A 136632-nucleotide genomic window follows, 5' to 3' on the forward strand; every position below is an offset into this window, starting at 1 on the left:
AGAAGGTCATGTTGGATTCAGGCAGATGTATTGGACTAGCAATGAATCAAAGCCCATTTCTAAATTCAGAGTAGGCCTTACTTTGCATAGTGTAAACAACTAGGCTAGGTCTGCAGATCTTTAGTAATATTCAGGTGTACACTTTTGCCATGTAAAAAACTTCTACAAATATAATCACAAACGGAAGTGGAATCCTTTCATTTATTTATATAAAAAATATCCTTTTACATTGTCACGCCCTGACCTTAGAGAGCCTTTTTATTTCTCTATTTGGTTAGGTCGGTGTGTGATTTGGGTGGGCATTCTAGTTTTTCTATTTCTTTGTTGGCCCGGTATGGTTCCCAATCAGAGGCAGCTGTCTATCGTTGTCTCTGATTGGGGATCATACTTAGGCAGCCCTTTTCCCACCTTAGATTGTGGGATCTTGTTTTTGCATAGTTGCTATCTAGCCCTGCAGAACTTCACGTTCGGTTTTGTATTTTGTTGTTTTGTCAGAGTTCAGTATTAGAAATCGTGAACACTTTCCACGCTGCGCTTTGGTCTCATTCATCTAAAGATGGACGTAACAGACATACCAGAGACCATTCAACTGAAAAGGAATTCCACAAGCTGTGAATAAGGAAGACAATATTGCCATCATGTGACAGCAAGTGGATTTACAACTATTATGAAATGAATACCGCTTATTCCGATTTTATGATTGTGCTTGAGTCATGGTATTATGAGGTCATATTCATAATCACAATAAGCTTATGAGAGACAGATTCAGGCTCAATAGGGCATTGTGTATAATTGTTTACGGAACATTCTACCAACTCAGGGGCAAGCTTATTGTAAGCATTATGTAAGCATGACATGTATTGGCATCTCAGGTTGAGTCGAAATGTGTAGGTCGATGAATCAGTTAAGCAGACAGGGATGTGTGTCCATTCCTCACTTAAGTCAGGCTCTGATTAGAAAAACTGCCTGTACCCTCCACTTCTCACCCAGTGCTCTAGTTTAGATTGGAATGCATCACACGCCAGGCCTGCTTTTATTAAAAACTCCTTGAGAGAAATCATGACTCTGAACAGACTCTTTTTCTGTCATCCCAAATAACAAGACAACCTTTATGGTTATCAGAGACAGGGGTAAACAGATTGAACGGTGAGTACTGTACCCTATCTATGGTGCATTGGGGGTACAATGTTAACAGAAACAGGTGTACAAGTATAGTTACTGCCAGGATTGTAGGGCTTAAAGAACAATCGCTTTCATTGTCTTGTGGTCTCAAGTGAAAGACAGAGCTGGAAGAGAGTAAACAGCCTTATAGGAGCCTAGAGAGATGGGGTTGGGAGGATTATCTCTACTGGCTAGTCTATCATTCCTCTCTTCATTTCTGTCTGGTGGGGTCTTCGCTGCTCTGCCTCAGACTGGCTTACATGTGGTAAACCAACACTAACTTGACATTCATATTTTACTTATTGAATTTTACATGTTTATTTTGACATATGGGTCAAATAGAGATAAATAGTACTTAACTATTGGTGTTTTCATATTTAGTCTACCAAATGGATTTATGTGGATTTTGGTAATGTGTAACTACAGTATATACTGAGCATTCCAAACATTGGGAACACGGGAAACTGTTGAGCGTGAAAAACACACCAGCATTGCAGTTCTTGACACAAATCGGTGTGCTTGGGTCCTACCACCATACCCCGTTCAAAGGCTCTTAAATATTTTCTCTTGCCCATTCACCATCCGAATGGCACATATACACAATCCATGTTTCAATTATCGCAAGGTTTAAAAATCATCCTTTAATTTGTCTCATCCCTTTCATCTACACTAATTGAAGTGGATTTAACAAGTGACATCAATAATGGATCATAGCTTTCACCTGGATTCAACTGGTCAGCCTATGTCATGGAAAGAGCAGGAGTTCTTAATGTTTTGTACACTCATTGTATATTAAGAATTCTATTTTCCCTTCTCTTTTCTTATCACAGGCCTAATCGCAAGATATTGCTGCTGGGATGTAAAGTCTGCCTGAGCTATAAACACTGTCTGTTCCTTACTCGTCAACAAGGTAGCGGACTACAGCATCTGCATCAGAAGACAATCATAATCAACTCTTGTCCTCCAACCATCTGTTCCAAGATAAGACCATGAGTTCACCAGTGATCCCTTATATGATCCCTTCTCCCAAGGATGTTTCAGCACCACTCCTGTGGACCAAGGAGGCTAAAATACATATGAGTAGTGAGGATCCAGCTGTGGGTTCAAGCCCATATCATGTTTTCAGGTCCCAGTGACAGAAGTGCACTCAGGGTTCAGGTGGATCCCTGGGCCCCATGCCCATGCTGGGCTATGCCAAACACAGGCTCAGGTATCACCTGCTATAAGAGGCTTTCACCTGCCTGTCCAACAGGGGAAAGTGATTGCTTTGGCCCTCCAGCGATGGGCTGAGGTAGCTCCGCTCTCCTTTTTATTGAACCTTTATTTAACTAGGAAAGCCATTAAAGAACAAATTCTTATTTACAATGACGGCCTACCCCAGCCAAACCCAGAATATGCTGGGTCAATTGTGCGCCACCATATGGGACTCCCAATCACAGTCAGATGTGATACAGCCTGGATTTTAAAAAAATGGTGGAAGCACGCAATGTCCATGTTAAAATGTTATATCCATGAGTCTTCTATCTATCTCTATGGCTCAGACCAGCCTCCCTTTGGTCTGTGTGTTTTTGTGTTTCTGACCCTCCGTCTTCAGGACATCACCTCGGCAGTCCTTTGTTGTTCAATGGAACAGGAGGAGAAGTTGCACATACAGCCCAGCCAGGACAGATCCACCTGGATGATGATGAAGTCTACAGTATTTTTCCATCCAACCATGGGGTCAATCGGCTGTTGGTACAGTAGGCTATACACATTCAAAGTGGCACACATTTGTTTCTCAGTGTGATGTGAAATTCAGAATGTTTAGCATTTTGTTTTAAATGCAGGATTTGCTGCATGAGACAGGACATGTACTGAGACTGCCCCACTTCTCTTCCCCTGACTCTGTGATGCACTCTCTGTACCCCAATGACAGCCTTATGGAGATGGGTTGGGAGGACCGAAAGGCCATACAAGGTCATAGGTAATGTGTACTGGGAGTATACTGGGAGAATACAAAACACACTATGTAACACCCATTTGTCTCTTCTTTCAGGCCAGTGAGGGCTCCTTTGATACTGTCTTTGATTGGGTGAGGAGGGTGCCCAGTGACAACCGCAGAGGCAGACCTCGCTGAGACAACCCCAGGAGTAGTGCAGCAGGGTTGGAAGGGGCTTCCTCAGGATGGAGTAGATGCCCACCTCATGACCATGACAGGGTCTACTTCTTTAAAGTGGCAATCAGCAATTGAAACAATAACAAAGCGCCCTCCCCACCCGTTTTGGTAAAAAGCTGAGGGATAGGGCTGGAGACATTTCTCAAGGGCATTTAGTTCTGTTGCTCCAGTGATTTGCAGGACTTTGATGGGCAGCTGATCACTCAGGGTTTCCCTGGCATCACAGAAACCCTGGACACAGCAACATTTCACCAGCACTATTGACTGGTCCATTTCCTAAAGGTCATCAGGTCTGTAAATTTGTCAACATGTATTGAAATACATTAATGTTAGCAAATGGCTTCGTCAACTAAGGTGAATGAGGTATTTGGGGGGAATATTCTTTAAGTTGTAGTATTTACATTGTCTAGGTGTGGGGGTTCAATGTGTCCAATCATCAAGTACAGGAGAGGTACCCCACATGTTTAGAGCATTTTCCATGCTTTTGACCCAAATGATCATCCACAAGGTTGGTGTTACTTACTTAAACTTCAAAATCCAACAAAATATATGTGATATGAAATGATATGTACAAAAAATATGTTTTTCTTATAGGTAACTTGAATGCTGTCTATTTCTCATATACCCAAAATGCCATGTTTTTCATTATTGGAAGGCCTCAAGGGGGGGGCAAAGGTGGACAACCCCCTCCTAATACTTTGTTGCTCCGCAAGAGGGTAGCAGATCAGTTGCGAGGACTTGCACAGTCCTCTCAAGCCCATTTTGTGAATGACAATGAATGCCCATAAGATCCCAGCAACATACATTTCACTTGTGTCTTTTGTACAATATGACCTACAGACCTTTTGTATGACATACAGTAGAATGGGCTTTGGTTTCCTTAAAAAATGTTTTACTGTATAGACACAATACAACACTTGACATTAACATTGTTTTCCCAACAGAGAATCAGGTGGTGTTTTGACTTATGTTTGCTGAGGTACATTTCCCTCATGGCTACCCTGGTTGCTTTAAAATGAGTTTCAAAAACAACAAGTTGAGCCCAACTTCTTAACTTCACTTTTCGTTGTCTTTTTTATATAGAGGATCTGTGCTGGTATCAGTTTGATACACATGCAGTCTCCTCATTTTCTCATTGCAACGCCCTCTCTTTTGTTGGAGGAAAAAGGGGAGTGATGGAGGGAGGAGCTGCAGAGGATGGGGTGAGCTGAGGACAGGGAAAATAGAGAAGGGGAAAAGAGGGAGGTGGCAGCTGCAGAGTTTGGGGCGTTGGCTTTCTAATAAGGTGAAATATGACTATAATATAGTGTTTTGTTGAAGGTGTTTTTCCTTAATTCTACTGCCAAGTTATATTTTCAGAGCCCTGCTGCATCTGTAGTCCAATTGTTACCCTACATTGATGTGCTGTATATAGTGTGAGTTATGCCATGTATGGGAAACTTCAGCCACTGCAGTAATTTAGCCATTCTCTCTGCATCCCTGTCAAGTAAAACTTATATCATTGGAAGAACAAGTGTTCTCCTTGTTGGGGATATACATCCACAAAATTCAAATTGATATGAATAGCAACAAGTCACACATAGCCCACATTATGTATGCAATGTTCCTGCATGTGTATGAACGGCTGTGCATTTCCGCCACCAGTGTGGTGCAAAAAGAGTGTATTGAATAAAACAGACCATCCCCTGTCCAGGTTTAATGTGAAACTTTCCTCATGTGTTTCTCTAATGGGAATTGCTTTCTGTTGGCATCCTCCATCGGTAGACATTTGGCCAGATCCTTTGGTGCAGCAGCAAGCTAACTGAATAATAAAGGTTCTAATTTATGGCCAGTGATGTGAAGGAGAGTGAGCCAGCACGAAAAACACTAATGTCAGCTCACTGATCACACAAAGGGGATAATGGGACAGAAAGGACCTTCTGAGTTATGAGACACACACACAGGGTTCCTGTTCTCTACTGAAGACGGTTCAATGTATTTAGAAAAACAGAAGAACACCCAAAGGAATAATATTAATAAATGTGAGTTGATGTATGTGAAAGTTCTCTCAATCACTGATTTCTGGTCGATTTGAAAAAAATAATGAAAAAATGTGTTTGCTTCTCAGCTGTTCTTTATAATTTTAAAATCTACCAAGGTGGGGAAACTATCAGCAATTTCCAAAGTTTGTTCAGTGTTTGTCAAAGGGCCACCTAAGAGGGTGTTTCTCGTGAGACATACAGGTAGTACGTATATTATTGAGGAATTACATAATCTATCAACCAACCTAAAAAGGAAACAGTTATTCTAATACTCTCCTTGTACTCTAAAAGAACATCCTGAATCACCAATGCTATTATCTATACACTCCGGCAGGTAGCGTAGTGGTTAGTGTTGGGCCACTAACTGAAAGGTTGCTGGATTGTAAAATCACCGAGCTGACAAGGTAAAAATCTGTTGTTCTGCCCCTGAGCAAGGCAGTTAACCCACTATTCCCTTGGTGCCAAAGGCATTGACAATTAAGGCAGCCCCCTGCACCTCTCTGATCCAGAGAGAGAAATGCAGAATACACATTTCAGTTGAAGGCATTCATTGTTCAACTGACTCGGCATATCCATTTCCAAACTCTTATTGCTGACTCTTCCAGATAGTCAGGAAAATGAGTAGCAACTTCATGAGTGAATTCAATAGTGCAATAATACCAGAAATGGATTTATTCAGATGGACATGTTTTAAGTCTTTATTTGTGTTCAGTACAGTACATCATTGATCCCACTACGAATATGTCTAAGGCATTGAAAATCAAGTATATTGAACACAGTGGTGTTCTTATATGCATATTGTGGTGACAGAAATGCACATAGATTTTTCAAACAAATATTTCTTAGGCTAATACAATACAGTATTTGCTCACAAAACTCCACACATTCTTTCTCATTTCTCTCACCCATAGTGCACTCATATTGCATTTATTTTAATGTATTTCATATACAGGTATTTGCTTTTTATTATTTATGGCCTTGCTGGCACACACATGCATACACTGTCATATTTTGCTTCACTCAGTGTATAGCCATACTACCTCTTTGCACACAAACATAAAGGCCTCTGCTGTATACAATGGTTTCCTGATTGATTGTACTGAACTAATGGATCTTTTTGTAGAGCACCTCAATATGGGACAATCAATGTGTCATTCATCAGAATCTTGATTTAAATATTTTTGTCCTTTGGCTTCTCTTTTTCCTCTACCACTTCTACTTCCTTTTTGCTTTCATCCTCTTCTCCCTTATCATGCCCTTCTTCTGTTTCATTGGCTCCATCCTCCTCTCCATCTCTACCTTCTTGGTTTTCATCTCCTCCACCGTCTCCATTTTCTTTAGCCTCCTCTTCTGCCTCTTCCTTCATATCTCCATTGTCATCTGTAGGTAGAGACAGTGTGATTAGTTGCTATCCGCTGCAGATACGGAACCTGACATCTCAAAACCTTCATTATTTTTTTTGAAAGCACATTAATTTAAACTCTGGATAATACTGACCTTCTGCTTTTTTCTCTTCCTCAACATCCTCTTCCTTTGCTTCCTCGTCTCCCTTCTCTCCTTCCTCCTCCTCTTCCTCCTGAGGACTTGACTCAGCAGGCTGTGCTTGACTAGCAGCTATAATATCATCTGCAGAGGAGAATGATGAGCTGTACATGCGTAGGTAGGGGGCACCAGAGGTCAGGCTGGACTGCATGGAAAACATGGGGCGGTTGCGGGATGGGGCAACACACAGGCTTTGGGAATAGACACTGGACATTGCCCCTGGTCCTACTGCACTGAAGCGATTCTCCTCCCCTTCAAGCAGCTTCCTGGAAAGATAATAGATACATAGGGTAGATATGTAGATAACATGTAGATAATGAGAGACGGCACAAAACATGCTGATCTAATTTTATAAGCCACAGACCTGTAAGCTGCGATCTCGATGTCCAGAGCCATCTTAACATTCAAGAGGTCTTGATAATCCTTCAGGTACTGAGCCATTTCATTCTTGGTTGTCCTCAACTCGTCCTCCAGCTGGCCAATTGATTCCTGTTTTTGGAGAGATGCTTTATTATGTTAACAGTGTAACATGATTAATAAAGTGTTTATTGTGGAATAATTATGAAATGAAAACATTTTAAGTAATAGGGAGGCACTCTAAAACAATACTATACAAACTTTGCACTATTTTCTAGTGTAGACATATTTTCAATACACATTATTATCAAATTATTTGTACATGTAATCTACAGTCCAAAACTTACCTTGTTGACTTAACGGATGCATTACACCGCATTTCTGTAGAATATTGTGTACATTTGTCTGAAGGATTAAGCTCAGCAGGGTCTAATGCAGATATTCAGACATGTGACATTTTTTTATGAGAAATTGTATGATTTTCATTCATGCTGCTCTGGCACTGACCTGTAGGGCTGCGATCTCAGCACTCTGTTCCTCCTCTACCTCCTGTAACTGATTCTCCAGGGACTGGTTCCTATCACGGCAGGCTTCAATCTCCTGGTTCCGTGTTTGAATCAGGCGGCGGTACTCCCCGGCATCTTCTTTGGCATTGCGAATGTTGTCTGTGTTGCGGGCGGTGCCTTCTGTCATCACACTCACCTTGCTGCGGAACCATTCCTCGGCTGACTGGAGGTTGCGATGTGCCAGTTTCTCATACTGGACACGGATGTCTCGGAGGGCTGAAGACAGGTCTGGCTTGGCCACCTCCATCTCCACGGACACCTGGGCATTGTACTGCACCTGGGCCTGCAGCTCAGCTATCTCCCCCTCGTGGAGACGTTTCAGGAAGGCCAGCTCATCCAGCAGCGTCTCCGTCCTCTTCTCCAGCTCAGCACGGCCCAAAGCAGCCTCATCCGCCCCTTTCCTGGCATCCATCAGTTGCCCCTCCACCTCTTCCCTGCTCACTACCTCCTCTTCATAACGTCCCTGCAGACTCTGCAGCACCTCCTCCATCTGGTCCCTGTGGTTCTGGGCAGCCTGTTTCTCATCGCGGGCCTCCTCCACAGCAGCACGGAGCTGGCGGATCTCGTGCTCATACAGGGACCTGAGGTGGGAGGGCTCGCCATGCCTCTGCCTGAGGATCAGCAGTTCAGCATCCAGCACCTTGTTCTGCTGCTCCAGCTCGTGGACGCGCTCAATGAAACTGGCAAAGCGGTCATTCAGCTCCTGTAGCTGGGCTTTCTCCTGCGTCCGCACGGCCTTGAACTCAGTGCTCACCTGCACCGCCTGGCTGATGTCGAGTTCAGCAGCGGCAGCAGATCTGGGGGTAGAGAGCAGCATGGAGGAGCTACGGCTGTATGTTGGGTAATGCAGTCGGGATGGCCCATGGTATGAGAGGGGGGCAGAGTGGCTGGAATACACCGACCTGGATGCCATCCCTCCTGCACTGTCTCCATATCCTCCACTGCGCAGCATCACCCTCCTCTTGTGTGAAGAGGAGGGAAAGTAAGGGTCGTAAGCAATGGAACTCATGACTTGCGAAACAGGCAGCTCTAACTGTAATAGAGTTGCTGGGTCGACACAGTGGAATCTGCATCACTGTATCTTTTATAGAGCTGGTAATGACTGTGACGCAAACGTTTTTTTAGACCACTGACAGCAGGGATCAATGATAGCTTCAGCCAGCCAAGTCTGAGCTGTTAAGGAAGGGAAAGAGAGAGATTTAAGGGGCGGGGATAAGCAGTGGAGAGACGGAGGGCAATGAGGACAGTCTGAGAAAACAAAATATACATTTAGCTGAGAAGCATGTCTATCTCTCTGAAACACGATGAATAGCAAATATTACCATTATCCCCTAAAAACAAACAAAATCTCAGCAGCGCATCAGGTGACTGCAGAGGCTTTAAACTACAGCGCTGGCAATTGAGGGAGCAAGACTTTTGCCAACAATGACACAGCACTGCACCATTTTGCCACTACCCTACAACTGTGTGAATCCAGATCCCTGCAGTGACTCATTTTGAACCTCATTTTTGTATGTTTAGCTTTTGCTCCACATTTGTATCAGTATTAAAAACTCTTGCCATTTTAATGTAGCCCTTAGTTCAGGCTTTATGGTGACAGTACTACTGGACTGACAGTTGCAGGTTTCTGGGTTTGAAACCCATTTGGGCTATCCCCTGAATTGTCAACGACATTTTTCCTTTATCTGGCTATTCAGACAGGGCTCTAGTCTAGATATGCAACTTCGCACAGACTCCAGAACAATCTATACACAATAGTCACAGCTTCAGGAAGCCTTTTGAAGACAATTTAAAATTGTGAATGTAATTATATTTTGTGAAAATCAATTAATCATCTAAAGACGTTTCCCTCTATCTAGCTACTCAGACTCTAAATATGCCATACCAGCTCTCAAACCTCTAACTCGTGTCTATTTAAAGTTCATGGCTTGAGAAAGCTTTATGAAGACAATTAAAATTGTGAATGTAATGATATTTTCATGAAAATTCTGATTAGGCACCAGGTATACCATACAAGTGCTCACAGATCTAACTGATGTATATTTAAAGTTCCACTAAGAGGAAGCCTTATCAAGAAAATTAAGTGTTGTGAATGATATTTTTGTAAAAACGTTTAAATTGTCTAAAAACATGTACTCATACTATTCTGTAGATATACCATGCCATTTCTCACATCAGGTTCACAGGTAATCAAGCATGGAGGGTTTTTACAGCTAATACAAATCACTACTGTAATTCATCATTTCAAGCACCCTTGTAATCCCAACCCCATAGTCCCAAAACAGGTTACTGCTGCATAAATCAGTTTGCCTTGGTTACAGAGACCACCACACCCCACCAAAGATGCTTTACTCTGGTTTGAGATAAATGTTATGGGTAAACCATGGACAAAGATGCCCATTGCCCCCAACCTAACCTGACTCCTATGTATCTTTGCCATTGGGTAAACCAGAAGAAGAGGCGAAGCGAGAGGGTTTACTCTGCCCCAAATCTTTCCACGAAAATAAGACCACGAAGTGATCAATGAAAGTGTTGATTTTGGTCAACAAAAATGTAATTGCTAATTTGTCAACAGGCGTATTTGATCGAATAGAAGTTTCGTAATGTTCGGGTTGTTCTGAATGCACTGATATAAGTGGACGCACGTGGCATTCCGGCAACTTTGGTCACACACGTATCTGCCCTCTCATTGGCTAGAACGGTCCCATCTGGTCTCGCCTCCTCCCGCCTGGTTTCCATTTTTGTTATTTGTATTGTTAGAGCCGTCACTCGACTATTTTATCAATAGAATATATTATATTTGGGTAAACTGGTTTTGCACGGAAACGTATTTTTATTATTATTTTTGTTGTCAAGTATAACAGACAGACATTATGGAGTTTAATAATTGAAAATAACATAAAAGCATACGCGAAGTGACGATGACACTTATTTTAGAAAATAATTTACAATATTATAATATTGGGCTGTAGACAAGATTTTCTTATTATTTAGTCATTTCAGAGATTCAATTATAGACATAAAGTCTATCAAGAATACTTAAAAGAAGGGTTGCCGGGGGGTCTGAATAAAAGCCCGAAATGAAGTGAACAGAGCCGTGCACCAATTGCGGACAATCAACTGAATATCAGATCTTATGATTGGCGCTTCGAACCCACCCGGTATTAAGCTGTCCAATAACCCACGATTTTACTAGTCATCGGCTCATTCCCCCATGCAGAGTGAACGAGCTCTAGTGCATTTACAACAACAAAGGAGTGTCAAAGTTTTCAAGACCCTCACAGCTAGCTGGCTTTATAATATTGTATCATATTGATGCAGACTCCTAATATATGTCCAATTGTCAAAGTACCGAACAAGTCTGGTCAATGCAGGGAATGATGAGATTGGGAAGGATTGGTAAGTGGCTAGTAACAAAAATGTGCATGTGATGCACACCGAGACTATTAGCTAGCTAGCTAGTTGTACCGCGCTATCTAGCTATTGAGAATGATTCGGGTCAGGATGGAATAAGGATAGCAAGCAAGCTAACTATATATTTTTTGAATCAAATCAAAAACCTCACCTCGGTTAGTTTTCTATCGGTAGATTGTGATGTCAATTATTTTTTTATCAGGGTATCACTAACGTTAGCTAGCTAGCTATGATTCGACATGGGTTATCATCGGTGTTTTGCAGCTTGCCTCCTATCTTTGCCCTAGACGATCGATAGCTAGCTAACGTTACATAGCATAATTTCTGACACTGACATTCACTTGCTAGCTCGTTAGCTAGCTAGCTATCTATACACTTCATGTTATTAACTTCTATTTTCAACATTGATCTTTAGCTTAGCATTGCTGCAGTTGTTTTGAAAAACTATTTCAACTAAAGAGTAACGTTACAGTACATACAGTTAGCTAACTTACATCTCCTGCAGCAATGTTTATCCAATATCATTTGTGTTTGCAATCTTGTCTATAGGTCTGGACAGTTGGAATTGATGACCATTGCAAGCGCATGACTCAAAGATGGTTTGTTTCTTTATTTTACATCCTAACAATCCTATACAAATAGCCAAAACTTCCAAAGTAGTAGCGATGAAGTTGTTGCCCAATGCATTCTCCTGAACAGGTAGTCAACTCGCTAGTCATACTGTACCAGTACCACATGTTCAGTTATTCACAGGACCATCAATTCTCACATTTGTATTGCACATTGATGTCTTTGGCCAATAATGTAATATTTTATTTTCTTCAGATCCGGATTGCAGCACTAAATGCAGCCTCAGCCGCAGCGGATGAGTCTGAAGACCCTCTGAAAACTAAAAAGAGTCGAACTAAGGAGGCACAGGTGTGGTAATCTTGCTGTGAGCCACGTTACACCAACCACATTTGGCTAAACTTTGCTTTCAAAGTAGATATTTGCTTGTTCTGAATTATTTCTCTATTTTTCCTCTACAGGAAGCAGAGGCATTTGCTTTGTATCATAAAGCATTAGATCTTCAAAAGCATGACAAGTTTGAGGAGTCTGCAAAGGCTTATCATGAACTCCTCAAAACCCCATTGCTCAAAGAGGTATCATTCCCTTCAGAGACTCGATGTGTTTCACTGCATGTCTTATTGAAATGATCCTGCACAATAACCCTTTATAAAATTTAACATGTTATCATGCCTCTCGCAGGCAATGCCCTCGGACGACCAAAAGGTGGGTCTTAAGCATCCAGGGCTGATGCTGAAATACTCTACCTTCAAAAACCTGGCTAGTTTGGCTGCGCTGCGGGATGATTTGGAGACAGCCATGGAATTTTACTTGGAGGTAAACTCATCCAAAGAGAGCATAAGTTATGTAACCTATCAGTAAACCATATAACTAATAAGGGGTAAGGAACATCTTAGCGGGAGACTAAATGTTGTTTAGTGTACACAATACATTTGTTCAAGTCCATGTGACCTGAAGATACAGTATATGTTTTCTCGCAGGCTGTGATGCTGGATTCCACAGATGTGAACATGTGGTACAAGATTGGTCAGGTGGCGGTGCGACTGTTGCGCATTCCTTTGGCGCGGCATGCCTTTGAGGAGGGTCTGCAATGTAACCCAGACCACTGGCCCTGTCTGGATAACCTCATAACTGTTCTTTACACACTCAGTGACTACAGCTGTGAGTCATTCCTCTGTATGTCTGTCCTCTGTCACTGTGCAAAGGACTAACTAATCAGTATTGTTTTTATCATATTTCTTACTGTTTAGAACTGTTGATTTGAAAACAATGTTTAAGGGTGGTCCAGGTGTGCCAAAATGATTAAGGGGATAATTATCTATCATACTGTTTTCCAGGCTGTTTGTATTTCATCTGCAAAGCCCTGGAAAAGGATCATTGTTACACCAAAGGGCTGGTGTTGAAGGAGAAGATCTTTGAAGAACAGCCTTGTCTGAAGAGAGACTCCATGCAAATGTTCTTGAAGTGGTACAGCCCTTCTACCTACCTGTTTACTTATCCTAAATGTGTGCTGTCATACAGCAGTCCATGTGGTCTTGATCTTGTCCTCATGCTCCACATGCAGTGACATGTCCATTCACTATGTGGAGGTGGATGAGGAGGAGACCCAGGCCATTGTGGAGGAGGCGATGGATCTGCGACGGCGCAGGCAGGCTCTCTCTGCCCGGGAACCCAAACCAGACCTGGTCCTAGTCCAACCCATCCTCTGTTTCTCGTGAGTCTTCACACTTAATCTTATCTGTTGACAGGTGGATGCACCTCCACTTCTCCTCGTTTAGTTTCATAGGATACAGAGTTGCTGTGAATACTTAAACATGTATTTATTTTTTGCAGTTTACTCCCTTGCTTTTCACTTTGATTAATGATAGGATTGTTTTAATTGACAAAGCATTTAGCATTGTTATGATTCTCAGGTGGAAGAATGTTGGAGAGAGCCTCCTTGCCATGTACAGACATCAGACAACCTGCGAGCCGCCACGCCCAAGCCTGGGCCGCAGAATTGACCTGTCCCAGTATCGCGACTCCAATTGCCTCCAGGCCTTGCCTCCTGAGCCCTGCCCTCCTGTCAGTGATATTCAGACCATCCCCAGCAGCAGCCCCAGCTCCTCCCTGCCTCCACTTCCTGTCCCTGAGCCATCAGCACTGTCCCAGCCCAGCCCTCTCGTTCAGATCACACAGAGCCAGACAGTAGAGGTCATTACAACTACAGCCCCCTCTGTTGGTCAGTTGTTTCTTTTCATCTAATTTTGCATGTCAATTCCATTGATTTGCAAGCATTTAGACAACAAAACAATTTGTGTCAGAATGGCTTATTGTATGCTCTGATAATTAATGTATTGTTTAAATGTCAATTTGTGCCTTCACAGCTATGGACACATCCTTCACTGTGAAGGAGAAGGAGAAGAAGGCCCCTAAGAGGAGACGCACAATGGAGGACAGCGGAGACACTGCCAAGCGCCGCTCAGCTCGGGTCAGAAACACCAAGTGCAAGAAGGAGGAGAAGATCGACTTCCAGGAGCTGCTTTTCAAATACCTACCATCCAGGTATAGTCATGAACCTCAAGGGAACAATAACAACGCAATGCAAATATATTGTTTTGGATGGTGATGAGGCTCTCCTGTTCCACTCAGACTAAAGAAGTTTGACCTTGAGGATGATGACGAGAGCCTGAGTAACCTGGAAGCTCAGTGTGAAGTTAAGCAGGACTCCCAGCTGCTCCATGGCAACAGCGGCATGCTTTTAGACTCTATTGAATACATGGAATCAGGTACATGTCTTATACAATCCTCTACATGACTCAAATGCATTAATGTCAAACATCTTATAGGATTTACATGACATTGTCTTTCTTCATCCCCAGAACAAGAGGATGTCCACAACTTCCTGCTCAATAATATGAGCAATGGTGGGATATTAGAGTTGATGATGTGCTATCTGAAAGCGGTAGGTCAGAAGTTCATGGAGGAGTGGCCTCGGGGGCTGACTGCAGTGGTCCTGGAGGTGTATCACAGCTGGAGGAAGCACAGTAGCGGCCTGCCCAACCCTCTGCTCCGCGACTGCAGTAATCAACACATACGGGTATGGGACAGCCCAGGGATCTATTGTGACTCCTGATTTGTTACTTCATCAACAGTGTTTTAAATTGAAGTACCAATGTTTTGTCATCCCACCTATTGCACCTGTCAATCTGTCTGTAAATGAGTTGTAATTGGTGTTTCATGTGCAGGAAATGTTTCTGATGAGCCTATCATGTATGGAGCTTCAGTTGGAGCAATGGTCTCACAGCAAAGGCAAAAATGGTATGTGTCAAACAGATCGCTTTACTTTGGTATTCCTTTATGAAGTAACCATATTGGTTGGCTTCTTTTTGAATAACCGTACTGGTATGTTCCTTACTTTTTCTTTTTGTAAAGGGTCGCCGAGAAAGTGCAGTGGGGGACAGAGCAGTGTTGTGTGTGAAGCAGAGTTCCCAGGTCAGCACTTTGAAGGGGACCTGTTACAGCTGGCCTTGGGATCATCACAGGGGTACTTGTTTGAGGACAACTGGGTGGCCGTGGTGGTACGTGTTTACTGGCTCAAGGCACGCTTCTTGGCCCTGCAGGTAACCTTAACATTCATCCTGTAACCTCATTTACCCATGTTTTCTTTTGCATATTTACCTTAGTGCTTACATATATAAAAAAAATATTTTTTGCATCATACCGAGTTGACCCCTCCCAATAAATCTCACATTGATTTTTCTTAATCATTGAATTGAATCTGATTAACAATTTCTGTGGATGTGATTCATAACATAAGTCTTGTTTTGTGTGCTTGTCTTCTCACAGGGAGACATGGACCAGGCCCTGGAGAGCTATGATGTGTGTACAGACATGCTGCAGAGTCACGCACGGACCACAGAGGAGGACAAGTACACCATCTACCTGCCCAACCTGCGTGTGGATGCAGCCATCTCAGTGGAGGAGGTCAGTGACCAGTAAAACTAGCACACAAATACCCTATTTGAATAACGGCCCTCACGTGATCTATTATTTTGTCCAACCATCTCGTTAGAGCATGTAGGTCCCCTGTGACTTTGAGTTGTCTGGTTCATCAGAAAGAGTTTCTTTCTCCAAACGTCATTGACAGATTGATAAGAAGCTGAAGTCTCTGGAGCGTTGTCAGTCCCTGGAGGAGATCCAGCGTCTGTTTGAGTCTGGGGACTATGAGTCTGTGGTGCGGCTGCTGCAGCCCACCCTCAGCTATGGCTCTGGGCGGGTCAAGCCTCTGGAGTTTGTCAGCTCTGTTCCTGAGAGGCCTGCCCAGCTGCTTCTGCTGCAGGTTAGCTTCTGGATTCATACAGCAATAGTTGTACTGTGTTCCGTGTCTTTTTATATGAGTCTCCTTTTTTAAGAAGCCTTTCTCTGTTTGGCATGGCACTACTTATCAGTGTGCTACCGATGTAGAAAAGGACAAGCAGTGTTATTGCTTATCACGTCAGTACATTCTATGAGCATAATGCCATGTACAATAGACAGCCATTGAGCCACTTTTAAATGAATGACATTTTTCCTCTTTTCTCGGCATATCTGTACTCCAGAACTCCCTGTTGAAGCAGAAGGACTATCGTCAGTGTCTGGAGTGCACCGAGGTGGCCCTGAACGAAGCCCTGCAGCAGCTCAACACTGTCCCAGCCAGCTCTCACTCAGCCAAAGAGGAATGGGTCTCCACCATCACAACGCTGCTGGGTGGCATTGAGGTCTGCTTCACAGAGGACCTTCAACTCCTGAGCAACGTCAACCGCTACACCAGCATGGCCAGGCTGGCCAACAACCTCATCCAGGTCAGATGCACACCGGGGAAACACTGACTCTAATGTATCTGGTAGACACAGAGTGTGTTTGGAAACATAAAATCATATTCAAATTTGTTGTGTGTCTTATCTCCAGCTGATTGACTGCATCATGGTGATCCCAGATGATCCCAAGGAGCCTAATTTCTCCTCGGTCCTGCCCTGGATTCTCCTGTACCACATCATCAAGCACGAGGAGGCTGCTTTCAACTGCCTGCTTCGCCAGCACATATCAGTAGGGGACGATGAAGGTATGTGGTGGTGGACTACATCATGTTCATAACTGCGAAGATGTCCTGTTTAAATCCATGTTGGAAGCCCTAAAATGACTTGTTCCCTGTGACCCTCTTCAGAAGACTCTAACACCCCCATGCTGCCCTCCTCCTTGATGCTGCTCAACACGGCCCACGAGTATCTGGGCCGCCGCTCCTGGTGCTGCAAGTCAGATGGCGCTCTGCTCAAGTTCTATGTGAGTTGGTCAGCAGGGCTGCGATTGTGTGGACATCCTCTGTCAGCTCAGTTAATTCCCTCTGTTTTGTTTACCTATGATATGGCTTTAATTAGTTTCTAATTGCTTTCAAAGTATTTTTCATAGTTTAATCAGGATAGAACGTTACTAGTGTTGTCTTCATGTTCAGGTTTGTGTTCTGGAGAAAGAGCTGGCTGCCTCTAAAGCGGAGGCCACCCATCCCTACAAAGAGGAGTTGGAGATGGCCTTGGAGCAGTGCTTCTACTGCCTGTATGCTTACCCCAGCAAGAAGAGCAAGGCCCGCTATCTAGAGGAGCACTCTGCTCAACAGGTCAAACACCCAGCCCTCTTACAGGGATACTGTGAGATCTGGCATTCAAGCCCTTGTTTTACTTGCACTGCAAACAGGGACATAAAAATGGTGTCCACGAGTCCATCTGACTCTGGGTAAGTGGAACCAGAGCCAGAATGCCAGAATCCAACAGTATCCCTTTCATGCCGTATTACTGACTGTCCTTTACCTTTCAATGCCATTCACATTTCTGTCAGGGTTTGTCCTATTGTTTTGAGAGAGGATAAGCTAATGGAAATCATGTTAAATCATGTGAGATCATGTAATATGTTCAACTGGCTACTAGGTGGCTGTCAATCCATCATGAGGTTGTTTACACACTGGTACTGGCTTGTAGTGTAACTGATATGCAGTAATTGCATGATGAATAGACTGCTCCTAAGAGACCAGGTTAATTAGTTCATGAATGCAATCCCCGACTAATTAACTACTGGTTGGTCATCCGAGCCATAAGACCCAAGGACTCTACTAGAATGGGTCAAGACATGAGTAAGCAATTTGTGTACTTTCAGGGAATTTTTATAAGATTGATTATCTGGCTGCATCTGATTAAGAATGTACCAGCCAGTGCTGTTTGTCCCTTCTCATGCTAGAGGGAATCACCAAGGTTTCAGTTAGAAGCTGTTTTTCTATCTCAAGGCCATCAGACTGTTAAACAGCCATCACTAACATTGAGTGGCTGCTGCCAACAGACTGACTCATCTCTAGCCACTTTAATAATTAAAAATGGAATGTAATAAATATATCACTAGCCACTTCAAACAATGCCACTTTATATAATGTTTACATACCCTACATTACTCATCTCGTATGTATATACTGTACTCTATACCATCTACTGCATCTTGCCTATATATTTTTTATATTTTTTATATTTTTATGTACATATTCTTATTCATTCCTTTACACTTGTGTGTGTATATGGTAGTTGTTGTGACATTGTTAGATTACTTGTTAGATATTACTGTTAGATTACTGTTAGATATTACTCCATATCGGAACTAGAAGCACAAACTTTTCGCTACACTCGCATTAACATCTGCTAACCATGTGTATGGTGCCTGTAATCGAACCCACAAATGCTGATGCTCCAGACACTCAACTAGTCTAAAGAAGGCCAGTTTTATTGTTTCTTTAATCAGAACAACAGTTTTCAGCTGTGCTAACATAATTGCAAAAGGGGTTTCTAATGATCAATTAGCCTTTTAAAATAGTGTATGTATGCGTTAAAATAATATAATAATTATATAGATTTTTTTTAACAGTACAATACAATATTTTTTCTTATCAAAACTAAATGTGCCTTTCTTTGGCGTGCAGGTGGAACTCCTGTGGAGCAATGCCCTCTTCATGTTCCAGTACTTCAAGCCTAAGACTCTGCCTGAGTTTGACAGCTACAAGACGAGCACGGTGTCTGCTGACCTGGCCAACCTGCTGAAGAGGATCTCTGGCATTGTGCCCCGAAGTGACACTCCCATCCTCACCATGGATGAGGTGTCAGCCTACATCGAGGGCACGGCTGGGAAGGTCAGTACAGGGCATTTATGAGTCACAAATGCTAATTGACTGTACATCGCCTCAACCTGGCTTTACACGTTGCCATGGAGAGTGCTTTAGGCCTATAAAGCACATCATGACCATTCATTATAGGTCATGACACTGTACAAATCATATTATACATTCAAATATGTCTGGTTTACAAATGGAATACTTAATATGTATAAGATTGTAGTTGAATCTCTAAGACTGTTGTCAGACCTGACCTTATCAGCATAGTAGATCATGAGGAGATCATCCAGTGGTTCTTCCCACCTAGGAGCCAGTACCTTGCCTTCCTGAGGGGGGTGCTCCAGCACCCCCTGTGGTCAATGAGTTCTTCTACCTCCTGGCTGACTACCACTTCAAGAACAAGGAGCAGTCCAAGGCCATCAAGTTCTATATGCATGACATCTGTGTTTGTCCAAACAGGTCAGTTCTGTTCGCTGCTATAGTTCTGTTGTTTTAGTATTAATATTTTAAGCAACTCAACATGAATATATGTTGTTTTTTTTACCTTCAAGGTGATTTCTAAATGGTGTGATGTTGATGATTTTCCCTTGGCATGATTCATTCTATGGTTGTAGGTTTGACTCCTGGGCTGGCATGGCACTGGCGAGGGCCAGCCGCATCCAGGACAAGCTCAACTCCAACGAGCTGAAGAGCGATGGCCCCATTTGGAAGCACTCCCTGGCTGTGCTCAACTGCTTTAAGAGGGCCCTGGAGATCAACAGCTCCAACCTGGCTCTGTGGATAGAGTACGGCACCATGTCCTATGCCCTGCACTCCTTCGCCTCACGTCAAGTCAAACAGTGGAGGAGTGAGCTGCCCCCTGAGGTCGTCAAACAGGTGCAGTGGACAGACCAGTGTATAGAATACTCATAGGCACTGTATTCTGTTGTACTTCTCTAAACTAAATGATGTCACACCCTGTCAGTTCCGGTCATCATGTGTCTGAATTAATTGTTTAGTCATTTGATCTGTCGAGGGGAGGTAAATCACTGCTGACAGTATTGGATTTAATGTGTGTTTTTCAGATGGAGGAGAGGAGAGATACAATGCTGGAGACGTCGTCCCAGTGTTTCCAAGGGGCGTCTCGGTGTGAGGGGGATAGTGATGAGGAAGAGTGGCTCATCCATTACATGCTGGGGAAGATAGCGGAGAAACGAAAGCAGCCACCCCGGGAATACGTCCAGCTCTACAAACAGGTGCACAGCAGGGGACACTATCTGTGGACTCAAGTGATTCATAGGTCTGCCTTGCAGACTAGATTTGTACAGACTGGGGGAGTCTGAGGGCTCAAAGGAGTAGGTATGTCCATGGAGGCCAGTATGGTGGAAGGGGAGTGATGGGGAAACTGGGAAGTCAGAGGTCAGGTGATGCAGCTCTGTCTGTATGTCTTTCCCTGTTACCTTCACTGCTTCTTCACCTCTCCAGACCCAGTCCTTCAATTGTTTAGCTCCATTCTATAAATTTGAATCACTGTGTATCTCTGTTTTGTTTTTCTCTTCTTCCAGTTCGTCTTTTGTAGTGTGTTTTGCTGCTCTGTTATAACAAGTCTAACACGATGTCATCAATTTATTAAGCAATATGTGTGAAAGGCTGATATCTGACCATTGCAAGTTATTGACTATGGTAACCAGTGTTTCATTGTGTGTAACACCCATCAGATGAGATTGAGCAGTGTGTCTCTCCTCTTTTTCTTCTCACGCAGGCAGCACATTATCTGCATGAGGAGGCTGCCAGATACCCTCGGAAAATACACTACCACAATCCCCCTGACTTGGCTATGGAGGCCCTGGAGGTACACATGCTTCAGACCATGTGTACCATAGCTCCAGTCCCCACTGGGCCATAACATACAGTTGTGCTTTTGCACATGAAGCAACCACTTAAAAAAAGACAGTTTATTGCTGTATTCGTCTAGAACAGTGGTATTCAAAGTCGGGGTCGCGGGAGAACTGCAGCGGGGTCACCCCCAAAAATACAATTCAGAGTATTGTATGGGACAATATACAAACGTTTTTGAGAAATAATAATTAGATGTTTTTTTTGTTGTTGTTGTGTTTCTTTTCATTTTTATACAATATGAATGTAATGAATTGAAGGTTATTTGTTGACATATAAAAATCTAAAGTTGACTATTTATAAGGTTGTGACATTAGATTTGGGGTCGGGTGGGGTCATGACATTTTGGGGGGGGGTGTCCCCAGAAATTCTGGTGAAAAAAATGGGGTAACTCCTGTAAAACTTAGAATAACACTGATCGAGAAGGAATTACATGCACGTGTCCTTTTTGTGTAGTAATAGATATGTAGAGAGAGTATACCTCATCTTAAAAATCCCGCTGACTCTCTGGCATCTCTCTCCCCCAGCTGTACTTTCGTCTGAGTGCCACCATTCTAAAGCTGCTGGAGGCTGAGGAACCAGACCTGGAGCACGAGATCTTCTTCAACATCCTGGCTGAGGCAGCCACCGGACCCTTCGCCAGGGGGGAAGAGAAGAGCATGCCCAGGTCCCACGAAAAGTGAGGGGCCTCAACCTTCGCCTGGGATCTATGCTCTTTGTTATGAAACTCGCTCTGTGATTCGCCTACAAATCAAAAGAAAAACATGAAATTCCCCCACTCTGGTCCAACCTTTTGTTTTGTCCCCCTCTCTCTCACCTCAGGGAGAAGCCCCTCTTCATGATGGACGAGGACTCCCACTGCTCTGTGTCGTCTGTGTGCGCTGCGGACGGATGTTCATGGGGCCTCCCTCCCCTCCAACGCTGCAGGTCTGACATCCCCACCTTACACGGCCACTCCGGTCGACCACGATTACGTCAAGCGTAAAACCCTCAGGAGGCAGCAGCAGACGTGGCAGCAGCAGCATGAGGAGGAGCAGCAGGCTGATGGTACAGTCCCAGTCCTAGACGCTGCCTCTGGGCCTCTGGGCCCTTCCTTCACTGGGCTGGGTGAGGAATCTCACTGGGCTGGGGAGTAGTGGTGGTTAGAAGGTTCATCACTATGATGATAATGGCTCTGGTTCCAGTAAGGACCCCATATACACTGGGTGATTGGGATATCATGGTAAAATGGGCAATATGGCATCTCAGGATATGTGGATATTGTTTTACTGCACTATAAAATCAACAGCGTTTAGTTTAGGCAAACAGGTGTGAAGGTTGAGTTTGGCAGACAACGTCCAGGCCTGTTTGTTGAAATATATAGTCAATATTTAGACTTTTGTGGTTGTCACCCCCCCCCCCCCCCCTTCTTTCCCATTTCCCTTGCTTCTCCTTTTGATGACATCACCAGTTTCTATTGCAACTTCAGGAGACCTTGTCCCTACATAGATCATTTTCTCATCGCCTCTTATGAAGACATTTTGAGAATAGATCCTGTTTTGATTTTATAATATGCTCTTTTGATTTCATCAGGTGTTTCTGATGACTGCTCTTACTATTTAAATAATTATAGCAGGGCAATTATTTATGAAAATAATGCAAGAGGCTTGCTGACTATCACATTAGACTTGGTTGCCAATATGTTCCCTGTAAGCTGTGGTGTCTTTATAGGGGGTAATGGCCAGTAAAGTAGAGGTCTGTCCTGGACACAGCAGGCTTTTAGTGTGTTGTTAACTCTAGACCCGCTGTAACAATCCCAGAGCCACAGACAGCCAGGTTTCCATTGAGAGCTTTTACCTGATCCTAGTGAACAGTTGCTGAATTGCTTGAGGTACCTCACAGTACTCTTTAGTAGCATTTCACTGCATGTTCACTTGAAACAACTGAGCTAAATTGAAGATTGTCAACCACTGATTGGACACTTCTAGACACAAAAGCTCGTCTTTAAACAAATATGTGTCAAGGGAAGTTTGGTAGCTGTACTGAGACTGGGATCTGAGAACAAAACTATGGTTCAGAATTGTGCCCGTTACTGTGAGCGCAGTTCGATTACTAAACCAAAGTCTAGTGCTTGTTTTGCAGTGCCGTATGAGTATTACTGAAGGCTGGTTTACTAGTAGCAGCAGGCCTGTTAATAGAGGGAGGGAAAGGGGAGAATGGGCTGAATTTAGAGTGGGGAATCAGTCACCTTTGTAAAGAGTAATTTCAATGATTCTACTTTACTAGACCTATACTGTCCACATACAGACAATATAACAGCACGGTTAGAGATCCTTCAGTACAAGGGAGGTAGCTTTTCAAAATGAATTACAAACAAGATATCAGTTAATGTACTGATGCAACTTTGCTTTACATTTTAGCACTTAGCATTGCATGACAACAGTAGTGTGATGGGAGACAAAAGCAGTTTACTCTGAACTCCCAGTTGCCGGTGAGATGATTGCGTGCTTCACCAAAGTGTGGATAAAAAAAAATGCACCAAATCTCAGTGCACTAAACCTATGTTTATATTTATGGACCATTTTTAAGAGCATATTTTACAGAGGGGACGCAATCGTGAAAATATCACGTACAAAGAAGTGTGCGTGTGTCTGTTTGTACTTAGTGGGAAGTTAGGATGAGATATTTGCATAATATGTTCCTGAAAAAAGTTGAAAGGCTTTTCACTTATAGAAACATAGAGCTATATACAATAATGTATAATTTGCTTCTGTTTCCCATAATTTAAATGATATTCACTGCAGCATTGTTTACTATGTTTGTTACATTGTTGCAAGACGTCAAGGGGTAAAAACAAATATTTGCTGTGAGTGAAAAGAAACAGTATCATTGAATGAATGCTGTTGTAAATATTGAACAAAAATATAAACCCAACATGCAACAATTTCAAAGATTTTAAAAAGTTACAGTTCATAAAAGGAAATCAGTCAATTGAAATACATTCATTAGGCCCTAATCTATGGATTTCACATGACTGGGAATACAGATATGCATCTGTTGGTCACAGATGACTTTTTTATTTTTAAAGGTAGGCGCATGGATCAGAAAACCAGTCAGTGTCTGGTGTGACCACCGTTTTGCCTCATGCAGCGTGACACGTCTCCTTCACATAGTTGATCAGGCCGTTGATTGTGGCCTGTGGAATGTTGTCCCACTCCTCTTCAATGGTTGTGCGAAGTTTATGGTTATTGGCAGGAACTGGAACACGCTGTACAGCGTAGCCTAGTGGTTAGAGCGTTGGACTATTAACCGGAAGGTTGCAAGTTCAAATCCCCGAGCTGACAAGGTATAAATCTGTCGTTCTGCCCCTGAACAAGCAGTTAGCCCACTGTTCCTAGGCCGTCATTGAAAATAAGAATTTGTTCTTAACTGACTTGCCTAGTTAAATAAAGGTAAAATTGATCCAGAGTTTTCCATAACATGCTCAGTGGGTGACATGTCTGGTGAGTATGCAGGCCATGGATGGAGAACTGGGACAGTTTCAGCTTCCAGGAATTGTGTACATATCCTTGCGACATGGGGCCTTGCATTATCACGCATGATGTTATGGCGGCGGATGAATGGCACAACATTGGGCCTCAGGATCTGTTCACGGTATCTCTGTGCAGTCGAATTGCCATAGATGAAATGTTAATGTATTAGTTGTCTGTAGCTTATGCCCGTCCATAATGTAACCCCACTGCCACAATGGGGCACTGTTCACAACTTTGACATAAGCAAACCGCTCTCCCACACGGCGCCATACATGCTGTCTGCCATCTGACTGGTACAGTTGAAATCGGGATTAATCCGTGAAGAGCACACTTCTCCAACATGCCAGTGGCCATCGAAAGTTCCTGGTCTGGCGTAGTTACAAGTGGTCTGCGGTTATGAGGCTGGTTAGACATGTTATCAAAAGCAACGTTGGAGGTGCCTTATGGTAGAGAAATTAACATTTAATTATCTGGAAACAGCTCTGGAGGACATTCCTCCAGTCAGCATGCCAATTGCACGTTCCCTCAACTTAAGACATCTGTGGCATTGTGTTGTTACAAAACTGCACGTTTTAGAGTGGTCTTTTATTGTCCCCAGCACAAGGTGCACCTGTGTAATGATCATGCTGTTTAATCAGCTTCTTGATATGCCACTTCTGTTAGTTGGATGGATTATCTTGGCAAAGGAGAAATGCTCACAAACAGGGATGTAAACACAATTAGTGAGAAATAAGCTTTTTGTGTTTTTGCAAAACGTCTGGGATCTTTTTATTTCAACTCATAAAACATGGGAACAACACTTTACATGTTGCGTTTTATATTTTTGTTCAGTATAAATTGACCATTCATTACAAACAGCCTTGCAAAATATCTTGGCAGTATATACTGTAAAAACAGCTTTTGGTATTTTGTTTCCCCCCCATGCCCTGTTTAGCTTGAATGTCTGACTACTGCAGCCATATTGCCCATGTTGCCAGTTTTTCTGTCACCTTTTCCAGATTCCTACCTACCTACCTACCCACCTGCCTGCTACCTCTCTGCCTGCTTGCTTCTGCCACCTGCTTTGTCATGTATATGCATGTGGATACCAAGGGATGTGTGCTGCCACTGGACAAATTCAGTCCTCTCACAAACAATCCACTAAATGGTTCATGGGCTACTATGGGTTACTATTTGGCTTGGGTTTGGTGTTGCTTACGTTTGCAACAGAGATCTTAACCTATTTGATTGTATTTAAAAGTTATACAATGATTACTATGCTTTCCATTGCAATTGTGTTCAATTGATATTTACATTTTAGTTATCCAGAGTGACATACAGTTAGTGCATTCATCTTAAGATGGCTAGGTGGAACAACCACGTCTTACATAATAAGTACTATTTTTCCTCAAAGTTGCTATCAGCAAAGTCAGCGCTAGTATGATGATATAATGCCAAATCAGTCCGACTGTGGTTGGACCCTCATTGGTACACATCTTCTGAGATAGATGGTAGAAACCACCGTGTGCAGGCAGGTTTGCCAGTGGATGTCGAGCCTTTCCTGCTTGATGCCTGTCTGAAGCGCATCATGGTAACCGCAATATGTAAGCAATTGTGGGGATTAGAGGCGGTGCTGTTCTCAATTGAAGCATATGATGTTTCTTTTCCTCAATCACACATGTACTGTAATATGATGTCTAATTGTCAAATCAGGAATGAAGCCATTTTTTTTTATTTAAGCATATCCCGATATCTTCAACAGCCACCCCAGAACTTGACCATGATTACTGCCTGCCCAGGTCTCCAATGTGGCTGGCATCCCTGAATGGTACTGCACTTAAGACCCTCTTATATCCAGGACATTACAGAGTATCATGCACAATTTTAGGGACACAATTGCTCAGTGTAAAAGTGTCCCTAAATGAGTTCCACAAACTTCGTCACTACTCCACACTTTTTATTTTTATGGGGCAGTCCTTGCAACACCTATATCAGCTAAATTTGTACATTTAGCTAATTACAGGGAATCTTTAACAAGTCCCCTGAGATCCTTTCACAGAAATTTGTTGCCCTCCTGCTAATTTGGTTATTATCTGCAGAGGATTTCAGCTTCTTGCTGAGGTTGCACAATGTGCTTATTAAGAAGAATGCTGGCATCTAGTTTTTAGGTGGCTTGAGTGCTGTGTAAAAGCAGAGGCCTCCCTACGAAGCATGACTAAGGTCTGGAGATTTTTGTGTATGTATGATTACTGTAATGGCTGTCTGGCAGATGAACCCGATGATGTTTGCATAAATAGACATACTTTGCTGCACACACACCCCTTTTCATTCTTGGATACAAGTACCTATTTTATTCCTGAATGAAAACCTTAACTGCTTTGTGATTGATCCCTTGATAAGGAGTGGGTGTCCGTGGCCCATCCATGGGTATGGCTGGTCCATGCGTGTGACTGGCACCCATGCCAGACCTGTGTTTGTGTTTGACCCCTGACAGAGCGCAGTCAGGACAGTGTGGTGGTGATGCTGTCTGACTCCAACTCCACCCAGGATGCCTTCACAGACCCCGCCAGCTCCCAGGACAGTAGCCATGTTAAGCTACAGTCTGGGAAGGGCAGTACGTCTTCCTCTGAGAACACCACCCCCATCAAGGAGGGCCAGCCTACAGTTGAAGACACAGGTGGGTGTTGTTCCTTTTATCCTGAAATGCAATTAAGGAAATTAGTTCTACCCGAACACCAGCTTTAGTATTTGCTAAATGGGGTTTTTCTTTTGTGATATTGTAAGCCAATGACTTGTGTTTTAGAGGGGACAGGACATATTGAGAATGGATCATGTTAATATGTCACTCCTCTTCAAACCCTGAATTCCTCAAGGCTCACATGGGGGAAGAAGCAACGAGGGCGGGACTGTAATCTTGCTGGAGGACAAAGAACAAGTCCAAGAAGTAGAAGACACCATGTCAGTGATAGTACCTGAGGCTGATGCCCAAAAGCCGACCATAGATACCTGCCCTCATGCACTGCCTGTTCCATCCACCCCACCAAAGGCCTCGTCCACTCCCCAGGTCACCCCCCAAACCCCCACTCCTCAGGCCACCCCCCAGACTCCCGCCAGCGATGGGAAGAGCCGTCACCAGAGATGGCCCGAGCCCCCTCCAGAGGTTGTGGAGGTGCCCAAGGCCCTCCCTGCTGAGCGGACAGAGCAGCGCCACATGCTGGTGGAGATGTGTGTCCGTGCTCTCTTCCTCTGCCTGAGCCGCTTCCCTCAGCACTACAAGAGCCTCTATCGCCTGGCCTTCTTCTACACCAACAGCAAGACCCAACAGGTTAGTTAGCCCACCCTCCCCCTGCACTGTCACTAACATTCATTCACAGAATGTTTAAACAGGAAAATTTAAACAATTTATATACCAGACCGTAAACCTATCATCAGTGGCATTAAATCTGACATTTTAAATCCCTCTGACACCATGAGTCTAGTTCCTCTTGTCAATTGTGCTAGTTTGCCTGCAGTTTATGTGACTACAGAAGGTGCTGGAAGAGGAGAGTGTGCTTTGTACACAAGGCTCTGTGGGTAGAGGTGTGCGTGGGTGGCAACAGCGCAGTGCTCTCTCAGCCAGGTTTGGCACAGCGAGGCTGCGTAGTGTCGTGACGTCCTACAGTAAGCATTTTTGCCAGTCAGACCATCCTATGGGGACTGCTAGTCCCAATTCAATGAAGTTGGATTAGCCAATAGCCAGGGCAGAGTTCTGGCCATTGATAACAGCTTAGTGAACCGTTACTGTTTTCTTTAATAACCTTTTGAGACTTATGTAGCTCTCCTCAGTGTGCTGTTCATCTTGTTGTTAGAGGATTCATTCAGGCAGGTAGACGGACCTTGGCCCGTGACTTGCTTTATTTTACTGCCCCAAGTGTTTTAGACTTAACAAAATCACAAAGCCTACACCTTTAAGAAGTGAATAGGTCCTGAAAGTAAGTCCACAATTGTTTATTTAATTCCCCGTGGAGTTCTGTTAAAATGTCAAGTGACTACCTACTGCTCAGTGTTAGCGACCAGTGGAAGCATTGTGGGTGTTCAGGTCTGTAGACCTCTTGGTTAATAAGCGACGAACTCATTTGTTTTTCCAGTACAAATCCTACTTCCTCTGTGTTTTAAATTACAGGCTAAGGTTATTATACATTTGTCAGAGAATACTAGATTTATGGGTTAGTATTGTAACAGGAATGTGTGGTGGATAGATAGATAGATAGATGATAATTTGAATAGCTCTGTCTCTATGCAGACAATTCTGATAGCTTTTATGAATTTGTATTAAATATGATAATACATAGTGCCTTTCGGGAAAGTATTCAGACCACTTTACTTTTTCAGCATTATGTTACGTTACAGCCTTATTCTACAATGGATTAAATAAAAACAATTCCTCAGCAATCTACACACAATAACCCAAAATGACAAAACTGAAATACCTCATTTACATAAGTATTCATACCTTTTGCATCCTGTTTCTATTGAGCATCCTTGAGATGTTTCTGAAACTTGGAGTCAACTTGTGGTAAATTCAATTGATTGGACATGATTTGGAAAGGCACACACCTGTCTATATAGGTTCCACAGTTGACAGTGCATGTCAGAGCAAAAACCAAGCCATGATGCTGAAGGATTTGCCTGTAGAGCTCCGAGACAGGATTGTGTCTAGGCACAGATCTGGGGAAGGGTACCAAAAAAATGTCTGCAGCATTGAAGGTCCCCAAGAAGAACACATTGCCCTCCACCATTCTTAAATGGAAGAAGTTTGGAACCACCAAGACTCTTCCTAGAGCTGTCCTCCGGTCCAAACTGAGCAATCAGGGGAGAAGGGCCTTGGTCAGGGAGGTGACCAAGAACCCGATCGTCACTCTGACAGAGCTCCTCTGTGGAGATGGGAGGACCTTCATCTCTGCAGCATCTCACCAATCACGTCTTTTCGGTATAGTGGCCAGAAGGAAGCAACTCTTCAGTAAAAGGCACATGAAAGCCTGCTTGTAGTTTGCCAAAAGGCACCTAAATGACTCTCAGACCATGAGAAACAAGATTCTCTGGTCTGATGAAACCAAGATTGAACTCTAGCCTGAATGCCAAGCCTCACGTTTGGAGGAAACCTGGCACCATCCCTACGTTGAAGCATATTGGTGGCAGCATCATGCTGTGGGGATGTTTTTTAGCGGCAGGGACTGGGAGACTAGTCAGGATCGAGGCAAAGATGAATGGAGCAAAGTACAGAGAGAACCTGCTCCAGAGCAGGGGTGAAGGTTCCCCTTCCAACAGGGCAACGACACTAAGCACACAGCGAAGACAACATCGGGACAAGTCTCAATGTCCTTGAGTGGTTCAGCCAGAGCTCGGACTTGAACCCGATCTAACATTTCTGGAGAGACCTGAAAATAGCTGTGCAGCAACGCTCCCTGACCGAGCTTGAGCGGATCTGCAGAGAAGATTGGGAGGAACTCCCCAAATACAGGTGTGCCAAGCTTGTAGCATCATACCCAAGAAGACTCGAAGGCTGTAATTGCTGCAATAGGTGCTTCAACAAAGTACTGAGTAAAGGGTTAAAATACTTACGGAAATGTGATATTATTATTATTATATATTATTTTTATAAATTAGGAAAAGATTTCTAAAAACCTGTTTTTGCTTTGTCATTATGGGGTGGTGTGTGTAGATTGCTGGGAATGATTATCAACTTTACACACCTTATGTAAAAATGAAAAGTTACTATTGGATGAACTATATCTACTTGAATATAAAGTTGAATCCCTCCTCTCTAGCTGAGGGTGAACTGCCCCCCTCTTGTAAAGCCTCTAGTTCTCCCAGAAACAGTTAGGGTAAACACGAATTGGCTGGGACAGACAGTTTGAGGCTAATCAGGAAGTCAGAGATTGACAGGAGGACCTGTAATCGCAGGTCATTTGGCGCTGGGTTTTTACAGAACATCACAGTGACGTTTTAAAAAGGGAGAACCACTTTCATGTCAATAACTTGACTTCAGCTACAGTCACTTTGTACTGTTAAACTGCAGTTAGTTGTGTCCATCAGAGCTGCTATGACAGGGAACAAGGTAGCAAAACAGTGAGGTTAGGTAGTGGATGATGCAGATGAAAAAGAGCGATTTAAAAAAAAACTGGTATGATGTAGCTAACGGTTTCACCTTTTTTAGTCTTGTTTGTGGTCTGCCTCTTGAGGGACCGTTTTCATATCCCCAGTCTTCTGATTATGTTTTATGTTTTCCTAGAATCTGCGGTGGGCACGAGATGTGTTGCTAGGAAGCAGTGTCCCATGGCAACAGCTGAAACACATGCCAGCACAAGGACTTTTCTGCGAGAGGAACAAGACAAACCTGTTCAATGTAAGTTCACCAAGCCAGCTCTGCTATCAAGGTCCTGTTACTCACCTGGCTAACATTACTATGCACCAGTCCTGGTTCTCAGTTTGTTTTACAGTTTGGAAAGTGAAGTTATTTTTGGAATATTGCAAACTCAATAGTAAGTTACAGAATTTACACCCAATTTGACTCAATCTAATCAGAAGTCAGTGACTGGAAGGAAATGCTGAGAGTTAATTTGGCGTGTCTTCCAATCGACTTCCTCCTCGACTTGTAGCAATAACATTCTGCACCAGGAGAGACCCTTAATAGCTAAAACAATGGAGGGAGGACTTAGAGATTCCAACATTCCATCAGTTGTTTAAACTTAAATGAAAAGGGTACTTCTGGGAATTACATACTTAGTGTGTCAACCTTCTCATTACATCTGTTGTAAGTCCTCCAAGAGATATTTCTCCTTGCTGCAACTCTTCTTAGTCCCAGTTATCCATGCAATACGTTCTTTGCATGTTATTGTATGGTTGCTTTAAGCCTAATTATGGAATCCCAGGTAGCATTGTCATGAATTGAAGCATGTGTGGCGGTCTGTGGAGGGTCTGGAGACGAGGACAATGATCAGTAATGTCACTGCTGGTGTTGAGCCAGGGAGTAGGCCTACTCGGAGCAGGTTTCCCAGGTCTCATCAAAAGTCAAAGATGAAAATCAGCAGTGGTGTGACTCAACAGCTGTTGTCTTGTTTGCCATGGCCTTTAGTATCACTGATCCCTGAGCCTGACAGACAGACAGACCAGTCATTCTCTGTGGTGATATGTGTTGTGCCTTCTGTGTGACAGAGGGGACAATGATTGTGCTGGTTTTCCTCAGTGACAGAATGACCAAATGGCTGGATGGGAGATGATATTAGACATGAGTTGGTAGGCTACCTGATGGGACTTGGTCTTCAGTGGAGTGTTCTTCAATGGGGAGGCCAGGCCACACCACCTGAATAAGGTTTCTCTAGATCATTGGTTCACTACTGGTTTTGCCTCGGGACCAGATTGTCTCAGTCACGACCCAATATTTGCATTGCAAAATTGGCAAAATGTCATCTGGAAAGCTATTTTTAATGCTATATTGATAGTCAATGTAGCAATTTACACTGAGTGTACAAAACAGTAATAATACTTTCCAAATATTGAGTTGCACCCCCTTTTGCTCTCCTAGCAGCCTCAATTCGTCAGGAACTCGACACGGTGTCAAGCTTTCCACAGGGAGGCTGGCCAATGTTGACTCATGCTCCTCCCCTTCATCTACACTGATTGAAGTGAATTTAACAGTGGTCATAGCATTTACCTGGTCATGGAAAGAGCAGGTGTGTTTTGTACACTCGGTGTATATGACAAGGGAACTACATCCCCACCTTTTCCATTGTTAGTAATATTCTTGATAAAGAATGTTAGTAAGTTCACTGGTTTGAAATACAAAATTAACCAACTGTGCTAAATAGTGATGTTATTAGCTCTGTTGACAGTACTAATTGAAGAAAGTTTTCGGATTTAAAATTATTCAAAAATGCAGGCTCATTACATCCTTCTACCTGGTTTTAGTAGTTTAAGTTCAGACTGGAGTATTTTCCATTTCAATTTAAAAAAAAATAATACAATTCTCAGACACCCTCGACCCATTCGAAACCTCCCGTGACCCAAATTTGGGTCGCCACGACCCCCCCAGTTGAGAATCACTGCACTCAGTCCTATATTGCAGCCTAATGTAGGTCACACTGGCCTAGTTTTCATCTGGTTTTGGCTGGTGTTACATCAACTGGGCCACCATCAAGAGTAGCCTAACCTATATTCTGCTGTTTTGACATGTTCCAGACTGTGGCATGCAGCACCCTCTGTTTGACTGGTAGTAAGCCTTCTTATAACTGTTCTCATGTAGTCTCAATCATCTTGTGTTTCACCAATCGTAAATGTTGTGCATCAAAGAATTTGTATAATGTAGTAACTAAACAGGCTTATTCGAAAACACAGCTGATTAAACAAATTGCATTCTTAACTGAAGATCATGATTAGATGATTATTGGAGTCAGGTGTGTTAGATGGGGCTGGGGCAAAAGTGTGACACCAGTCAGGCCCCTGAGGACTGGAGTTGCCCAGGCCTGAAATAAATCAACCATGACAGGGAATCCCCAATGGAAACACAGCTGTAGATGGACAATAATATTATGGATTTGATATGGATATAACCTATATATTTAGTTTACAGTTGCTGTAATGCTCTTCATAACATAATGTTGATGATTGCAGTAAATAAAGGCCTAAGTCCTCTGGCCTGCTCCCTAGGGCAGGGCTGTGCAGGGCTGACTGCTCTGCAGGCTGGGCTCCAGGAGGACAGTCCAGAGGGGGGGGGGCATTTTAAATCCATGGGGGGGCAAAACTAGTATTTCTTTAGAGCCCTATCTTATAGGCTTCATAGCTTAAAACTCAATCATTACAACTATAGGCTACATTTCGGTTGAATTTGTGACACACGCAATGAGCGGAACCCAGCTGCCACTTCTCCAGGTGCGCAATATTTTCTGTGTGGGAGAGTTTAAGAAATATATACTAAATCAAACTAATTGCATATTTTATAGTCAGAATTTTCTTACATGGCAGTAGCTAATTTGAATCTGCCACGAATAGAGCAAATGCCCATTCCGAGAGCAATACACGCTATAGGAAGAGGGCAACACCCGCGCGCTCTAGGAAGAGGGCAACACCCGCGCGCTCTAGGAAGAGGGCAACACCCCGCGCGCTCTAGGAAGAGGGCAACACCCGCGCGCGCTCTAGGAAGAGGGCAACACCCGCGCGCGCTCTAGGAAGAGGGCAACACCCGCGCGCGCTCTAGGAAGAGGGCAACACCCCGCTCTAGGAAGAGGGCAACACCCGCGCGCTCTAGGAAGGGGCAACACCCGCGCGCTCTAGGAAGGGGGCAACACCCGCGCGCTCTAGGAAGGGGGCAACACCCGCGCGCTCGAGGAAGGGGGCAACACCGTATTGGACGCGCATCGAGGAAGGGGGCAACACCCGCGCGCGCTCGAGGAAGGGGCAACACCCGCGCGCGCTCGAGGAAGGGGGCAACACCCGCGCGCGCTATAGGCAGAGGGGGATGAAAAAGTAGGCTGTGTCATTAGTATTGACATCACTTTCACACCAGCCTATCTCATAATAACTGTAATACAAATGTAATACAAATGAATGATAACAGAGTGAAAGTTTTCCTAATTGTTTTAGTAAGTTACACACGGTATTGGACCAACATACAATTTGTTGAAACATGTAGGCCTATCTAAAAAATAACAGCCATAAACACAACTGGCATTTTGCACACAAGAAAGTACGTGATGTTGAAGAGAATCCCAAGGTGGGTTCATTAAGAAAGCACACACCGTGACCCTTGATTCAGGGCCATGGACAGAAGGCTACCTTCAGTCAGGATAAAGTTCGATGCACTGACAATTTCAGCATTACCTCAGAGTACAACTAATAGGCTACATTGGTCATTGTCCTGATACCCATCAAATAACGCAAAGGTGTGTGTGTGTATATATATATATTTATATACACACACACACACACACCTTTGCGTTATTTGATGGGTATCAGGACAATGACCAATGTAGCCATTGTAGATTTTGCTTTATATATGTTGGTATATATATGTGTATTATGTGTATGTGTCCAGAATGGTCCTGTATGTGTGTATAAGCAGGATATATGTATATGTTTGACAGTGGGGACATTTATGGTGTGTTCATGGTGATGAGCTGTGTTTTTTAACAAACATAACGTTTTGCATTGTTGCCAAAAGTTCAATTATGTATGTATGTATGTATGTATATGTATGTGTATATATATGTATATATATGTATATGTGTGTATATATGTATATGTGTATGTATATGTACAGTGCCTTGCGAAAGTATTCGTACCCCTTGAACTTTGCAACCTTTTGCCACATTTGGCTCCATCCATCTTCCCATCAATTTTAACCATCTTCCCTGTCCCTGCAGGCTTCAAACATAAAGATATAAAACTGTATTTTTTTGTGAAGAATCAACTCCTTCCAACAAGTGGGACACAATCATGAAGTGGAACGATTGTGAACTTCATTTATTGTTTGATATTTCAAACTTTTTTAACAAATCAGTTTTATAAAACTGAAACAAAGGTCGCAAAGTTCAAAATTATTATTATATTATTATATCTATATCTATTAGATATAGATATAGATATAGATATAGATATATATATATAGATATAGATATAGATATAGCAGTTGAACACACAAAAGTGGTCTAAAAGATGCATTGAGGTAAAAAGCAAAGGCTTAAACTATACATTACATAAAATCATCAGCGAAACAACCAGAAGGCTTACATGAGGGAAAACCAATGAATGAATTAAGCTTATCATTTAGACGAGTTACAGTCTCCTCCATGCTGTTGTGAACCTCATGAGAATTTTCTTACTCCATTCTCCTTCCTGACAAAATGTACTTGTCGGGTCCCTCACAAACGCCAGCTGGACAAGCTGTGCTTTTTGTTGATGTAACATACTGCGTCTGTGTTCACTGAATACGTTCTTCAGAGTGGAGAAGGAATTTTCGCACATTGCTGAATACGTCCCAAATGGTAATCCAAATTCATGTTTCAGTGCCAACAGCACAGTCGGCATTGTTGAAAAGGCTCACCGTATCTTTGAAGAACACTGATTGTTGTTGCTGGCTGTGGTTGCGATTTCACTTTGCAGTAATCAATAAACTCTGCTTCGACTGGTTCACTTTTGGTTGGATTCAACAGGTTGTCAGGTGCTAGTGGCTGGGGTAATGGCGGTGCAGGTGCTTGGTGTGATGTCACCCTCATGATATTTGTGCTTGGCCCCGTATCTTCTCCATGTTGTTAGTCAGCAGACAGCGTGGGGGATGGGTGGGTATTACATTTGCTGCTAGGCTCCTCAACCTTAAAGGACGGGCCAGCCGTTTGCTAGGTGAGCTCGGCATCACACTCGACATGGGGTTCCTCCGTTTTTTTTGCTCTTGGTAATGCAAAGCCTTTTTCGGATATCCATGCAAATATGCCAGCTGTCATTATTAATCTCGCCATGAACAAAACTTAGTGAATCTAGTAGCTACTAGCTAGATGATTAGCTGTCTGGAAAAGGTAACTACTTTTATTCCCTTTGTGAGAGAACTGTCAATTTGACCCGGCCCTGGTTGGGATCCAATGAGCTTCTTAAACAAGGTAATGAAGGCGGTACCTTATGACATTGCATGGCTAGGTACCCAATCAGAATGCATTTGGGGATTTTTAACTACTAAATATAGCATCTCCCCCTCCGATCATGAGCGCACACCCGGCATAGCCTCTGTACCGCCGTGCACAACTGGCAGGCCCGACAACACTCCATTGGCAAGACCAGGCATTGTAAATCATATACCATTTGTTATGTTATGGGGAAACAACTTGGAGGGTACAAACTCTATCGGGGGGTTAAAAGCTCTGCCACCCCATATAACGGGCTCTGCTGGCCTGCTCCATTCCATGATCCTGCAGAGTCACGATGTGCTTGCTCAGGCATGGTGTTGCCCACACACACGCACTGTATGTGCTTACATATTTATCCGCCTACGCACCCACACATGCACTCTACTGCAAGCTACAGACAAAATGGATGCCATCTTTCTGGATCTTGCAAAGACAGTACAGTATGAAGATGGGCAGAAACTGCTTCTCCCAATAGAAATCCCAGATCACCCTTGTAGGCGATATCATGGCTAGCTCATAGAAACACGTCACCGGGTCTAACGGTCGAGTCGTGTAGAACTGTGCATGTGCAGGCCGTCAAATCCAATCCACTCCTTCGAGTTATTTCAGGAGATTGAAGTAATAACATGTTTAACTACTACAGACATTGGCTCGAATCTTGGTTGTGCCTTTAGGTTTCGAGAAAATTAACAACTAAGGAAAACATTTTCTCTTCTCTCATTGACTTCTCTAACCCCAAACCCCAGCCTGGTCTGCTTCATAAGTGTTGCCCGGAAGTCTTGTGATGTTGTCCCGCCTATAGGTTTAGAGACTCTGTGGATCCTGTTTCAGAGGAATTACATTGCTTTCTAGTCTTTTAACATTGAAATATATCTTGGGGATATTTTTCCCTCACTTTAAACCTTTGTCTTCATTGCACCGAGATGCTAACTAAGTGTGTTTGTGGCTATACAAAAACGTGCTCTTGAGTCCAGTACTTATATAAACTGTGGTGTAACTTTGTCAGTTTTGCTTTTGTACAGTACTGGAATGTTGGGTGTGTTTTGCTTGTCTACCTAGCATCGTGTGGCACATTGAGTTATGTAGGTGGAGCTGCTGAGACCAGGAGAACTAGTTGGTATGAGCAAATAGGGGAGGAGGAGTGTGAAGGCAGTGGAACATGTTGTAATATATTGACTATTTTAACATGTTCCTTTCTCTGAGGTCCTGTCTGGCTTTGTAGCACTAACACCTCTTCGGTGCTGTCCTGTCTGTCTACCCTCCCTGCTGGAGAGCTCATCATGTCAGCAGGTTGTTGTCTTGTTTTACAAGAACATAAGCTCTGCACGTGGACAAATCGGAACATTTTAGCACCACACAAATAAGGGACCGTTCCCGGCTCCACACACACTCGATGCATGTGTGGCTGGTAGCCTTGTGTCTGCCTTGCCACTCACGGAATCTTGATTTTGAAATGTTTTTTTTAAATAATCCACGCGTTGAAAGAATGTTTTCATTCCACCCACCAGCAGATTTCTTTTTTGCAGCTCACCCACGACTCTACTAATGATTAGCCCAATAGGGTAAATGCAGATAGGCAACCCCATGCTTCAGTCTATTTATTTATAGCCACTATGCTGTATCAGTTGGGCTACAGGTAGTAATGCTTATTGCTAATAGCATACCTAATAGTATGGACCTTGCATAAGCTATATGCTCGGTCCAATATGTTAAAATCATTTTAACAAATCATTTTACCAATATGTTATTTGGCCAATTTCTGGAGCTAGAAATTATATTTTAGATGTCAGCATAATTCTGTTTTCATACATTTTGGAGTAGAAAATATTTTTAATGTCCACCAACCCCCCTTCCCCCACTGCAAATGTTTTTCTCCAGAGGAAACACTGTACAGGCTAGGCCGACACACTCATTCCTCTCTTTCCTTACTTCTTCAACTACTTCTCTATCCTCCCTCCCATAGCTCCATCTTACTCCGTTCAAATCAGCTGCTTGTTCTAAGTCAGCTTTTTCAGCTTGCCAACTCTTCCTCTCTCTCGGTGTCTTCCTGTTGCTCACTTTCTTTTGTGTGATCATGCTCTCCCCCTCCTTGTTGCTGCTCTCGCTAGCTCTCTTTCTCCTCATTGCTCTCTCTCCCTTCTCTGTTTGTGTACGTAGTGTGTGTGTGTGTGCAGTTATGGGCGGGAATAAGTCGACCCGTCGCTGATTGGCTGGCTACAGTCTAAAGGGGTGGGCACTATGATGTCTATAGAGTGAGAGCAAGAAGGGTGGAGGGAAAACAACCTAGCAGGCTGGGGTCAGGGGAGTTTGAGAGTGTGTGGGTGTTTTTGTTTTGAGATGGCAGGGTTTGAAAGAGAGAAAGGAGCGAGTCAGCCCGTCTGTCAGTGGCACGCTGAGTCTCTGGGCCCTGATGCCAGCACTGTTTCTGCTCCCCTCGTCCAGGCTGCTGCCCTCTTCCTCTCCACCTCCTCTTTCTCCAGCTCTGCCTTGCGCAGCTCTTCTCTCCTGCTGTCTACTGCAGCCTTCACAGCCCCAGCGCCTGCATGCAGCCCACCCCTCTCTATCTCAGTGTGAGTTTCTCTATGGCTGCCAGGGCCGCTGGTGCTGCTACAGCCAGCAGGAAAACATCCAAAAGAATACACGCGCAGACACAAGTGGAGTAGTTTTCGTTGGTGATGGTGAGTCTCTCCTTTGCCGCCTTTCATTTTTTTTCTCGCTCTGTCTGTTTTATTAGGGAAAGAGCACATGATTGTATTATTTTGTTTATGTGAGTGGAGTTCTTCCACAGTTTGTGGAGTTAGTGTAGTACTTTCATGGGGCATGGTGGGGTTGAGTCATTTCCCCCCCCTCCTTCTGTGGAGAGGGAGGCAAGAGTTGTGTTGAGCCCCCTGCTCGCAACGGAGATGAATGTTTACTCTACACCTGGCTTTTTTCAAGAATACAGAGCGATGGAGTGATCATGTAAACTGGTTGTATAAAAGTGCGTAGTAAAAGTCATTTCCTGTTGCTATTTCACCCCCCCCCCAACTGTTGGGTTTGCTGTTCTGCAGGCTGTAATGGTTTGATAGGAGGTAACAGTGTGAGATGTTTGTTTGAGCCTGAGGTGATGTGTTCTGACACCATAAAGTAGGCATGTAGTGGTGTGGCATGTAGTGGTGATTTAATGGGTTATGGTTGGGCTAAGGGGAGTGAAAGGAGCTGGTGTTGTGCTTTAGAGCAGGTGTTGTGCTAGGAGCAGGTGTTGTGCTAGGTAGGAAGGAAGGGGAGATACTCAACACGCAGAAACTAAAAGGCACATTGTTGTAAAAATGAATGAACAATCTGGGAAGTTGGCTGTTTTATTAATTGAGTGTTATTAATTAGACCAGTAGTTTTCCTATTTTAGATCATTACATTTGCAGAAATAATTGATTGGGTGACGTGTAACCCACGGTAATATAACCCACATGAGTGATAACTAGCGTCCCCAGGAAACATAATCAATCCTGACAACTCTGAAAAGCATGGTCCCTCTATGGAGATGAATATAGTATCTTGCATCACAGTGGTGTTGTTATTTGATAGGATACCTGCTACATTAGCTACATACTGTGGGATTGTGGATATAGAGTCCCAGGCAGGAAGGGGTGGAGGGGTTCCCTCTGATAGGAGGGGTTTGGTGGGCGTGGCCAGGCTGTGTGCTTCCAGGCCTCCTAACACTATAGGGATAGAATCTCCTTTTCCTCTCTTTGTCTTTCTTAAGGTTGGCTAGCAGGAACAAAGCATGAGCAGAAGGCACATTCTTTCAAATCTGCCTGAATTATTGATGCAGTCATTATTATGTTGCGATGTTTAATGCCCGATCAGATAATGCATTTTGAATTCCCTGTGATAGAGCGTGTGCTGTGCGTGGGCCAGGGGTGTAAACACATATCCATCTCTCACACAAACCGTGAGCGCAATAACATTTACCCATGAACAGCTTGTAAACAATTGCCGCAGAGAGCAACAAATATGGAGCAAATCTTGACCTCCATTAGAATAAAACAAATATAGCATTTTGATAATCAGCGGTGCTGTGTATGTCATGTCATTTTTGAAACTGGTTGTAATATATTTTATTTCACTTGTACCCAGGAAGATCAATCAACATCAAAGTAGCACAAACAAGTTTGGCTGGTTACCATTTTAGAAAAACATAAAGAAAATGTTAAGACATCTAGAGGAAAAATTCTAGTTCTCACAGGCTGGTCATTCAATATGGTTAACATGCATCCAGAGTAGAAGAGGGCTGTTCTGACAGATCATTATTATAGAATGTGTATTAACATTGATGGTCTTCATTGCCTCTTCTTGACAAAATGAGGCCGTCTGACTCTGGAATGCAATTTGATTTGATAGGTATGTTCTGTTTATCATTTATTTCCTGCTTGGCTTCTCTCCAAAGACTGAATGTCAACAGACAATGTGGACCTGTTTGTTAGGCTGAGGAAAAGACTCCCAGGTGTAGGGGCTCGTTGCGTCTGTGGAGGCTGATAAAGGCATTTCATTTGTTTTGTTCCATCGTGAAATGCTCAGTTTCTCCTCCGACTCGCACACACTTCTAAGGCTTCTCGTTGCCAAGTTTTAAAATCTTTTTATTGCACATAGACCACCAAATTATGCCTAAAATTGTATTATATTCTACTGAGCCATTTACTTTATGTTCCTATTGTTGCATTGTCGAGAAGCAACCTGCAAGTAAGCGTTTCGTTGGACGGTGTATATACCATGTATATCCTGTACATACCACAAATTAAACTTGAAACCATCTGCGCTCATGTCACATGATCTGCTCTGCTGTGGAGCATAGAACCTTGCCTGTCCATACAAACCTGCTTGGATGATGTGTGCACTGGGTTGTTTGGTCGTCATGTACTGTAACAACATAACATATGCTATCACATTATAACATATCTGTATTTAGATTTGATTGATCGCTGCCTGTGATAATCGTAGGGATCTGAAGACTTAGCAGTCCTTCAGAGATATTGACATTAAAGAGATTATCCAGTACTTTTGTATACCTTTTACTGCGCCACATATGTGCACCAGTCATTGCACTCTCTCGCTCTGCTGTGCGCATGATGTGCATCTTGTTAGCCGTCACTCAAATGGTGAGGGGTAAAGCTCATTGGTTGAACTCAATTTAACAGAGGGCTGACCCACGTAGGGAAAGTGATGCAGTACATCTCCCAGAAAGACTGCGGCTTTCATACTAGGGATTTTATGACTAATTGAGACTAAGACAGTAATTCAGCTCCTAAGTTATGCATGTATGAATTATACATTGACACATCCAGCCCAAAGCGGGAGGTTTAAAAAATACTTAGTAGTTGCCAAACTTCCGGAGCATGTCTTTAACAAGTCAAAGTGTGTTTGATGTGCTGCTTTCTGTGGTTCCCTGAACCCACCTAAACCCAGACAGAACACAGTGCTAATGAGGCTGCCTCCCTGCCTGCCTGCCTGGAGGGATCTGATCTGCCTGGAGTCACTATAAAGCCCCTTCACAACCTTGACTCTACAGGCACTGTATTTCTCCCTACAGCAACTCTTTCCATTCTCTCACTAGGGCTCCCATCGTCCAATGCCACAGTTTTAGCTCAAATTTGTTCCTCTTGTCTTCTCTTCACCCCCTTTTTCTTTCTTTCTTTCTTTCTTTCTCTTCTTTCTCTTCTCTCTTCTTTCTCTTCTTTCTTTCCTTCCTTCCTGCTTGTTTGTCCATTTCACCCCATTAATTGTTTCCTGATGTCAGCCATTGAGGAGCCTGCTACACAGACACTCCAAAATACCCCATTTAGCCTGTCTTCCAGCCCCTGTGTCCAATGAATACATGAAAGGACCTGTTGTATCTCTGTAATATTATCTCAAACCAGAGTTTATTCAGGTTTTTGCATGCCATTACCTATAGACCTAAGGAATGTTTAAACATTGTTCTCTGCCAGCTGGGCAGAATACAGGGTATGCTGTTAAAGTAACTTTTTATTTAACAAAGGACCCATGCACATTATCAGTGTTCTCGGTGTTGCGTGAGTAAAAGGAGCACGCATTTAGCTGTTGCCGTTTACTTTTTTCTCATCAGCACTGATCGGTTAATCGTTAAACGCGCATATCAAATCTGGAATAATATATGCTCATACATGAAGAGCTTGTACCCTCTCCTATATGGCTGATAATTGCCAGGGACCTCACGATACTTAGGTGCTGAGCTGTATTGCGATTCTCACTATTATATGTGTTGCGATTTGATGTTCCAAACACATTGCTCACTCTACAGTGCATTCGAAAAGTATTCCGACCCCCTTCCCTTTTTCTACATTTTACATCCTTTTTGTAAAAATGTATTTAATCTGTTTTTTTCCTTCTCATTAATCATCAAAACTGATATCACATTTACATAAGTAATCAGACCCCCATTACCCATTAATTTGTTTGGCAGCCTCAGGTTTTTCTGGGTATGACGCCACAAGCTTGACACACCTGTACTTGGGGAGTTTCTCCCATTCTTCTCTGCAGATCCTCTCAAGTTCTGTTAGGTTGGATGGGGAGCGCCGCTGCACAGCTATAATTAGGTCTCTCCAGAGATGTTCGATCGGGTTCAAGTCCAGACTCTGGCTGGGCCACTCAAAGACATTCAGAGACTGGTCCCGAAGCCACTCCTGCATGGTCTTGGCTGTGTGCTTAGGGTAGTTGTCCTATTGGAAGGTGAACCTTCGCCCCAGTCTGAGGTCCTGAGCGCTCTGGGGCAGGTTTTCATCAAGGATCTCTCTTTACTTTGCTCCGTTCATCTTTCCCTCGATCCTGACTGGTCTCCCAGTCCCTGCCGCTGAAAAACATCCCCACAGCATGATGCTGCCACCACCATGCTTCCCATAGGGATGGTATTGGCCAGGTGATGACCGGGGCTTGGTTTCCTCCAGATGTGACTCTGGGCATTCAGGCCAAAGAGTTCAATCTTGGTTTCATTAAACCAGAGGATCTTGTTTCTCATGGTCTGAGAGTCCTTTAGGTGCCTTTTGGCAAACTCCAAGCGGGCTGTCATGTGCCTTTTACTGGCGGCCATCTCTTTGGCGGTTCCAAATTTCTTCCATTTATGAATGATGGAGGTCACTGTGTTCTTGAGGACCTTCAATGCTGCAGAAATGTTTTTGTACCCATCCCCAGATCTGCGCCTCGACACAATCCTGTCTCGGCGCTCTACGAATAATTATTTCGACCTCATGGCTTGGTTTTTTCTCTTAACATGCCCTGTCGATTTTGGGACCTTATATAGACAGGTGTGTGCCTTTCCAAATAATATCCAATCAATTGAATTTAGCACAAGTGGACTCCAATCAAGTTTTAGAAACTAGAGTTCGACCGATTAATCGGAATGGCCGATTTAATTAGGGCCGATTTCGAGATTTCATAACCTTTATTTAATCTTTATTTACCTAGGCAAGTCAGTTAAGAACACATTCTTATTTTCAATGACTGCCTAGGAACAGTGGGTTAACTGCCTTGTTCAGGGGCAGAACGACAGATTTTCACCTTGTCAGCTCGGGGGATCCAATCTTGCAACCTTATCTAGTCCAACACAATAACGACCTGCCTCTTTCTCGTTGCACTCCACAAGGAGTGTTATGCGAATGCAGTAAGCCAAGGCAAGTTGCTAGCTAGCATTAAACTTATCTTATAAAAAACAATCAATCATAATCATTAGTTAACTACACATGGTTGATGATATTACTAGATATTATCTCGCGTGTCCTGTGTTGCATATAATCTGACTGAGCATGCAAATATCTGACTGGGGGTGGTAGGCAGAAACAGGCGCGTAAACATTCATTCAAACGGCATTTTCGTGCGTTTTGCCAGCAGCTCTTCGTTGTGCGTCAAGCATTGCGCTGTTTTTGACTTCAAGCCTATCAACTCCCAAGATGAGGCTGGTGTAACCGAAGTGAAATGGTTGGCTAGTTAGCGTGCGCAAATTGTCGTTGTGTTGCTGGTTCGAGCCCAGGGAGGAGCGAGGAGAGGGACGGAAGCTATACTGTTACACTGGCAATACTAAAGTGCCTATATAAGAACATCCAATAGTCAAAGGTTAATGAAATACAAATGGTATAGAGGGAAATAGTCCTATAATTCCTGTAATAACTACAACCTAAAACTTCTTACCTGGGAATATTGAAGACTCGTGTCAAAAGGAACCACCAGCTTTCATATGTTCTCGTGTTCTGAGCAAGGAACTGAAACGTTAGCTTTCTTACATGGCACATATTTTACATGGAACATATTGCACTTTTACTTTCTTCTCCAACACTATGTTTTTGCATTATTTAAACCAAATTGAACATGTTTCATTATTTATTTGAGGCTAAATTGATTTTATTGATGTATTTTTAAGTTAAAATAAGTGTTCATTCAGTATTGTTGTAATTGTCAACATTACAAATAAAATAAAAAATGTCTGATTAATCGGTATCAACTTTTATGGTCCTCCAATAATCGGTATCGGTATCGAAAAATCATAATTGTTTCTACTAGAGGTCGACCGTCTCTTGGATGATCAATGGAAACAGGATGCACCTGAGCTCAATTTCGAGTCTCATGGCAAAGAGTCTGAAAACTTATGTAAATAAGGTATTTCTGTTTTTTTATTTTAATACATTTGCTAAATTGTCTAAATGTGTTTACTTTGTCATTATGGGGTATTGTGTGAGGATTGATGAGGGGGAAAAAATTATTCAATCCATTTTAGAATAAGGCTGTAAGGTAACAAAATGTGGAAAAGTTGAGGGGTCTGAATACTTTCCGAATGCATGGTATATCTTTTTTTTTTTAATGTATTTTTTTTTACATTTTACGGCACTTTGAGTCAAAGTATGAATATAATATCGTCCAAAATCATTTGTAACTTTAGATTTTTTTTCTTTCTCCGACCATCACTACTGTGTTATTACAATATCACTCTCATGCCCGCTCTCCTTATCAATTGCCCTCCCTCACAATCTGTCTGTATTAAATAAATCATCATGTATTTACCATCACATTCATTTGAACAAAACATTTCAGATACATCCTACTCAATGTTCAGTTAAGCATTTGCAGTTTTTTAAATTTAAAACTAAAAACCCACCAGTGGAATCTGTTTTCCTTGTGAGTGTGTTAGTGAGAAATAACTAGTTAGCCTGACAGACACAATCAATACAGTACATTAGCCTGTCTTCATGACACGCCAAGCAGTAGGAAAATGGTATTTAGTTGATTAAGGTATGGGTTCAGTGTTAGTGAACTGTTGCCTATTCTCCTCTAATCTTCCTGCTCCAGGGCATCTGGCGTATTCCAGTGGATGAGATTGATCGGCCCGGCAGTTTTGCATCTCATATGAACAGATCCATCGTTCTCTTGCTGGAGGTGCTGTCTCAGCTGAAGGACCACGACACACTGCTCAAAGTCTCTTTCATGCTCCAGAGAACCCCTGACCAGGGAAAGTAAGGATCTTTCCCTCGTGACTCAACCATGTTTCTGTCTGTGTTTCATGGCAACATGTTGTTCTTGTGTTTTTCTGTGAATTAGTTTTTTTAAATGTGACCTTTGTTTAGCTTGGCAAGTCAGTAAAGAAAAAAATGTTATTTACAATGACGGCCTACACCGGCCAAACCCGGACGATGTTAGGCTAATTGTGCGCCGCTTAATGGAACTCACAATCACGGCCGGTTGTGATACAGCCAGGATTCGAACCAGGGGGTCTGTAGTGACGCTACAAGCACTGTTCATCTGAGTTTTGTCTTTTCCCCTCTCTCTCTCTCTCTTTCTCTCTCCCTCTCATGTCTTAAAGGAAGTATTTGCGGGATGTGGATCGTCAGGTTTTGGCCCAGAGAGCATTTTTCCTAGCTGTAAAAGTCCTGGAGGACAATCTGAATAAACTCACAGGGGTACGGAACCAAAGCACTACACATATGGAGAGGACCGTAGTTTATAGGGTTTATCGTTTTGGCGTGCTCTCCTTGTTGTAACAGATTCTGTTCTCTCTCAGGTGTCGGCGCAGCCTTCCATGGATGAGATGACGACCACGGACACGTCCAACAGGCCCAGCGCAGAAGACCGCAGTCAAGCACTGCCTAAGAAGCCGGGGCTCACTGAGGGGACCCAGGTCAATGCCCCAGGCCCTGACTCTGGGCTGCAGGAAACCCCTCGGGCACAGCCAGCCCTGCTCACCATAGACGGAGACAAGGGGGATCAGCAGCAGGGAACTCCATGTGGGAAGGTGGAGGCTGCTGCAGGGGAGGGAGCCAGAGCAGGGCCAGAGGAGCCTATGGAGCTGGACCCTGGCCACTGGGGGCGTCCCTCCAAGACCACAGACTCTCAGGGCATCCAACCAGACACTGAGCCCCACAGAACTGTGTTGGAGCCTGGGGAGAAAGTGGCTGTGAGCAACCGGGCACCAGAGCTTTCTCTGGAAGACCTGAGCATCAGCTCCAGACAGCAGCAGCTCCAGGGCCTGGTAGTTAAGGGCCCAGTGTCAGCCAGTGGAGCAGAGCTGGGACAAGCCCAGGGGCCGCTACGCAGGCCCAGCAGGAAGAGGAAGCTTCTGGATGACGTAGAGTCAGGCAAAACACTTCTGATGGATGCCTACCGGGCGTGGCAGCAGGGCCAGAAGGTCGTGACCTACAATCTGGGGCGCATTGAGAAAATCATGTCTGAGACATACATGCACATTAAGCAGGTATGCTGTACATTTATGATTCCCTATTTACATGTTTACTGCCATTTTCTCTCTCCCATCAAAACATTATTTATAACTGTGTCATGTAATGCAATGTAATATGCACTAACTGTAAAAGGAAATGGGTTTGGGAAATCCCTCTTGAGAATGATTTAGCAATGAGACCTGAAACACAGAGGGGGGACTTTCCCTGTTCACACAGCTTTAGTGCTAACACCGTGGAGGTGCCATCAAACAGTGTTGTAAGGAGCCAGATAACACAAAGTAGATCATGTGTAGCCTAATCCATGCAATTGCGCTAATCATAATCATCTTCACAGTCCTACAGATATTAACTAACACAAATGGCACCATTAATATTTACAGCTCATAACTAATTATAAGCTTAGGAATCCACACATCTCATCATACATTTGACCGGAAACATGACCGAATACAAACAGTGTAGCTATTCCCTCCACAAGGCAATCAAACAAGCTAAGCGTCAGTATAGAGACAAAGTAGAGTTGCAATTCAACGGCTCAGACATGTGGCAGGGTCTACAGTCAATCACGGATTACAAAAAGAAAACCAGCCCCGTCGTGGACCAGGATGTCTTGCTCCCAGACAGACTAAATAACTTCTTTGCTCGCTTTGAGGACAATACAGTGCCACTGACACGGCCCGCTACCAAAACCTGCGGACTCTCCTTCACTGCAGCCGACGTGAGTAAAACATTTAAACGTGTTAACCCTCGCAAGGCTGCAGGCCCAGACAGCATCCCCAGCCGCGTCCTCAGAGCATGTGCAGACCAGCTGGCTGGTGTGTTTATGGACATATTCAATCAATACTTATCCCAGTCTGTTGTCCCCACATGCTTCAAGAGGGCCACCATTGTTCCTGTTCCCAAGAAAGCTAAGGTAACTGAGCTAAACTACTACTGCCCCTTAGCACTCAACACTGGGGCCCCACAAGGGTGCGTTCTGAGCCCTCTCCTGTACTCCCTGTTCACCCACGACTGCGTGGCCATGCACGCTTCCAACTCAATCATCAAGTTTGCGGACGACACTACAGTGGTAGGCTTGATTACCAACAACGACGAGACAGCCTACAGGGGGGAGGTGAGGGCCCTCGGAGTGTGGTGTCAGGAAAATAACCTCACACTCAACGTCAACAAAACAAAGGAGATGATCGTGGACTTCAGGAAACAGCAGAGGGAGCACCCCCCTATCCACATCGACGGGACAGTAGTGGAGAGGGTAGTAAGTTTTAAGTTCCTCGGTGTACACATCACGGACAAACTGAATTGGTCTACCCGCACAGACAGCGTTGTGAAGAAGGCGCAGCAGCGCCTCTTCAACCTCAGGAGGCTGAAGAAATTTGGCTTGTCACCAAACGCACTCACAAACTTCTACAGATGCACAATCGAGAGCATCCTGTCGGGCTGTGTTCACCGCCTGGTATGGTAACTGCTCCGCCCACAACCGTAAGGCTCTCCGGAGGGTAGTGAGGTCTGCACAACGCATCACCGGGGGCAAACTACCTGCCCTCCAGGACACCTACACCACCCTATGTCACAGGAAGGCCATAAAGATCATCAAGGACATCAACCACCCGAGCCACTGCCTGTTCACCCCGCTATCATTCAGAAGGCGAGGTCAGTACAGGTGCATCAAAGCAGGGACCGAGAGACTGAAAAACAGCTTATATCTCAAGGCCATCAGACTGTTAAACAGCCACCACTAACATTGAGTGGCTGCTGCAACATACTGACTCAACTCCAGCTCACTTTAATAATGGAAATTGATGTAAGAAAATGTATCACTAGCCACTTTAAACAATGCCACTTAATATAATGTTTTACATACATACCCTACATTACTCATCTCATATGTATATACTGTGCTCGATACCATCTGGGGGCGGCAGGGTAGCCCATTGGTTAGAGCGTTGGACTAGTGACCGGAAGGTTGCAAGTTCAAACCCCCGAGCTGACAAGGTACAAATCTGTCGTTCTGCCCCTGAACAGGCAGTTAACCCACTGTTCCTAGGCCGTCATTGAAAATAAGAATTTGTTCTTAACTGACTTGCCTAGTTAAATAAAGGTAAATAAATCTACTGCATCTTTCCTATGCCGTTTTGTACCATCACTCAGTCATATATCTTTATGTACATATATTCTTTTTTCCCTTTACTCTTGTGTGTATAAGGTAGTAGTTGTGGAATTGTTAGGTTAGATTACACGTTGGTTATTACTGCATTGTCGGAAATAGAAGCACAAGCATTTCGCTACACTCGCATTAACATCTGCTAACCATGTGTATGTGACAAATAAAATTTGATTTGACATTTAAATGTTGTGTTAGATAGATTTGATTTTTTCTCTCTCATGAAAACAAATTAGATCTCTGAGATGTGTGGATTCCTAAGCGTATAATTAGTTATGAGCTGTAAATGATGATAAGCGCAATTGCATGGATTAGGCTACACATGATTTACTTTGTGTTATCTGGCTCCTTACAACACTGTTTGATGGTACCTCCATGGTGTTAGCACTAATTCTATGCATGAAATATCCTTACCTAGCTAATGAGGAACCGTGCAAAGTGTTTTTATTAACAATTATTCAAAATGTCTTGTTCTGCAGTAGTTGTGGATTTGATAATTGCGAGACGAAAATTGATGTTTCCAATGACAGGTCTTCTGTATTACGTGGTCCAGTAATGGCTTCAGACAGACGGAACGGCCCATTTTATTACTTCCATCTTACCAGCAGATAACAGATTTATTGCTCACTGACTAAATTACCGGTTTCCTGTTTTTCTAAGACAGCAATTGGCTGTTTTGAAGGTGAAGTTTGGGCATTTTATTGACTTATGATTTTTGTGAATTGTGATTGGGACACTTTCTAGTGCACTGGCACTGCTTGTAGACTCAGTCTCGTGATTTTGGCCACATACTCTGACTCCGAAGCCAAAATGTTACTTCTGATTCAGTTTGGATTCATGTTACCTAGAACTCACACTTTGTTGTATAAAATAGCAGGTACCCGACTAGTTCTTAAGATTCAGTTGGATTGATACTGCTCAGAAAGGGACAATTCTATTGCAGTAATGCTACTGTACCATCCCCAAACCTGAATGTCATGTTAAGTTGATTTAATTTAATAATTTCTTACGTGATGCATAGCGGAACTGATCAAATAATAAGAGGAATGAATTACTTTACGTATTGCATCTGAGCCAGCTTCTCCTGATAGGTAGAAAAGTGGGAGCTGGGAGTGAACTAAAGCATTGGCTGGCATTGAGGGTGTTGTTTGAGCACAGCTCTCATCAGCCTCTATAGAAGCATAGATCTAGTGATCAATGCAGACAGTGGGGAACCTGGCATGTCATTGGTTGTGTCAAGCCACAGAGCTGGAGTGGGAGGCAACAGAGGCTAGAAAGGACACTACTAGGCTAAAGAGAGGGAGATGGCTAGCTACTACATCCCTCGCCCTATTTATTTCAGTGTCTCTTCTTTATCTCTCTTCACAGACACAATGAAGGATACTATTTTGCAAGTTAATAAAAATGAAACCATTGGAAAATGTGCTGAGAGTTTTGGCTGGGATTTGCTTCCATACAATGTTATGCAACAAACCACGTTTCCATCCACTGTCTTTATGCGAGTAAAGTCAAAGTATAAAATTTAAAAAAAATCACGACGGCTATGATGGAAGTAGGAAGTTTCGGTACAATTTTATAAATTCCAACAGATCATTTGATCATTTCGACATGGTGGGTTCTTTATCTGTCTTTAAAAATTAATTATGTGAGAAATGGCAGCAGAAAACAGTTTTTATGATCTTTATTGATGTAAACTTGGAGTGGTGTGTGGTATGGTGATCTGGTGTGTGATATGGTGTGTGGTATGGTGATATGGTGTGTGGACCTCCCACTACGACTTGGGAAACCATGCAGTTTATTAGGCTACAGGTAAAATAAGTTATGATGAACTTCACAGGGTGGTGAAAGTGCATGTTGATCTTGATGCTCCTTTCCAATAAATATCAAGGGTCTTATTCTGGTGACATGATAATCAAAGCTTAACTGACATTTGACAAATAAAAATGATCTCTCCAATTTATCCATAATAATCTCAAAATGTAGCACAGCCTACCTGCATATCTGCTATTTATTTATCTATTTATTTGCTTTTTAATGAGTTGAAAATGCTATGGAAACACATTGCACTTTAGATTTCTATTTGGAATATGAAAACTGAAGCAAAAAAAATACATTTTATGTGCATTACATCATCACACTGATAGGCAACAAGTCCATTTGGTGGAACACACCACTGGTGGGAAAATGTGCATAATTTCTTTATGCAGATTTTTTAATATTCGGATGGAAACTTCGATACAGTTTGCCTTCTCAGACACACCCTAAAAGGGCCTGCATATCTCGGGAACAGTGAGCAAGCCTTGACACATTTTTATTAGTACAATTGAGTGACACTAAATGCTTTTTAGTGAAGCGAAATTACAATATTAGTGCCTAATTCTTCACCTTTTTACCTTCTCCAAAAACAAGCACATCAGTTTTGTTTCATGTCATTGGGTCTGTTTTACAGTTTAGTGACGTAGCCCTGTGGCATGAATGTTCAGTACAGAGCCAGTGCAGTTGCCAGGTTGTGCCAAATGTTTCACAGTTTGCTTTAGCTCAGCTCTACGTGTTTGTGCCCCGCGAGCCTTTGTATGTCTGGCACTATTATGCTAATTTAGAAGAAGAAAAGTTGTATAAACATGCTAACAGCCCATCCCTCCACTCTAAGTTATGAGGACTGTCTCAAATCAGGTCTAAATTATCAGCTCTCCATTTTAACCAACCTCCGACTGCTGCCTCTTGCAATCCTCCCGAGTGTTTGGCCCCCAAGTCTGCCAAGTCATTCTCCAGGTCATTTAATTTGGCAGCCACGTCTTACAACCTAGAGAGTTCCACCTACTGCATCAATCAATCAAATGTATTTATAAAGCCATTTTTACATCAGTTAATGTCACAAAATGCTATACAGACCCGCAGCCTAAAACCCCAAACAGCAAGCAATGCAGCTGTAGAAGCAAAGTGGCTAGGAAAAACTCCCTAGAAAGGTAGGAACCTATGAAGAAACCTAGACTGGAACTAGGCTTTGAGGGGTGGCCAGTTCTCTTCTGGCTGTGCCGGGGGGAGATTTTAAGAGTACATGGCCATTAAGGCCAGATTGTTCTTCAAGCTGTTAAAACGTTCATAGATGACATGCAGGGTCAAATAATAATCAAATTGGTTGTAGAGGGTGCAACAGGTAAGTAGTACCTCAGGAGTAAATGTCAGTTGAGTTTTCATAGCCAAGCATTCAGAGGTCGAGACAGTAGGTACAGTAGAGAGAGTCGAAACAGCAGGTCGGGACAAGGTAGCATGTCCAGTGAACAGGTCAGGGTTCCATAGCTGCAGGCAGAACAGTTAAAACTGGAGCAGCAGCACAACCAGGTGGGCTGAGGAAAGCCAGGAGTCATCAGGCCAGGTAGTCCTGAGGCACAGTCCGAGGGCTCAGGTCCTCTGGGAAGGGAGGGAGTGAGAAAATATTTAGAGGGAGCATACTTAAATTGACACAGAATAGACAGGAGAATTACACCGGATATAACAGACTGACCCTATCCCCCCGGGACATAGACTATTGCAGCCTAGATACTGGAGGCTGAGACAGGGGGGACACTGTCTGACGATACTCCCAGACAGGGCCAACCAGGCAGGATATAATCCCACCCACTTTGCCAAAGCACATCCCTCACATCACTGGAACAATATCAACAGACCACCAATTTACTACCCTTAGACAAGGCTGGGTATAGACCACAAAGTTCTCCTCCACACCTCGAGCGGAAAACCGGGCTGGAAGATCATGTCAGTGACTCAACCCACTCAAGTGACGCACCCCTCTTAAGGACGGCATCGAAGAGCACCTAGTCAGCCAGTGACTCAGCCCCCGTAATAGGGTCAGAGGCAGAGGATCCCAGTGGAAAGAGGGGAGCAGGCCAGGCAGATACAGCAAGGGCGGTTCGTTGCTCCAGTGCCTTGCTGTTCACCTTTGCATCCCTGGCCAGACTACACTCAATCATAGGACCTACTGAAGAGATGAGTCTTCAGTAAAGACTTAAAGGTCGAGACATAGTCTGCGTCTCTCACATGGCTAGGCAGACCATTCCATAAAAATGTTGCTCTATAGGAGAAAGCCGTGCCTCCAGCTGTTTGCTTAGAAATTCAAGGGACAATAAGGAGGCATGTGTCTTGTGACCGTATGGTACGTGTAGGTATGTACAGCAGGACCAAATCGGAGAGATAAGTAGGAGCAAGCCCATGTAATGCTTTGTAGGTTAGCAGTAAAAATCTTGAAATCAGCCCTAGCCTTAACAGGAAGCCAGTGTAGAGAGGCTAGCGCTGGACTAATATGATCAAATTTTGGGGTTCTCGTCAAGATTCTAGCAGCCGTGTTTAGCACAAACTGAAGTTTATTTAGTGCTTTATCCGGGTAGCCGGGGAGTAGAGTGTTGCAGTAGTCTAATCTAGAAGTGACAAAAGCGTGGATTAGCTTTTCTGCATTATTTTGGAGCAAAAAGTACAAATATTTTTTTTTATGAAGCTGGGAAAAAAAGCTGCCCTTGATATATTCTTGATATGTTAGTGAAAAGATAGATCAGGTCCAGAGTAACCCTGATTTCCTTCACAGTTTTATTTGATACTGTACAACCATCAAGATTAATTTTCAGATCCAACAGCAGATCTCTTTGTTTCTTGGGTCCTAGATCTAGCATCTATGTTTAAAAGTGAAACGTGCCGCCATCCACTTCCATACGTCTGAAACACAGGCTTCCAGTGATGGCAATTTTTGGGCTTCACCGTGTTTTATTGAAATGTACAGCTGTGTGTCGTCCGCATAGCAGTAAAAGTTGACATTGTGTTTCCGAGGGACATCACCAAGAGGTAGAATATATAATGAAAATAGTGGTCGTTAGATGGCGCTGACAGATAGGGCAGCTCTGCTTCCAGCTCCTAAGCAACTTTGCAGTATTTATTTTTTATTATTTCTTACATTATTAGGCCAGGAAATGTTTTGTGCTATTACATACAGCCAGAAATAACTTTTGGATATCAAAGTGGTGGTAACTCGCCAACATCACGACTGGGAATACGACTTTCCTGAACTGGATCCTTTGTTCATACCCCTCATTATTAACTACTAATGGTGTGATTGTGACCTAGAACACCTCACAATCAAATGCTGACCATATTACATCCCAAGAGAATTTTCTTCGATTATACTCACAGCCATGTATATTTCCCCTCAAGCCGATACTACAACAGCCCACAAAGAACTGCACTGGACTTTATGCAAACTGGAAACCACGTATACTGAGGCCACATTATTGTAGCTGGGGATTTTAACAAGGCAAATGTGAGGAAAACGCTACCGAAGTTCTATCAACATGGCTGTAGCACTTGCTCTGAGAACATTAAACCACTGCTACTCAGCTTTTGGAAATGCCTACAAGGCCTTCCCCCGCCCTCTCTTCGGCAAATCTGATCACGACTCCGTTTTGCTCCTCCCTGCCTATACCCATGCTAAGGACTATTCAATGCTGGTCTGACCAGTCAGAATCCAAACTTCAAGATTGTTTTGATCTTTGGACAGGAATATGTTCCGGGTAGCCTCTTAAGAATTACATTGATACGGTGACTGAGTATATCCGGAAGTGTATAGGAGATGTTGTACCCACTGTGACTATTAAAACCTACCCTAACCAGAAACAGTGGATAGATGACTGCATTTGCACAAAACTGAAAGCGCGAACCACTGCATTTAACCATGGCAAAGTGACTGGGAATATGGCCGAATACAAACAGTGTGTAGTTATTCGCTTCCTAAGGCAATCAAACAGGCAAAACGTTGCTATGGAGACAAAGTGGAGTCGCAATTCAACGGCTCAGACATGAGACATATGTGGCAGGGTTTACAGACAATCACGGACTTCAAAGGGAAAACCATCCACATCACGGACACCAACGTCTTGCTTCAGGACATGCTAAACACCTTCTTTGCCTGCTTTGAGGATAACACAGTGCCACCGACGCGGCCCGCTACCAAGGACTGTGGACTCTGCTTTTCCGTGGCCGACGTGAGTATAACATTTTAGCGTGTTAACCCTCGCAAGGATGCCGGCCCAGACGGCGTCCCTAGCTGCGTCCTCGAAGCATGCGCAGACCAGCTGGCTGAAGCGTTTACAGACATATTCAATTCTCCCTATCCCAGTCTGCTGTCCCCACTTACTTCAAGATGTCCACCATTGTTCCTGTACCCAAGAAAGCAAAGGGAACTGAACTAAATTACTATTGCCCCATAGCACTCACTTCTGTCATGAAGTGTTTTGAGAATCTAGTTAACGATCCAATCATATCACCTCTATCTTACCTGACACCCTAGACCCATTTCAGTTTGCTTACCGCCCCAATAGATCAACAGAGGAATACCTATGTAAAAATGCTCTTCAATGGTCTTAATTTACTATAGCCCAGCATTCAACACCATAGTACCCTCCAAGCTCATCATTAAGCTCAGGGCCCTGGGTCTGAACCCTGCCCAGTGTAACTGATTCATGGACTTCCTGACAGCCACCCCCAGCTGGTGAAGGTAGGAAACAACACCTCCACTTCACTGATCCTCAACACTGGGGCCCCATAATGGCGTCTGCTCAGCCCCCTCCTGTACTCCCTGTTCACCCATGACTGCGTGGCCACACACGCCTCCAACACAATCATCAAGATTGCAACAATGATGAGATAGCTTACAGAGAGAAGGTGAGGGTCCTGGGATTGTGGTGCCAGGAAAATAACCTCTCACTCAATGTCAACAAAACAAAGTAGCTGATTGTGGACTTCAGGAAACAGCAGAGGGAGCATGCCCCATCCACATCGACTGGACCGCAGCAGAGCAGGTGGAAAGCTCCACGTTCCACAGCTTAAACATCACTGACGATCTGAAATAGTCCACCCACACAGACAGTGTGGTGAGGAAGGCGCAACAGCGCTTCTTCAACCTCAGGAGGCTGCAGAAATTTGTCTTGGCATAACCCTCACAAACATTTACAGATGCACAATTGAGAGCATCCTGTCAGACTGTATCACTGCCTGGTATGGCAACTGCAATGCCCGCAACCGCAGGGCTCTCCAGAGGGTGGTGTGGTTTGCCCAACGCATCATCGGGGGCAAACTACCTGCCCTCCAGGACACCTACAGTACCCAATGTCACAGGAAGGCCAAAAAGATCAAGGACATCAACCACCCGAGCCACTGCCTGTTCACCCCTCTATCATCCAGAAGGCGAGGTCTGTACAGGTGCATCAAAGACTGAAGGACCGCTTCTATCTCAAGGCCATCAGACTGTTAAACAGCTTCCACACGGTTACGTAACACTGCACCTTAGAGGCTGCTGACCCTTTATTCATGGACTTGAATTCACTGTCCATTTTAATAATGGAACACTAGTCACATTTGCTTTACTCATCTCAAATGTATTCTACTGTATTTAGTCTATGCCACTCCAACATTGCTAATTCTAATATTTAGATATTCCTTAATTTAATTATTTTACGTTTAGGATGTGTGTATTGCTGTGAATTGTGAGATATTACTGCACTGTTGGAGCTAGAAACCCAAGCATTTCACTACACCCGCAATAACATCTGCTAAACATGTGTATGTTACAAATACAATTTGATTTGATAACAGAACCTTGAGGAACACCAACATTTACAACTGATTTGTCAGAGGACAAACGAACTGATATCTTTCTGACAGATAAGATCTAAACCCGGCTAGAACTTGTCCGTGTAGACCAAAAAAAATGTGGTGGAAATGGTGTCAAAAGCAGCACTTTGCAGAGCCTTGGTCTGACGCCATTAAAAGGTAATTTACAACCTTCACGAGTGCAGTCTCAGTGCTATGATGGGGTCTAAAACCAGACTGAAGCGTTTTGTATACATTATTTGTCTTTGGGAAGGCAGTGAGTTGCTGTGAAACTGCTTTTTCTAAACATGTTGAGAGGAATGGGAGATTCGATATTGGCATATTTTTCAGGTCAATGTTTGGCTTTTTCAAGAGAGGCTTTATTACTGCGACTTTTAGTGAGTTTGGTACACATCCAGAAGCCATTTATTATGTTCAATATAGGAGTGCCAAGCACAGGAAGTAGCTCTTTCAGTAGTTCGTCAATGCAGAACCAAAATGTTTTTAACACCACATAATAAAGTAGCTTGTTTGAGAGATATGTGAACATGGAGGCTTACTTTCATGTGTGCTACTCCATTAGTACTCCCATCATTTGTGCTACTCCATGTGCTTCAGCTTCCTGACTCCCACACACAGAGTGCAGTGGTCTAAGGCACTGCATCTCAGTGCAAGAGTCATCACTACAGTCCCTGGTTAGAATCCAGACTGTATCACATCCGGCCGTGATTGGGAGTCCCATAGCGCGGCGCACAATTGGCAGAGCGTCGTCCGGGTTTGGCAGGGGTAGGCCATCATTCTAAATAAGAATTTGTTCTTCACTAAATTGCCTAGTTAAATAAAATAAACAGAGGCACACATCTACTGACTGACAGACAGAGAGCAGACAGCCTCCACAGAGAGAGGCCTAATGAGGGCCACCTGCTCCTATTACTACGGCTCCTATTACTCCGGTGTTTTCCTTAAGTACATGGAGTAGCCAGCCAAATAAATAAAACCTATTCAGCCAGGGTATTTCCAGGGCTGTCTAAAGGGCCCAGGGGCATTGCCGGAAATACAAACAATTATTGGTTCCATGATTGTCTTCAAAATATGTATTTATTTACACAAAGATGGACCACGAAGATTGCCATTTTCCCATTCACGATAATGGGGTGTCCTGTTATCGGAAAACAATGCCTGCAGTACCGGAGTCAGCCTTGAACTTTGTCGCTTCAATGAGAGGGGGCAGTCATTCTCTCCTGGTGTGCATGCACACTAATTAACTGGGTGATTTGATTAGCAAAGCATATGGAGCCATCTGACAATCTTTACTGACCAAAATATTGAAGGCTACTTATGTAAATGTGATTATTCAGTTTCGTTTTAAATACATTTGCTAACATTTCTAAAAACCTGTTATCGCTTTGTCATTTTGGGGTATTATGTGTAGATTGATGAGGGGGAAAAAACAATTGAATCAGTTTTAGAATAAGGCTGTAACGTAACAAAATGTGGAAAAATTCAAGGGGTCTGAATGCTTTCCGAATGCACTGTAATCCACACAGAAGGTCTCAAAAAGCAGGTTATACAAACTTGCTTCCCGTTATTCCCTTTTGAGAGAGATAGTGCAGGTCAATATCAAAGCATTAATTCACAAACAGCAACATAGCTAATTTGCATTGCAACAGTTAATGTACTGTACCAGGCAGTTCATCAAAACATCAACACGATGCTGGTTATCACACAGACATCACACCGTATCGTCGTCTGTCGGTCTGAGGAAATAACGTAGCTCCTCGAGCCGACTGCATCGGCACCTGCCGGGAAAAGGCTATACGGACTTTTATGACATTTTAAACATTTTAAATGAAAAGAAACCTAGATGATTTATGAAGTTAAATAAGTAGTTGGCCAAAAATATGTACATTACCAGCTGTTTAGGTGGCGCTTAGTGGAAACACTAAAGCCTTTTGCTATGTGTTAGCCATCCGGAGCTGAATCATTGGTGCTAACTTGGCTGTATGATCGGTGTAAGAATGTGTTGTTCTGCTCTGATCGTCTCTGTTCTCATGGTGTGGACAGGTGGACGAGGATGTGGCGCTGGACCAAGCAGTGAAGTTCTGCCAGATACAGATGGCCACGTCAGCACAACGACAGGTAGGAGGATGACCTGGCCCACGCACACACAGGCCGTGCATATTTCATGCATATACTCTACATCTACATGGACCCCATACAAACACAACACTCACAAATGTAAACATTCAATATGTCCATATATCCCATGATCCCAGTTGAATCAAAGCACTGGTCTGTAATTGATCTACCCCAGATTATCCAGATATCATATTTTTATTTGTTTCATCTGCTCATCTGACTGGAAAGTTCTTCCACTACCAGGGCTTCTTTTCAATTTATCTGGGCTTTGATTGAAGCTATTCGAGGGATGTGTGGTCCCACAATTCAAGTAAAACTTGAGGTTGATTGCTTCTTGTCTTCCCCATCCGCGAGATGTTAAGATAGATCTAAATAATTCCCCCGTACTACTTGAAACTTGTCAGCCATGGATAGGTGGCCTGGGGGAATGATACAGTACTCTACTCACTAAATACCGGAAAAGCAATGATTGTTAATCATGACACATTCTGTTGTCACTTCCTCTTTCCTTTCTGGGAACAAACCGTTTTGAAAAGATATGTTATCCATTTTGATCCATGTTTGTTTATTTCTTGATGTTATAGCATGTCTGTTCCTCTACTCTGTTTGCACTACACATTGTGTCATTTCACTATTTTCCCCTAAGGTAACTTATCTTTGAACCACTTTGAACCACTTTCCATTGTGTTCAAAGCACCCGTTTGCAACTACATTGTACAGCGCATTCAGAAAGTATTTAGACCCCTTGACTTTTTCCACATTCATCTACACACAAATGTTTGCACATTTATAAAAATATACACTATCATTCAAATGTTTGGGGTCACTTAGACATTTCCTTGTTTTTGAAAGAAAATCACATTTTTGTCCATTAAAATAATATCAAATTGATCAGTGGAGACATTAATGTTTTAAACTGTGACTATTGTAGCTGGAAACGTCTGATTTTTATTTTTAATGGAATATCTACGTAGGCGTACAGAGGCCCATTATCAGCAACCATCACTGCTATGTTCCAATCCAAGTTTATCAGAAGGCCAGCATCCCACAGTCCGGGCTCTGGCTGGGTCACTCAAGGACATTCAGCGTCTTGTCCCGAAGCCACTCCTGCGTTGTCTTGGCTGTGTGCTTCGGGTCGTAGTCCTGTTGGAAGGTGAACCTTCGCCCCAGTCTGAGGTCCTGAGCGCTCTGAAGCAGGTTTTCATCAATGATCTCTCCGTACTTTGTTCCGTTCATCTTTCCCTTTATCCTGACTAGTCTCCCAGTCCCTGCAGCTGAAAAACATCCCCACCGCATGATGCTGCCACCACCATGCATCACTGTAGGGATGCTGCCACCACCATGCTTTACTGTAGGGCTGGTGCCTGGTTTCCTCCCAGATGTGACCCTTGGCATTCAGGGCCAAAGAGTTCAGTCTTGGTTTCATCAGACCGGAGAATCTTGTTTCTGCTGGTCTGAGAGTCCTTTAGGTGCCTTTTGGCAAACTCCAAGTGGGCTGTCATGTGCCTTTTACTGAGGAGTGGCTTCCGTCTTGCCACTCTACCGTAGAGGCCTGTTTGGTGGAGTGCTGCAGAGATGGTTGTCCTTCCGGAAGATTCTCCCATCTCCACAGAGAAACTCTGGAGCTCTGTCAGAGTGACCATCGAGTTCTTGGTCTCCTCCCTGACCAAGGCCCTTCACCCCCGATTGCTCAGTTTGGCTGGGCGGCCAGCTCTAGGAAGAGTCTTGGTGGTGCCAAACTTCTTTCATTTAAGAATGATGGAGGCGTCTGTGTTCTGGGGACCTTCAATGCGGAGTACCTTTTTTGTTTTTTGCCCTTCACCAGATCTGTGCCTCGACACAATCCTGTCTCGGAGCTCTACGGACAATTCCTTCGAAATTGGTTTTTGCTCTGACATACATACACTATCAATTGTGGGATCTTATAGACAGGTGTGTGCCTTTCCAAATTATGTCCAATCAATTGAATTTACCACAGGTGGACTCCAAATATTTCAAGGTTGGTTAATGGGAAACAAGATGTGCCTGAGCTCTATTTCGAGTCTTATAGCAAAGGGTCTGAATACTTATGTAAATAAAGTATTTCTGTTTTTTTTTTTATACATTTGCAAAGGTTTCTAAAAACCTGATTTCAATTTGTCATTATGGGGTATTGTGTGGAGATTAAGGGAAATTATTTATTTAATTCATTTTAGAATAAGGCTGTAACCTAACAAAATGTGGAAAAAGTCAAGGGGTCTGAATACAAATCAAATCAAATGTTATTTGTCACATACACATGGTTAGCAGATGTTAATGTAAGTGTAGCGAAATGCTTGTGCTTCTAGTTCCGACAATGCAGTAATAACCAACAAGTAATCTATCTAACAATTCCAAAACTACTGTCTTATACACACAAGTGTAAGGGGATAGAGAATATGTACATAAAGATATATGAATGAGTGATGGTACAGAGCAGCATAGGCAAGATAAAGTAGATGGTATCGAGTACAGTATATACATATGAGTATGTAAACAAAGTGGCATAGTTAAAGTGGCTAGTGATGCATGTATTACATAAAGATGATATAGAGTACAGTATATACGTATACATATGAGATGAATAATGTAGGGTATGTAAACATTATATTAGGTAGCATTGTTTAAAGTGGCTAGTGATATATATTTTACATCATTTCCCATCAATTCCCATTATTAAAGTGGCTGGAGTTGAGTCAGTATGTTGGCTGCAGCCACTCAATGTTAGTGGTGGCTGTTTAACAGTCTGATGGCCTTGAGATAGAAGCTGTTTTTCAGTCTCTCGGTCCCAGCTTTGATGCACCTGTACTGACCTCACCTTCTGGATGATAGCGGGGTGAACAGGCAGTGGCTCGGGTGGTTGTTGTCCTTAATGATTTTTATGGCCTTCCTGTAACATCGGGTGGTGTCGGTGTCCTGGAGGGCAGGTAGTTTGCCCCGGTGATGCATTGTGCAGACCTCACTACCCTCTGGAGAGCCTTACGGTTGTGGGCGGAGCAGTTGCCGTACCAGGCGGTGATACAGCCCGCCAGGATTCTCTCGATTGTGCATCTGTAGAAGTTTGTAAGTGCTTTTGGTGACAAGCCAAATTTCTTCAGCCCCCTGAGGTTGAAGAGGCGCTGCTGCGCCTTCGTCACGATGCTGTCTGCGTGGGTGGACCAATTCAGTTTGTCTGTGATGTGTATGCAGAGGAACTTAAAACTTACTACGCTCTCCACTACTGTTCCATCGATGTGGATAAGGGGGTTGTTCCTTCTGCTGTTTCCTGAAGTCCACAATCATCTCCTTAGTTTTGCTGACGTTGAGTTTATTGAGTTGAGGTTATTTTCCTGACACCACACTCTGAGGGCCCTCACCTCCTCCCTGTAGGCCGTCTCGTCATTGTTGGTAATAAAGCCTACAACTGTTGTGTCATCCGCAAACTTGATGATTGAGTTGGAGGCGTGCGTGGCCACGCAGTCGTGGGTGAACAGGGAGTACAGGAGAGGGCTCAGAATGCACCCTTGTGGGGCCCCAGTGTTGAGGATCAGCGGGGTGGAGATGTTGTTACCTACCCTCACCACCTGGGGGCGGCCCGTCAGGAAGTCCAGTACCCAGTTGCACAGGGCGGGGTCGAGACCCAGGGTCTCGAGCTTGATGACGAGCTTAGAGGGTACTATGGTGTTAAATGCCGAGCTGTAGTCGATGAACAGCATTCTCACATAGGTATTCCTCTTGTCCAGATGTGTTAGGGCAGTGTGGTTGAGATTGCATCGTCTGTGGACCTATTTGGGCGGTAAGCAAATTGGAGTGGGTCTAGGGTGTCAGGTAGGGTGGAGGTGATATGGTCCTTGACTAGTCTCTCAAAGCACTTCATGATGACGGAAGTGAGTGCTACGGGGCGGTAGTCGTTTAGCTCAGTTACCTTAGCTTTCTTGGGAACAGGAACAATGATGGCCCTCTTGAAGCATGTGGGAACAGCAGACTGGGATAGGGATTGATTGAACATGTCCGTAAACACACCAGCCAGCTGGTCTGCGCATGCTCTGAGGGCGCGGCTGAGGATGCCGTCTGGGCCTGCAGCCTTGCGAGGGTTAACACGTTTAAATGTTTTACTCACCTCGGCTGCAGTGAAGGAGAGTCCGCATGTTTTCGTTGCAGTCCGTGTCAGTGGCACTGTATTGTCCTCAAAGCGGGCAAAAAAGTTATTTAGTCTGCCTGGGAGCAAGACATCCTGGTCCGTGACGGGGCTGGTTTACTTTTTGTAATCCGTGATTGACTGTAGACCCTGCCACATACCTCTTGTGTCTGAGCCGTTGAATTGAGATTCTACTTTGTCTCTATACTGACGCTTAGCTTGTTTGATTGCCTTGCGGAGGGAATAGCTACACTGTTTGTATTCGGTCATGTTTCCGGTCACCTTGCCCTGATTAAAAGCAGTGGTTCGCGCTTTCAGTTTCACGCGAATGCTGCCATCAATCCGCGGTTTCTGGTTTGGGAATGTTTTAATTGTTGCTATGGGAATGACATCTTCAACGCACATTCTAATGAACTCGCACACCGAATCAGCGTATTCGTCAACGTTGTTGTCTGATGCAATACGAAACATACCCCAGTCCACGTGATGGAAGCAGTCTTGGAGTGTGGGATCAGATTGGTCGGACCAGTGTTGGACAGACCTCAGTGTGGGAGCTTCTTGTTTTAGTTTCTGACTGTAGGCAGGGATCAACAAAATGGAGTCATGGTCAGCTTTTCCGAAAGGAGGGGGGGCAGGGCCTTATATGCGTCGCGGAAGTTAGAATAGCAATGATCCAAGGTTTTGCCAGCCCTGGTTGCGCAATTAATATGCTGATACAATTTAGGGAGTCTTGTTTTCAGATTAGCCTTGTTAAAATCCTCAGCTACAATGAATGCAGCCTCAGTATGTATGGATTCCAGTTTGCAAAGAGTCAAATAAAGTTAGTTCAGAGCCATCGATGTGTCTGCTTGGGGGGGAATATATACGGCTGTGATTATAATCGAAGAGAATTCTCTTGGTAAATAATGCGGTCTACATTTGATTGTGAGGAATTCTAAATCAGGTGAACAGAAGGATTTGAGTTCCTGTATGTTTCTGTGATCATACCACGTCTCGTTAGCCATAAGGCATACGCCCCCGCCCCTCTTCTTACCAGAAAGATGTTTGTTTCTGTCGGCGCGATGCGTGGAGAAACCAGCTGGCTGCACCGACTCCGATAGCGTCTCTCCAGTGAGCCATGTTTCCGTGAAGCAAAGAATGTTACAGTCTCTGATGTCCCTCTGGAATGCTACCTGTGCTCGGATTTCATCAACCTTGTTGTCAAGAGACTGGACATTGGCGAGAAGTATACTAGGGAGTGGTGCACGATGTGCCCGTCTCCGGAGTCTGACCAGAAGACCGCTTTGTTTCCCTCTTTTACGAAGTCGTTTTTTTGGGTCGCCGGCTGGGATCCATTCCGTTGTCCTGGGTGAAAGGCAGAACACAGGATCCGCTTCGCAAAGTCATATTCTTGGTCGTACTGATGGTGAGTTGACGCTGCTCTTATATTCAGTAGTTCTTCTAGACTGTATGTAATGAAACCTAAGATGACCTGGGGTACTAATGTAAGAAATAACGCGTAAAAAACTGCATAGTTTCCTAGGAACGCGAAGCGGGGCGGCCATCTCTGTGGGCGCCGGAAGTAGAAAATACTTTCCAAATGCACTGTGTGTCAATTGAGTTTCAATTACTCAAATGCCAAATAATACACTCTACTCAATGTCTGACTGCTAGTGTCTCTGACTGTATAGGAAAGACAGTCCTTTTAGATTGAGGTTCTCAGTTTATTGACACAATAAGGCGACAGCTGTTGGGACCCATTCACTGCAGCCTTGTTTCGCTCTGTTGCCTAACTGAGGGAAATAACTAGCTGAACTGTCTGCTGGGGAGTTGTGCTAGTTCTGTTTGCCCTTATTTGGGTGCTGTGCTGTTAGCTTGTGAAGCCTGCAGAGCGCCATGGGCGGGCAACACAGCAGTGACTGGCTGCAGAAGCTGTCAACTAGATCATAGTTTTGAGTTTCCTAATGGACTGACATTCTTCTCTCTTCCATAGAGCACGTGAGACGGTGTGAGCTATTAACATGCCGTGTCTGTCTGTAGTAAGATGAGCTGTGTTCTTGCTGGGTAAATCCCAGGGCTTTCTTCTCTGCACCATCCTGCCTGTGCTTAAAATAACCCCAGGTGCAGTGAGAATGTTCCCTTTTGTCCTCTGTCTTCACACAGTGGTTGCAGAACTTGTTATTGGTTTGAATATTTGAGTATTACCATTGATATGTGCAGCATTGCTTATTTGCACATGAAAGGAAATGGTACATTTTGAATTCTAAATGGAGAATTTAACACAAGTTTATTCTGCAGCCATATGCAGAGACGCGAGACACAGTCAAATGAAAATGCTAGTGATATTGAATGTGAAACTGGGGAAAAAGCCCGTTTATAATAGCTTTGTTGTGTGATGCTCACTCTAACCTATAATCATTGCAGCTGAGCTTTGTGTTTATCTCTCACATTCTTTATAAAAATCATCAGTTCTTCTGCCTCATCTGTGGGTAGTCGCTGAGCCCCCATCCCACTGCCTCCGCATCCGGCTAGGGTCTCTCATCCTGTTTTCTCAGTAATGTAAACCACAGTACGGCATACTAAAGGGAGAAAATGATGGGTAGGCTACTATAGCTCACAATTGACAGCTATTTAGCCAAATTTATACAGATAAGGGTTGTGTTCATGGCCTTATAAAGGCTCTGTGTATGTGTGCATCATAAGTCATAGTGTAGATAAGACTTTGATGCTGGATCCAAGCAGGATGGTTTCATAACAGTGTGCATGTGGTCAGTTGTCATCAGTGTGTCCCATTTATCACACCACATCTAGGTTTCCCATGTGATTTTTCTCACTAATCCATGTTTTAGATTTAGTTGACATTGTTGTTTCTATTCAAGGTCTAGTTACTATTCTTGTGTTCATTATTTGTAAGCCCCCAATACAGTGCCTTCAGAAAGTTACACCCCTGGACTTTTTCCACATTTTGTTAGAGCCTGAATTCAAAATGGATTAAATTGAGATTTGGTGCCACTGGCCTACACACAATACCCCATAATTTCGAATGTTTACATAATGATAAAAAATGTTGAAAAGCTGAAATGTTAGTAAATGGCAAGCCTAAATGAGTTCAGGAGTACCAATTTGCTTAACAAGTTGTATAATAAGTTGCATGAACTCAATAATAGTGTTTAATTAACATGATTTTTTTTCATGACTACCTCATCTTTGTACCCCACACATACAATTATCTGTAAGGTATCCCAGTCAAGCAGTGAATATTTCAACCACAAAGACCATGGAGGTTTTCCAATGCCTCGCAAAGAAGTTGGTAGAAGGGTAAATATAAAAGCAGAATGTGAATATCTCTTTGAACATGGTGACGTTATTAATTACACTTTGGATGGTGTATCAATACATCTAGTCACTGCAAAGACACAGGAACCCTTCCTAACTCTGTTGCCGGAGAGGGATTTCACAATGAGGCGAATGGTTTGGCTGTGATGATGAGTTGAAATCTGAGGATGGATCAACAACATTGTAGATAATCCACAATACTAACCTAAATGACAGATTGAAAAGAAGAAGCCTGTACAGAATAAACATTCTAAAACATACATCTTGTTTGCAATAAGGCACTAAAGTAAAACTGCAAAAAAAAATGTGCCAAAGAAATTATGTCCTGAATACAAAAGTTATGTTTGGGGCAAACGCAACATGTCACGGTGTATCACTCATCATATTTTCAAGCATGGTGGTGGCTGCATCATGTTATGGGTATGCTTGTCATTGACAAGGACTAGGGAGTTTTTTAGGATAAAAATAAACGGAATAGAGCTAAGCACAGGCAACATCCTAGAGGAAAGCACAAGTCCAAATATACACTGGAGGTGCTGACCAAGCCGACATTGAATGTTCCTAAGTGGCAAGTTACAGTTTTGACTTAAATCGGCTTGAAAATCAATGGCAAGACTTGAAAATGGATGTCTAGCAATGATCAACAACCAACTTAACAGAGCTTGAAGAATTTTAATTCTGTACAATCCAGGTGTGGAAAGCTCTTAGACTTACCCAGAAAGACTCAAAGCTGCAATCGATGACAAAGGTGATTTTAACGTATTGTATTGGCTGATTCTGTATTGTGAAGATTCTGTATTTCTTTTTTGCAAACATTTCTAAAACATGTTTTCACTTTGTCATTATGGGGTATTGTATGTGTAGATATGTATTTTTTTAAGTGATCCATTTTGAATTCAGGCTGTATCAAAACAAAATGTGGAATAAGTAATGGGGTGTAAATACTTTCTGAAGATAATGTATATGGGGCTAATATAGCAGAGCAGAAAATGACTGTGTTTGGGGTGATCCTCTGCTCCCTGACACCTACCCACTTTATGCTCTCTCAGGTGCACAAATCTAGATGACTGAGTCACACCTGTGAACGGAGACAGAAGATTCATACAACGTAGCCTAATCACCAAACCGATTGAGCCCACTGTGAGCCCTCTCTTATAGGGATTACATTTTACTGGGCCTGAAAATAATGAGTTTATATCTAGACACTCAATTATAATGAGTTGCCATTGTTAATGTATCGAAGTTATTGTACTGCTGGGCTATGTGGTCTTTGAGACAGAGCTGACACCTGGAAAGAGGAGGTTGGCATAAGGCTAAGCAACTCCCCTGCAGGGGCCTGGTTGTTACTCATGTGGGTGGGATGATCTGCTAGTCGTGTATTGACAGGATTCCTTTTAATATCTTGCTGTTTCACCCATCCATTTACTTGGGACTAATTTGCAACATTTTGTGGGCGGCCTTGGTCTCATTTGCACTCTGTCCTCCTTACCAAGAAGTCGGGTCACATCTCAAAGCCTTCAGTGCCACCTGCCAAAGTCGATGAAGAATATGGAGCTTCAGGTCTCAAAAAACAATGACAGCCCTTGAACTAAGTTATTTGAAGTAACGATAACTTGGAGAGGCAATAATTTAATTCAAATATTATCAGAACAGGAGATGACATACACAGAACTGATAAGCTGCTTTTTAACTTGTTATGGCTGCAATCCCCCTATCGGGATAAGTGTCACCAACAACCGCTGAATAGCATAGCGCTACATTGAATAAATATTACTACAAATATTTATATTCATGAAATCACAAGTGCAATATAGGAAAACACAGTTTAGCCTTTTGTTAATCCACCTGTCTTGTCAGATTTTGAAATGATGCTTTACAGCGAAAGCAATCCAAGCGTTTGTGTAAGTTTATCGATCGCACGACAAAACATTAAGTCCACTTAGCATCAAGAAGCTTGGTCACGAAAATCAGAAAAGCAATCAAATTAATCATTTACCTTTGATGATCTTCGGATGTTTTCACTCACGAGACTCCCAGTTACACAACAAATGTTCCTTTTGTTCCATAAAGATCATTTTTATATCCAAAATACCTCAGTTTGTTTGTCGTGTTATGTTCAGAAATCCACAGGAAAGAGCGGTCACGACAAGCGCAGACAAAAATTCCAAATAGTTTCCATTATGTCCACAGAAAAATGTCAAACGTTTTTTTATAATCAATCCTCGGGTTGTTTTTAAAATATATAATCGATAATATATCAACAGCAAATGTCTTTCACAGTAGGAGAGGGAAAAGCAATACCTATCCAAACTCTGTTGCGTGAGCAAAAGTCATGTGACCACTTGACTCGATGTTATCATTCTGGCTAATTTTTCAAAATAAAAGCCTGAAACTATGTTTGAAGACTTGACACCTTGAGGAAGCGATAGGAAAATGAATCGGGTTCATATTCCTTTAAATCCAGCAAAGGGAGGCTATGGAACATGGAGTTTTCAAAATAGAAGCCACTTCCTGTTTTGATTTTCCTCAGGGTTTTGAAATTTTTGGAAACTTTAGAGTGTTTTCTAATGTGCATATATTAGCAACTGAGACTGAGGAGCTGGCCGTTTACAATGGGCACCCTTTCATCCAAGCTACTCAATACTGCCCCTGCAGCCATAAAACGTTAAACCCCATCTCAGTAATTGCAGAAGGGACCACCCACTTTGAAACCAGCCTGGCTGTAAGCAGTCTTGATATGATACTCAATGAATGGTGGAAACAACAACTAGGCTACACGGAAGAGTCTGCTGCAGTGCTCTCAGGTACTTATTTCCAGAGCAAAGGGTCTTTATTGTGTTCCTTTTATGTATAATTCATGACATAAGAAGCTTCAAAGCTAGCAATGGAACCCTGTAGGAGCTGCTGTTGGTCTGTGTTGAGCTGAGATGTGGGTCTGTTGCAGCTGGAGATTTGGTTGGTTGGTTTGTTGAAGCCTGTGTGAATCCCTCATGGAGCCTCATAATAAACAACTTGGAGCAGGATTTGACTATAAATCCCTGCAGTGGGATTCTGAGAAAAATACCAAGTGAGCTATGTTATTGGTAGATCAGTTGACTGATCCAGACTAACCTTGTGTTATGTGGCAACCTGATAGTCATGTTACCTTAAAGCTGAGATCTGCGTAAGGTGAAACTGTGCCAGTGATCGCCCCTCAGGCACATTTGTTTTTGTTTTGTTTTTGAAAAGGAGATGAACATTTGGCAAAGTAATAAATGAAACAAGTCTTAGTACATCCTCTTCTATCTCGCATGAAATGATGTCCGAGAGAATAAAACCGCGTTCGGTGTTTGAAGTAATATCTTTGTTATTGTAATATAGCAAATGGTCGTTTCAGTTTCACCGCAATGGATTCCAACTTTAACCTGTCATGATAAGTCATGAGTCATGATAAGATTATAGAAAATCATCTATACTCCATCTTGTGCATTCATTTGGTTTGAATCTTTAAAGTGAAATGACATTACACTGACCCTCTGACTTCTTACCTTCATTTGAATTAGCTTTACTACTGCTGTATATCATTATCAGTGCCCTGCCTCGAATTCCTCCTTCCCAGCTATCCAATGTGTCCCTGGCGTTCAGTCTAAAGCTTTCCTATTTGAGGGAAAACCGAACGGAAACTCTATTCATGCCATTTTCCATTGGCTGTGTTCTTCCGGTTGCCATGACAGCAGCTGTGGGAGCAGGGTGGCTCATGTCACAGGTTGTTTGTGCAGGTCTTGTGTTTATGAGTAGTCCTCATAAACACACATGGGAGAGTGGCAGGTAGGGTCGGGGGGTGGAGTCCTGGAGTTGTGTTCCTGTGGTGGCAGATCCCCCTCCAGCGGCCTGCATGCTTGCCCAGTCTGACTCCACACACTACAGGCTCCACACAGAAAAGTAAGCCTCAGACCCCCTGAGACCTCCACAGGACACCGCTCTAGTGTTAAGTCAGTGTAATTGTAATGAAGGTCATTTTTTGTGTGAACAGTGAGATGGTGTTGGTAATAATGACTCAAACTGTTTCTACTGCGGTTCTATGGACAGGGGAAAGAAGATTCTACTGCAGATGGGCACTCCGTCAGGCTCCTCCTCCTTACTGCCACTCTGTCTTTATCTTTATCAGTCTGCCAGTGATGCCCCGACAACACCTAAGTACTCCAAGGAGCACCGCGACATCTTCTTCCCTGCCTCTCTGCCCACCCCGGTCCTGCTCAGTCACGCTGCCTGCCACCCCCTGTCTGTCCAGGATAGCCAAGCCAAACTCCAGTACGAGCCCCTTGGCAAGGTGCCCAGACCTCCAGCCAGCGGCTCCCACGAGCATTGTCAGCCCCAGCACAGGAGAGCCCCCCTGCCTATCCACCCTGCTTCAACTATGGCCTTCCACCCCCAAACAGGTCAGTTTCTTTCCTCCCTCCTCTTGCAGTACATTTCATAAAACACAACAGTGACACTGCCTGTTACACTGGTCTGATAAATAAAAATGTGTTTAAAATATGCTGCTACAAAGAGGATAAGTCCATCAAGCATTTCATTAAAATTGTGTGGATCCTCTGGAGAATATATTGTAACGTGAATAGATTTGTAACAGCCACAGTAAGTTAGCTACAAACTGTTTGTTTTTTTCACTGTGTTGTATCTGCAGTTGATGATTCCCTGCTTTGTACCTGCTTCTCTCTAAACTGTCAGAGCTTTTCTCCCTCGCTCTGTTTCTTTCGCTCTCTGTTTGTCTCTGTCTCTGTGTAATTAGATAGCCAGCCAGCAAGGGGCACACTTGCCCACCCAGAGCTATGTAACTTCTGTACATGATGACCTGGTTGAATATTGAATTTCTAGTTTAGTAAGTCACTAATGTCTCCCTAGTACATAGTACATCTGACACTTACAGATGGAAGTGTTTGAAATAATGATATGTCTTTAACCCGGGAACACTGTTCTCCTGATGATGCAGTGTTTCCTTATGACACGATCGCGTCAAGTCTCTTCAGTTTACCGTCCTGATTGTTGAGTACATTGAATATTTAAGGAGGGTATCATCCACATGAGTGCGCACACGTGAGGTGTGAGGTTTAGGAGATCAATGCTCAGCATCAGGAAGCTCGACACTGAAATCTACTAATGGTTTCCCAGGCAACCTGAATGAAGAGGTCGGGTAGAGAGAGAGTGGATGATTGTATATGCTGGCAGGGCTGCTAGCGCTACTGAACAATGCTACATGAGGATCTCGCAGGCAGGCTGAGGCATTACTTTCCCTCGTATTTCCTATTTTCCACCAGCTTTCGTTGTGGGATCTGTTATGGCAGCCTGGAGCACTGTTTGAAATCAGTGGCTTTGTTTGTCTGTGTATTAAAAATGAAATGTGTCTTCCAGTAAGCTCATGTTAATGTTGGTCATTGCAAACATTGTTGCTATAGTATAGTGCACTGCATACTGAATCAGTCTGAAATGGGTTAGTCTGTCAACCCCAGAAGTATGAGTGAGAGCCTGCCATCTTGTCTTTCTTCACTGTGCTGGTGTATGTGTTTTGAATGCTGTATGGATTGTGACAGGTGATGTGGTTGTATTTCTCCAGAGGAACGTGAGGAGCCCCCAGAGGGACTGTCCTACAGACAGCAGGAGTCTCATCTTTGCCAACAAATGAAGTTGGCCACTGTGTCCCCAGGGCAGGAGGCTGCAGGCTGGTACCATGACGAGCCTGCTTCCTGTAGTGCCACACAACCTTGCTCAGGTAAGAACATTTACAACCAGGAATTACCAAGTAAGAATTCCAATAAGGGGCGGATCCATGTGAGAAGTTATCATAATGTTCCTCTGTCCCATCTGTCTCTACCTCCTCTGTTGTTTAGACCAGCAGCTATATGGCAGCAGTGAGCAATCCAAGATTTCGGACCCTAGTCGTATCCGCTCACGCATCCCCCCCAACATGCCAAAGCTCTTCATCCCCTCCACCGTCACCAAGTTCCCCCCGGAGATCACCGTCACCCCGCCTACTCCCACCCTGCTCTCCCCCAAAGGAAGTATTTCAGAGGAAACCAAGCAGAGACTCAAGGTACTCTCTCTCTCTCTCCCTTTCTCTTGTCTATTTTTCTCTCTCCTATATATCTATTTATATCTCTCTCTCTCCCTATCCTATCTATGTATTGCTCTCTCGCTATCCTATCTATTTATCTCTCTCCTATATATATCTATTTATCTCTATCTTATCGCTCTCTCCTATCTATTTATCTCTCTCTCTCTCCCTATCCTATGTATATATCGCTCTCTCGCTATCCTATCTATCTTTCTGGCAACCTTCCGTCTTCTCACTCTGTCTGTCAGTGAAACTAAACCCTGCTGTTCTCTGCTCCTGATCCTGTGCAGAACGTGATCCTGTCCTCTCAGTCGGCGGCCACAGTGAAGAAGGAGACGCTGAGCCAGCCGGCCCTGGAGGTGCAAGAGACCTCCAGCCAGGAGTCCTCTCTGGAGAGTGAATCAGACGATGGGGATGAGGAGGATGATTACATGGACATCTGAGCCACTGCTACAAGACTGAATAAACTCAGGCCACTCCTTGGAGCTAGACCTGACTACCATCAAGCCCCTCCACTTCCTCCCTTGTCTTGAAACGATGGAATGGTACATGTAACTGCAGCTAGTGTCTCTGTGTTGGTGCAGTTGGTCTATCTTGTAATTTCAAGCTGTCTTAATGGAAAAAAGCTCTTGAAGTGAAAATGTGCAAATGCGCAATGTTCTGCTCTTGACACTGGATGACTGGGGATGTTTTTTGTTTAACAATAATTTTGCTAAGTGCCATTTACACTTATCACACCTGTCAGCTAACCAAGCTCTCCATAGTCTTTCACATGAAAATGGGAAAAGGTGTAGAATGATGATCTCTGCAAGTTAAATGGTCAGAATTGGTGGTGGATTGTTGTTATGCAGACACATTCTTCGCATGCAATGCAGTTGGCATCATTGGCTGTGATTTATACATCTTTCACACGTAATGGGGACGAGAGTTTGGCCTGCTTTTACTGTATGTTTCAACTGCAGCTAAATCCTTGTTGTTGGAATGCAACATCCCACACTGAGGTGCTTCAACACGATGAAATAATGTGCCATGGCAACATATCACAGGTGCCAGCCAACTTCTATCCATACACATTGATATAAGAATCTGAACGGCAAGAAATCCACATTCGTATGTGACCTGCATTTTCATGGACACTAAGATGTAATGAGGACTGCAAACCAGTTTTATATAGGGCTCCTAAAGCAATGTTGAGGACCCTACTTCTCCAAAGCCTAATAACCTGTAGCAGATTGGATATGTTTACACTTTCAAGTGGGATGTCTTTGATTTGTCTCTTGTTCATGTTCTATTTTTGTACTCAACTGTATTCTATCAAGTCTTGTTTGATTTTGTCCTTTTGTTTCTCTGGGGATTTGTAGCTTGGAGGACCCTTCTTTACCAGGAAGAGGTCCTGTCACCAGCATTGCTCAGAATAATAGACAAAGTGATGGTTTGGATTAGTCTGGATTAGCTTTTGTACATATTACATTTAAAACATATTCTCAAATGAAGCAACTCTTACGTGGTCCGGGTGTTTATTTACCATTGGGGTCAATTGTGGATGTTCCTAATTCAGAGAAAATGCCTTGGTAAATATGTTTAAATTCTATGTCAACTCAGAGGACGACAATAGAATGTTTTTTTTTTTTTACAGATTGTTTCTATAAAAAGGATATTTACCATATGTTTCTTGTAAATTGTCTTTAGAAGACTTTTTAAAAAAGGAAGAAATAATTGTAAAGGACATCGCCCAAACAAGTCTTGCTTGACTGACTACCTACCTGTAAATGGATGTTTGTATTTCTGCTGCTGAGCTTCTTATGGGAATGTATAATGCTGAGAGGTTTTACTTCCTTAAACCTTGGCACAGGCTGGGGAGTTGTTGTTCTTTACATATTAACTTGCCACATTAAAGATGTCACAAACCAAAAATATACGTGATACGCTTTTATCTGGTCTTGGTGCTCTTTATTTATACTGGCTGTATAATTTCAGCCAGTAGTTTTGAAAGTAGCCCTCACAAGCCAAAACGGGTCCCTGAAAATTGTGCCCAATTGTGTACAATGTTATCCAATTCGTATATCATTTGTTATGAATTCTACTTCGTACAATATTTTTGAAATTTGTAAGTGCTTAAGATCCCATTCAATTTCTTTAATACATATTTTCATTCCTTGGTGTTTTGAACTGAAATGTTCTGTTTATTTCCATATTTAGGTTGAGTTTGAACTTCAATCCCCGGCAGCTATAATGGATTATGTATTTGTTGCAATGGCTGTTTATAGTTTAAATCTGTTAGCAAGACCAGCTCAATGCCACGTTCTACAAACTACAATCTCAAGTCAAGTTTCGCCTAAGCAAAACAATCTGTGGCAAAGTGTCCATTTTTCTGCCAACATGTCCCCTGTGTATCAGTCATGTTGAGACGACACCTTATCCCGCTCTGATATTTTAGTCAAAGAGCTTGCACACTTATGTGTGAAGTCCCAGACACGGTGGGATAACTTCCAGAAGTTTCTTATAAAGTGCTGTGAATTTGTAATTTACCCCTTTGCAAGGAAAGCTACATTTGAGTTTTGTTATGAGGTGGACCAAATGTGTGCTCCCCATCCCTTGAAATAGTGAGATCTGTCTTCTCCATGCCTTGATCAGACAGAGGGGGTTGGTAAGTGATTTCTTTCTTCAGTGTTTCAACCTCTGTCTGTCAGCAGGAATAAGTTAAGTACCTACAGTTGAAGTTGGAAGTTTACATACACTTAGGTTGAAGTCATTAAAACTTGTTTTTCAACCACTCCACAAATTTCTCATTAACAAACTATAGTTTTGGAAAGTCGGTTAGGACATCTACTTTGTGCATGACAAGTCATTTTTCCAACAATTGTTTACAGACAGATTATTTCACTTATAATTCACTGTATCACAATTCCAGTGGGTCAGAAGTTTACATACACTAAGTTGACTGTGCCTTTAAACAGCTTGGGAAAATCCAGAAAATTATGTCATGGCTTTAGAAGCTTCTGATAGGCTAATTGACATCATTTGAGTCAATTGGAGTTGTAGCTGTGGATGTATTTCAAGGCCTACCTTCAAACTCAGTGCCTCTTTGCTTGACATCATGGGAAAATCAAAAGAAATCATCCAAAAATTGTAGACCTCCACAAGTCTGCTTCATCCTTGGGGTAATTTCCGAATGCCTGAAGGTACCACGTTCATCTGTACAAACAATAGTACGCAAGTATAAACACCATGGGACCACGCAGCTGTCGTACCGCTCAGGAAGGAGATGCATTCTGTCTCCTAGAGATAAACATACTTTGGTGCAAAAAGTGTAAATCAATGCCAGAACAACAGTAAAGGACCTTGTGAAGATGCTGGAGGAAACAGGTACAAAAGTATCGATATCCACAGTAAAACGAGTCCTATAGACATAACCTGAAAGGCCACTCATCAAGGAAGAAGCCACTGCTCCAAAACCGCCATAAAAAAGCCAGACTACGGTTTGCAACTGCACATGGGGACAAAGATTGTACATTTTTGGAGAAATGTCCTCTGGTCTAATAAAACAATAATAGAACTGTTTGGCCAAAATGAACATAGTTATGTTTGGAGGAAAAGAGGGAGGCTTGCAAGCCGAAGAACGCCATCCCAACCGTGAAGGACAGGGGTGGCAGGATCATGTTGTGGGGTGCTTTGCTGCAGGAGGGACTGGTGTACTTCACAAAATAGATGGAATCATGAGGATGGAAAATTGTGGATATATTGAAGCAACATCTCAAGACATCAGTCAGGAAGTTAAAGCTTGGTCACAAATGAGTCTTCCAAATGGACAATGACCCCTAGCATACTTCCAAAGTTGTGGCAAAATGGCTTAAGGACAACAAAGTCAAGATATTGGAGTGACCATCACAAAGCCCTGACCTCAATCCTATAGAACATTTGTGGGCAGAACTGAAAAAGTGTGTGCAAGGAGGCCTGCAAACCTGACTCAGTTACACCAGCTCTGTCAGAAGGAATGGGCCAAAATTCACCCAACTTATTGTGGAAGGCTACCCAAAACGTTTGACCCAAGTTAAACCATTTAAAGGCAATGCTACCAAATAATAATTGAGTGTATGTAAACTTCTGACCCACTGGGAATGTGATGAAAGAAATAAAAGCTGAAATAAATCATTCTCTCTACTTTTATTGTGACATTTCACATTCTTAATAAAAGTGGTGATCCTAACGGACCTAAGACAGGGAATCTTTACTCGGATTGAATGTCAGGAATTGTAAAAAAAAAAAAACAACAACAAAAAACTGATTTTAAATGTATTTGGCTACGGTGTATGTTAACTTCCGACTTAAACTGTACCTATTTTATCTATGTTCAGCCATAGAATGAAAGAGTAGTTTACCAAAACATTACATTTGAAACAAATCCTGAAGAGCTTCACTGACTCCACATTTTCTAGTTGAGGGAATTCACACTGATTTTATATTTTCGTGTGTTTTGCAGAGGAAAAAGGGAGTGTTGTCACTAGATCAATCATAATTTATCCTGTGTTCTTATTGTGCAATCATCTTTAAGATGTACTGTTAGGAACATCATACAGTGCAGTCCTGAAGTATTCATACCCCTTGATTTATTCCACATTTTGTTGTTACAGCCTGAATTCAGCATGGATTAAGTAAAACAAATAATTATATATACATATTACTGATCTACACACAATACCCCTTGACTTATTCCACATTTTGTGCCTGAATTCAGCATAGATTCAGTAAAACAAATAATTATATAAAAATATTTACAGTGGGGCAAAAAAAGTATTTAGTCAGCCACCAATTGTGCAAGTTCTCCCACTTAAAAAGATGAGAGGCCTGTAATTTTCAACTATGACAGACAAAATGAGAAATGAATTTATTTGCAAATTATGGTGGGAAAAAAGTATTTGGTCAATAACAAAAGTTTATCTCAATACTTTGTTATATACCCTTTGTTGGCAATGACAGAGGTCAAACGTTTTCTGTAAGTTTTCACAAGGTTTTCACTCACTGTTGCTGGTATTTTGGCCCATTCCGCAAGGCAGATATCCTCTGGAGCAGTGATGTTTTGGGGCTGTTGCTGGGCAACATGGACTTTCAACTCCCTCCAAAGATCTTCTATGGGGTTGAGATCTGGAGACTGGCTAGGCCACACCAGGACCTTGAAATGCTTCTTACGAAGCCACTCCTTCGTTGCCTGGGCGGTGTGTTTGGGATCATTGTCATGCTGAAAGACCCGGCCACGTTTCATCTTCAATGCCCTTGCTGATGGAAGGAGGTTTTCACTCAAAATCTCACGATACATGGCCCCATTCATTCTTTCCTTCACACGGATCAGTTGTCCTGGTCCCTTTGCAGAAAAACAGCCCCAAAGCATGATGTTTCCACCCCCATGCTTCACAGTAGGTATGGTGTTCTTTGGATACAACTCCGCATTCTTTGTCCTCCAAACACGACGAGTTGAGTTTTTACCAAAAAGTTATATTTTGGTTTCATCTGACCATATGACATTCTCCCAATCTTCTTCTGGATCATCCAAATGCTCTCTAGCAAACTTCAGATGGGCCTGGACATGTACTGGCTTAAGCAGGGGACATGTCTGGCACTGCAGGATTTGAGTCCCTGGCGGCGTAATGTGTTAATGATGGTAGGCTTTGTTACTTTTGTCCCAGCTCTCTGCAGGTCATTCAATAGGTCCCCCCATGTGGTTCTGGGATTTTTGCTCACCGTTCTTGTGATCATTTTGACCCCACGGGGTGAGATCTTGCGTGGATCCCCAGATCGAGGGAGATTATCAGTGGTCTTGTATGTCTTCCATTTCCTAATAATTGCTCCCACAGTTGATTTCTTCAAACCAAGCTGCTTACCTATTGCAGATTCAGTCTTCCCAGCCTGGTGCAGGTCTACAATTTTGTTTCTGGTGTCCTTTGACAGCTCTTTGGTCTTGGTCATAGTGGAGTTTGGAGTGTGACTGTTTGAGGTTGTGGACAGGTGTCTTTTATAAGTTCAAACAGGTGCCATTAATACAGGTAATGAGTGGAGGACAGAGGAGCCTCTTAAAGAAGAAGTTACAGGTCTGTGAGAGCCAGAAATCTTGCTTGTTTGTAGGTGACCAAATACTTATTTTCCACCATAATTTGCAAATAACTTAATTAACAAATCCTACAATGTGATTTTCTGGATTTTTTTTCTCATTTTGTCTGTCATAGTTGAAGTGTACATATGATGAAAATTACAGGCCTCGTCTTTTTAAGTGGGAGAACTTGCACAATTGGTGGCTGACTAAATACTTTTTTGCCCCACTGTTTACAGAATGGTGTCGTCTGCGTAGAGGTGGATCAGGGAATCGCCCGCAGCAAGAGCAACATCATTGATATATACAGAGAAAAGAGTCGGCCCGATAATTGAACCCTGTGGTACCCCCATAGAGACTGCCAGAGGACCGGACAACATGCCCTCCGATTTGACACACTGAACTCTGTCTGCAACGTAGTTGGTGAACCAGGCAAGGCAGTCATTAGAAAAACCGAGGCTACTGAGTCTGCCGATAAGAATAAGGTGATTGACAGAGTTGAAAGCCTTGGCCAGGTCGATGAAGACGGCTACACAGTACTGTCTTTTATCGATGGCGGTTATGATATCGTTTAGTACCTTGAGCGTGGCTGAGTTGCACCCGTGACCAGCTCGGAAACCGGATTGCACTGCGCAGAAGGTACGGTGGGATTTGAGATGGTCAGTGATCTGTTTGTTGACTTGGCTTTCGAAGACCTTAGATAGGCAGGGTAGGATGGATATAGGTCTGTAACAGTTTGGGTCCAGGGTGTCTCCCCCTTTGAAGAGGGGGATGACCGCGGCAGCTTTCCAATCCTTGGGGATCTCAGATGATACGAAGTAGAGGTTAAACAGGCCAGTAATAGGGATTGCGACAATGGCGGCGAATAGTTTCAGAAATAGAGGGTCCAGATTGTCAAGCCCAGCTGATTTGTATGGGTCCAGGTTTTGCAGCTCTTTCAGAACATCTGCTATCTGGATTTGGGTAAAGGAGAAGCTGGTGAGGCGTGGGTAAGTAGCTGCGGTGGGGGCGGAGCTGTTGACTGAGGTTGGAGTAGCCAGGAGGAAGGCATGGCCAGCCGTTGAGAATGGTCAGCTAACAGCCACAAAATAACTATGTAATGGCTCTATTGTCAGGTTTAACCATTTCTCATGACAAGTGTGAGTCTTTCCCATGTTTGAGGTTATGTACCAGAAGGCAAAGGGCTTGGAGCGCCACTGACATCAGGCTGTCTTCAGCCAGCGACTGCTACCTATACAAACCCATCAAAGTGACCAGGCATCAAAAGGGCATGCTGCATAGCTAATGTGGGCCGAAGGTGTGAGATTTCTCATCGGCCTACTGCAGGGGCTCTTTATTGGGCTGGAGGAGAGCCGTCTGATCCATGTCCCTGTGTATTGGCAGCTGTTAACAATTGAGCACAAGGGGATCTAGAGACTGACACCTGGGAGGTAGAGCATCAGTGGTAAAGGTGATCAGTGAGCAGACACGGGGCCTGGACAGCGGCCCCGCCATAGACTCCACTGTGGGCAAATTCTTTGCAGGGAGGATGTGCCCTAGTAGACTCATCTGTGTGGGAGAACAGTCAGGACACATTAGCTACACTATTGACACAAATTGAGCAACTAAGTTAAATTTTAAATAATGTAAATCTAGTGTTTGGCATCCCTTAATATCTATGCCATGTCAGCTTTGGCAATATATTTATTTTATTTTTCATTTAACTAGGCAAGTCAGTTAAGAACAAATTCTTATTTACAATGACGGCCTAGGAACAGTGGGTTAACTGCCTTGTTCAAGGGCAGAACGACAGATTTTTACCTTGTCAGCTCGGGGATTCGATCTTGCAACCTTTGTTACTGACCCAACACTCTAACCACTAGGCTACCTGCCACCCCTGGCAATGGTATCACTTTCAACAGCTTTATTACATCCAGTGTCGAGAGAGTTTTGGCAGATGGTGTTTATTCCTCTTCATATATTGGTATGTTGGGAATATACTTTGAAGCACTGGGTTGTAGATATGACAGACCGTGTTGGCTGAAATCATTCATAGAGATTGATTGATGACTCTTTGGGTCACTTCATGGTGTGATTATAGTTAGCTTCACCAGTTCTTAACTCAGTCATTATCGTCAAGGCCGCAATTCCCCTGATGTGTTGCCCAAGTCTAAATAAAGCAGACGGCAGCAGCTGTAAAATATAACAGTAGACCTGCCACCCTGACTCTGACTTGTGTCCTCTGCCACATACAGTGGCCTGGCTATCACACCTGTCACCTCCATCTTCACTGCGTAATGGGATTGCCGCTGCTGAAATGTACTCCTTAGCTCTGACATTGACATGCTCACATTAGACTTCCCTGTAAGCCAGAGATGGGCAATTTTGATGGGGGCCACAAATCATAATGAACTTTTCATGAGGGGCCCAATCATTTATTTTGTGGTTGGGAGGGAATTCATCCGAGGGCCTTTCGCCCGCGAGCCGCCAGTTGCCCATCTCTGCTCTAAGCCTTTCAACAGAGACGACTTAAAACAATTCAACGTCAAAATATGTCCCTTCTCCATTTCCTGAAATAGTCACACTCTTGTAATCACAAAGAGCTGTGCCCGCCTTGTTTTGATATCCCATGACATGGCTCTGAGGGGACAGATGCTGGGCGACTGGTAGTAAGCCCCTGCTGGAAAGCTTACGAGGGGGAGCCGGCTCAAGTAGCCCTGGGAATATATGCATTTTCCCTCAGAAGGTGTGGAGAGTAACACTGAATCTGTGATTTAATAACTCCTCAGCAACAATTGGTTTCACATATCAGGAGAATGAAACCACATCACACTTCCTAAAGCTCATAGTGCTGCTAGCAGGCTGGTCGTCTCTGCAGGGAGATTGGTGGAACCATTATGCATACTGCATATGTCTTTTTTTTTCTCCAGAATAGCCTTTTTGAATTAATGTTAGAACATGCGGTGTGAAAATCCAATACCGTTCTCTGAGTGGGTCTGTTGGGAGTAATGGGAGTAATGTACGCCGACTCAACACGGGCTCTTTAAACTAGCCAGTCAATATCCTCACAGGCCAAGCTTTCTAGTTGTAAACCTCTCCTGAGGCCTGTTCAACTGCTGGTCCATTAGATGGATATATCCTGGTTTGATACAGCCATTTGCAAAGGAAATGTTAGATATTCACGGGAGCAAATTACAAAGACAATAGACATCACAATAACACTATGGAAACTTGGAACATGCAATGCTACCACTGGAGGTACTGTATTCAATATGTACACATAAGCACACAATGAAAGATACTGACTAATTGTATAGGGATTGCTTGAAAACTGCCTGGTTTTGTCAGACAAAGCTGAGTGAGAGACATTATTTCTAAATTCGAAATCTACCTGAGTAAAGTTTTAAGATCTATTGAGGGTATTTGAGGTACTTTTAAGTGCCAGAGGAAGTGGAGATGATCCATGGAGGAGCTCTGCTGAAGTGCTGTGAATGGTTTTCCATTTAAAGTTTAGCATTTGTTTAGCCTATGGTAACAGAGGTGGATAGAGGAGGAGACATCTAGCCTATGGACACTTGTGGATTTGCCTGGACGATGATGATTGTGGGAGGGAGGGCTCCTTCGGATTGGCAGGGAGGTTTTGCCCGGTCTTTATCTCTCTCTCCCTCTGTCTCTTTCAGTCTGTGGTGTCTTGCCTGTGGTGCTAACTGATTGTTAATTGCTGGCCCATACAGTGCCTTTCCGCATGGAGAAACTTGGGCCTGCAGGGGAAACTGCCCTAATGAGATTATCTATCGGAGCATTGTCCTCTCTAGACACCCCAATACACAACCCCCAAGGCACTGCCTGCAGCCCCAACACCCAACCAGGCCACCCACAGGTTAGACTTACCTAGAGAAAGATACGGGTATTAATGTTAAAGTTATCACACCATTATGGGTTTATTGGTCCCTCACACACTCCTCACTTTCTCGGATTGGAAAATTGGATATGCCAGAGACCATGTTTGGTCAAGATGAAATTATTGATTCAACCAATATCATATATGACCTGTGTATTTTAGTAGTGTTATAACTGTTTTGTAAGAATGAATCAATCGTATATCATTTCTTTAATTTTATTGTTGGGGAAAGTGATGTTGTTCATTCAGCAAACCTCATTTTGATCATCATTGAAAAAATGTAAAGGGACAATCGGCAATAGTTACTCCTGTTCAATGGTCATTTCAATCAATAATACAGTTGAAGACGGGAGTTTACATACACTTAGTTTGGAGTCATTAAAACATGTTTTTCAACCACTCCACAAATTTCTTGTTAACAAACTATAGTTTTGGCAAGTCAGTTAGGACATCTACTTTGTGAATGACACAAGTCATTTTTCCAACAATTGGTTACAGACAGGTTATTTCACTTATAACTCACTGTATCACAATTCCAGTGGATCAGAAGTTTACATACACTAAGTTGACTGTGCCTTTAAACAGCTTGGAAAATTCCAGAAAATGATGTCATGAATTTAGAAGCTTCTGATAGGCTAATTGACATCAATTGAATCAGTTGGAGGTGTATGTCACGGTCATCCTCCTCTTCTTCTGAAGAGGAGAGGCGAGAAGGGTCGGAGGACCAAAATGCGGCGTGGTATGTGTTCATGATGAATATTTAATAAAAGAAAGCACTGAACACTGAAAACAAACTATACAAAAACAATAAACAAATAACGACCGTGAAGTTATAAATGAGACCTGTGCTGACACAAGCAACTAACATAGACAATCACCCACAAACAAACAGTGCAACCCAGGCTACCTAAGTATGATTCTCAGAGACAACTAATGACACCTGCCTCTGATGAGAACCATACTAGGCCGAAACATACAAATCCCCAAATCATAGAAAAACAAACAGACTGCCCACCCCAACTCACGCCCTGACCATACTAAATAAATACAAAACAAAGGAAATAAAGGTCAGAACGTGACAGTACCCCCCCCCCCCCTCAAAGGTGCGGACTCCGGCCGCAAAACCTTAACCTATAGGGGAGGGTCTGGGTGGGTCTGTCTGCTCTCGGACCCCACTTCACCATAGTCTTAGTCCGCCTCCGTGGCTTCCTAACCTGCTAAAGACCCCACTGGACAGAGGGGCACTCGGGACAGAGGGGCGGCCCCCTGCAGACTGGCGGCATCCTGGCGGCTCCCTGCAGACTGGCGGCTCTGGCGGATCCTGGCTGAATGGCGGATCCTGGCTGAATGGCGGCTCTGGCGGATCCTGGCTGAATGGCGGCTCTGGCGGATCCAGGCTGACTGGCGGCTCTGGCGGATCCAGGCTGACTGGCGGCTCTGGCGGATCCAGGCTGACTGGCGGCTCTGGCGGATCCAGGCTGACTGGCGGCTCTGGCGGATCCAGGCTGACTGGCGGATCCAGGCTGACTGGCGGCTCTGGCGGATCCAGGCTGACTGGCGGCTCTGGCGGATCCTGGCTGACTGGCGGCTCTGGCGGATCCTGGCTGACTGGCGGATCCTGGCTGACTGGCGGATCCTGGCTGACTGGCGGATCCTGGCTGACTGGCGGATCCTGGCTGACTGGCGGATCCTGGCTGACTGGCGGATTCTGGCTGACTGGCGGATTCTGGCTGATCCTGGCTGACTGTCGGCTCTGGCGGATCCTGGCTGACTGGCGGCACTGGCGGCTCCCTGCAGACTGGCGGCTCCCTGCAGACTGGCGGCACTGGCGGCTCCCTGCAGACTGGCGGCACTGGCGGCTCCCTGCAGACTGGCGGCACTGGCGGCTCCCTGCAGACTGGCGGCTCTCTGCAGACTGGCGGCACTGGCGGCTCCTTGCAGACTGGCGGCTCCTTGCAGACTGGCGGCTCCTTGCAGACTGGCGGCTCCTTGCAGACTGGCGGCTCCTTGCAGACTGGCGGCACTGGCGGCTCCCTGCAGACTGGCGGCACTGGCGGCTCCTTGCAGACTGGCGGCTCCTTGCAGACTGGCAGACTGGCGGCTCCTTGCAGACTGGCGGCTCCTTGCAGACTGGCGGCACTGGCGGCTCCTTGCAGACTGGCGGCACTGGCGGCTCCTTGCAGACTGGCGGCACTGGCGGCTCCTTGCAGACTGGCGGCACTGGCGGCTCCTTGCAGACTGGCGGCTCAGGACAGACGGGAGACTGGCACCACTCCCCCAGGCTGGATCACTACTCTAGCCCGGACCCTCCAGAGTGCAGGCACAGGTTGAACCGGGCTGTGGGTAAGCACGGGAGATCTAGTGCCTACTACGCGCACCTCTCCCTTAGGCTCCACTCCCACATTAGCCCGGCACGAGCAGAGCGCAGGCATAGAACGCACTGCACCCTCCCAGCGCCTCAGAGACACAGTACGCAGAGCCGGCGCAGGATACCCTGGACCAAAACTGCGTCCTATACCTGCGCTCCGCTTGGAGGCGGACAATGAGGCGGACTAAGACTATAGTGACGCCCACCCAGACCCTCCCCTATAGGTTAAGGTTTTGCGGCCGGAGTCCGCACCTTTTTGTTGGGGGGGGGGTACTGTCACATTCTGACCTTTTATTTCCTTTGTTTTGTATTTATTTAGTATGGTCAGGGCGTGAGTTGGGGTGGGCAGTCTGTTTTTCTATGATTTGGGGATTTGTATGTTTCGGCCTAGTATGGTTCTCAATCAGAGGCAGGTGTCATTAGTTGTCTCTGATTGAGAATCATACTTAGGTAGCCTGGGTTGCACTGTTTGTTTGTGGGTGATTGTCTATGTTAGTTGCTTGTGTCAGCACAGGTCTCATTTATAGCTTCACGGTCGTTATTTGTTTATTGTGTTTGTGTAGTTTGTATTCAGTGTTCAGTGTTTTCTTTTATTAAATATTCATCATGAACACATACCACGCCGCATTTTGGTCCTCCGATCCTTCTCACCTCTCCTCTTCAGAAGAAGAGGAGGACGTCCGTGACAGTGTACCTGTGAATGTATTTCAAGGCCTACCTTCAAACTCAGTGCCTCTTTGCTTGACATCACGGGAAATTCAAAAGAAATCAGCCAAAAAATTGTAGACCTCCACAAGTCTGCTACATCCTTGGGAGCAATTTCAGGACGCCTGAAGGTACCACATTCATCTGTACAAACAATAGTACGCAAGTATAAACACCATGGGACCACGCAGCCGTCATACCTCTCAGGAAGGATAAGCGTTCTGTCTCCTAGAGATGAACGTCCTTTGGTGCAAAAAGTGCAAATCAATCCCAGAACAACAGCAAAGGACAGTGTGAAGATACTGGAGGAAACGGGTACAAATGTGTCTATATCCACAGTAAAACAAGTCCTATATCGACATAACCTGAAAGGCCACTCAGCAAGGAAGAAGCCACTGCTCCAGAACTGCCATAAAAAAGCCAGACTACAGTTTGCAACTGCACATGGGGACAAAGATCGTACTTTTTGGAGAAATGTCCTCTGGTCTGATGAAGCCAAAATACAACTGTTTGGCCATAATGACCATCATTATGTTTGGAGGAAAAAGGGGAGGCTTGCAAGTCAAAGAACACCATCCCAAACATGAAGCACGGAGGTGGCAGCATCATGTTGTGGGGGTGCTTTGCTGCAGGAGGGACTGGCGCACTTCACAAAACAGATGGCATCGTGAGGAAGGGAAATTATGTGGATATATTGAAGCAACATCTCAAGACATCAGTCAGGAAGCTGAAGCTTGGTCGCAAATGGGTCTTCCAAATGGACAAACTCCAGGTATTGGAGTGGCCATCACAAAGCCCTGACCTCAATCCTGTAGAAAATTTGTGGGCCGAACTGAAAAAGTGTGACTCAGTTACACCAGCTCTGTCTGCAGGAATGGGTCAGAGGAGGGAAGGAGAGGAGGACCAAAACGCAGCGTGGTTGATGTTCATGGTTCTTTAATAACTAGAAACTATACATGAACAAACTACAAAAAAATAAAGAAACGTGAAAACCCGAAACAGTCCCGTGTGGTACAAACACTGACACAGGAGACAACCACCCACAAAATACCCACAGAATATGGCTGCCTAAATATGGTTCCCAATCAGAGACAACGATAAACACCTGCCTCTGATTGAGAACCACTCCAGGCAACCATAGACTTTCCTAGACAACTCTACTAAACACAACCCCATAAATCGAATAAACCCCTAGACAAGACAAGACACAAATCACCCATGTCACACCCTGGCCTAACCAAAATAATAAAGAAAACACAGAATACTAAGGCCAGGGCGTGACAGGAAGCTTGTGGAATGCTACCCAAAACATTTGACCCAAGTTAAACAATGTAAAGGCAATGTTACCAAATACTAATTGAGTGTATGTATACTTCACTGGGAATATGATGACAGAAGTAAAAGCTGAAATAAATAATTCCCTCTACTATTATTCTGACATTTCACATTCTTAAAATAAAGTGGTGATCCTAACTGACCTAAAACAGGGAATTATTACTAGGATTAAATGTCAGGAATTGTGGAAAAACTGAGTTTAAATGTATTTGGCTAAGGTGTTTGCAAACTTCCGACTTCAACTTTATATACCCATTCATTCTTGAATAATAGAACTTGCCTCAACCTGTTTTATCCTATCGAAACCCAAAATATAAGATTACACCATTGTTTGTAAACAATGTTATTTGTAAAGAAATATAGATTCAACATATGTTCAAAACGATCATGTTGATCTCATAGACTGTCACTCCTTGCATTAATAGCTCCATCTATGAATTTTAGAATGGTTACATTTCTCCAGCCTCATCCCTCAGCAGTATAGCAAGCAAAGTGTTGTTTGGCAAAAAAACTATTAAGGATTGTGACTCAAATGTTCTATGTTGTGAGGGTTGATCAAGTTTGAAATGGATCACCTCTCCGAGCTCTTATTAGCTATTATGGCTATTTTATCACATTGCATAATAATGTTCTTTGTAAATATATTATGGCTATTTTACCACATTGCATGAGGACACTAAATAGGCTTTCTGTGTGTGGTTACATCTGTGTAAATGACAATTACACAGATTTTGGTGCCACTGTAGGCCCAGTTCTCCAGTGGGGAAGCCCATCCATATTTGTTTTAAAGTCTCTTAGCAGTTAATAAAGATGCGTTTCCTCTGTCACCCTTCCTGTGGAGACGGTATCAAGGCTCTGTTAAGTCCCTTTGATTTCCACAACCCTCCAATCATAGTGGGACATTGACTCATCGTTGTGCCACTTCAAAGCCTGGGAATGGCTCTTCAGGCCACTCCCACTCCTGGGCTCCCCTTAAAAGTCAGAGACCCCATCCTCCAGTTCAACAGTTCTAGAGAGCCCCAAGTGATTGCTGTTCAATCACCATTGGACCTACGACCACTCAATATATGCTTCTGGCACCAGTGGAATATGTGAAAGCTCAAGACTGATGTGCAGCACCAAGGAGGGACTGTTAACTGTGGTTTCTACTTTGGAAAGCACTAAAACAGTTTTCTGATACATTATATTTTAGGCGCACCTCTCCTTGTTCCACCAACTCGTCTGAAGAATGCAGTCCATCAGAGGTGAGTGTTGATCCTCAAGCTCTTTTTTTGTCATCAAACCTACCTTGGATTCCCAATGGACATCACACAAGGCATAAGCTCTCATTGTCTATATCAGTGGTCTGTGTATGTGAAATATTCCTCTATCACAGCCTATTCAGTTCTTATCTTGGTCAGATAGTCCTCCATCAGTTTGAGCTTTTGACTGGTTCTTAATAATTGTTTCTACATCCTAGACATGAAGTCCAACTTTAGTACTCCGTCGTCGTCTATTCCCGGTGGTCCCGATGCTTATCGCCAAGGCAACATCAAGATGACTCTGGAGAACCCAGAACTCTGGAAGTCCTTCCATGAAATAGGAACAGAGATGATTATCACTAAACCAGGCAGGTAAGATAACCACAACTTCAAACTCTATCTGCCATTATCAATTTCAATGTACTTGATTGACAATGCTTCAAGAAATTGCACTTTCTGTGGACTGTAATGATTATTCTTGAATTTTGCAGGAGAATGTTTCCACACTGTAAAATCAACCTTTCTGGACTAATTCCATGTTCCAAGTACATCTTGTTGGTTGACATGGTACCTGTGGATGGTTTCAGGTATAAGGTAACAACCTTTTGCATGTTTACACTTGAATACATATCCATTGCCTTTCATATGAGCAAAATTATTGAAATCAGGAAGAATTTTCATTTAGAAATGACACATCCCTGGCTTGTATCAAACAATCGTGACATTAGCAATAGATGTTCTCCAATGGTCAGACGAGACCCAGCTCCACTCCAGTCTTTGCTAATCACCCCTCTGACATTGGTCATCAACGGGCATGATCTCTTCCTGTTGTTATATCCCCTGCTGTTTGCCTCTGTGGGTGGTGCAACTGAAAGTATCACTCTCTTTTAGCCTCAAGGTTAGACAGGGATCCTCTGAAAATCACCCCTGCCCCCCTTTATATGACTGATTAACATTATGTTAAGCTGTTTACTTCGGTCTCCTTCCAGTGGAATAAGGAGAAATGGGAAGTGACTGGGAAGGCGGAGCCGCAGCCTCCTTGTCGTACGTACCTGCACCCAGACTCTCCGGCCCCTGGGTGCCACTGGATGAAACAGTCAGTGTCCTTCCTCAAGCTCAAGCTCACCAACAACACTCTGGACCAACAAGGCCATGTAAGAGCATTGTAAGAGCATTGTCAAGCTCTGTAATAATATATATTATAATATATATTAATAATATATATTATAATATATTATAATATATATTATAATATATATTATATATAATATATATATTTATTATATATATATATATAATATTTATTATATATATTATATATATATATATATATATTTATTATATATATATATAATATATATTATATTTATATATATATATATATATATATTATAATATATATATATATATATATTTATTATATATATATATAATATATTTATTTATTATATATATATATTTATTTATTATATATATATTTATTATATATATTTATTTATTATATATATATATATTTATTATATATATATATATATTTATTTATTATATATATATTTATTTATTATATATATATATATATATATATATATATATATATATATATTTATTTATTTATTTATTATATATATATATATATATTTATATATATATATATTTATTTATTTATTATATATATATATATATTTATTATATATATATATATTTATTATATATATTTATTTATTTAATATATATATATATATATATATATTTATTTTATATATATATATTTATTTATTTATTTTATATATATATTTATATAATATCATTATTAAAATATATATAATACTAATAATAATAATATATATTATGTATGTATATGACTTACTCTATAGAGCATTGGCAAATTATTTTACTTTGATGACATTAACTGTTGTCTTTGTTCCAGTGACTAAACTAACTGTGCATCTCTTTCTTTCAGATCATTTTGCATTCCATGCACTGCTATCAGCCGCGCTTCCACATTGTCCAGGCAGACGACATGTACAGTGTACGCTGGAGTGTCTTCCAGACCTTCACCTTCTCTGAGACCACCTTCACCTCGGTCACCGCTTACCAGAACACTAAGGTCAGTCTCACTGCAGTCACTGGCACAGGAGGGCACTACCCTTTATTTTATATGTTTAAAACCAACTCTTTTTCCCCTAGATAACAAAGCTGAAGATTGACCACAACCCATTTGCGAAAGGCTTCCGAGACGAAGGAACTAATACAAAAAAGTAGCTAGAATTGTTTTTATCATTACTTTTCTATTTCACTCTTTCTTTTCTATTTTCTGCTTGCCTTGAATATGTGTACTAATGATCCTGTTGTATTTTCCTCTGCAGGCATGCTAACAGAATCCCAGCCTCAACAGAGAAAAAAACAAAGGAAATGGATTATCTAAGCAAAGACTCATATGTGGACAGCCCTTCAAGTATTGGCTTTCACCAGTTAGTTTAGTGACCAAACTACTCATCCCTTCATGTAGAGGTTGTTATTCTCTGGGCTCAGTGGGTCTGATGTCATGTATGTTTTACAGGCTTACACATGTCATCATATGAGGGATACGAAAGAGAGCGGGCAGAACTCACTGAGAGAAAAGAGGAGGAAGTGGTGAAAGAGGAGCACTACTCCCCTTGGGGGCCTGAGAGGGAGCATGGACACCACGGCCAGTCAGACACACCCCCTGGACCCGGCGTCAGGGACATGTACAATGCAGAGCAGCTAGTACCAGACCCAGCTTCATACCAGCCAAACAGGTAGGCAGAATGCTGTGGTGCCTATCTCAGTAATGTTCATCCTGCTGCCTGTAGGAAGGAAAACTCACTGCCACATTGTCATCAAAGCAGACAACACTGACCACCACCCTGCCTTCTCTCTTTTCAGGTTCCATAAATACGGGAGGTCTCCATCTCCCTCCTCCAACCTGGGCAGCAGCAATGGCGGTTCTGGACCGGCCAGCTTTGAGTCCAGAGTCCCTGATGTAGCCACAGTCCCAGGGCATGAGGCCCCCAAGCCCTTTGTTCATGAGATTAGACCATCTCCCTGTGGCCCGCAGCCCCTTGCAGGACATCATCCGGACTACACAGGTGTGCTCAACATGGCCCAAGCAGGCAAGCCAGGGGTCCTCAGCCACCACCACATCTACAGCCCTTATGGCACAGAGCAGACCCTGGGCCAGTGGAGCGGCCCCAGCCATACCCAGTACCCTCCCCCTCACCACCTGCCCACTGACTACAGTACCCCGGCTGTGCACCATGGATATCACCATGGCAACGTGGCTGAGTGGAGCCAGTACCCACTCTTCTCCTACTCATGCTGGTGAACCATTTCCTTACAGTTTCTCCCAAAAGAGAAGGACTGCAGTCTCACAGGTGACTCAGTGAGACCTCATAAATGCTACTATGCTGTCATACCTGTGTTTCCCCTAGAGGTCTGTCCCAAGTCCAGCATCACACCCAGAGCTCATGGCCATGCTACTGCATGCTGAGGCTGAGGAAAAGGACCTGGGTCTGAAGAAACATCAGCAAGCAAAAATTATAATGGAGTGGAACAGAGACAATATGCTTTAGAATGACTACCAGAGTAGTGCTGTTGACTCGTCTGAAATCACAGCTGGCTTTAGGCCTGAAAAATGAATATGTTCCTACCCAATTATATGTTTATTGTTGAATTGTCTATTTATTTTGTTTTGATTTCATATTTTCAAATGTTTTTGTCGAAAAATAAACTATTTGTGTGTAATAAATTGCTTTAATGAGATTTTAATGGGAGCTGTATGTGATTAAAGAATCAACAAGTCACGTGTTTTTCCAGTTTTTTTCAAAGCTAAAGTATTAATTTACTTGGTGGCGGGATTCAATCGAAGGAGCATTATAAACTGGGTGAGTCGACAGCCGTGGTACACTACATGACCGAACGTATGTGGACACCTGCTTGTTGAACATCTTATTCCAAAATCATGGGCATTAATATGGAGTTGCTATAACAGCCTCCACTCTTCTGGGAAGGCTTTCCACTAGATGTTGGAACATTGCTGCTGGGACTTGCTCCTATTCAGCCACAAGATCATTAGTGAGGTCAGGCACTGATGTTGGGCAATTAGGACTGGCTCACAGTAGGCATTCCAATTCATCCCAAAGGTGTTGGATGGGGTTGAGGTCAGGGCTCTGTGCAGGCCAGTCAAGTTCCTCCACATCAATCTCGAAAAACCATTTCTGTATGGACCTTACTTTGTGCACGGGGGCATTTACATGCTGAAACAGGAAAGGGCCTTCCCTAAACTGTTGCCACAAAGTTGGAAGCACAAAATAGTTTAGAATGTCATTGTATGCTGTAACATTAATATTTCCCTTCACTGGAACTAAGGGGCCTAGCCCGAACCATGAAAAACAGACCCAGACCATTATTCCTCCTCCACCAAACTTTGCAGTTGGCACTATGCATTCGGGCAGGTAGCTTTCTCCTGGCATCCGGCAAACTATTTTTACACGCTACATGCTTCAGCACTCGGCGGTCCTGCTCTGTGCTCTTGTGTGGCCTATCACTTCGCGGCTGAGCCGTCGTTGCTCCTAGGCACTTTACAATAGCAGCACTTACAGTTTACCGGGAGAGCCCGAGCAGGGCAGAAATTTGACGAATGGACTTGTTGGAAAGGTGGCATCCTATGACGGTGCACCGTTGAAAGTCACTGCGCTCTTCAGTAAGGGCCATTCTACTGCCAATGTTTCTCTATGGATATTGCATGGCTGTGTGCTCTATTGTATACACTTGTCAGCAATTGGTGTGACTGAAATAGGCAAATCCACTAATTTGAAGAGGTGTCCACATACTTTTGTCTATATAGTATATATCAGACCCAATACCACGAATATGACAACGTATATTTACTGCTCTAATTGCATTGGTAACCAGTTTAAATAGCAATAAGGCACTTCAGGGGTTTATGGTATATTGCCAATATACCACGGCTAAGAACAGCCCTTAGACGTGGTATATTGGCCATATACCACACCCCCTCGGGACATATTGCTTAATTGTAGCGCAGGACACTAAACAGCAGACACGGTGCCTTTTAAAGGTATTTCCTCCAATGTTCTTGAACATAACATTCATCGTAAATGCTACGCATGTCGGCTCAAGCGTAAATGACCTTTTAGAAGTAGTGCGCTGCGCTATAACACACCTTGAATTGAATCCGGGCCTTGATCAATTTTACTTGTTGTGATATCAGGGTAGAAGACTAATAGTTAACACTTTACCGCCGGCTGTTTCCTGAGTTCAATCCTCTCGGATTTGATTATTGCTGGTGTAAAATTGAGGTCACAATCTATGACTTCCTAATGCAAGGCCAGTTTGATAGGATGTAATTAAGGATGGATCAGTAACTTGATCAACACCCCATAACCTTTTTCACATCTATGTACTCATTACAATAGATCTGTCTCTGCACTTTTGAAGATCCCCAGAGCCTACAGAAGTGTTTGTATTTTCCCTTTGTTTACCTAATGTAACGAGGACCACACTCTAGTTTCCTTTGGCCCAGCATACCTTAAAGACCCTGCACTATTGTGCCTCTGGCCAGGGGAGTGACTTTCCCTGCTGATGTTTTCCCACTAAGAAAACATACCATGGCCATCTTTCTCCCTCTGAACGAGCGTTAAAGAGCATGAAAATGGGGGGCAGTTGTCTCCCTTTCACAGCAGCGAGCACAAAGTCGCCTGATGGCCCCTCTTCAAGGATGTCAGCTGCTAATGACTGCCATAAAGCTGGGGAGGGAGGGTGGGATTCGTCCTCCAGGGACAATGCTACCAAGGGCTTTTAGTCAGCTCAATTCATTAGTAGGCTCATTGGGATATTAGTGGGACAAATCTTTGCCTCCCTTTCTCCCACCCTCCTCCTTTGATGAATACTCACTCCACCCAGCTGATGCATGCATGATGCACATCTTGTTTACCTTATCTGACAGTGTGGGTGTCAGGAGGAAAATATAATATGTTCTCCCATCCCAGTGAGTCATTTCAGTGGAGAGATTCACCCCAGGCATTACTGATTACTTGATGTGGTGGTAGAGAAGATCAAGATCACTGTAATCTATTTGAGCTAATATTCTCTGATCTGAAGCGGATCTGCATAGTAGATGCTCCAGAAGCATATTCCATTCCCTTTCCTTCATTCTGGGAGTCGCTGAGTCAGCAGACTGTTGGTACTTGAGGGTGGGAAATGGTTTGGGCTATGGCTGACTGAGGACAATACAGTCTCCCCCCCACTGCCCAATTCCCATATCCATTTTTTTTGTCAGGACTGGACATGGCTATCAAAAGTCCCCAAACCAAGAAGACAGAGGTCCCACAGACATTTGCACCCGTATGCACATCTACCAGAATTAGAAACAAATACTGATTTTAGAACGCCTCAATACTCACAATTTATTACAATGAACTTGGATGCCAAAATACAATGTTGATGGTTCAATAACCAGACTATCATCAGATGTGAACTTGGATTCACGGTAAAGTTGACTGGGTGTGCAAAGTAGAAAGCTGAGTGAACTAGTGTGGCATAACTATGACCCAAATCTAAGCAAACAATTACTCCCCCAGTTCTCATTTTACAACAAATATCACAGAGCAGCAAGCAACATACAGTACATCACAAAAGTGAGTACACCCCTCACAATTTTGTAAATATTTGAGTATATCTTTTCATGTGACAACACTGAAGAAATTACACTTTGCTACAATGTCAAGTAGTGAGTGTACAGCTTGTATAACAGTGTACATTTGCTGTCCCCTCAAAATAACTCAACACAGCCATTCATGTCTAAACTACTGGCAACAAAAGTGAGTACACCCCTTAGTGAAAATGTCCAAATTGGGCCATTTTCCCTCCCCGGTGTCATTTTACTCGTTAGTGTTACAAGGTCTCAGGTGTGAATGGGGAGCAGGTGTGTTATATTTCCATCTGTCCACTCTACCATAAAGTCCTGATTGGTGGGGTGCTACAGAGATGGTTGTCCTTCTGTGGAGATGGGAGAACCTTCCAAAGGAACTCTGGAGCTCTGTCAGTGACCATCGGGTTCTTGGTCACCTTCCTGACCAAGGCCCTTCTCCCCCGATTGCTCAGTTTGGCAAACGGGACAGATTTAGGAGGAGTCTTGGTGGTTCCAAACTTCTTCCATTTAAGGATGATGGATGCCACTGTGTTCTTGGGGACCTTCAATGCTGCAGACATTTTTTGGTACCCTTCCCCGGATCTGTGCCTCGACACAATTCTGTTTGAGGTCTACGGGCAATTCCTTTGACCTAATGGCTTGGTTTTTGCTCTGAGATGCACTTGAAGTGTGGGACTGTATATAGACAGGTGTGTGCCTTTACAAATCATGCCCAATCAATTGAATTTACCACAGGTGGACTTCAATGAAGTTGTAGAAACATCTCAAGGATGATGAATGGAAACAGGATGCACTTGAGCTCAATTTCAAGTCTCATAGCAAAGGGTCTGAATACTTATGTAAATAAGATTTCTGTTTTTTAATACATAAAAAAAACTTATGGGGTATTGTGTGTAGTTTGCTGACAAGTATTTTATTTAATCAATTTTAGAATTCGGCTGTAACGTAACAAAATGTGTGATACGTCAAGGGGTCTGAATACTTTCCGAAGGCACTGTCACTCCCTGACATTAGATATCTTTTTTTTCTATATTATTTGGTTAGGCCAGGGTGCGACAAGGGTGGTTTGTGTAGTTTTGTATTGTCTAGGGGTTTTTGTATGTTTATGGGTTTTTTAATAGTCTTGGTGTTTATATGTCTATGGTTGCCTAGATTGAGAACCAATCAGAGGCAGCTGTTTATCGTTCTCTCTGATTGGGGACCATATTTAGGTAGCCATATTCATTGGGTATTTTGTGGGTTATTGTCTGTGTAGTTGCCTGTGTCAGCACTCGGTTTATATAGCGTCATGTTCATTTGTTTGTTTGTTTAGTGTTTCTTTGTTTAAAGAGTTTGTATTCATATCACACTGCGCCTTGGTCTCCTCTATACGACGAACGTGACAGGCACTGTATATCTTAAAGTTAAGAACTGATAGGGCACTACAGTCTTATAGGACTACATATAAATACTGTGCCTATTTCTACAGCCAAACCGGTATCAATGAACCGCCATACAGAAAACATGCCATGGGCTGTATAGTTGGCTGAGATAATCAGAGGACAGGCTGATGTTACGTCATGTTGAGGATCATGCATGAATGTAAACTGATGGTTGAGGAGTGTGATGTTCTGGGGGTGGGACTTGGGCCCGGACCACTTCCTCCCTGACAGATGGGAGATGTCAAATGGTCAGCAGGACCCTTTTCAAGTGCAGAGCTGCAGTCTCAGTTCTCTCCCAACCTTCCTCACCAGCCTAATTACTTAATAAACAGACAGCCTTTAACACTGAAACAGGCCCTTCAATAGGACAGGACAGAGCTCAGACTGGAATTAACAGAGAGCAAAGCAGAGCACAAAAACGTCTCTTATGTAACAACCCCCAAGACACTCACATCCAACATTCCACTCTGCATAAACTCTTCAAGACATCACCACTGGGCAATTTCAGCATTTTAATAGCTCTGATAATGGACAAGCAAAGAGCTTTAAATCGACTTGCACTCTAAAGTGTGCATAGGCCTCAGTTCTCTTTGACAATGCTAAATATGGGATATATGTCTTCATTATTCCCCAGGTGGCCAGTGGTGTCAGTGAATATATTGTGGTTTTCAGTCGCCATGAAAACGTGGCAGGTTGTGCGAACGGCGCTTGATGTCCAAAACAATAGGGTGAATCAGCAGACTTCACCAAACGACAAAGCGGGGACTGGCACAGCAGTGTGAAATTAAGTGGGGGGCACTGACTGGGGGGGTAATGGGGGTTTGCAAATGCAGATGAAACAACCTTGCAGAGGAAAGCAGCAGTCAAGCTTCATAAAGTCAATGGGCTATAGGACCAAATGGAGAGGAACTAGCAGAGACTGGGATGAAGGACAAATACTCAGGCCCGGGTCAATAACATCTCAGTTTAGAGAGGAATTCAAAATGGACAAAAAATAATTGCAATTAAATAAATTATTCTACGTGAATTAGTAGAAATTATTCACTGAATCATTCTCTACATGAATTTGCTGCTCTGTAAAAAGCATAAACACTACCAGTCAAAAGTTTGGACACCTACTTATTCCAGGGTTTCTTTATTTTGACTATTTTCTACATTGTAAAATAATAGTGTAGACATAAACTATGAAATAACAGAAATGGAATCATGATATATTATAAATACAGTGCCTTGCGAAAGTATTCGGCCCCCTTGAACTTTGCGACCTTCTGCCACATTTCAAGCTACAAACATAAAGATATAAAACTGTATTTTTTTGTGAAGGATCAACAACAAGTGGGACACAATCATGAAGTGGAACGACATTTATTGGATATTTCAAACTTTTTTAACAAATCAAAAACTGAAAAATTGGGCGTGCAAAATTATTCAGCCCCTTTACTTTCAGTGCAGCAAACTCTCTCCAGAAGTTCAGTGAGGATCTCTGAATGATCCAATGTTGACTTATGACTAATGACGATAATTACAATCCACCTGTGTGTAATCAAGTCTCTGTATAAATGCACCTGCACTGTGATAGTCTCAGAGGTCCGTTAAAAGCGCAGAGAGCATCATGAAGAACAAGGAACACACCAGGCAGGTCTGAGATACTGTTGTGAAGAAGTTTAAAGCCGGATTTGGGTACAAAAAGATTTACCAAGCTTTAAACATCCCAAGGAGCACTGCGCAAGCGATAATATTGAAATGGAAGGAGTATCAGACCACTGCAAATCTACCAAGACCTGGCCGTCCCTCTAAACTTTTAGCTCATACAAGGAGAAGACTGATCAGAGATGCAGCCAAGAGGCCCATGATCACTCTGGATGAACTTCAGAGATCTACAGCTGAGGTGGGAGACTCTGTCCATTGGACAACAATCAGTCGTATATTGCACAAATATGGCCTTTATGGAAGAGTGGCAAGAAGAAAGCCATTTCTTAAAGATATCCATAAAAGGTGTTGTCACAAGCCACCTGGGAGACACACCAAACATGTGGAAGAAGGTGCTCTGGTCAGATGAAACCAAAATTGAACTTTTTGGCAACAATGCAAAACGTTATGTTTGGCGTAAAAGCAACACAGCTCATCACCCTGAACACACCATCACCACTGTCAAACATGGTGGTGGCAGCATCATGGTTTGGGCCTGCTTTTCTTCAGCAGGGACAGGGAAGATGGTTAAAATTGATGGGAAGATGGATGGAGCCAAATACAGGACCATTCTGGAAGAATGCCTGATGGAGTCTGCAAAAGACCTGAGACTGGGACGGAGATTTGTCTTCCAACAAGACAATGATCCAAAACATAAAGCAAAATCTACAATGGAATGGTTCAAAAATAAACATATCCAGGTGTTAGAATGGCCAAGTCAAAGTCCAGACCTGAATCCAATCGAGAATCTGTGGAAAGAACTGAAAACTGCTGTTCACAAATGCTCTCCATCCAACCTCACTGAGCTCGAGCTGTTTTGCAAGGAGGAATGGAAAAGAATTTCAGTCTCTCGATGTGCAAAACTGAGAGAGACATACCCCAAGCGACTTACAGCTGTCATCGCAGCAAAAGGTGGTGCTACAAAGTATTAATTTAAGGGGGCTGAATAATTTTGCACGCCCAATTTTTCAGTTTTTGAGTTGTTAAAAAAGTTTGAAATATCCAATAAATGTCGTTCCATTTCATGATTGTGTCCCACTTGTTGTTGATTCTTCACAAAAAAATACAGTTTTATATCTTTATGTTTGAAGCCTGAAATGTGGCAAAAGGTCGCAAAGTTCAAGGGGGCCGAATACTTTCGCAAGGCACTGTATATTTTATATTTCAGATTCTTCAAAGTAGCCACTTGTCACGATCGTCGTAAGGAGCGGACCAAAATGCAGTGTGGTATGTGTTCATGATGATTTAATTATGTGTGGCTCAGTCGGTAGAGCATGGCGCTTGCAACGCCAAGCGTCGTGGGTTCGATTCCCGCTGGGGCCACCCATATGTAAAAGTAGTGGCCCCAGCCGACTTGTAAGTCGCTTTGGACAAAAGCGTCTGCTAAATGGGATATATATTATATATTAAGAAAGCACTGAACACTGAATACAAAATGAATAACAACCGTGAAGCTATAATGAGAACTGTGCTGACACAAGCAACTAACAGACAATCACCCACAACCCACAATGACAAAACAGGCTACCTAAGTATGGCTCCCAATCAGAGACAATGACTAACACCTGCCTCTGATTGAGAACCATATCAGGCCAAACACAGAAACAGACAAACTAGACATCCAACATAGATCACACCCTGACCAAACAAAACAGAAACATACAAAGCAAACTATGGTCAGGGTGTGACACCACTATTGTCGTTGATGACAGCTTTGTACACTCTTCACATTCTCTCAACCAGCTTCATGAGGTAGTCACCTGGAATGCATTTCAATTAACAGGCGTGCCTTGTTAAAAGTTAATTTGTGGAATTTCTTTCCTTAATGCATTTTAGCCAATCAGTTTTGTTGTGACAAGGTAGGGTTGGTATACAGAAGATGGTCTTTTACCAAATAGTGCTAAGTCCATATTATGGCAAGAACAGCTCAAATGAGCAAAGAGAAATGCCAGTCTATCATTACTTTAAGACATGAAGGTCACTCAATAAGGAACATTTTAAGAAGTTTCTTCAAGTGCAGTTGCAAAAACCATCAAGCGCTATGATGAAACTGGATCTCATGGGGACCGTCACAGGAAAGGAAGACCCAGAGTTACCTCTGCCGCAGAGGATAAGTTCATTAGAGTTACCAGCCTCAAATTGCAGGCCAAATAAATGCTTCACCAAGTTCAAGTAACAGACACATCTCAACATCAACTGTTCAGACGAGACTGCGTGAATCAGGCCTTCATGGTTGAATTACTGCAAAGAAACCACTACTAAAGGACACCAATAAGAAAAAGAGACTTGCTTGGGCCAAGAAACACAAGCAATGGACATCAGACCGGTGGAAATCTGTCCTTTGGTCCAACTGCCGTGTCTTTGTGAGACGCAGAGTAGGTGAATAGATGATCTCCGAATGTGTGTTTCAGAATTTAAAGCACACTTAACCAGCATGGCTACCACAGCATTCTGCAGCGATACGTCATCCCATCTGGTTTGCGCTTAGTGGGACTATCGTTTGTTTTTCAACAGGACAACGACCCAACAAACCTCCAGGCTGTATAAGGGCTATTTGACCAAGAAGGAGAGTGATGGAGTGCTGCATCAGATGACCTGGCCTCCACAATCACCCAACCTCAACCCAATTGAGATGGTTTGGGATGAGTTGGACCGCAGAGTGAAGGAAAAGCAGCCAACAAGTGCTCAGCATATGTGGGAACTCCTTCAAGACTGTTGGAAAAGCATTTCAGGTGAAGCTGCAAAGCTGTCATCAAGGCAAAGGGTGGCTACTTTGAAGATTCTCAAATATAAAATATTTAGATTTGTTTAACACTTTTTTGTCTACTACATGATTCCATATTTGTTGTCTTCACTACAATGTAGAAAATAGTAAAAAAATAAAGAAAACCCCTTGAATGAGTAGGTGTGTCCAAACTTTTGACTGGTACTGTATGTTTAAATAGTGATAACGTTCGAATGTAGCTCTTCATTCAATTATTGCATAGCCAATAATACCCTTCTGTGCATCACTTGAGCTGGGTGTCATGTTAACTTAAAGAGCTGTGAAAGATTTTGTTGAGTCAAAACTAGTTGAGTCTTTGGAAGTGTTCCTGAAGGGATCCTTCTTCTTCTCGCTGTATAAAATAAAGGGGGGACGCCAGTGATAGACCAATGTGGTAAAGTTACCTTGTCTGTCAATCTAGCAGACATACGCAGTAACATGTCTTCAGGTCAAAGTTAGGGCAAGCTGCAAGGATGTGAATGGCCCAACTAAAGTACAAATGTTGGAGCAACAACACAACAGAAAGAGGCAAAAGGCCTTGGTTTACACTTTGGTTCAGAGGCACTCAGTGGTCATCACCACTGTATCAAACAAGCTAGGAAAACACCACAATAATTCCTTCAGCATTGCTTGCAACATAAAAGATTAAACAAATAACAGATTCCTCTCAGATTCATTTCAATGCCCCCTCTGAACACCTCTAGTCTCCTCATACACAGCCAGGACCACATCATTCAGTCAGTTTTCAGGGAGTTGTCAAAGGCAACCTGCTCCCAGGATGCCTTGGTGTGCTGCTCCACTTCTTTGCCTGACCAATCACAGCACGGGAGAGGAGCAACACGCAGTCTGCCAGGCTGGAGATGCTGTCCTCAAAAGCTGTCGCGCTCTCCTAGAGGACTGCCTCTGTGGTACACATGCACATATTTTATATGGTTGCCCTTGTGGTAAGAGCACCCACCTAGTCTATAGACGCAGTTGCTGAGCACTGCCACACTGGGCTCCCCATGACCAGCTGGTAGAGGACTCATCACAGACCAAGAGTTTGCCGCTGGGCTGTAGCAAGCCATCTGGAAAAGAGCCCATTAACTTAGTATATTACTCTTCTTTACATCTCAAGCCTTTGATACATTACAAACTGTTGCTCAGTCACTTCACTTTGAGTACCATTGATAAGTGGCAGTACAGTACCTTGAGAATGTTGTGGTGATAGCAATGATGAGTGTGGGTGCGTCCATTGACAGCAGCCATGCCTTGCCTGCACCACCTGCCCCTCTGCACACGCTGCCCACTGGTTCCGCTAAGGGTCATAACAGTATATCTCCCTCAGGTATGCCATTCCCCTGCCACCCACAAGTGACCTACCTCTTGTAATCCAAGACTGCTCTGGTGTGTGCATACACCTAGAGGAAAAACTAGACTTGTATTCAAGGATAGGTTCGGCACAACATAAAAAAAAAAAAAAAAAAAAATAAAAATAAAAATCAGGACAAATTATTAAATTATTCTAACAAATGTTGAACTGGTCCAACTTGTTGTTTATGTTGTTGTTTAATCTCAAAGGAAGGTTTCTCAGAAATGTCCTCTTCTTCCCCAATACCTCGATGGAGACTGACAAACAAATATCAGTAAATATCTAGCACCCTCTTGTGGACAATGAGAGTACATACTTAGAGAGGTTTTATCTTTGACATTGTATTTATGACATGATGATCCTACCTCTTTCCTAAGGGGCCATAGCTGCTGGAAGTAGTTTGGGGTGGGGGTCATGCAGACTGCTTTATTGTTTTGCCAATACAGGACTATTAAAGGCCCAGAGCACTACCTTTGCGAAGAAAAAAAAAGTTACAAAAAATATATCATTAATATTAAAAAAAAAAAAACATACAGTACCAGTCAAAAGTTTGGACACACCTACTCATTCAAATCAAATTAAATTTTATTTGTCACAATCACCGAATAAAACACCTTACAGTGAAATGCTTACTTACAAGCCCTTAACCAACAATGCAGAATTAAGAAAATATGAAAAAAAGTAAGAGAAAAAATAAATAATAAATTAAAGAGCAGCAGTAAATAACAATAGTAGGGCTATATTCAGGGGGTACCGGTAAAGAGTCAATGTGTGGGGCACCGGTGTTGAGGTAATATGTACATATAGGTAGAGTTATTAAAGTGACTACGCATAGATAATAACAATAATATGTTCCCACATACCGCTGGTTCCTTTCTCCGGCTGCCTCTGCTCTCCTAGCTGCCTCCACCTGTTCCCTTGGAAGGTGATCCCTTCCCGCCAGGATCTCCTTCAATGTGTAGACTCCCTTAACGTCCAGAACAACCTCCCATGTCCAGGAGTCCACCATACCATGCTGCTTGGTCCGTTGGTGGTGGGAAGTTCTGTCACAGCTGGCTGAAGGACTAGACCAAGGTGCAGCATGGTAAGCGTACATTTTTTCTTTATTCAAAATGACGCCGACAAATGAAGACCATAAACCAAACCGTGAAGCTTTGCATTATTGTGCCCTGAACAAAGACAAAGTTAACTTCCCACAAAACAGGTGGGGGAAAAGGGTTCCTAAGTATGGTTCTCAATCAGAGACAATGATAGACAGCTGTCCCTGATTGAGATTGAGAACCATACGAGGCCAAGACATAGAAATACAAAACATAGAAAAGAGGACATAGAATGCCCACCCTAGTCACACCCTGGCCTAACCAAAATAGAGAATAAAAAGCCTCTCTATGGCCAGGGCGTGACACTTGGCTATTGTATGGCAATCTGCTCTGGTCGGATTAAGCTCAATAACTCTCATTGCATCTACTGTAATTCTCACCATCTCTCTTCGTTCTCCCAGGGTTGGGTGTTAGCCTTTGGCGATGGCTGATCTCAGGTTCATGGACATCTTGCCCCAAGGGTCAGTGAAGTTCTCCGGCCAGATGTCCAGGTCTACGGTACCGTTCATACTGGTTGTTGACCGGGTTGTGCTGGATGTGGAGGATGACTGTGAAGGGGAAGGGCTTGATGACTCAAATGTTGATATATCCTTGATGGTACCAGCTGTGTCACTCTTTGCTGGTCCTGGAAGTAAAATAGTTGCTCAACTCAGAAATCTAAAGTAATACAATTCCAAACATTTCCTCTGAACTGTACAGTACTTGTAAATCTTTTAGTAAAATGTAATATCTTCAAATCTCCATGCATTTAGCAGCTTCCGACATTGTATTGGTCTGATGTGCTCCTATAGGTCTTCTTCTTAAAGAAATTGAAGGTCTGGCTTTCCCTCTACTCCTACACTTGCTAGCTTGTCCGGGAGAGATGAAAGTGTCTACTCAGGCAAATCTGGTAGGTACTGACAATACTGCCTCTCTTATCTGCTCTCCTAGCGCTGTCATGGCTCTACAACAAAGGGAAAGAATGATGAAGGATCATCATTGATTTGACAAATAACTTATACTCTAATAAGGGGTAATAATCAAAAAGTTCTTCATGCTTAATGCAAATCCATTTTGAGTCTCGGGCTACTCCTGTAAGGCAGGAAATACCCAAATCAACTAACTACACAGCCTACTGCAACTCTAAAACAAAATGGAGCAATGGACCAGCATCAACTTAAATCACCCATTTGCAATCCATCCTCATCTTTCCCGATCACAACATACATTCCCTTTCTGTACATTGTGCATTTGACAGTGATATCATTTGAAACAACTGTGTTGTCAGATTTTAAGTGAAATGCAGCAACTGAATCCTTAATCTTCTTGTTGTAATCACTGACATAAAAATGTATTCCCTTTTCTACCTGAATGTGAGGCTGAAATAAACTGCCAGCACTTAAATATGCTTGGAACAGTTGGTGGCTCTCTGCTAGAGTCCCACATAGATTCTTAAAGTTGTGCAATTTCCATTCACCAAGTGCTTTATTTATAGGGGCATACTGGGCAAATCACTCTTTCCCAGATTCATTAGTGCCTAAATACAAGGGCACAGGTTCAACATAATTGAAAGTGTTTTTAAAGATAGTCTTCTGATGCTGATCTGTTCATAAAGAACCATTACAGGCCTTGAGAAGATCCTCCTTTGGAGCTCTTCGATTTCATTTTTTATATCATTCTCCGGAATGCCAAGTACACTCAACCTCTCCTTGAGCTTTGAAAGAAGATGTGATTGACCAAGGTCATGAATATCTTGAAATTCTTCAATAATAGACTGAATAACAGAGACAGGTAACAATAACTTTGCCTGAAGCTTTAAATAAAACAGTGTAAGATTTTTTTTTAAAGAGAGCTTCATCAACACTGTCAAAGGGGCCGCCTGCTTCTAGGTCCTCGGAAAAGTCATTATCTGTAGACACATCATGGGTCTCAGTAACATTTTCAGTTTGTGTTTCCAACACTCTCTCATTTGCATGTTTGACCGAGCTGTTTTAGTGTATTCTGGATATATGAGACGCAAATGTAGATTTAACAGCATATGTTTTTTCACAACCCATAAAAGGGCAACTAATTTCTCTGCCCACTTGCAAATTATCCTTCAAATGAGAAATAATTCAGTCAAATGTAGACATCTGAACTGACAAATGTCTATTGGGCAAATCAACATTTTGTCTGCTGGTTGAAATTGAGCACTTTTCACAGACTTTTAATATCCCTTGTGGTCTCTGTATAAGGGAGACTTAAAGGCAGTAAATTGCCTGAATGCATGGGAGCATTTGGGCATGCCACAACTAAAAGAGCAATTGGGTGCATTTTTATGAAGTTTCATGTGCTGTACGAATTATACTTCTGTATTAGATTCATGCATACACGATTTGCACTGAAACATTTTAACTGTGTAAGGTTGATTCTGGATAATAAAAAATATAAAAATCAGCTGTCTCAGTTCAAGCTGCAGTAGCCTGTACTTATTTCTAAAATCCAAATCCCAAAAATTGAAGTTATATAAACAATTCAGAATAGAAAGCTAACATTTGTGGCTGAGAATAGTTCACCTAAATTCACCTCAAATGACAGCTATAATGCAGCTGGCTCACCAACGGACAGACAGATTGATTACACATTTGAACCATCAAGCCATAACTGACATAACAAAAATACATCTAGAATCTATTCCATCTTGATTCAAACAACGTTCCAATATTTAGCTAAGAGAGCTAGCTATTAACTCGCATACATTTTGGGTGGGGGAAACAGAACATGTGATAAACTATTAATTGCAACAGTTTTCGACTGAAGGCTCGCAAAGACACTTCACATTTTCAAACTGATACATGGGTTCCCGATGCAAAATATTCTGTTAAATTTCACCAAATTTCATGTAGCCTACTGACCGCAATTGCAGATGTTCACTTCCATCACCAGACTGCCCGGGTATGTGGGAAGCATGATGTACCCAAATGGCCAATTCTTTACAGTGGGCTATGTGAATCTGTTGGCTATTTTTCATCGGGAGCCGTAACTTTGTGAGAAATTGTCTTCTTGTTGTATGGCTGTTGAATGTAAAATATGATTTAAAACCCCTCTGGGATATGTGGGACGTTAGCGTCCCACTTGGCCAAAAGCCAGAGAAAATGCAGAGGGCCAAATTGAAATAAATTCCTATAAAAATCAAACTTTCCTGAAATCACACATGTAAGATACCAAATTAAAGCTACACGTGTTGTGAATCCAGCCAACATGTCAGATTTCAAAAGGGCATTTCGGCGAAAGCAAACGATGCTATTATCTGAGCATAGCACCATAGTAAACAAAAGAGAGAAAACATTTCAACCCTGCAGGCGCGACACAAAATGCAGAAATAAAAATATAAATCATGCCTTACCTTTGACGAGCTTCTTCTGTTGGCACTCAAATGTGTCCCATAAACATCACAAATGGTCCTTTTGTTCGATTAATTCTGTCTGAAATGTCAATTTATTTGGCGCGTTTGATCCAGAAAAACACTGGTTCCAACTTGTGCAAAGTGACGACAAAATATCTCAAAAGTTACCTGTAAACTTTGCCAAAACATTTCAAACTAAGTAAATAATCGATCAAAATGAAGACGGGATGATCTGTGTTCAATACATGAAGACAACAAACTCAAGCATGCTTTGTCTTGCGCCTCTATCAAACAGTACACATGACGTGACACTCGTTCAAGATGGCCGTTCTTCTTCATTACACAAAGGAATAACCTCAACACATTTCTAAAGACTGGTGACGTCCAGTGGAAGCGGTAGGAACTACAATCAAGTCCCTTAGAAATCTGGAATCCCAATGAAACATTGAAAAGGGTGACCTAAAAAAAAATCTAAATGGTTTGTCATCGGGGTTCGCCTGCTACATAAGTTCTGTTATACTCACAGACACGATTCAAACAGTTTTAGAAACTTCGGAGTGTTTTCTATCCAAATCTACTAATAATATGCATATCTTATCTTATGGGGATGAGTAGCAGGCAGTTGAAATTGGGCATGCTTTTCATCCAAAATTCCAAATGCTGCCCCCTATCCTACAGAAGTTTTAACCCACCTGATGGCTGCTTCAGTGTAGAGGTCTTGTACAAACATTCACCTGAAACGACCGCGCAATACCATAATCCAATGGGCAGGACAAACCATTATGAGCTGTAAATCATCATGCCTGTATTTTGTTTGCGTGACATTTACTGTAACATTTACTGTTAAAAACTGTAATCGTTCAGTGACCCAAGATGCATTGCAGTCTACAATATTATGTTGTTAATGGATAGATAACCCAGGGAATTACTGTGCGTTTTTACTGTAAAAACTACAGCAATTTGTTCCAGTGTATATATATATCAAAATATATATTGGACGTATTTAACCCCTTATTTTAGGCACTAAACTATCTCAATATATACTTCCATTCATTTATTAAAACTGATACCCAGCTACCTTCAGACTAGTCTTGTGAGGCTTGTGGTCGTCTGTATGGGCGTACATGTTCATGAGAGACTCACCTTTCCATAGAGGGGTCATATTAGTGACAGACAAAAGTTTGTAGATCGGCTGTACTGACTTCAGACAAATCCCGTGATGCAACGCAGAACACCATCATGTTCGCGAGAGTCTCAACTTTCTATGAATGGGTCATAATAGTAGGCCAAACTGTTCGTAAGCCACAGACCAGACGTCTTCGTGAGAAGACCAATTTTCGGGATGTTTCATTGTCTGACAAACACCTCTGTAGATCTGCCACCTTTCACCCCACCCATCTCTTAGCTTATCTATAGTTTTTGATTGGAATTGTTTTATTACGTCATGAGACTTCAGGGAACGCTTGCAAAGCAGACCAGGCTGGGGTTTGGGGTTAGAGAAGTCAATGAGTGAAGTGAAAAATGATTCCTTAGTTGTTGTTTTTCTCGAAATCTAAAGGCACAACCGAGATTCGAGCCAATGTCTTTAGTAGTTAAACATGTTATTACTCCAACCTCCTGAAAGTGATAAACTGACACATTTTCATTTTTGTCAAAAACGACTTTATGTTAAAGGCATGCTTTTATCTGAACGCATGCACATGTGCAGTTCTGCGCGTAACTACCGTTAGACCCGATGACGTGTTTCTGCGTATGATCTTAGCTAGCCAAGGTCGCGGTGACATCGCCTACAAGTGTGATCGGGGATTTCTATTTGGAGAAGCAGTTTCTGCCTGTCTTCATACTGTACTGTCTTTAGCTAAACTATCATTCAAATGAAAGCCAACCCCTGTCTCTACTTAGAAACCGATGTGCGGTGTGGATGTGTTGAAATTGTCCTGTCAAAAAACTGTTGCGTTTCGTTATGACATCTACCCAAGGAATTTTCCCAGTCTAGACAGAATTTGATATATGGCTAAGGCAGCTTGTCGTCTATAGACAAACACGTAGTATACCGAAGTTATTTGACATTTGTCCGTTAGAAGAGCGCAAACGGTACATGTCCCAGTTCCATTGATTTCAATACAATATCGATGTGAGGGTTTCATTTACGCAAAATATTGATTACAGTAGAACAAGCTAATCAATTCCAGTCTTGAGTGACCACTTGGTAAATATTGGTGCGTGTGCAGTTTAGAAGATACTAACTAATTTAGCAAAATACAAGTAATCTGAATACAAGGGTGACACGAGTGTGTAACTTGTGTGTATTGTAACGAAAGGAGGGAGTAGTGTAACGACCTTGGGTTTATAAACTCGGAAATCGACACTGCCGTTTGAGCATGCTTTTGCGGCAGAGTCGATAGCGCGCCTGACCTCGGGCTAGATGGTCGAGGATTCGAGACCTGCTCCCTGCTGTTTCATTACAGTATTGGTCTTCAAAATAGAACAACTTATTTCAGCATATTGATTATGAATTTGGACATCTAAAACCAGTGTTTTGACACTCAGCCATAAATCAAAAAGCAATGACAACAAGGAAGCAGCAACAGTATCATTTTCAACGTATGTGTAGTTTCTGCATTAAAATGACCAACATCTCCCTCTAGTGGCCTCATTGGTGGAACGTTATTAATATTGTTAATAATTCCATAAGGAATAACTATTCTTAAAAAACAAAACAATCCAGGGTTTCTATGTTAAACGGTTTTGTTATATTTCAGTGTTCTGCGATGTATATAAAGTGTAATATTGCGATGCAAACTCAAAATTAAATACATTTAAACTCTGTATCTGACACAAGTACAGGTGCTTTCTTTTGTTTAAGCCCATAACCCACGTGTGAGGTGTATACTTTTGTTGCAAAGTAGATTTTATTTTACCAAGAAAGACTACCAAGAAGCACTCTGTATGACCCTGATTTAGCCAATTGTGGTAAAAGATGAAAGAATACATTGTATTTTGTACATATTTTTTCAAAAGGATTCTACTATGACCGAATGAGCCCCAAAACGTGCTATAATTTATTGATTTAGATGATATTAGAGAAATCGTGAAAATATGTTTGCATTGGCTAATATCAGTCTGCATTTTCAAGTCGATTGAATAATAACTAGGTTGTTTTGCAACTGACGTTTCACTTTCGATTTGTTGAAGCGGAAGTAATATTCCCACTTTAACAATGTTAGAAAAATAAGTAGCAACAAAGAAATCAACAATATAGCTACCTAGCCAGCCATTTGCTTTCAGTATTTTCAGGCCATTTTGTGTGAGGTCATTTCTGTGTACAATATTATTTCTGAGCGCGCAGTCAGTGCATGATAAAGCATGACCATCATAAATGTTTGTTTTATAGAAATTATGCATAGCCTGCCTATTGTGTTGGATTTCACAGTGATTCGGGATAATGCTGTGAAAGACACTGAGGAGGGGAGACTGTCAGATGTGGACAGGGTATATTATGTTGTGGTGACTAGACTTGTATAAAATGTAAATTAAGTGACACAATTTGTGGTAGTCTACAATTTTCTCTGGAATAAACTGTGTCAGGAAATGTACTTCTTGCAGGGAGTTGTATGCGCATGTGGCAGATGCGGAATAAATGTAATGTATCACCATTAGTTTACTGACCAGAAGAGGACGCTCTTTCCTCAAAAGTCCTGACCATCAACCGTTTTCATGGCAATGGCTCTCTATTTGAGAGAGATTCTCCCCATTTACAGGAAAATGTAAACAGAAAGACGTAAACAGAAAAATGTAAACAGAAAGATATACATATATACAGTACCATTGAAAGGTTTGGACACACCTACTCTTTCAACATTTTTTTCTTTATTTTTACTATTTTCTACATTGTATAATAATAGTGAAGAAATCAAAGCTATGAAATAGCACATATGGAATCATGTAGTAACCAAAAAAGGGTTAAACAAATCAAAATATATTTTAGATTCTTCAAAGTTGCCATCCTTTGCCTTGATGACAGCTTTGCACACTCTTGGCATTCTCTCAACCAGCTTCACCTGGAATGCTTTTCCAACCGTCTTGAAGGAGTGTTGAGCACTTGTTGGCTGCTTTTCCTTCACTCTGCAGTCCAATTCATCCCAAAACATCTCAAGTGGGTTGAAGTTGGGTGATTGTAGAGACCAGGTAATCTGATGCATCTCTCCATCACTGTCCTTGGCCAAATAGCCCTTACACAGCATGCAGGTGTGTTGGGTCATTGTCCTGTTGAAAAACAAATGATAGTCCCACTAAGCGCAAACCAGATGGGATGGCTTATCGCTGCAGAATGCTGTGGTAGCCATGTTGGTTAAGTGTGCTTTGAATTCTAAGTAAATCGCCCACAGTGTCACCAACAATGCACACCCACACCATCACACCTCCTCTTTCATGCTTCACGTGGGAACCCCTCATGCGGGGAGATCATCCATTAACCTACTCTCCGTCTCACAAAGACATGGTGGTTGGAACCAAAACTCTCAAATATGGACTCGTCAGACCAAAGGACAGATTCCCACCAGTCTGACTGTTCTTTGGACTGTAATCAACCTGGCAACTTTATATGTCAAATGATATTAACCTTCATGTTTTATTGTGCTATAATACCAATGTTCCCAGCTATCTCCATTGGATTCAAGCCAGAAGTTACCTTTTCTATTTTACATCTTCATGGGTCCAGGCTATATCTATCCCTTGAGATATCATCAAGTTCCCACAGAGTTAAAGGTTTTGCCAATCTCAATACTGCATGTATTAATCATACTGTATGTTGGATCACAAATGGAAATAAATACTTTTAATTTCAGAAACATCTTCCCAAACTGTTTAGACATTATCAGTTGTTATGTCATAAAGAGTTTCTCTGAGGCTGCTTGTCCTGTTCTATCAAGGCCTCTGTATTATTGCTTTGGTTTTACATTCTCATTCATCTTCTGGGGAAGCTTCCATTTGCATACATCATTTCTGACATGTAAGACAGGCACATTCCACTAAAACTGATATGGCAATAAGCATTAACCATCATCACCTACTTCTAACCCTCAAACAAAGTCCTCATCTGGGATGTTTCTTTCTTCAGCACACATCCCTATATTTACTTTATAGTTAGTTTAAGCATGTATCAATGTAATCACAGCTCTTATAAATTGGATTACTATTCTCTTCATGCTGTTTCCATGGTCTTGATTCTGACATTGCTTTACCAGACATTATTTATACTCTGTTCTACCCTTGTGTCAAGTACTCGGTGCTATTAGAGAGAGTAAGTAGTACACTGGTAAAATTAAACAATTGTTCAATCAGGAACAAAATCACCAATGACAGAAGGGTACATGATTTTGTCAACATGAGACAATTGTAATCTGTTCATCTGTGTGTCAATTTCCAGGTTATCTCGCAGGGAAAATATAACAAATGCTGTTTCACAAAGAGACATAATGTATTTTTCATACTGATGTATTTCATGTATTTTTATATAATGTATTTTTTATACTGATTGTGAAATGTTGGCTGATAATGTTCAACCTCTGAATTCGCTCTATGGTTTACAAAGATGAGTGGAAGTCCCAAGGTTTGCTTTATCAGAAAGCACAGATACTAATACAGTGCATTCAGAAAGTATTCACACCCTTTGACTATTTTCACATTTTGTTGTGTTACAGCCTGAATTTAAAATGGATTACATTTAGACGTTTTAATCACTGGCCTATAAACAATATCCCATAATGTCAAAGTAGAATTATGTTTTTAGACATTTTTATAAATTAATAAAAAACTTAAATGTCTTGAGTCAATAAGTATTCAAGCCCTTTGTTATGGCAAGCCTAAATAAGTCACATAAATTGCATGGACTCACTCTGTGTGCAATAATAATGTTTAACATAATTTTTGAATGCCTACCTCATCTCTGTACGCCACACATACAATTACCTGAAGGTCCCTCAGCCAAGCAGTGAATTTCCAGCACAGATTAAACCACAAAGACAAGGAAGGTTTTCCAAAGCCTCGCAAAGAAGGGTACCTATTGGTAGATGGGTAAAGGTAAAAAAAACAGACATTGAATATTCCTTTGAGCATGGTAAAGTTATTAATTACACTTTGGATGGTGTATTAATACACCCAGTCATGACAAAAATACAGGCATCCTTCCTGATTCAGTTGCCTGAGAGGAAGGAAACCGCTCAGGGATTTCACCATGACGCATAACAGCTAAAGAGTTTAATAGCTGTGATAGGAGAACACTGAGGATGGATCAACAACATTGTAGTTACTCCACAATACTAACCTAAATGACAGAGTGAAAAGGAAGAAAGACAATGAACAGAATGGAGCTAAGCACAGGCAAAATCCTAGAGGAAAACCTGGTTCAGTCTGCTTTCCACCAGACACTGGGAGATTAATTCACCTTTCAGCAGGACAGTAACCTCAAACACAAGGCCAAATTTACACTGGAGTTGCTTACCAAGAAGACAGTGAATTTACCTGAGTGGTCGAGTTACAGTTTTGACTTAAATCTACTTGAAAATCTATGGCAAGACCTGAAAATGGTTGTCTAACAATGATCAATTTGACAGAGCTTGAAGAATTTGAAAATAATAATGACAATTGTTGCACAATCCAGGTGTGAAAAGCTCTTAGATACTTACCCAGAAAGACTCACAGCTGTAATTGCTGCAAAAGCTGCTTCTACAAAGTATTGACTCAGTGTTGTGAATACTTATGTATCTGAGATATTTATGTATTTCATTTTCAATAAATGTGCAAAAATGTCTAAGCATGTTTCCAATTTGTCATTATGGGTTATTGTGTGTAGATGGGTGAGAAAAAAAATATTGAATCCATTTTAAATTTAGGCTGTAACACAATACATTTTGGAATATGTCAAGGGTTATCAATACCTTCTGAAGGCACTGTATGTAAACAGTTATGACTATGATTAATAATGACACCTGATTACATAAAAAAATCTAAGAAGGCTAGATATTATTTTTATTTGTATACTTTTGCACAGTGCCTTACAACACCATGCACGTTGGTGGGCTTCAATTGTTGGTGGTCTTTAATCCTATCAGCACACTGGTTGGTTCTCTATCTCATTTCATCCTTTTCCTTCTCACCTCTTGTCCTCTCACTGTAAAAGCTTGACACAGTGTTCTGCGTCACTGTCTATAGTTGCAGGAAGAGAGGCCAGAAGTAACAGAGGGCAAAGTTTCCTGTCAACCCAAATTCCATCTAACAGACCCAAAGGCAATGTGGTAGATGTTGTTCCTATATTCTAGATGGCTTGAGCTGGCCCACAAAAACCCATGTCACATTAATAAATTATGTTACGCTGATTGCATTGAAACTGAAAGGTGAAGCTGATGCAGCTCCACTAGATATATCTGCCTTCCTCACAAGTGGTGATTGAATAATTCCTTTTGACATTGGTCCTAGCATGGTTGAATCAAACACTTGATCAAAATAAAGTAATCAGAGTACTAGACTGAGGAGAGCACTGTAATGTTATCACATATTTTTTCTTCTCCCTCGTCTTGTTGTTTTATTTGACATGTGAGAATGTGGATAGGTTGTTTGTTGTTGTTGGACCACATCATGCCTAGTAAAGTCATTCATGAGGGTAGTCCAAACACTAGTATACTGGACACAGATTAAGCATAAACCAGGACTAAAAAGGATTTTCAATGGAGATTCTCTATTGAGCTTGCTTTTTACAGGACTAGGATTAATCTGTGTCTAAGAAACTGCACCGAAGAATTAATCTATTCATAATAAGAAACTACTGTCGGCATGCAAAGAAAAGGATCTATTAATTTGACACGATGATTGTCTGTCAAAATAGTAATGAATCACTCAAATAATGTCCTCAAGCCTTTATGAGTTCTGGAGAGAATAGTAGAGGAGTCTTCAGCATCAGCTGCTAGGTAGAACTACAATAGAAAGTAATGAGGCTTATCACTAAGGCTTGTTGAAATGCGGGTGAACCAACCGTGCTCCCCTCTTCAAAATGGCGCTACTATACTTCAGTACGTGACCGAGGTCTGCGGATCTTGCAACCCTGTGGACAATACAACTGATTAGCACAGGACAGGTGGGTACCAGCACTGCCATTCACACTCATGTTACAGAGATGGTTTCCATGTCAACTAGTCAGCCTTTTACACAGGAGCGCTGTATAGCCCCCAAGTGGCTCCCTGGGGCTAAGGACCCGGTATTACTAATTTTGGCAAATAGGCCTAGTCTAGTGATCATTTGTTTGGAATATTTTTTATTAGATCTGTTTCACATAATGGAATAATTGGAACGAATTAACAGATCCCTATATGCTTTACAATGATCCAACTTTGTTCTCTGTGGTGGTGTAAATCAGAGAAATGGTTGGGTAGAGACTGAAGTATGATCCTGGCAGCTGCCATTTTTCTGTGGCTGCTCAGTGATTACAAATGTACGATCAATTCTCCTCCACAGCGAGATCCTATAATATAATAGCTCAAAAGCCCAGTGTTTGATGAAGCCTACTATCAGTCTCAGCTGGCTTTCTTCAAGTGATATATAATTCTCTCTCTCCAAGTGATAAACAGTGGGTTTTTCCTCCACTTTTATTGGGTGGTATCAGTAATGATTTGAACAGATGCACTTGCTACATTTGTCATTGTCATAAATCATTGTGTAAAAGCAACTTGTGTTTATCACAGGGTATTCTTCTGGAAATAGCTAAGATATGTTTGAAAAATAACTTTGTCATATTACAGTTTTTTGTTACATGTTTATAGTATTGGAATTATTTATCTTTTTTTACTAAATTCAGAATACTAAGATCAGTCAGTTCAAGTAAATATTGCAAACATTACAATTTCAAATGTTTGACCTAAGAGTTTGTGACAAAAGCCAGCATACAGTATTATGGCAGCTCATAGGCTCTAAACGATAAAAATAACACAGCACTTCGGTTAGCTTAGAGGTCAGTAGCAGATGCCAATGTAACCATTAACAATTATTCCCCTCTTTCAAGGCCAGAACATTTCAGAGCCATTGAATGCAAGAACGCACAAACAGTTTATTTCTTCCCTTAGAGACAGGTGATGTAGTATGGGTGTCACGGCTGTTGGTGGAAGAAGGTGAGGACCAAGGTACGTGTTCATCCTTTTATTTATGGAAAATAAGACTGATTAACAAAACAACAACCAAAACAGTTCTGTCTGGTACAGACACAAAAACAGAAAGCAACTACCTACAAAATCCATGTGGGCAAGAGCTACCTAAGTATGATTCTCAATCAGAGACAACGATAGCCAGCTGTCCCTGATTGAGGACCATACCCGGCCAAAAACAAAGAAATACAAAAACATAGAAAAAGGAACATAGAATGCCCACTCTAGTCACACCCTGGCCTAACCAAAATAGAGAATAAAAGCATCTCTATGGCCAGGGTGTGACAATGGGCTAGCTGATGAGTTCCCCTTTAGTGCATTTCTGCATGTAGGGCCCATGTGTGGTGGCAGAAAAATTACATTCCCCAGTGGAAGTGTTAAATGAATTACTGAGGGCTGCCTGCATGCCTGCCTCCAGCCAACACTGCCTCCAGCCAACACTGCCCTGCTCTACAGTAACAGTCTGAAAGGGATTTGGACTCTGGCTCTGCATCTGTCTGCAGAGTAAAAGGTACAAAACGGGGTGGAGTCAGGGAAACTGTAAAGACAATGTTTGCCGGTCCTGATGGCCATTCTAAAGGCCTTCCATTCTAAATGTACCTCCTAAACCCTGTCTGTCATGCTTTCTCGATTTGATTGTTTTATACAGCAATAATACCCCCAAATCCTATTTGGACTAATCTCTTCTTTTTCTGTTGCATGTTTCTGCTCATTGAGCATGTACAAAGCCATTCATTATTTTTGCACCAGTAATCACATTGCCAATGTAACCATTAACAATGATTCCCTGCTTTCAAGCCCGTGCTCTGGTACAGACTAACAATGAGGCTTATGATGAAATTAGACAGATGACTTCTTTCAAATCATCAGGTGCTAAATTGAATAAGCTCTTAATTTGGCTATTACTGTGCCCAGGAACCTCAGCAACCAGCTGGTCATATCTGCCATGTGTCCGTGGATATGGCCTGAAAATTAAACTATGCTGCTGAGGATCACTATTAACTTGTCAATTTCTGCTCCATCATACTGGATGCTGCCATCTGCATCCTGCCAATCCTTTTCCCCCAATAAGTGTTCTATTTTCAGATGTGAAATTCAACACCTCAATTTGGTGTTACTTTTTGCTATAAACATTACCTATTAAAAGCATAAAATCTGTCTATTGAACATAAAGTAGACAATTTATATTACAGATAGCCATTACATCCACTGAACTGCTAGGCGCTCCTGAGTAGTGCCATAGACATGGCACTGCATCTCAGTGCTAGAGGTGTCACTACAGACCCTGATTCGATCCCATAGGATGGTGCACAATTGGCCCAGCGTCGTCCGGGGGAAAGGAGGTTTTGGCCGGGGTAAGCCGTTATTGGAAAATGAGAATTTGTTCTTAACTGACTTGCCTAGTTAAATAAAATAAAAAGAACTGCAGATGAAGATTTAGATCATTAATATGAATTAGTTGTGTACAATCAGATCTTATGCATGGTAGATGGATTATACCTTTTAATTCAGCTAATGTAATTGTTTTTTAATAAACCCTATTGCAGTTTGTGCTGTCTTTCTCTCCCTCTTTCTCTCTCGCTCTCTTCCCCCTCTCTCTCTCCCTCGCTCCCCTCAATACCATGGGCTCTGAACATTTTATTCAATTACAGCTAAACAAAATGTCAGCCTTAAAGGGCCCTATATTATATTTTGTGTTGCTTTTTGTTCTTTTCCCCTCACCTTTGTTCCTCATTGTGTTACTCTATGTATACAGTAGGAGGCACAATGATGCAAGGCTGCAAAACTACATTATTTGTGTGATATTTACAACATTTATGTTGTATTTGTGTTGTGATCAAAGGATTACTACTCCACTACAATGAAAGCAACATTGTTCATTTTAATTTCATATCATAAATTTGAATAATACCGTTGTTTACATTAACTCCCCAGGCTATATATTGTAAAGATGCAGGGATCATGCGGAGTTCATGGAGGGTTGGCCAGATACTTCAGGAAGATCATGACGGGTTGAGTTATCCTGTTCTAAGCCACCTGGTCATGGAAACACTGGGGTTTAGAGTGGGAAAGAAGGGTCTTAACTTGATTTTAGATACTGGATGTCCAGCCCTGGCATACTTGACTGTCTCCTGATTCTTCTAGCCAATACAGTTAGTTAGACCCTCCAATGCTAAAATACATTTTATTCTTGTTTTTATTTCATGCTTATCATGAGGAGCAATTAGAAAAATACATCTCAGGTGTTCCATAAAAGCCGATTGGAACAAAGCAGCATCAGGGTGAGCTCAATGTTAGGTGTGATCTGTTGGATGGAAGGGGCTATTTGTCATCCCTGAGAGCCAGAGGCATTGTGGCCTTCATTCTCGGGCAGGGTAATTTACAGCCTCATGGGAGTTATAGGATTGTGTCCCAGCGTTGGTGTTAAGGCTTATTTCAACTGTGGTTCATGTGTGGGACTGCTGTTTCAGGGGGATATTGAATATTATGCTGATCATTCCTCAATATAAATAGTTTTGGGACATAATTGGCATGGGTGAGAGATGGAGTGAAGAATTAGACTAAGGACAGGGTTGTAGCAGTGGAGAATGCCTAGTACCTACCAATACCTCTAATATTCTCTCCACACTGGTCAACTTGTCATAGCTCAGAAAGCATTCATTTTAAGAGCATATTGATTCTGGGTGACATCCTGACTTTAAATGAGAGCAGTCTTTGGAGAACTGATGAATGAGAACTGAAGGGAATACAACATGTCTTTCGATCATGAATACCTAGGTGACAGACTGCTATTTGCTGTCTTATAACTGTTCAAGCATAGTCAATTACTCCACATTCATATCTGTTACATGTACTGTAGCAAACAGCAGAGCAGCGAACCAGGGTCCATGGTGTGAAAAGCTAACACACGATGTATCGGGCCAATAGGATTAACCCACTTGTTGGGAATGGTAATGTGGCTCAAATAGCAAGGATTGCTCCACTGCCCCCTCCAAACAGGAAGCTTCCTAACACGTCCCGGCCTACTCAGCTTCCTCACACGTCCAGGCAATGCATAGGATGTTTGCCTTTCACGCCAGCATCCCAGGTTTTCTGCCCTGCCCTGCCCTGCCGTTCGCTACACTGGTGTCAGAAGTGGGATGGCGGCCGTGAGGCACAAACAAAGACAAACACCCTTTGCATTGCGCCAATAGGGTGAACCCAATTGGTGGAAATTGTAACGTGGCTCACATAGCGAGGATCGCTACAGTAGTTTTAAAGTAAACAATAAAGTGGTTCTTCCTTTAAAAGTTGCGGCGTACTGCAACACAGCTTGCGGAGTGCCGCAAAAGTCTATGGCACGTTATTTAAGGGTTAGCCATTGTTGCCAGAATTAAGCAATTTACCACAATCTGCCACCATCTACCACAAATGGTCGCGGCATAAGCTCAAATCTTTTAAAGGAAGAACCACTGTACCGGTAAGGAGGCATCTAATGATAACCAAAAAATTCAGCCCTTATGGACAATGAGAGGTCTTGAAGATAAATAGCAGGGCAGGTCTTCACAGTCTCAAGACAGATAAATCAAGGATAAACAAGCATACTGGGATATTACAGTACAGTGATCTGTCAAAAAGCAGTGTGAATTATGGGTATTTTAGCATTAAGCTAAGATGCAATTTACTGTCCATGGGTCAGAGATACTTATTGATTTACACTGCCAGTGACACATAAAGAATCTCAACCATTCTCAACCATGTCCAACTACTTGTTTATGTAATAGATGTCTCCCCCTAATATCACCTCATTCCTAGAGAGATGATTTGTTCTAGCACCGTTGGTTCTGTGTGCTAAAAAGATCTGAACACATTTACGTAGTACCACTAAAATACTTTATCAATGATAATTAACATAAAGTTGATGATCAACTGGGCAGGTTGTGACAGTGTCTCCAGTGCCTTTCGGATAGTAATTCAGACCCCTTGACTTTTTCCACATTTGTCACAATTGGTTACAGCCTTATTCTAAAATGGATTAAATAAAAAAATGTCCTCATCAACCTACACGCGATACCTCATAACGACAAAGTGAAAACAGGTTTTTAGGATTTTTTGCAAATGTATTAAAAATAAAAAACAGAAATACTTTATTTATATACTCTTTCAGACACTTTGCTATGAGACTTGAAATTGAGCTCAGGTGCATCCTGTTTTCATTGATCATCCATGAGATGTTTCTACATCTTGATTGGAGTCCAGCTGTGTACATTCAATTGATTGGACATGATTTATAAAGGCACACACCTGTCAATATAAGGTCCCAATGTTGACAGTGCATGTCAGAGCAAAAACCAGGCCACGAGGTTGAAGGAATTGTCTGTAGAGCTCCAAGACAGCATTGTGTTGAGGAACCGATCTGGGGAAGGGTACTAAAACATTTATGCAGCATTTAAGGTCCCCAAGAACACAGAGGCCTCCATCATTCTTAAATAGAAGAAGTTTGGAACCACCAAGACTCTTTCTAGAGCTGGCCGCCCGGCCAAACTGGGCAATCGGGGGAGAAGGGCGTGGCTCAAGGTCAGGGAGGTGACCAAAAACCCGATGGTCAATCTGACAGAGCTCCAGAGTTCCTCTGTGGAGATGGGAGAACCTTACAGAAGGACAACCATATCTACATTACTCCACCAATGTAAATGTGATATTTCAGTTTTTAATTTGAAATACATTTGCAAAAATGTCTAAAATCTGTTTTTGCTTTGTCATTATGGGGCATCGTGTGTAGATTGATGAGGGAAAAATTCCTAATCAATTTTAGAATAAGGCTGTAACGTAACAAAATGTGGAAAAAGTCAAGGGGTCTGAACTGAATACTTTCCAAATGCACTGTATTACATAACATTGTCTTTTTCATAGATATATGAATGTTTCTCTGTACAAAAACCTACTTGCAGTATTTGATCATTTAATGGTTTCAAATGACTCTCTTTTCTATGTTTCAGAATTTCAAAGAATATCCACCCTTCTCCTGTCCTTCCCTTTCTAACCATTACAGGAGACCGAATACAGTTGTCCTTATCTAATTGACAGTATTATTAGCTACTTGGACATGCTGTTACTGAGGCTGAGATTGTATTATGAAGGATACCATTCCCCCTTCCATTTCAGATCAGTTGATAACTGAGACTATTTCCTTTGTCAACTTCTGCATGATAAATTCCAGATCCACCTTAGTATTTTGTGGATTGCGTCCTAACATCACATTGAACATGAATCTTCAATGTTCAGAGAGTCTGGCTCTCCACAAGAGACTTACCTCTACGGGTGGAGTCTCGCAAGCTGTCCCAAAAATACATCGGTCCCTTCAAGGTTGCCAGGAGAGTTAACCCAGTTTCTTATCGCCTACACTTACCCAGATCCCTTAAGATTAATCCCACATTTCACATTTCATTGTTAAAACCTGTTGTTTTTTCTCCCCTTGTCCCGGCAGACAGACCTCCGCCTCGTGTCATTGGAGGCCAGCCGGCTTATACCGTCCATCGGATACTGGATTCCCGCCGAGTGCAGCGGTCCTGGCAGTATCTGGTGGACTGGGAAGGCTACGGTCCCGAGGAGCGCTCCTGGGTTCCTGCCAAAGACATCCTGGACCCTGACCTCATTCGTCAGTTCAGGGCCCTCCACCCTGAGAGCTGGTAGGAACGTCAGGAGCCGTTCCTAGGGGGGGGGGGATTCTGTCAGGATTTGGCCAGGGTTGTTCCGGGTTTTGGTCACTAGATGCCCCCATTGTGCTTTTTGACCTTATGTTTTTTCCCTTGTTCCCCATTATTATTTGCACCTGTGCCTCGTTTCCCCTGATTGTATTTAAACCCTTAGTTTCCCTCAGTTCTGTGCTCTGTGTTTGTATGTTAGCACCCAGCCCTAGTGTTCTGTGTATTCTTGTCGATTCCGGTGGATGCTCTTGTGGAATTTTGTTTTTGAGTATCTCTTGAGGTTTTTTTTTGTGCTATTCCTACCACCTTTTGGATTTGCCGTTTTTTGTATTGAAGGACTTCTCCTTTTTACTTTATTAAATACACCGTCTTAAGTACTGCTGTGTCTGCCTCATCTTCTGGGTCCTGCTGACTATTCGTGGCTCAGTTGGTTAAGTGACTGTTTCTCACTTCGGAGACCCAGGTTCGTAACCGGGTCCTGACATGATGTAAACTTCATTTACATAATTTGAGTCATTGAATGTGTACCTGTGGATGTATTTCAAGGCCTACCTTCAAACTCAGTGCCTCTTTACTTGACATAGTGGGAAAATCAAAAGAAATCCGCCAAGACCTCAGAAAGAAAATTGTAGACCTCCACAAGTCTGGTTCATTCTTGGGAGCAATTTCCAAATGCCTGAAGGTACCACGTTCATCTGTACTAACAATAGTACGCCAGTATAAACACCATGGGACCACGCAGCCGTCATACCGCTCAGGAAGGAGATGCGTTCTGTCTCCTAGAGATGAACATACTTTTGTGCGAAAAAAGTGCAAATCAATCCCAGAACAACAGCAAAGAACCTTGTGAAGATGCTGGAGGAAACAAGTACAAAAGCAACTATATCCACAGTAAAATGAGTCCTATATCGATAACCTGAAAGACCGCTCAGCAAGGAAGAAGCAACTGCTCCAAAACTACCATAAAAAAAAGCCAGGCTGTAGTTTGCAACTGCACATGTGGACAAAGATCGTACATTTTGGAGAAATATCCTCTGGTCTGATGAAACAGAACTGTTTGGCCATAATGACCATTATGTTTGGAGGAAAAAGGGGGAGGCTTGCAAGCTGAAGAACACCATCCAAACTGTGAAGCACGGGGGTGGCAGCATCATGTTGTGGGGGAGCTTTGCTGCAGGAGGGACTGGTGCACTTCACAATATAGATGGCATCATGAAGATGGAAAATTATGTGGATATATTGAAGCAACATCTCAAGACATCAGTCAGGAAGCTAAAGCTTGGTTGCAAATGGGTCTTCCAAATGGACAATGACCCCGAAGCATACATCCAAAGTTGTGGCAAAATGGCTTAAGGACAACAAAGTCAAGGTATTGGAGTGGCCATCACAAAGCCCTGACCTCAATCCTATAGAACATTTGTGGGCAGAACTGAAAAAGCATGTGCAAGCAAGGAGGCCCACAAACCTGACTCAGTTACACCAGCTCTGTCAGGAGGAATGGGACAAAATTCCCCCAACTTATTGTGGGAAGCTTGTGGAAGGGTACCCGAAACGTTTGACTCAAGTTAAACAATTTAAGGGCAATGCTACCAAATACTAATTGAGTCTAAACTTCTGACCCACTGGGAATGTGATAAAACAAATAAAAGCTGAAATAAATCTCTCAACTATTATTCTGACGTTTCACATTCTTAGGATCACCACTTTATTTTATCTGACCTAAAACGGGGAACTTTTACAAGGATTAAATGTCAGGAATTGTGCAAAACTGAGTTTAAATGTATTTGTCTAAGGTGTATGTAAACTTCCGACTTCAACTGTAGTCACTATTTCAGACTATGACCTTCACCCAGAAAAACATACACTACCGTTCAAAAGTTTGGTGTCCCTTAGAAATGTCTTTTTTTAAAGAACACCAGTCTCAACATCAACAGTGAAGAGGCAACTCCGGGATGCTGGCCTTCTATGCAGAGTTGCAAAGAAAAAGCCATATCTCAGACTGGCCAATAAAAATAAAAGATTGAGATGGGCAAAAGAACACAGACACTGGACAGAGGAACTCTGCCTAGAAGGCCAGCATCCCGGAGTTGCCTCTTCACTGTTGACGTTGAGACTGGTGTTTTGCTAGTACTATTTAATGAAGCTGCCGGTTGAGGACTTGTGAGGCGTCTGTTTCTCAAACTAGACACTCTAATGTACTTGTCAGTTGCTCAGTTGTGCATTGGGGCCTCCCACTCCTCTTTGTATTCTGGTTAGTGACAGTTTGCACTGTTTTGTGAAGAGAGTAGTACAGTGTTGTACGAGATCTTCAGTTTCTTGGCAATTTCTCGCGTGGAATAGCCTTCATTTCTCAGAACAATAATAGACTGACAAATTTCAGAAGAAAGGTCTTTGTTTCTGGCCAATTTGAGTCTAATCGAACCCACAAATGCTGATGCTCCAGATACTCAACTAGTCTAAAGAAGGCCCGTTTTATTGATTATTTAATCAGGACAACAGTTTTCAGCTGTGCTAACATAATTGCAAAAGGGTTTTCTAATGATCAATTAGCATTTTAAAATTATAAACTTGTATTAGGTAACACAACATGCCATTGGAACACAGGAGTGATGGTTGCTGATAATGGGCCTCTGTACACCTATGTAGATATTCCATAAAAACATCAGCAGTTTCCATCTACAATAGTCATTTACAACATTATCAATGTCTACACTGTACTTCAGATCAATTTGATGTTATTTTAATGGAAAAATGTTTAGCTTTTCTTTCAAAAACAAGGACATTTCTAAGTGACCCCAAACTTGTGAACGGTAGTGTATATTTGATTCATTCTGAAATAATGATCCTTCATGTCTGTCTTTCCTCACAGCAGGGCCAGTTAAAAATAGTGTGGATGTAGGGATGGGCATTTGAGTTACTGGTGTGAGATTGTGCGGGGGAGAAGAGCTGTAGTCCTCTATACCACTGCATTTCATTACTGGAGGGTATTGAATGCTTGTTCATTGGGACAAAATAGACCCCAAGTCCCTCTTGCACACTCACTCTCTTCCAAATAAAATAATCTGTTTATCCTGAGAATTCTGGTTTGGCCACTATAAAATGTTGGCATCTCGTTTAAAATTTCTTGTATCCTAAATATTTAAAATATTGTGCAGATTTTTTACTTTGTACCTGTGAAAACAGATGTTCTAAAACAGGAACCTAAATGTGAGGGATGTGTGTGTATTACCTAATTGTTCAGGAAGATCAAACCTGCATCCACGCTCCATAGGAACACCATGCTGTGTGTTAATTTTAGATGTTCTGTCTGTCTGGTTTTCAAGCACAGTCAGTCGAAATCTGACTCATTCAGGTCGTCCTTCTCTTCACATCCCTCTCTAGGGGTAGTGCGTGGGGACAGTAAGAACCTGTCATCTTCTGTCTCACCAAGTGCAAAATCTCAATTAAATAGTTTTCTTTGTGAAAGCCTGTAGGATCTGTCATGTCTTGGGATGCTGTTTCAATTAGGAAGGATGTGAGACACAGTTTGACACCGGTGGGCATGGTAGCTGTGATTCTCAAATTCTAACCTAGCCTCCTACATATTTTGCATTGGGGAGGAATGCCAATCTGTAATATTTTCTTGCCAGTTTAATTGACATTTGTAAAAACACAGGGAAACTGGTCTTTTTTTTGGGGGGGGGGGTGGCAATAGTAAGCTGTGCTATGGAAACAGAGGTCAGAATTCCTGCCTGCATGGGATGTGACTACTTTCACCAGTTGAGTGTGATAGCCTACACTTTTTTCCCTTTAACTTATTCACCATATATCCATGTTGTTGCATAGTTTCGAAAGAGGAGACCAAAATGTTCATATGACACATCAATACCCATCCGTACTGATTTACATCAGGCAAATGACATGATTTTAAAAATATATATATTTCACCTTTCTTTAACAAGGTAGGCTCGTTGAGAACAAGTTGTCATTTGCAACTGCGACCTGGCCAAGATAAAGCAAAGCAGTTTGACATAAACAACAACCCAGAGTTTCACATGGAATAAACAAACATACAATCAATTATACCGTACAAAAAAAGTCTATATACAGCATGTGCAAATGAGGTAGGATAAGAGAGGTAAGGCAATAAATAGGCCATGGTGGCGAAGTAATTACAATATAGCAATTAAATACTGGAATGGTAGAATGGGCAGAAGATGAAAGTGGAAATAGTGATACTGGGGTGCAAAGGAGCAAAATAAATAAATACAGTATGGGGATGAGGTAGATTGTATGTATTGTTTACAGATGAGCTATGTACAGGTGCAGTGATCTGTGAGCTGCTCTGACAGCTGGTGCTTAAAGCTAGTGAGGGAGGTAAGAGTCTCCAGCTTTTGTGATTTTTGCAGTTCGTTCCAGTCATTTGCAGCAGAGAACTGGAAGGAGAGGCGGCCAAAGGAAGAATTGGCTTTGGGGGTGACTAGTGAGATATACCTGTTGGAGCGCGTGCTATAGGTGGGTGCTGCTAGATGCTTTCATTTTGTTGTGTATATACTGTATATACTAGCCTCCTGAAAAACAGCTTCAGACCATATATTTTCAGTGTCTGCTGCCAAAATAGTTTTTTTTTTCATTGTTTTTATGTGAAATATGAAGCACATTGAGTCCGAAATGTGCTGTATAATTAAAGCTTGATTTTATTTTATTACGGTGTCTCAAGATGGACAAACTATTGCCACTTTTTCTCGTTTTTCAAGCTAAGGTGTTTTAAAGGAGTAGGCTTTGCGGTCTCGTTCGGTTCTCCTTACAGAGATCAGCTAGGCGCCAGCCGAACCAAACCTTTTGGAAGGCTTATGTGCACAATTTTACATCTAGCTAACTGATGCAGTATTTCTCAAGTGAAAGAATGTGCACGCAAACTAGTCATCTATTGTTGAATGACGTCAAACACTTCATTGAAGAATCCAGTATATATGCCGCGTTCATGTACTAGTCGGAACTAGGAAACTCAGAAATTCCCAACTTGATAATTGGTTCGGCTCCGGAGTGGCCCAGCGGTCAATGGCTCTGTATCACAACCGGCCGAGATTGGGAGTCCCACACTGTAGTGCGGCGCACAATTGGCCCAGCGTCATCCAGTTTAGGATTTAGCCAGGGTAGGCGGTCATTGTAAATACGAATTTGTTCTTAACTGGTATCCCTAGTTCAATAAAAACACGGCAGGTGTATAAATACAACCAATTAGCAAGTCGTACATTTCCGAGTTCTGACTAGCACATGAAACTAGCAATAGTTTCACTTCTACTAGAAGTACTGTTGAGCAATCATCGAGAGGGAAGCATGCTCCAGGCTTTATGCTTGATGCCCAGTTCACTTGCTCGTCGAAACTTGAAAACTGGGACATTTTCGCTTGTAGTTAATCAAGCTGCCTCATTCAACGATTTAGCAAATCAAAAAGTCAAGAGTTATCTAGTTCCGACTACTATTTGAACGCAGCAATAGACTTCGGCTGCTGAACTTTGACTGGCTTCAAGAAGAAAACGAACAAAAACGTCACACAATGTTGTTATATGCGCGAATTGTTTCGAGAGGGAAGCATGCTACAGGTTTTATGCTTGATCACGACAAGCCACCTCCTACCTTCCTGTGCATGCTTGATAAAATCTCTTCTGTGGAGATTTGGTTCCAAATATTGATTCCTCCAGCAGACCTGACCTTTTAGTGTGAAGTTCGGAAAAGGGTGAGAAAATAACGGCAAACGTGGAATATAGGCAATGCATTATACATGTATTTTCATAGCATTGTAATTGTGTAATAATGAATAATTAAACGAAGGGATGGGCAAAGTAAGGGACCTTTAATTGGGGATTCAGATGGTATTCTCCAGCTGTGGGCAGCAGATGTGTAGTTGAAGGAATAAGCGCATTTATCATGGGATAGGCTACGCTAGCTATTCTAGGCTATATGATGTTGAAGCCCTTTGTTGCATTTAATTGGTTGCTAAATTAGGCAATAGACAATTTATTTTTCCCCTATTCAGATTCCACTTGAATTGGTATGATGATTTATTATACTGTCACAATGTTTGTGGCTTCAATGTTCAAAACGGGAACTAGTTGATCTCAATAAGTTGTGGCTTAATAATTAATTTAGTGACCGGAGTAGGCTACTAGAGAGGAAACGTTGTTTTAGCCTCATTACTCATGTGGTTGTTCGCTCGAACGGAAGACCTGTATGACCACCGCGGCTCGAACTACCGGCGGGAGTCTCTCATCGTTTCAGGCGGGGGAAGAGCGTTCCTCGTGCGTCTGCATCATTTGGTAGATGAGACGGAACCTTAGCTCTCGAATAGTCAATGGGGGGCAAGGAAAAACTGAAGTGAAATGTAGAAAAACGTTGAGCGAAGCGGGTAAGAATCCATCTTTTCTTTTATTCTCACAGTCGGTCTAATTTTTAGGTATAATTAAAAAAAAACATATGCTAAGGCTATACAGACATGCTTTTTTGTTGTTGCCATAATGCCATTTAGAATATAGCCTATTATATTTGTTGGGCTATATTACATTAGGAAAAATTGTGACAACAATCATTAATTTCTGAACTACTGCTTTTTAACTAATGCTTCAAAAACAATATTCACTATTGATGTTCAATGAGAGGATAAACTCTGTATATTTATGCTAACTCACTCTGCATACATGTTAAGATAAACTTAATTTGTATCATGACACCCCTCATTACCCCTTGTCTATATTTGATTTAGTTCAATGAGATCTCTTTGGGTACCTATAGCCAGGATAGAGTTGAGAGTGCCAATTTCAAGCTTCAACACATATTTAAGGGACTGTATGTATGCCTTCATGTGGTGGCAAATTCAATACATTGTTGCTGGAAGTGTCTCAATATGTCCCTATAATACATTTTATAGTGTCTTAACTGTCTTGAATATTGCCAATTGCTTAACGTTTTGGAAGCCTTGTGTTTCACATACTAAAGAGGACTAAGTAGGCTAATAAGTAGTTAATGATGTACAGTATAGGCCTAATGGGTTTAAATCTGATTCTGGGGCATTAACAGCATGCTATGTTAGTCTAGCACATCATTGAATTGATTCCAGTCATATTGATTCTTGAAGCACATTTTGTGACCAGATGTACTGTATGCCTAACTTTTATTAGCCCATTCAATTGCATTGTTTGTTTATTTGATAAACGGTTCACTCTAGATCACAAGCTCTACAATAGATCATCTGTACCATTGATGTAATGAGCCTTGGGGTTTTGTACATAAAGTTCAGACACATAAAGAATCCTACATTAACCACCATCCATTTGGTAATTATGTTTTGATTAGGGCTATATCATCACAGAATCTGCAGTGTGACTGTCAACATAATCATTAGAAACAACCCTGGTTAAGCCCCAGGCAGAAGTGGTTTATTCAAGTTTGATTAGACAGAGACCTGTCTCTTTCTAGCTTATAATCACATAGGGCCTTGAACTAAGTGATAATAATCATCCTAAGAACCTGGAGGCTACTTCATTTAGAAGAAAAGATCACTTCATTACTCACTGAATATAAATCTGTTGTGGTCCATCAAAGCTAAATGCAAAAATAACATGAGAAATATTGAATTTATCATCTCAAAGGTGCATTTATGCACGATGGGTGAATGGGAAATTACACCCTATAACAATAGTGTCAATGATGATGGGGATAATAATAATGACCATGTGTTATTTCATCTCAACTCAAGAGTTTGCTGTGCTTTGACTGTGAAATTGATATTGTTGCAGTTAAAGAACATGGGTTGTCTTTGGAATGGAATGCTGATCTTATCCTGAATTGCTAGTTCCCAAGACATTAATTTAATCCTATCCAATTGCTCTCAGGAGCGATGTTGTAGCCTTGGGCTAAACATCCTAGTAATCAGTGTTGCTTCCTTCTCTTGACCTCCGCTCCCCCTTTCCCCCTTCCTATTTCCTGCACCTCAAGTCTTTCTTCATCCTTGGAATTGGAGTCCAGTCGTATTGCACATCACATATTAGTCAGGAGGTGGCAGTGGGTTAAATACATATGTCAATGGATACTGTACCAGTACCTATGCTGTAGGACAGCTGACCCTTTGACAGATGACTCCTCAAGCTATCACAATCTTTGTGGTACGCTTGAGGTCATAGTCAGACACAGAGTAATGAAGGGGAGTAATTTTCCGCACAGGAGACATCTAGCTCTTGGATTGTGAGAGAGGAAGAAATATATCCATTGTGTATGCTACCCAGTTGAGGCGGCCCAGCAGGATTCTGTCCTTGACATTAAGTACCTTCTCATGTTTCATTCGGATGGCATGTCATTGACATGGTTATTGTCATGGAAATGTGCTGGAACGGGTTGTCTTTGGTATGGGGAGTCAAAATGATATCATGAGGCCTTTTGATGGTAACACATTTCAGCGTTCATCCATGCTGTTTGCTTGATGATATGGTGTTAATACATCGTTAGTTATGAATGCTAGTACTCAAGTAGACAGGCGGATACATTTGCATGTTTTTCAGTCACTGCCTCTTGAAGCTCTCTCATCATTCATTCTCCTCTGGTTTGCAATAGTCTACTCTAATAAATCGAATTTCAGTGTAAGCACAAGCGTCTCAAGATCCTAAACAAAGATCAATGAATACTGCAGTGATAGCCAAGGCTAAGTTTTGTTTTGACCAATTTAAAATGTATAGGCATATCTAGTCACTTACTATCTTATTTTTAAATTTATTTCAGAGTATATTGTGTGTGCACCAAAGTGGAACCCATTGAACCTATGTTATAGAAAGCAAAGATTAAATTACATTTCAAGATTGTTTTACATCAAAAAACACTGATGGTTTTACTTCAAAAACACACTACCTAAAGTGGAACCTAAAGTAGAGTATTTTCCTGCTTCCAGCTATTTTCAGAGCAGGAGTTAACATGGTTGCAAAGACGAGTCCTTTATTTATCCTGGGTTTATTAAATAACTGCATTCACATTTGGGAAATCAGCTCAGTGAAAGATGTCATCTTATAAGTGTTGTTTTCTCTTTCAGACAGCAAACAGACTGCAATCAATGTTCCAGCCTTTAATAAGAATACTGGTATGATGAAAACCCCAGCAAACTTAAACATACAATAAAGACACGTTAGATAGTATATCATATTGAAGTGGAGGGAAACACCATACTAATACTTCTGGATCCCAGTCTACAAAATAAGTTCTGGCTTCTATCATGGAGGTGTCCCATATGAACAATAGTAGTCATCACGCCTGGTGGAAAGAGATGCCATGGGGCGACACAGATGAGTGCCCCACCTCCATGAGTGGCACAACCTTCCTGATAGTTGCCTACAGTGCACTGATTGGGGTGGGCCTTATCGGTAACATCTGCCTGGTGTTTGTCATCACACGGCAGAAGGAGATGAGGAATGTCACCAACATATTCATCGCCAACCTGTCAATTTCTGACATACTCATGTGCATCGTGTGCCTGCCAGTCACCATCATCTACACCCTAATGGATCGCTGGATCTTGGGGGAGGCACTCTGTAAGGTCACACCCTTTGTCCAGTGCATCTCTGTCACAGTCTCTGTCTTCTCCCTCGTCCTCATAGCCATGGAGCGCCACCAACTCATCATCCACCCCACTGGATGGAAGCCTGTTGTGGGCCACTCCTACCTGGCTGTAGCCATCACCTGGCTGGTGGCCTGCTTCATCTCTCTGCCTTTCCTCTCCTTCAACGTACTCACCAACAGTCCTTTCCAGAACATTAGCCTCCCCTTCAATCCCTTCACTGACCACTTCATCTGTATGGAGCGGTGGCCCTCAGAGCACAAACGACTGGCCTACACCACTTCCCTGCTGCTCTTCCAGTACTGTCTTCCCCTCATCCTCATCCTGGTCTGCTACTTGCGCATCTTCCTGCGTCTCAGACGGAGAAAATACATGGTGGAGCGAACCAGGGACAACCGCCAGAAGAAGGCCAAGGGGTCAAAGAGGATCAATGCCATGTTGGCCTCCATCGTGGCAGTGTTTGCCCTCTGCTGGCTCCCGCTCAACATCTTCAACACCGTGTTTGACTGGAATCACCAGGCCATCCCATCCTGCCAGCATGACATAATCTTCTCTGCCTGCCACCTCACAGCCATGGCCTCTACTTGTGTCAACCCCATCATCTATGGCTTTCTCAACAGTAACTTCCAGAAAGAGCTCAAATCTACCCTATACCGCTGCCGCTGCTGGGGGGCACCAGAGAGTTATGAGAGCTTCCCTCTCTCTATTGTCAGCACAGAGGTCACTAAGGGGTCGATCTTGAGCAAAGGATCGATCAGCATGAATGTATAGTCCCAACCCATTCAGATAGGGAGAGCGAAAGTATAGAACTTGTCATTGTCTTGACCATGCATTGAAGGTTGTCTTGCTGAGATTTTTACTGGAGCAAGGGTTGACAGGGTTTGTTCAAATGATTCACATGTCAATGTTTTGTTTCTTAGCAATCAATGGTTGACCTCTTCCGTGGGAATGGAGATAAAAGTGAAAGTAAGAGAACACTGTGCCACAACAGTCATTTTACAGTGTTTTCAATTAGGTATGTGTTTTTACACCTTAGAGGAAGTTGATGATTTTATGACGGTGCAAAGGTCTTCTTCACTGCAAGCACTGGAGTAAAAGGTGTGCTAAACACCAACATAATATTGCAATGTATTATTTGAGTCGCGACAGAGCAGTAACATTCAAAGTTGGGGTGGGGTCGCGAGTGATTTAAAAAAAAAATGCAACAAAAATGTACAATTAATTTATAGGACAAAATGTATGCATGCATGAATGTAAGTCGCTTTGGATAAAAGCACCTGCTAAATGGAATATATATATATATATATATATTTTTTTTTTTGAGAAAGATAATTTGAAAAGGAATATTGAATTGAGTTAATGTATTTATTGATTCTCTTAATTTTGATAAGGGAGATGGAAGTTATTTGTTGATGTAAAAATAGAAATGTACCGTATTTTATTTTATATTTATTTTTTAAAGGCTGTCATCAGATTTGAGGTGTGGGGTCGCAGAAATTCTGGCCAAAAAAAAGAGGGTTCCTGCTTGAAAGGTTTGAGTACCACTGCTATAGAGTGTAGCCAAATGTGTTGTCATGATAGTCAAACTTGCATGGCAGCACAAAAGTCTTTAAAATTGACTATAATTGAAGGACTTTTAAATTGACCTTCAACTCCTCTTGGGTTCCACTCACAAAGTCATGTTTGAATAATGTGAGATTTTCAGATTGTCCTTTTCTCACATTTTACTCCTGTTAATCCTGGATCATGGATAGCTACTGCTATAATTGTGTTTTTATAGAATTCGCTATCCTTTCAACCCTCCTTTGTGCAATTCCTTCCCTCATGCAGAGACTCATTGAATATGCATGTTAAGGGATGCCAATTGCTAACCACTTCCAATGGTTCATTCATGATATCGATGTGGGTTTAAAGGGATAGTTCTCCAAAAGCATGTGTTAATGATTTCCTTCATAGATAGGAATCATGTGATCTTTACACCGGCAAATGACTTGGCTAAGATCACACCATGTCAATAAAATCCTCATAACTGGTTTGTTTGTAAACAGACCCATGACAGAATAAAGTTATGGAATTTGTATTGAAACAAAACTTTGACAAGGACTGACATTGAAAACTAGTGATTTAAGGCACAGTACCTGTCACTGACATGTTTTGTACCTACCAATGTTTACTGCCAAATATATTACTGTGCTAGTGGCTGACTTTGATAATAAAATGTGCCATGCAGCAACCATACATCTAGGGCCATATAACAAAAGAATAGGGGCAGTAAATGAATACACTGTACTCTGACAGCAGCACATGGAATAATATCCTGCTGTATATCCTTGCTCTCACTGAGGTCCACTGAGTCTTTGTATGTACAGTAATAGATCTGGTGTGTAGTTTAGCCCTGTGTGGTGTGTATGGTACCTGATATGCCTCTTGTATGGCAATGTGGGATAATTGGTTTATAATATAAATGGGAATAAATCATTCCATCTGTTTACCCTCTAATCTACTCTTGTAAACACATTTTCAGTCATTCCATTTGGCAGTTACAAGAATGATTCTCCAATATGACCAAACTGTAACTCATTCATGAATGTTTGCAATATTTCCCTTTGCGGGTAAAATAAAGTTCAGTATGCCATATACAGTAAGTATTTGCAAATATCATGCCATGTTTTCTCTAAACATTTGTAAGCTGGCTGCCTTTTCTTAAAAATATATAATTATCAGAACATTTCTAGGATGTTTTAATAATTTGAGGTCATAAATTTGGATAATTCAAATTTTGTCAGATACATTTAAATATATGTATGGCTCTGCTTAATTTTTATCCAATGTCTGAAGAAGGTTCTCTGTTTACTGGGTAGTTAGCGATGAGCCTTTATAAGCCAGATAAAGTTTTGTACATTCTATGTATTCCTTTCTGCAAGGTTAATCTTTATCAACAAAAAAAGTTAGAATGCCAAAAGATGTTACAGTAGCTTTACAGAAGATAAATAAAAAAAGTTGTATTTTATTGCATTTCATGTTTTTCTTTCTTCTTTTCTGTAGGTGCCCTTAGATATATCAAAGCAATGTCTGTCAGCATATTCTCCTTTTCCCCAATCTATTTCATTATGATTTAGAGTGAATCTTTCACAAAATAATACATTTGATTTTGTGGTGCACTCACATTTTCTACTACCTTAAATTGCAGCCCTGGTTTTACAGCAGTCTAGTAAATGCTATCCACACCCCAAAGGGAAAGTGTTTATGTTCTTAAACATGAGCAGACAATGTTGAAGTAAGACTGTGTGACCCATACCTGTAAATCAATATCACTACCAATGGGAAATGGTTGAGATCTGTACGTGAAAGTATTTATATTAAAGGTTGACTCTAATGAAACTGAAAGATCCACCCAAACTTATTGTTTTCACTTTTTGCAGGGTGCTATAGATAAGTGTCTTCCAAATAGATGAAAATAAACATGTATAGTGTGTTAATGACCATTTGTAGCCAAGCAGTAAAACTGTCACAACTATACTGTATCCATTTCTAATTTGTTTATCGATTCTTATTTGGTATCTTTTTCTATTCTGTTTCCACTCACTCACTCACTCACTCACTCACTCACTCACTCACTCACTCACTCACTCACTCACCAAATACAGTCAAGAATAAAAATGTCAGATTCTCAAGCATTCTATTCCTCCCCCTTACTCCTCTCACTATCAATCCCTCACTTATACAATACTTATGAGACAACATATTCTGTAAAAAAGCTAATTAATAAGTTGTTCATTGTTCACAGATGAGAAAGCGGTCACATTCCTGTGTTCTTCAGTGAGATATGATTACAGGGTTGAGTTTGACATTCTTTTTCAAGAGTCACATATTTTCTCCCAGAAACAGAAATCTGTATCAATTCATGGGTTTACTTTTCTTATCACTTATCCTGTTGGGGCCAATATAGATACTTCCAAATAAGCCGAATCTGCATTTGCCCTGTAAACAGTTTGCTCAGCTGATGTTTTCTGTGGACTGTCAAGAATAGTTATGGCAAGTGTGTGTATGTTAAATTATAGGGTTATGTGGGTATTTTGAACCCAGGGAAAGTGATGAAACAACCACACTGTCCCTTTTCCTTATTGGAGCAGGTACACAACATATTCGTAAACACATGAGGAATGATATGTAGGAAGTCTGCACTAGCCCACCCATCCTTAGTCTGAAACAGCAGGGATCGCCCAGTCAAATGCCATTGGTTCAAATGTTAATGAATTCCCACCAATACCTCCTGTGGTCACAGAACAAAGTCACATTGGCCTGTGTGTAACCTCACTTCTGTGGAAGAAAAATAGAGGGATTTGTAGTGTGTTCTTTTTTTGTTCTTGGCAGTTGAATAGGTCATATAAAGCACCTCTGCCTCTTGAATTCTAACCCTGGTATTAGACATGCAAGAACGTGTACCTGCATTGAAACAGTCACCTGGGGCCATACTCACATATTGGCTCAGTCCATATTTACCAGTTCCTCCATGTTGCTTTTGAATTGTCCTAATGCCATATTTTTTTATTAGGCATTTCCTGATGCCCTTATGCCCTGGTTGCTCTGATAGCTTTAGTTGCTTGGGGAAAAGTGTGGTCAATAGATCTGTTATGACTAATGGAACACAAGGACATTTGTAAGATAACCTTTGCCACAGAAATATTTTTCAGAGATCATCGCACTCATCTCAAGATGATGCTATAGCAGAACGACTCATCTGTGTCTTTGTAAACACTATCTTAATAAACATATTTTAGCCAAAATTGTCTTGTCTCCTTGTGCTGTGTATTAGGGGTAATGACAGTTGAAAGCAGCTGCCACTTGATGAGTCTCATTTTCCCACATGGGTGGCATTTGACTGTGCGGGTCTTGGCCTTCATTTACGTACCTTGTATGGATCCCCCCCCCCCCCCCCCCCCGATAAAACTGGAACATGAAATTACAGAAATCACAACCTGATTGCCAAACATTGTGCCATAGCACCTCGCCTCTCAGCGAGAGTGGCGAGGTTGATTAATCAGCGAGGCTGATTAATTTATGTGGTGCTGCTGTCTATTGATGTTTCCAACTCTAGAAGGTCTGCTGGTAACAACAGTGGGTACCACCTGTGCTTTCAACACAAACACTTTTGTATACTGATAATGTTTCTATCTACACGGTAAAGAAAGGTCTCAGTCACCATAATGAGAAATAATACACAAATCGAGTAAATAAAATAAATGGGTGAATTACAACAACTTTTGTCGTAATATTATCTCATCTTATTGGTAAAGTGCATTGTCAATGTTTGCCTTTATATTTAATCTGTGGCCTCTCCATCTGACCTTTCCCTCTTTATTCATGAGAGTAGGACTGAGAGGTAGACCTTGAAATGCTGCTGTGGTTGCCTATTTATTGCTTCTACAGGGCTTCCAGTGGGTTGTCTTGTTGTTGAAGAGCACTGCCTATCTCCTCTCTCATTGGACCCTCTCTGACAGAGAAGCCAGTCCAAGCTGCTGCACTTTTAAGATCAACTGGCTCCAGTGATGACAGTGATCTTCATACCTCTACTGTTCTTCCACACATCTCTCGGTTGAGCTTGAAGAATTGACAAAGGTATCAGAGGGCAGAAGATCATCCTCCTGTAATGTTATCAATTTGTAGGATAAAACATTTAGAAGATAGCATGTTTTACTAGTGATTCATTGAAAGTTGTTAGATCTGGCCACCGGTACCCTTTCATAAATCATTAGGGGCATGCCACCTCTAACGGTGGGTGGTAAGTCAAATTGTGGTTGGTAAGTCAAATTGTTACAAAGCGTTCTGGGGGAAAACAATTATCTCTAGGCCAAGGTTAATTTACAGTGTTGGTAGTGTCATCGAGACAAGGTTACATTCTCCCACTGTAGATGGTGTTAAAACACCATAACATGAAGAAAGAAGTTTTAGACAAGGACATTTCTGTCTGTGTGAAAGTCTTGAGATTGGTTTAGCAGACATCTCATTAGTGATAGGGTGCCCACCAAAGGATAC

General features: G+C 42.4%; 4 protein-coding genes across 5 annotated transcripts; 3 read left to right on the forward strand and 1 right to left on the reverse strand.

Moving 5' to 3' along the window:
• Nucleotides 1-6007: 6007 nt before the first annotated feature.
• On the reverse strand, nt 6008-35496 carry LOC135541185 (neurofilament light polypeptide-like). Its single transcript, XM_064967297.1, has 5 exons — nt 35389-35496; nt 7744-8975; nt 7244-7368; nt 6835-7145; nt 6008-6717 (listed from the first exon to the last, which is right to left on the reverse strand). The coding sequence occupies exons 2-5, from the start codon at nt 8809-8811 to the stop codon at nt 6509-6511; spliced, it is 1713 nt and encodes a 570-aa protein (XP_064823369.1). The 5' UTR covers nt 8812-8975; nt 35389-35496; the 3' UTR covers nt 6008-6508.
• Nucleotides 11019-74080, forward strand: LOC135541174 (calcineurin-binding protein cabin-1-like). The gene is given in 40 exon segments (XM_064967288.1): nt 11019-11201; nt 11766-11815; nt 12042-12134; nt 12245-12358; nt 12465-12599; nt 12764-12944; nt 13121-13250; nt 13348-13497; nt 13697-14004; nt 14150-14327; nt 14415-14551; nt 14645-14862; nt 15011-15083; nt 15198-15385; nt 15612-15749; nt 15913-16104; nt 16364-16606; nt 16713-16866; nt 16969-17084; nt 17254-17415; nt 18757-18963; nt 19253-19404; nt 19560-19821; nt 20010-20180; nt 20687-20776; nt 21348-21499; nt 21643-21705; nt 21707-21927; nt 26074-26139; nt 26806-26988; nt 27185-27636; nt 30583-30696; nt 45290-45453; nt 45801-45897; nt 45999-46688; nt 58532-58606; nt 70204-70474; nt 71650-71805; nt 71924-72126; nt 72438-74080. Coding segments are annotated over 39 exon segments (6855 nt in total). The 5' UTR covers nt 11019-11201; nt 11766-11812; the 3' UTR covers nt 72591-74080.
• Nucleotides 74081-87745: 13665 nt separating this feature from the next.
• LOC135506793 (T-box-containing protein TBX6L-like) lies at nt 87746-91104 on the forward strand. Its single transcript, XM_064926559.1, has 9 exons — nt 87746-87761; nt 87977-88130; nt 88250-88352; nt 88748-88912; nt 89719-89865; nt 89946-90016; nt 90125-90213; nt 90304-90538; nt 90666-91104. The coding sequence occupies exons 1-9, from the start codon at nt 87746-87748 to the stop codon at nt 91102-91104; spliced, it is 1419 nt and encodes a 472-aa protein (XP_064782631.1).
• Nucleotides 91105-126557: 35453 nt separating this feature from the next.
• Nucleotides 126558-133606, forward strand: LOC135541196 (neuropeptide Y receptor type 1-like). Of its 2 annotated transcripts, none has more exons than XM_064967312.1 (2): nt 126558-126738; nt 130075-133606. In XM_064967312.1, exon 2 carries the CDS (start codon nt 130255-130257, stop codon nt 131365-131367), a length of 1113 nt encoding a protein of 370 aa, XP_064823384.1. In that variant the 5' UTR covers nt 126558-126738; nt 130075-130254; the 3' UTR covers nt 131368-133606. The 2 variants fall into 2 exon arrangements, with proteins under 2 accessions (XP_064823384.1, XP_064823378.1); XM_064967306.1 differs by lacking the exon at nt 126558-126738 and adding an exon at nt 126745-127407.
• Nucleotides 133607-136632: the final 3026 nt, after the last annotated feature.

This window comes from Oncorhynchus masou, chromosome 1 (genome assembly GCF_036934945.1).
Source record: "Oncorhynchus masou masou isolate Uvic2021 chromosome 1, UVic_Omas_1.1, whole genome shotgun sequence".
Lineage (NCBI taxonomy): Eukaryota > Metazoa > Chordata > Actinopteri > Salmoniformes > Salmonidae > Oncorhynchus > Oncorhynchus masou.

Bases quoted from the DNA above. Each gene is read 5' to 3' on its own strand.
- LOC135541196 (XM_064967312.1), top strand. From the start codon at position 130,255: ATGGAGGTGTCCCATATGAACAATAGTAGTCATCACGCCTGGTGGAAA.
- LOC135506793 (XM_064926559.1), top strand. The intron at 90,017-90,124 runs GTAGCTAGAATT...TTTCCTCTGCAG, and splicing joins GAAGGAACTAATACAAAAAA to GCATGCTAACAGAATCCCAG. The intron at 90,539-90,665 runs GTAGGCAGAATG...CTCTCTTTTCAG, and splicing joins GCTTCATACCAGCCAAACAG to GTTCCATAAATACGGGAGGT.
- LOC135541185 (XM_064967297.1), bottom strand. From the start codon at position 8,811: ATGAGTTCCATTGCTTACGACCCTTACTTTCCCTCCTCTTCACACAAG. The intron at 7,146-7,243 runs GTCTGTGGCTTA...TTATCTTTCCAG, and splicing joins ATCGAGATCGCAGCTTACAG to GAAGCTGCTTGAAGGGGAGG. The intron at 6,718-6,834 runs GTCAGTATTATC...CTCTACCTACAG, and splicing joins GGAAGAGAAAAAAGCAGAAG to ATGACAATGGAGATATGAAG.